The sequence below is a fragment of the Somniosus microcephalus genome, chromosome 7 (genome assembly GCF_052327205.1).
Source record: "Somniosus microcephalus isolate GS21.2 chromosome 7, FLI_Smic_1.0, whole genome shotgun sequence".
Classification (NCBI taxonomy): Eukaryota; Metazoa; Chordata; class Chondrichthyes; order Squaliformes; family Somniosidae; genus Somniosus; species Somniosus microcephalus.
In genome coordinates this window covers 63,726,471-63,870,649 of record NC_140993.1, presented here as the reverse complement: position 1 = coordinate 63,870,649, position 144,179 = coordinate 63,726,471, and the positions used below count along the sequence as shown (strand labels likewise).

Below are 144,179 nucleotides of genomic sequence, written 5' to 3'. Positions count from 1 at the left end.
GTAAGGGGCAGGAGGTTTAGAGGGGATTTGAGGAAAAACTTTTTCACCCAGAGGGTGGTTGGAATCTGGAACTCACTGCCTGAAAGGGTGGTAGAGGCAGGAACCCTCACAACATTCAAGAAGCATTTAGATGAGCGCTTGAAACGCCATAGCATACAAGGCTACGGACCAAGTGCTGGAAAATGGGATTAGAATAGATAGGGCTTGATGGCTGGCGCAGACATGATGGGCTGAAGGGCCTCTCTCTGTGCTGTATAACTCTATGACTCTATGGGGGAGAAATTCAGTTGTTAGCACCACCCATTAGCGCCGTAAGAGGGCGATAAGTGGGGTGCCAACCAACTAGCGCCCCTTGCGAAATTGAGCGGACATTTAGCGGCGGCGCTACATCATACCGCCCGCTCTCCTGCGCACGCAGATCTTGACGTTATTCCAGAGTGCAACGCCCTTGGGGCGTCCCGGACCGGAAATTCAGTGGTGCCCCCCTCCTTTCCGCCTGTCGCTACCAACGACAGGTTGACTGGAACACTTCCCAGTCGCTGTGGGGCTGGGGGGAGCTATTTAATGGGGGCTCTTCCTGTCTTCTGTGTGGTAGCCATTTTTGGACCACTCGTTCTGAGAGAGAGAGAGATTTGCAGAGAGACAAAGGGAGAAAGAGAGACTTCTGCATTGAGTCAACGCTGTCTGAGGTAGTTTTGGCTTCTGACCATAACTTTGTAGTTGCTTTGCTTTTTCACCGGCATAACTTTGATTGCCCACATACTATGGATGGGAACATCGTGCTTCTCCATCACATTGAGAGGGCACAGAGACGCAGAGAGAGAGTGGCAATCATGGCCAGACGGAGGAGGGCCAACAGGCGTCGGTACAGGAGACCTTACCTTCCCAGGGTTTTTCAACAACAGTTCTCATACATCAATATGTCTGAGGAGCAGTGTTTGTGAAGGCTGTGATTCAGCAAGGAGGTGGTCACTGCGCTCTGCCACCTGCTTCAGCCAGATCTGCAGCCTCAACTGAGGAGCAGGACGTCTCTGTCGGTGGCAGTGAAGATAACAGTGGCTCTCAACTTTTATGCCACCGGCTCCTTTCAATCTGCTACTGGGGACATTGCCAATATCTCCCAGTTCGCGGTGCATTGCTGCATCCGTCAAGTCGCAAATGCCCTCTTTAAAAGGAGACGAGAGTACATCTCTTTCCCCATGACCCCGGACAAGCAGCAAGAGCGCGCAGCGGGCTTTGCGAGAATAGCGGGCTTCCCCATGGTGCAGGGCGCCATTGAGTGCACCCATGTGGCTTTGCGGGCGCCGCAAGAGAATGCCGAGGATTTCCGCAACCGAAAGGGCTTCCATTCCTTGAACGTCCAGTTGGTGTGTGACCACAGGCAGCTGATACTCGCTGTCAATGCCCAATTTCCAGGCAGCAGCCACGATGCCTTCATCCTGTGCCACACTTCTGTGGCAGACCTTTTCGAGGCCCCGCTTCACCCAGGAGGCTGGCTTCTCGGGGACAAGAACTATCCTCTGTGCTCCTGGCTGATGACCCCACTCCGTTCGACCAGTACCCCTGCAGAAGAAAGATACAACGAGAGCCATCAAGCTACCAGGAACATCGTTGAGCACACAATCAGCGTGCTCAAGCAACGGTTCCGCTGTCTGGACCACTCCGGAGGGGCACTGCTGTACTCGCCTGATCGAGTCTCCCACTTCGTTGTTGTGTGCTGCATGCTGCATAACCTGGCAATCTTCAGGACCCAGCCAATGCCACTGGACCTTGGAGCACCAGCAGAGGAGGAGGAGGAGGAGGAGGAGGAGGAGCAGCAGTACCAAGATGGGAGGGAGGCACAAAGTGCAAGGGCTGTCCGTCAAAGGCTTATAGCAAGTCGGTTCTAGGCCCCCTCTGAGGGAATGGCTTCTGCCATTCAAAGAACCTGAATGGAACTATGCCGCAACCCCTAAGCCAGTCAAGGCAACAATGAGTGCAAAGTGCAAACATGTACATTTTGAATAAAGACACTTCTTTATTTACAAAACTGTGTATCCTTCCCGCATGACAAAGTAATAGAAAGAAACACACAAAAAAACAGTCAATCACATAACTGGCTCTCACAACCTGGAGACAATGTCCAAAACAGTAACAAAAATATGACCACGATCCTCGGCCTTCAATAAAACAATGAACAACATTTTGCCACACCTTCTACTTTTTGCCCTTCGAGGGTGATCTGCTTCCCTTGCGAATTTGCCCCCTTCCCACCCTGCAGCTCCTCCGCATTGGGACCCCAGTGGCTGCAGCAAGGCTGGGGGAAGGCTGCTGAGTGTCAGAAACTGAGACTGCAGATGCCCTTGAGGGACGGCCTGGACCAGCTCTGGGCCTGGAGGGCCTAGCTGCTGACTGCTCCAACTCTGCATGGGCTGCAGCAGTCTGTCCTACAGGTGGTGGCAACTGCAGTGGTGAAGTGACAGTGCTGGCAGCAGGGATGCTGTCATCCTGAGAGAGGACAGCAACTCCCCGCTCGACCGACACACTGGCACTCCCACGGGGCAGCACTTCAGCATGCGGAGCAATCTGCGGGAGCACAGATTGCTGGCCTGCTGCGGCGCGGGGAGGGCCCCGGGGAAACCTGCCCTATCCAGCGAGGGTGACATCAGTTAGTGCTCGCGTGGCCTCAATCTGCGTCTGCATGAGACCAGCCACTGACTGCATTGCAGCACTTAGCATTTGCATGGCAGACGCCTGTGCTGCACCGAAGTCCTGGACACTCCTTGCCAGTGACTCAATGGATTCGGGCATCCTTGCCACTGCAGCCATGAGCTCAGTGTGCCTTTGCTCCTCCTGGGCGCTCATTTCAGTGAGGAGCCGCACCTCGTCTGCACTCACTGTAGCAGGGCTCGAGGTCATACTCTCCCTCCGGGGAGAAGGCTCCCGAGCTTCCCTACCCTCCTCGCGTTGCTGCAGCCCGCTGGGTCCTGGAGCTTCACCCTCATCAGACCATTCCCCCCCGCTCCCCTCCAGGGAAGGCGTGTCCCCAGTATGGCCATGGGCTGCCTCGGCAGAGGGTTGCGCTGATGGTCCAGCTTCCTCTTCCTCCTCGCCTTCAGATTCACTCCCAGTGGCAGCTTGAGGGCCCACCTCCTCACCTGGTGAATCAGCATCTGAAAGCAGGGAGGTACAAGAGTGGCTTTAGCGTGAGGACAGGGTGGCAGCAAGGGAGGCATGAGTGCAGCGATGTGCTGATTTGGATCGAGAGTGTCAAAGGATGCTGTTGTGAGGAACAAGTGGAAGGAGAGAGGTCAAAAAGGTGTTGACCTTACCATTGCTGGCCAGAACGGGGTCGGCGTCTCCAGTGGCGACGGGGCCAAGCATCCGGCTTGCCACAATCCGGTGGACTCGCTGCTCCAGATCGGTCAGGGCTTGAAGGTGAGGCCGGCCTCCCCTGGTCCGTTGCTGCTGTCTCCTATTATGCGCCAGCTTGCCCTGCAAGAAAAAGGACGTGGTCTGAGTAAAGATGCAGCCATGATCTTGGCTGAAATGCCTCCCATGGTCGAATAGCCCTTACTGTGTGCAGCCATGCTCTTGGCTGAAATGCCTCCCATGGTCGAATAGCCCTTACTGTGTGCAGCCATGATCTTGGCTGAAATGCCTCCCATGGTCGAATAGCCCTTACTGTGTGCAGCCATGCTCTTGGCTGAAATGCCTCCCATGGTCGAATAGCCCTTACTGTGTGCAGCCATGATCTTGGCTGAAATGCCTCCCATGGTCGAATAACCCTTACTGTGTGCAGCCATGCTCTTGGCTGAAATGCTTCCCATGGTCGAATAACCCTTACTGTATGCAAAGTGCTGACTGTGCGTGTGAGTTTCCTGAAAGGGCCATAGGTGTTGGAGGAGTGCTGGGCATTGGGGCTTTCAAGACCCTTTGGCCATAAAGCGAGGTCGAGATGGAGGGATGAAGAGGTTTCTGAAAAAGGCACTCACCCTGACGACCCAAGTGAGGTTGTTGAACTTCTTCCTGCATTGCACAGGGGTCCTAGGCAGCATGCTGCTGGAGGTCACTCTGTGAGCCACCTCCCTCCAAGCTTTTTGGTACTCGCTGGGCAGAGGCCTCCTGACACTCTCCGGGTACAGGAGCGATCGCCTGCGCTCCACCGCGCCAACCAGAGCCTCCAAGGCCCCCTCGCTGAAACGCTGCGCTCGCTCCCTGGCCCTCTCCATGGTCCTTGGTTGCAGGATTTGGCAACAGGTCTGTCCAGGCCGAGATTCAGGGCTCCGATGCACAGGGTGCGGCTGCAAATCAAGATTGAACCTCCCCTTTAAGAGCTGACCGGCGCCAGCGTGTCTGCGTGCAATCGTTAACTGACAGCACCTGCGCTGCGCCCGCTCTCTGAGTTAGCGCCTCGCCCCTCCGGCTTAGCGCCTTAAGAGAGTCGTGCAGCGCCTGATTTAGCGCTGCAATCAGCTCCAGGGGCGAAACAGACCAATTTCGCAGTAGGCGGCGATAATTTGCGCCGGGCGCTAAACTTTGCGCCCGGCCGATAATTGCGCCCCAAATGGGGCGATACCGAATTTCTCCCCCTATGACTCTATGACTAACTAGTAATTTATCTCATTTGCTGCTTATGGGATCTTGCTGTGTGCAAATTGATTGCTGTATTTGTCTACATTACAACAGTGACTGCGTTTCAAAAGAAATTGCAAAGTGCTTTGGCTGGTCCTGAACATGTGAAAGGCGTTATATGAATGCAAGTTCTTTCTTTCTTTGGTATAAGGACAACTCGTGTGAGAGATTGAAATGTCACATTGGTGCAGTGGAGGATCTTCTGAGTTTGATGTTCAGACACATTTTCGGAGGTGGTATTAACGGATCTTTACTTTGCACCTAGCCCATGGTATGTGTGTCCAGAGTGTCCTTGATGTGACAGAATAGAGGTAGCTTTACTCTGTGTCCAAACAACTTGGACTACATTTCAAAAAGTAATTCATTGACTTTGCTGTGCCTTGGGACACCCTAAGGATGTGAAAGACGATGTATAGATGTCAATTATTTTTTCTTTATTTCTATAACCTGTGCTTTAACTGATCTAAGGGGTACCTGATGGGGCAGTATAGAGGGAGTTTTGCGCCTCACGTCACCATGCTGTACCTTACCTGAGCTTGATGGAGCAATATGGAAGGAGTGTTATTCTACATCTAAGTCAATCTGTAACTGTCTTGGGAATGCTCAATGAAAAAAGATAGAGAGAGCTTCACTCTGCATCTAATTTGTGTTATTCCTGAACTGGATGAACTGAGGCTAGTTTTACTGTCACTGACATCAGGCGACTCAGTACAGAGTGAAGATAGAACTTGCTTAGCATGGACAGCACATTTACCAACAGACCTTCAAATGAACTCAAAATGAGATTTATGAAACAATTTGATGAAGAGGGCTCTCGAGTTCAATTAAAATGGACGGTGATCTCAGATCTTTAACCTGAAGAAATCTAAAGAAATGAGCTCATGGCAATCGCTTTTCTTCAACAGCCCTGTGACTCCTCCCCCAACCTGTTCCCCACTCGATAACCTGTCAACCATTAAATTTAACCCTAGACCCTCTATATCCTTAACAGCAATGCTACATGAATAACCTGAAGCTCCAAGTGATGCGCCAGTGGAGCTCCGATCCTGCCTGTCCCCCATGTAGTTTTGACCATATTGTTTTTGTTTCTAAGTCAGAAAGTTGTGGTTTCTAGGACCACCCCACGACTAAGGGAGTACTGCATCGTCGGAAGTGCCATCTTTTGGACGACGTGGCAAATTGAGGCACATTCAACTGGACATAAATGTCCTGGCCAACATTCCACCCTCAACAAACACCACCGAAAACAATTAACTAGTCATTCATCTCATTTGTTGTTTGTGGGACTAGTGGTGAATGGTTGTTTTTCAGACTGGAGGAAGGTATCCAGTGGTGTTCCCCAGGGGTCGGTACTAGGACCACTGCTTTTCTTGATATATGTTAATGACTTGGACGTGGGTGTACAGGGCACAATTTCAAAATTTGCAGTTGACACAAAGCTTGGAAGTATAGTGAACAGTGAGGAGGATAGTGATAGACTTCAGGAAGACATAGACAGACCGGTGGAATGGGCGGACAGATGGCAGATGAAGTTTAACGCAGAAAAGTGTAAAGTGATACATTTTGATAGGAAGAATGAGGAGAGGCAATATAAACTAAAGGGTACAATCCTAACGGGAGTGCATGAACAGAGAGACCTGGGGGTATATGTGCACAAATCATTGAAGGTGGCAGGGCAGGTTGAGAAAGCAATTAATAAAACATACGGGATCCTGGACTTCATTAATAGAGGCATAGGGCACAAAAGCAAGGAAGTTATGATGAACCTTTATAAAACACTGGTCCGGCCTCAACTGGAGTATTGCGTCCAATTCTGGGCACCGCACTTTTGGAAGGACGTGAAAGCCTTAGAGAGGGTGCAGAAAAGATTTATGAGAATAGTTCCAGGGATGAGGGACTTCAGTTTTGTGGATAGACTAGAGAAGTTGGGGTTGTTCTCCTTGGAGCAGAGAAGGTTGAGAGGAGATTTTATAGAGGTGTTCAAAATCATGAGGGGTCTGGGCAGAGTAGATAGAGAGAAACTGTTGGTGGAAGGGTCGCGAACCAGAGGACACAGATTTAAGGTGATTGGCAAAAGGACCAAAACATGAGGAAAAACTTTTTTACGCAGCGAGTGGTTAGGATCTGGAATGCACTGCCTGAAAGGGTGGTGGAGGCAGACTCAATTGTGGCTTTCAAAAGGGAATTGCGTAAGTACCTGAAGGAAAAAATTTGCAGGGAAACAGGGAAAGGCCAGGGGAGTGGGACTAGCTGAAGTGCTCTTGCAGAGAGCCAGCACAGGCTCGACGGGCTAAATGGCCTCCTTCTGTGCTGTAACCATGCTATGATTCTATGAGTTAGCTGTGTGCAACTTAACTGAATAACACTTTAAGAAGTGGCTGTGAAGTGCTTTTGGACATCCTGAGGACATAAAGGACATATCAGGCATTAGGGTTGGCTCAGTGGTAACACTCTTGCATCTGAATCAGAGGTTGTAGGTCCAAGTTCCACTCCAGAGACAATAGCAAAATACTGCGGATGCTGGAAATCTGAAATAACAACAGAAAATGCTGGAAACACTTAGCAGGTCAGGCAGCATCCGTGGAGAGAGAAACAGAGTTAACGTTTCCGTTCTGACAATGGGTCACAGACCTGAAACGTTAACTCTGTTTCTCTCCCACTCCAGAGCCTTGAGCACAAAATCTAGGCTGACACTTCAGTGCCGTCTTTCGTATGAGACATTAAACCGAGGTCCCGTCTATCCTCTCAGGTGAGCGTAAAGGTTCTCATGGCATTGTTTCGAAGAACAGCAGGGGAGTTCTGCCTGATGAATATTTATCCCTCAACCAATATCATTAAAGGCAGATTATCTGGTCATTATCACATTACTGTTTATGGGATCTTGATGTGTACAAATTGGCTGCTGCAATTCCTAGATTACAACAGTGACTACATTTCAAAAGTGTTTAATTGGATGTGAAGCACTTTGGGATGTCCTGAGGTAGCTAAAGGTGCTGTATAAATGCAAGTCTTCCTTTTCAATATAACTGCAAGTTACCTTTTTCTATAGATTTAAAGGTGAGGAACTTGTATATTTATAGCATTTTATTTCTCAGGATGTTTCAAAGCACTTCACAAACAATTAATTACTTAAAAAGTGCAGTCACTATTAATGCAGTTAAATGTAGCAGCCAAATTTGCCTTAGACAAGGCCCCACGTACAGGAAATGAGATGAATGACCAACTAATCTGTTTTCTTTGGCGCTGTTGGCTGCGGGAGGAACGTTGGCCACGGCACAGGAGAATTCCCTGCTCTTCTTTGAAATGTTCCATGCAACATTTAAGTTCACTTGAACAGGTAAACTGGGCTGCGGTTTTAATGTCTCATCTGAAAGACCGTCCCTTCAACATTGCAGCACTAAAGTGTTGGCCTAGGTTACATGCTCAAGTCCTGGAGTTGGACTTGAATACACAATTTTCAAATTCAGAGGTCATTCACAGGCTAACAACTGAGGCAAGCTTACACCTAAAAAATGATGATCTGTAGTGTCCTGTCAGGGTCAGAAGCCTGTCCACTCAATCATAAACTCCCGCTTTTCACTCTTTCAAATTTTCATGATTTTAGAAAACCTCTATTAATCCTTCTCTTAGCCATCTCTGCTCCAGTAGAACCAGTCCCAGTATCTCAAGTTGCTCCTTATAACGATAGTTTCCCATCCCTGACATCATCTTGGTAATCTATGCTCTATGCTCCCCATGGCTTTAATGCCATTTCTATACAGTGGCACCCAAATCTGTTGTGCAGTAAATCTACAACTAGCTCTCCCCAGTAGGTAAAGGCACTGAGCCTCCTAGAACCATAGAATCATAGAATGATACAGCACAGAAGGAGGCCATTTGGCCCATTGTGCCTGTGATGGCTCTTTGGTAGAGCTATTCAATTAATCCGAGTCCCCTGCTCTTTCCCCAGAGCCCTGTAAAAGTTTTCCCTTCAAGTATTTATCCAATTCCCTTTGAATGTTACTATTGAATCTGCTTCCACCACCCTTTCAGGCAGTGCATTTCAGATCACAACAACTTGCTGTGTAAAAAAATGTTACCTCATGTCGCCTCTGGTTCTTTTGCCAATGACCTTAAATCTGTGTCCTCTGGTTACCAACCCTTCTGCCAAGGAAACAGTTTTTCCTTATTTGTCCACTGTCTCTAATTTCTCACACTGCTTGTCCGACATCCAGTAATGGATGAACAGAAATTTCCTCCAACTAAATATTGGGAAGACCAAAGCCATTGTCTTCAGTCCCCGCCACAAACTCCATTCCCTAGCCACCGACTGCATCCCTCTCCCTGGCAACTATCTGAGGCTGTACCAGACTATTTGCAACCTTGGTGTCATATTTGACCCCGAGATTAGCTTCCCACCACATATCCGCTCCATCACCAAGACCGCCTACTTCCTCCTCAGTAGCATTGCCCGACTCCATCCCTGCCTCAGCTCATCTCCTGCTGAAACTGTCATCCATGCATTAGTTACCGCTAGACATGAATATTCCAACGCTCTCCTGGTCAGGTTCCCATCTTCCACCCTCCAAAAACTTGAGCTTCACCAAAACCCCGCTGCCCGTATCCGAACTTGCATTAAGTCCCGTTCACCCATCACCCGTGCTCGCTGACCTACATTGGCTCCCAGTCCAGCAATGCCTCAATTTAAAAATTCTCATCCTTGTTTTCGAATCCCTCCATGGCATCGACCCCTCCCTATCTCTGTAACGTCCTCCAGCCCTACAACCCTCCGAGATCTCTGCGCTCCTCCTATTCTGGCCTCTTGCGCATCCACTCATTCCCGCCCCAAACCTCTCTACCTCTCTTTCCTCCTTTAAAATGCTCCTTACAACCTACCTCTTTGACCAAGCTTTTGGTTATTTGTCCTAATATCTCCTTATGTAGCTCGATATCAAATTTTGATAACGCTGTTAAGAAGCACCTTGGGACATTTTACTACGTTAAAGGCAATAAATGTAAGTTGTTGTAATTGTTTATTTACACTATCAAAACCATTCATAATTTTGAACACCTCTATCAACTCTCCTCTTAACCTTCTCTGCTCTAAGGAACATAAGAAATAGGAGCAGGAGTAGGCCATTTGGCCCTTCGAGCCAGCTCCGCCATTCAATAAGATCATGGCTGATCTTCTACCTCAACTCCACTTTCCTGCACTATCCCCATATACCTTGATTCCCTAAATATCCAAAAATCTATCGATCTCTGTCTTGACTATACTCAACGACTGAGCCTCCACAGCCCTCTGGGGTAGAGAATTCCAAAGATTCACCACCCTCTGAGTGAAGAAATTTCTCCTCATCTCAGTCCTAAATGGCCAACCCCTTATTCTGAGACTGTGACCCCTGGTTCTAGACTTCCCAGCCAGGGGAAACATTCTCCCTGCATCTACCCTGTCAAGCCCTGTAAGAATTTTGTATGTTGCAATGAAATCACCTCTCATTCTTCTAAACTCTAGAGAATATAGGCCTAGTCTACTCCAGGAGAGCAACCCAGGTTCTCCAGTCTCTCTACTCGGACCAAAAAGTCCCAGGTTCTCAGCCAGGCTGGAGTTGGCCCATTATAATTGGCCTCAGCAACCATCGGCTAGAAAAGTGAAAATCAGCTAGAGTTGTGTTCCGATCACTATCCACTGAAAGGTGTATGCGCGTGGATGTCTGGTGAGGACACAATTGGGGCTTGGCTGAGTTAGTCTCCATGGTCGAATATAGACCATTGACCTTGTCTGAAATCATACGTGGAACTGGACCCCGTTGCTAGAGAAGACGCTTTCAGAACCAGAGAGGAAAACAATGAAGAAAACAGTTGTAACTAGAGTATTATGAGCAGCAGCCATGGAGGTTGTGGTTTAATCTCCGGGGCCCACGTTTAATTCCAGCCCAGATTTGTGGGACGAAAGCCTTCTCTCTCATCATTGGCAGCATGTACAGTAAGCTGGGAGCAGTCTAAACCGTAACAAAAAAGTCACAGATGTGAGTCCATATGATAAGACTCCCTTAGCACTGCCATACTGGGGAGGCAGAGACTCCTACCAGTTCATGGCACAGAGCCACTACCTCAGCAGTCTCCAGCGTAACTGCTTTTCATTATGGGCAATAGCACTTTCATGAACTTTTCCTAATCTCTCACAGCCAACTCAAGCTGTGCTCTCAAGACAGCACAAAATTGCCTCCCAGGCTAATATTATGCAAAGCATTCCTTGGTTCAGTATCTGATCAAAGGAAACATACTGTGTCGCTCAGCTGATGCAGTATTAAGATTTTCGTATGGACTGGTTGAGGGATTCATTTTATATGCCTGGGAGCTGCTGTGTGTCATTCCCTCTTTGAGAATTATGTCTGATGAATATTTGCATGACAAAAACAGCACATAGACCTTGTACAAAGCTTTAATATATTTAAAGATTTCTTTTCACAAGTCCACTAATAAAATGTGACCACAGTGAAAAACGACAGTTGGCGGATTTGTGCAGGGAATTTTACTTTGAACTTCCAATAATATTGTAGTTCCATCATTTTATCTTGCCAGTTCTGTGATGTTAACTCCTCAGTGGTGTTACATAGACTTCCAGGCTCTCTCCCAAGTGGCTGCTATTCCTATACGAGCCTTGATAATGAGTGCCAGCAGGTTCTTCGACTATGGGGGGGAAGGTTCATCATAGCCGAGCTTGATCTTGCCATCGTGCTCCTGTAACAAGCACTAACAGCAGGGGGTCACTCTATGGAAAGAAGAAAGAAAGAACTTGTTCCTTTCATGACCTCAGGATGTCCCAAATCTCCTTACAGCCAATGATATACTTTGGAAGTGTAGTTACTGTTGTAATGTAGGAAATAGAATCGGAGAATCATAGAATGATACAGCACAAATATGGCAGTCAATCTACACACAGCAAGATCCCACAAACACAAATGTAATAAATGGCCAGCAGCCATTACTCCCAGGCCAGGTGCAGCACGGTTCAATGCAGAGTAACCTTTAAGGTCTCTTTATGTGCCAATAATGTACCTTAGCCCTAACCTCAGGGTAGCATCAGCAGCTGGAGGATGCTGCTGCATTTCCTACATTACAACAGTGACTACACTTCAAAAGTTGTTCAATGGCTGTAAAGTGCTTTGGGACGTCCTGAAGTCATGAAAGGTGCTGTATAAATAGAAGTCTTTCTTTTATTTAAACTCCAAAACCCTACTGGCTTCAGTAATGGCTCTTTTTATCCATGACACCCACTTTTAGTGGCTTATGTATCTCCAAACAACCTGGACCCCTGGAGAATTTAAATTTAAAAAAGATATTGGCAAATTATTCCCCCCTTTCACATCGGTGGATTCGAAGGGTGGATCTGGGCAATCCCTCTACTTCACCAGAGTTTTTGGGCAAACGGGTGCTGAGTGACTCTTGTGCCTGCTTACCCAATGTAAATGAGGTGGCCTCTCGTTGACCACGCAAGCTCCCAGTGGGGAGCCGGGGTGACAGCTCTGGAGGCACCATTGGGTGCGATCCCAGTGCAACAGCTGCGGAATTTCAGGGCCCTCATATCCAACCAATAAATTTAGATCTTTTGGTCATTCATCTCATTACTGTCATTAGGAGCATTGCACTGCTCAAATTGTCTGCCACATCCGGCGACATAACAGTGACTGTGCTTCTATACAATTAATTAGACATGAAGCACTTTGGAATTGTTCTGAGAACCATGATAAAGCTATACAGAATAGCTTTTAAAATGTAACATTCTTTGTCTCTTCTCTTCTTCTTAGGCAGTCCCTTGGAACCGAGGATGACTTGTTTCCACACTAAAAATGAGTTCTCAGGTGACTGATGAGTCCAATGCAGGACCTACAGTCTCTGTCACAGGTGGGGCATACAATGGTTGAAGGGGCGGGTGGGTGTGGTTCTTGGGTTGACGTACGCTCCTTCCGCTGTTTGCACTTTGTTTTGATTTCTTTTTGGGTTCAATAAAGACTCATTTCTGAAAGAGAATGTTGTTTAATCTAAAGTCTTGTTCAAGACTTTCTACAGCTTTTTACAGAACACACTATGCTGTGATGCATCTAGAATGAAACTGAAAGTAAAACTCCTCTGGACTGCTTGTCTCTCACATGACCTCTGCTGGTCAGGCACAAGTAATCAAAAACAGACAAATATGCTGTAAGGCATAAGTAATCAAACACAGACAAATATCATCACTATTTGCTGATATCATTACATCTCCCTTTCTTAAAACAAAAGTATTTTACTTTTAACTAACAACATTTAATGAACTTACATTATCATTATCGTGATCAAGGTTTTTTACCCTTGCTTTGTGTGTTCACATGAAATATGTCAATACACTAGAACTTGAAGAAAGAATAAGATAACATTACTTCCTTCTTTAACAATAGTCCTTAAATTTGCTCAATGAGTCTCTCAGGAGGCTTCACGTGTCTTGAGGATTTTCTGATTGATTGTCCTTGAATCTGAGTTGTTGCCTCAGATGATTGGTTCTCAGCTGTGTGATCAGGTTGTTCAACAGTATCAGTCTCTTGACCTGCTGTGGCTGGTCCCATGAGAAGATCTCGACGATTTCTTCTCAGAACAGCACCCTCATCTGTCTGAATGGTGTATGATCTTGGTTGAACTTCACTCAGGACAGTTCCCTTCTGAGTCCATGTGTTTGTTTTGTCTTTCAACCTTACTTGGTCACCAGTGTGGAGTTCAGGTAGGTTTTGTGTTCCTCTGTCATAGTAGTACTTTTGCTTTTCTTTCTGTTGCTCTTTGAACTTCCTCACTTTCTCCCCCTCTTTTGTTTTCAGGAGGTTCTCTGGGATGGGTAGGTTTGACCTTAGCCGACGTCCCATCAGGAGTTGGGCTGGTGACATACCACACTCGAGAGGCATTGTGCGGTATACAAGCATGCTGTGGTAGAAGTCAGTTCCACTGTCTTTTGCCTTGTACATCAGTCTTTTCACTGTCTGGACCGATTTTTCCACTAGTCCATTGGACTGTGGATAGTGAGGACTTGACGTTGTGTGGACAAAGTCCCACTCTTTGGCAAAGTGTCGGAAATTTGCATTGTTAAACTGGGGTCCGTTGCCTGTGAAGACCTCGCTTGCCACGCCATGTCTGGAGAATATGGCTTTCATACTTCTTATCACAGCTTCTGCAGTGGTGGTGTACAGTCTACAAACCTCTGGATACAGGGAGTAATAGTCTGTGACGACAAGATAGTCCTTCCCTTGACATACGAATAGGTCAGCGCCTACCTTCTGGTAAGGTCTGTCTGGTGCTGGGTGTGGCTTTAGTGGTTCTACCGGATTGCTTGCACGATATTTCAGGCATATTGTGTAGTTTGACACCTCATTTGTCACATCTTGGTTGATTCGTGGCCAGTACATCACCTCTCGTGCTCTTTTCTTACACTTTTCGATTCCCAGATGTCCTCCATGGATCTTTTTTAGCATCTCTCTTCTCAGACTCTTTGGGATAACTATTTTACTTCCTTTGTAGATGATGTCTTCGACCACTGATAGTTCCGCCCTGTAGTTCCAGTACTCTGCTATATCAGGTGAGCAGTCTTGCTTCATGTTGGGCCATCCATCCAAGATGCTTTTTCTCAGTCATCTCATTGTTTCATCTTTGTTTGTCTCAGTCTTTATGAGCTCCATTTTTGCATCTGCTATGGGCAGTGCACTTGTGATCATGTCCAAGTAGGCGTTCACTTTTTCATCCATTGTGGTGTTTGCGGGCTCACTTGGGTCAACAGCTCTGGACAACGTGTCTGCTGTATACATCAGCTTACCCGGTGTGTACGCAACATTCAGTTCATCATAGACTGTCTCTCCTTCGCTTTCCACAACGAGGACTCTCTTTACCAGGTTCAGTCTCTCACAGGCTTTTAACCCTAGTATGGCTTGCACATCCTTTGGCACCACGATTAATGCTAGCGTGTGCTCTCTGTCCTTGTGTGTTACTTTGACAATGCATTTTCCTTTCACTGGTATATCAGTACCTGAGTATCCGGTCACTTTCACTTGTATTCCATGTAACTGTGGTCTGGGTCTAATTCTCTTAAAATCGGTCTCTGATATCACATTAACTTGTGCTCCAGTATCCAATTTAAATGGAATGTGTATGTCATTCACTTTTAGTGTCAACATCCAGTCTCTTTCTTTGTTGTTTTCAGACACAACATCTACATTGAATTCCTCTATCTCGCTTTCATCTACTGTATGGACCTTGCTTTGTTGCGCTTGGTTCTTACAGCAACGGGCATAATGGTTGTTTTTGTTGCATCTATAGCAAGTTTTACCATATGCTGGACACTTTCTTGGTGGATGCTGTGTACCGCATCGACTACATGACTTCCGATTGTCCCTTTCATTTTCGTTTGCTGGCCACGCCTCTTTTTTCACATTGGCGCTCTCTTTGTTAAACGGTTTGTATCCGTTCTTTCTCACTGCATCCACGTTGCAGCTACTGTCACTGAACAGCTCCTTTGCCTGCAACTTCACAGTCTCTGTAACCCTACACAGTGCTATGGCTTGTCCCAGGTCTAGATCTTGCTCTCTTAACAGTCTTTCCCTTAGACCATTATCTCGAATACCACACACCAGTCTGTCTTTTATCAGCGAGTCTGTGAGTCCCCCAAATTCACACGATTTGCTTCAGTTTCTCAGTTCAGTCACATACTGATCAATAGTCTCGCCGATTTTCTGTACACATGTGAAAAATTTGTGCCTCTCAAAGGTCACGTTGTGTTTAGGTATGCAGTAGGCCTCAAACTGTTCCATTATTTTATCTAGCTTCATTTTGTCTCCATCAACGGCAAATATGAAATTATTATATACCTCCAGCGCTGCATCACCCACGACATGTAAAAACAGTGACGATTTCTGTTTATTACTTTTCTCGTCAGCTCCGATTGCTGATAAATACAACCCTACACGTTGTTTGAATCTTCTCCAATTTTCAGCCACATTACCTGTCAATTGAAGCGTCGCCGGTGGGAGTAAACCTTCCATTTTTTCACTTCATTAGCTATTCTCTAATGGTAAGCAACGATGTTCTCTTCTGGCTTGCTAATATGTGGAGAGCTGATTTCGCTTACTTGCCACAATTCCTTTCACTGTCCCATCGAGTTGCTAACTTCAGATTTTTTCTCTTTCCGCCACTTCTGACATCATGTTTTGATTTCTTTTTGGGTTCAATAAAGACTCATTTCTGAAAGAGAATGTTGTTTAATCTAAAGTCTTGTTCAAGACTTTCTACAGCTTTTTACAGAACACACTATGCTGTGATGCATCTAGAATGAAACTGAAAGTAAAACTCCTCTGGACTGCTTGTCTCTCACATGACCTCTGCTGGTCAGGCACAAGTAATCAAAAACACAGACAAATATGCTGTAAGGCATAAGTAATCAAACACAGACAAATATCATCACTATTTGCTGATATCATTACACACTTGGCTTCCGCTTACTCCCGGCGAAGAGACTTCCCGGATGCTTCTCCTCCACTTTGAGCGGTCTTGGGCCAGGGATGTTGCACTTTTTCAAGGAGGCTTTGAGGGTGTCCTTGAAGCGTTTCCTCTGCCCACCTGGGGCTCTCTTGCCGTGTCGGAGCTCCGAGTAGGGCGCTTGCTTTGGGAGTCTCGTATCGGGCATGCGGACAATGTGGCCCATCCAATTGTGGTCTGATTGCGGTAATTACAGAGGAGTCTCCCTGCTGTCTGCCACAGGGAAAGTCATCACAAGGATCTTCCTCAATTGCCTTCTCCCAGTGGCCGAAGAGCTCCTCCCAGAGTCGCAATGTGGATTCCGCCCACTAAGCGGCACATTGGACATGATCTTCACCACGTGTAAATTACAAGGGAAATGCAGGGAACAAAACCAACCGCTATACATGGCCTTCTTTGACCTCACAAAGGCCTTCGACACTGTCAACCGTGAGGGATTATGGAGTGTCCTCCTCAAATTATGCTGCCCGCAAAAGTTTGTTACCATCCTCCGCCTGCTTCATGACGACATGCAAGCTGTGATCCTGACCAACGGATCCACCACAGACCCAATTCACATATGGACCGGGATCAAGCAAGGCTGTGTCATTGCACCAGCGCTCTTCTCGATCTTCCTTGCTGCAACATTTTTTGTACAGTGCTTAGCGTGACGGGAGCACATTTCAGGGGTTCGGCTGTGGAGGGCCATGTGCCCCATTCATGGCATAATTATCTGACCATTAAAATGAAAAATGAATGGACGAAAAAGTGTCTCAGCGGCAAATCAGGCACATTGACCTAATTTGTAATTCCACTGGACAAAGCTTGCTTCTGCTAATTTCTAAAACTTATCCTTCTCTAAAATGCAACTTTTCTCTCTCTCTCTATCTGGCAGACCAATAATAAATTAGAGGGTCGAAACTTACTGTCATGTGTTTCTGTACGAGTGCTTGACATAGTTCCTCCTCCCACTAATTTAATGATAACGGTTTCTCCTCCATTAAAATTAGCGGAGAAAAGAATTTGTTATGCGCACGTTAACTGTTTGGATGATAGCGTCACAAACTGAAATTTCAACCCTTATTGATGTGCAAAATTATAGCCAGCAAAATATCAACACCAGCCTGGCTTACCCTCAGTCTAAAGACTTTGGGCTAAAAATTGAGTAGCGCCCCATTTGGGATGCTAACTTCGCTGGGGTGCTACTTTTAGTGCCCCGGAAAAATTAGCGCCCCCGCGCCGAAAATTGAGTAGTTGCGCCCCAAGAGGGAAGTGGGGCGCTACTGAAAGTGCCCTGCATCCCTCTTGGGGCACTGCGAGGGAATATTGCGGCACTATGTGCCGCAGCACCACATCACGCCGCGGTATTGCAGGCCTTCCTCTCCTTCTTAAAGGGGAGGGGCCTTGCGCAACGCGACCCGAGGCCCAGCTGGGCCCCCGGGGATCGGGAGTGGCGGCAAAAGAGCCCAGTACTCAAGAGGGCGGTTCAGGAGGCCGGGGATGGGAGCACAGGCAGGTGCTGGCAGGCGGCCAGCAACAAAAATGGCCACCCCGCACCTTACCTTTAAATAGCGCCTCCCCAGCTGCAGGTAGGACCCCCTGACCCCGTTGGACATAGCGTCCGGCGGTAAGTCAGGGGGTGCTTTTGATGATCGCGGGCGGGGCTCGAGTGGGGCACTGTGCACGGTGATGATGTCATCACCGGCAGCGCAGCGCTGCGGGGCGCTACCGGTTAGCGTCGCCGCTAACCCCCTGCAGAATTTCGCGGGAGGCGTGGGCGGCGCCGCGCCTGGGCGCTAGTTGCTTTGCTAATGGGAGGCGCAAAGCAACCCAATTTTTTCCCCTTTGTTTATTCTTTCATTTTTCTGAGAAAATGTATCCCTTTAAGTGAACATTCCCTTTAAAAAGCTACTCATTAAGTAGAGTGTACCATGCAAAGTAAAAAAAAAACACCGCGACAGCAGTCAATACTTCCAGACAGAGAAATAATTTATCGATAGGTATTCTCATTGACATTTGAGATACTTCTATCATCCCAAGGAGGATCTGTCTGTCTCCCATTCAAAAGATGTAAAAAAAGATCCGAGATTTCTCATCAAGCTGAGTCTACAATAATTCCATCGCCTAATCTGTGGCCACTAAGATATTCTAGTCTAGCAATTGCTGGGAATGGTACTGTGGGCCATTGATTTCCTAGCTGGAGATGAGCCGGGTTGCATTTACTGATACTGCTTTGTCTGCAGGTGCAGTCTAAAAATACACAGCATCGTTGAATTGGAGCAGGCAGCCTGGCAGCTATTTATAGCTGTGGTGCTCAATGAGCTGACTACTGAAGCAGTCATTGCTCATTTAAAGCTGCCTGTGCTCTTGCATTTAAGAAATCACTGGCAATTAGTGTTGGATTCTAAGTTTTGGGCAGGGTGAGACTCCCTTTTTTTTTACTGCTAATAATCCCCCCATTTTCTCCTCTGATGCCATCAGCTTGTACTGGGTTCCGCTGGTGCCCACAGCCTGCCGGTACCATGACTCTAGTGGGCATTCCTCAATTGGACAGCGAGCGTTGGCAAGGCTGCTTTACCATTGAGTGAACATTATGGCCGTGCTTGCGCCAACCCTCACTCCATGTCGGCGTGTATAGACTTTCCACTAGGGGGTCACTAGATAGTGTTCAGAAGCAACACAACTGGCTGATTTACACTCCAGTCCAGGGGCTGGGGAATGGGTTGGGGGTTTGGGGAGAGTCTGTGGCAGGGAGCAGGTCATGGTGGAATAGTGACCGCTTTCCTTTTCCTTTGAAGGCTGCCAATTTGCAATGAGCCCGTTTTGTGCTACTGCCGAAAACTAATCTCACCCCCAGCACGTCCATTATGCAGCCTGCCAATATTCCATCCATCAAGACTGGTCCTCAGGAGTCTTACCTTCAAATATAGAATGATGCTAGTTTATATTTAAATCAGAACATGTGGTCAGAAAAAGGTTACTCATAAATATGCACCGGTATCAGTTCCTGTTTATATATTACATCATTATCCACTTAAAGATCATTGACATTGCTTTCAAATCACAGAGTCTGCACGCTTGACTCTGAGTCAGAATGTTGTGAGTTCAAGCCTCACTCCAGACGTAAGCACATAATCTAGGCTGACACTTCAGTGCAGCACTGTCTTTCAGAGGAGACGTTAAATTACCTGCCCCTCTCAGGTGGACGTAAGAGAACCCTCGGCACTATTCAAAAAACAGCAGGAGGGTTCTCCTGGTGTCCTGGCCAACAATTAGCCCTTTACCAACACCGTAAACAGATGATCTGGTTATTTATTTCATTGCTGCTTGTGGGACCTTGCTGTGCGCCAATTGGCTGTAAAACGCTTTGGGACATCCTGAGGTTGTGAAAGGTGCTATAATGCATGTCTTTCTTTCTTTTCCGACATCTAGTTAGATAATGTCCTCCAGACATAACGACCCAGCCGTTTCCTCAGACCCCAGATTACTGTTTGATCTGATGAAAGTTCATCGACCTGAAATTTTAACTTTGGCCGGAATTTTCCGGGGTGGTAGCAGGCGCAATCGGAGGCGGGTCGGGTGGGAAAGTTGTCATTTTTGGGAGCGGGTCGGCAACCCGCTGTCACCCTGCTCCCACGTGCCATTCCCCCAGGCGCAGACCCAACCCAACCGGCAGAGGAGGGCGACACAATTTAAAAGATTATTAGTTTGTTGTCAGACATTTAAGAGTGGGTTTAACCTTACCTTTTAAATTTAACTGGATGGCCATGGGAAACACTGCTCGGGAACCACGTCTGTCAACCTGAGGCAGGATTTCAGTGGCCATTGCTCCAGCTGATTAGTTGACAGCATCAAATGTACTATAAAAGCTCCCCCTGACTGATGATCACTTTTCTCAGTAAAAGCTGTTTCTCACTGCATTCCCAGCACAGATTCTGCGGGCTGCAGTCTTTCCAGCAAAGTCTCCATCCAGTGTCACCTCATTGGAAGAACCTTTCTCACCATTGACAGATTTCTTCTGTCATCTCTACTTCACCTGGCATCTATTCCATCAGCATGAATGCCATTTATACTGTCTCACCTTGGTCCTAAGAATCTGACCACGATGAGTCCCAACACCAGCAGCACCAACAACAACACCAACCTTCTTTGCAATCACCTGATGCTGCGCAGGACAGAGGGCATCAGCACCTGAGCACATTGCTGCCTGGGAGGCCAGGGATGGCCTCCTTATAGCCAGATTTACTTAACTTGACGCTGTACACCATATATATGGCTGCCACTAGATGTGCCAGGTTGGCCCCACCCCACTGCAACACCATAAAACATCCCTGCAATGACCAAGCCATTCCTTTCACACTCACCACCATTGCTGGAAGTACCATTATAGAAACATAGAAAACATAGAAAAATAGGAGCAGGAGTAGGCCATTCAGCCCTTCGAGCCTGCTCCGCCATTCAATATGATCATGGCTGATCCCATGATATGATTATGTCTCACCATTCACTGCAACTCACTAAGCCACTTACAAAGGTGCATACAAATCTGTCCAAGACCGGAGAGTGTTGAAAATAAAGATTTTTATGTTTGACATCACATTAACGGAAACTTTACACAAACATTGGATAAAACAACCAAGTGGCTACCCTTGTGAATCTACTTGTGTGTCATCGTTCTCTTCCGCGTGCTTCTACGAGGTGCTAGCTCAGTGGCTTCAGCAGAGGTAGAGGCAGCCTGCTCACTTTTCTGCTGTCAAGGAGCTGGAGAGCACGTTGCTGCACACCACTGGGGCCATGAGGACCCATGTCTATGCTGACATCCCTCCAAGAGAGGAGGTCTATGAGCCTCTGCCATCTCTTCTCCATACATTGCCATCTATCCTCCATAGATAGCCATCTATCCTCCATAGAGACCATGTGCTCCTGTGCGTGGCACATTAGCTGCTCCATGCAGGTGGCTATCCTATCCATGGAGGAGCCGACAGTCGCCATCGGCTGTGACATGGTGGTGCTCATGTTGGAGATGGACTCCTCCATTCTCTGAACATTTGCAGACATCGTGCTGGCAAAATCTGTCAGAGCCCCCTGCACTTCCTCCTGCACCTCCAGGATCACTCTCTTTCTGGATGGTCCCCGAGGCTCAGCGTCTGCATGCAGCTGGGCAGAGCTAGGAGCATCCTGCGCCCTCCGGCGAGGACTCTCCACTGCTGTCCCTGTCTCCACCATCTGCTCTTGCTCTCTTATGAGTTGTGAGACACCAGGTGACAACACTACTCTATCTTGCGTGGCACCCACTCAGGTGTGCGTATCTGCGCTGGTGCTAGCTGCGTTTATGTCTGGTGACGGTGCGCCCTCAGAGGCTGGAGGCTCTGCTGAGGAGTCATCTTCCTCTTCCTCCTGGATAGTGGGACGGTGGGGGGCCTCTTGATGGATCTGTGGGAGAGTAAAGAGATGAGTTAGATATGTCATATAAAGAATGGGTACAGATACCATTATGCACATGATGAAGATTCAGTGGCTGTTGACATCAGTGCCCATATGAGTGATTGATGTATGTCATGTAGCTGTAAGCCAGGTTGCTGAGATGTCCCCCTCGCTTTGTCTCCCATCTCCAGCTGCTCGGCGACTCCAGATATTTCTAAAGCAGCCTCCTCTGCTGTTGTAAGGTTTTCAAATGATGGAAGGCCACCCCTGGTTCTCCCCCTCTCCCTCTTACTTTGGACTCTCTTTTCCTGCAAGGAGGGAAAGAAGAGAAGGTTGAATGAGAGTGATAGAATAAGTGTAAGGAATGGATGGGTTAGATCTTTAGAGGGTGACTATGATGGAGTGGGGTGCCAAAACCAAGTGGCCTCCTGTGTGTTGTTAGTGGCATGATTGCACTAGGATGAGGGTAAGTGTGAGGGGTGGCTAGTGAGATGGGGATGTGATAATGTAGATAGATAGAGGGGGATGGGTGGACATGCAAGGTATAGAAACATAGAAGATAGGAGCAGGAGTAGGCCATTCGGCCCCTCGTACCTGCTCCGCCATTTACTGAGATCATGGCTGATCATCCAAATTCAGTACCCTGTCCCTGTATGTAGGTGTGAGTAAGGATGTGTAGGGTTGGGAAGACAGAGTGATGGGGATGTGATGAGAGGCACAGCAGGGTGAAGTTGAGTGTGGCTTTGTACTCACCTTTCTTGATCTAATGAGATAATTGAAACATTTACGGCACTGCACCCAGGTCCTCCTGACCACATCCCTGCTGTTGACCTCCTCTGCAATCTCTAACCAGGCTGTTTTCGTCTCCTGGGGAGGTCTTTTCTGTCCATTGGAAGGGAAGAGGACCTCCCTGCGTGCTCTGACTCCCTCCCTAAGCATATGGATGGGGTCATCGGAGAACCTCTGTGCAGTCATTGTCAGTGCTTGCGGCACTTCAATGCTGTACTGCACTGACAGCACTATGTTACATTGACATTCAAATCCTGCATGGCCATGGCCTCTTTAAAGATCTCGCCTGAAAACGCGTCATCGATGGCATCACCAGACCCACTCCAGTTAATTGGGCTTGGTAACTCGCAGGGCGGGCTTAATAGGCCCTATTAAGGGAAAGTCGTTTTCAGCAGCGGGATGATGCCAGCAGCGGGTCGCAACCCGCCATGGCCACCGCCCACACTGGGCCTGCCCAGGTAGGCAAAATTCCAGCCTTTGTTTCTATTTCCACAGATGCTGCCTGACCAGCTGAGTATTTCCAGCATTTTCTGTTTTTATTTCAGATTTCCAGCATCCGCAGTATATTGCTTTTGAAGGAGTGAAATTAGGAAACATTTTGACACACAAAGGGTGGTACAAGTTTGGAACTCCCTGCCGCAAATGGCAATTGATGCTAGATCAATTGTTAACTTTAAATCTGAGATTGATAGATTTTTATTAACCAAAGGTATTAAGGGATATGGGCCAAAGGCAGGTATATGGAGTTAGGTCACAGATCAGCCATGATCTCATTGGATGGTGGAACAGACTCAAGGGCCTCAATGGCCTACTCCTCTGTTCCTAGCAGATGATCTGGTTTTGGTGATGTTGGTTGAGGGATAAATATTGGCCGGGAGAGTGGCAGAACTCTCTGTTCTGAAGGGTGCCATGGTATCTTTTACATCCATCTGGTCAGGCAGACTGGACCACAGCTTAAAGATGCCACTTCCAACACTGCAGCACTCCCTCTGTGGCGCACTGAAGCGTCAGCCTGGATTATGTACTCAAATCCTGGCGTGGGGGCTAAACTCACAACAGACTTGAGCTCATCTTATCTTTGTTCCTGATGTAAAAGACTGTCTCTCTGTGACTTTTTTTCTTTACACACAGACGCTATATAAATGCAGGTTCTTGTTACTGGTGCTGGTGGTGGAAGATCTGGTTATTATGGTGGGATTAGGACTACCGCGGTGGAGGATAAACACCAACATGGACTGGTTGGCATAAAAGGCCCGTTGCTGTGATCTCAAAGAAAATTTGTTTACTTCACTTGTACAGAAAGTTAGAAGCGGGCTTTCCCTGTGGTGCTTGTTCCCCCTGCTTGTGAATTTAGAGTGACTCAATGTCGTTCCTTCTTCACTGTGTTGAAATCAACAACAACAACAACAACAACATGCATTTATATGCCACATCATTTCCCACTCAAACTCAAATTCTTTCCCAGGCCCTTAATATTATGGGACGTCTCACCTCCCTCAGCAGTTCCTTTCTCCTACAATTTATTGCAGGCTCTTGAACCCAAATTGTCATCACTTAACTACTACTTTGTGATTGATCTCATCTTCACTCCCACTCTTTTTAATGTCCAGTACTGGAGCACTTTACCTAGTTTCCTCTATAATAAAATATATTGTTTAACTGATTTCAGAAGGCACAAAGAACCTCAACTACATGATAATGTTTGATGAGACAGAAAGAGATAAATTTAAGATTTCTGCACATCAACATTGCCCTCTCAATTTCCCCCTCTCCTTTCCTGAACCCATTATATTTCTATAGATGTCAGCTTGCCCTAAATACAGCTGCCAAACAGTCATTCTTCATGTGTGAGTCTGCATATTCAACTACAGGAGCCATCACAATTCAATACATAGACACACACATACTTTCCATCAGAGGCCACTATATGGCATCGAGGAGGCAAACCCAGGCTTGTTTTCCCTTTATATTCAATTATGGTGTCTTAAGCTTGCTCTAGCTGAGACCAGCTACATCTTGAACTGAATCTGGGATCTTCCTGTGCTGTATACTTTTACCTGCTGAGCCTCTTGATTGGATTCCAGTGAGTAACTTATTCCTGGGTAAGTTGTAGCATGGATGTATATGCTCATCTACATACTGCCCATTGGTGATATCATCTGGATATATGGGGTTAGCTTCCACATTCATGCTGCTGACACCCAACTATAGCTCTCCATCACTACTCTTGACTGTCTTTGTACTGTCACACTGCTTGTCCAATATCCAGTCTTGGATAAGCCTTAACTTTCCCCAGCTCAAGATTGGGAAGTCAGAAGCCATTGCCTTTAGACCCTGCCACAGACTCCACTCACTTGCCACAGATTCCAACCCCCTCTTCAGCCATTGTCTTGGACTGAACCTGACTATTTGCAACTTGAGAGTGTGGTTGGACCCCAAGTTGAAATTCAACTCACATCTCCTCTCCATACTTCCACCTCTGTAGCATAATCCGCCTCAAGCCCTACCTGGACGTGACAAACGCATGTATCAAGGTTCCAACCCCTCCACCGCTGAAACCTCAATACTGTACATGCTTTTGTCTCCCCCAAAGCTGACGACACCAATGCTCTCCTTGCTGTTCTCCCATTGCCCTTCCCTAATACATTCTAGTTTGTCCAAAATCCTGCTGCATATATCGTACCTGCACTAGGATCCCACTCACCCATCACCCTTATTTTTACTCATCTACTCTGGCTCCCCATTGCTAATGCCTCAAATTTAAAATTCTTGCCTTTACATCTCACCCGATCTCTGCAACCTCCATGCCCTTCTCCCGAACATCCCATTCATCTGACTTTAGTCTTTTATGGGCCATCCACTCCCTTCGTCCCACTGATAATGGCAGACCCTTCAGACACTTGAGTCCTACACTCTGGAATTTCCTCCCTAAACCCCTCCTTCCTTGAACCTCTCTCTCTTTAAAAAGCTTCTCAAAACCCAGCTCTTTGATGAAATTTGCTCAAGTCAACCCTGCTAATTTCTCTTTCCCTGGCCTGGCCTCTGTTTTCCATATGTCTTCTGTGACAGACCTTAAGACATTCTTTACATTAAAGCTACTATAGGAATGCAAATTGTTACAAAGACTTTAGGTGAGACCTTGCCTCAAACATGAAGAATGACAACTTGGTGCCTCTACTGGATGGAGGCCAGTGCTTTGGAACATTACCTCAGCACAACTCAGCAACTACTTTTATTAAGCTTGACCTTGGGGTCTTTGATACTGACACTGGGTAAAAAAAAGTGGAAATATGTCTCACTGCCAATTGGGGGCATCGTTCACAGTGGAAAAGAAATAGATTTGACAATGATAAAGAACACCACACCCTTTCCATTCTCTCTACTTATCTCCCTTCCCCTGGAGGATGAAACTCATATTGGAGGAAAAACTTTTTCACCCAGAGGGTGGTTGGAATCTGGAACTCACTGCCTGAAAGGATGGTAGAGGCAGGAACCCTCACAACATTCAAGAAGCATTTAGATGAGCACTTGAAACACCATAGCATACAAGGCTATGGACCAAGTGCTGGAAAATGGATTTAGAATAGATAGGGCTTGATGGCCGGCACAGACATGATGGGCCAAAGGGCCTCTTTCTGTGCTGTATAACTCTATGACTCTATGGGTATGGTTTAACAGGTGTTAGTAGTCCTGCATTTAAGCCCAGCCCTCCCCTCTTGATTGTTATGGAAACCAGTTCTGTGACAATCTATATAAAGAATATTTGCATTTATACAGCACCTTATCAGAACATCCGTAAGCAATTCACATGCAATGCATTAATTATTTTTGAAATGCAGTCATAATTGGTATGTAGAAAAGCATGACAGCCATTTTGTGCACAGCAAGATCCTGCAAACAACATTGAGAAGAACTCCTGTTGGTTGAGGGAAGAATGTTGGCTAAGGCACCAGGAGATAACAGGTCCACTGCAGCATGAACTCTTCTTTGAGCTGGCAGATTAGGCCTTGATTTAACATCCACTCCAAAGGATAACACCGCCAATAGTGCAGCATTCCTTAAGTACTGCATTGGAGCGTCAACCTAAAATATGTTGTTAGGTCAGACATTTGAATGGGTTTTTACCATTGCGAGGACCTGTGATCAACCCAAGGTCATCTAGAGTCACCATAACTGGTGAGCAACCCTGAATTGACTTTGAGTCTGATAAATATACCCATCGCTGAACTTGTCCCCATGCATTAGCACTTGAAGAGAGGAGTACAGAAAAGAAAAATGCAGCACTAATAGGCCTGAATTACCACAATTACCCAAGTAACATGGTCCAAAAATCTGTGTTAGCGACAGGAATATTAACGTGCGTTGGATCCATTATCTACTCCAATGGGAACGTTATGTGATGCAGTTGAATTTTAGATTTTTTTGTATGTTATTTTATCTTTTTGAGTGATGGGGTTAGATCTTCCTCTGCCCATCTGGGGAGTAATCTGGTGGGATGAAGCTCTCGCCCTTTATAGAAGCAACCTGATTTTAATTCTATTCATTTCAGGTTCTATAAAGGGCGTGCGATCCGCCCCGTTAGTTCACCACCCCGGCGTTGAAGAGGAAAAGTGACCCCAATGAATCAAATGGCAGCGTTTCATTGTGGATGATATCAATCCCATTTTAAGAACAGAAGATAAAGTGGATTGAGAAAAGGCCGTTTGGCCTTCCAGGTCAACTCCTTCCATGTGCAATCTACTCTATCACAGACTCTACCCCAAACCATTTGACCAAACCATATCAGTCAAACAAAACTGCAGAATATTGATCTATCCTCATGGCTGCACTATTCAACCCTAGCCTCCTGTCATTCAGTCAACATCCCTTCCTGCTCCACAATGTCCTATGGAGTATTTAACAATCACAGTCTATACTTACCCTATAATCACTAATGCTGTTCTCAACCATAGCTTTATGCAATTCCTTGCCTCAGAATTCTGCTGGGATTCTGTTTCATATCGGGACTACTCTGTGGTGGGTGAAGTTGCTTCTAATCTTTAGTCCTGCTTGAGGCTTGTTCATTTTAAATCTTGTGTACATAAATGCTACTAGGTATTCACAGTGAGTGCAATGCCCTTTTAACTGCAATGCATTGCAGTCCATTGGTTTAAGGTACAGCTCATATTTGTACATATTCAGCTGTTAATAATTGAGCTAAACTTACTAACTTGAAGCTGCACTGAATAGAATAGAGATAAAGCGGCTTAATGTTCCTAATGTGATTTGCTTAGAAGCTACTCACTCCCTATTAGGTGAGGCTGAAAACACTGCACGTGTGCAGTGTTAACCATTGCTCTTTGCCCCCTGACTCCAACTAATCACTCAGTCAGAAACTGGAGACACTAAACAGAGGTCAACACCATACGTAAGCAAAGTGAATTCCTGCTGTGCAACCTGTGTTGCCACAAAAATGGTATATTTTCCAAAATTAATGGGCCTAGCAATTTGATCGTGCTGTGCCCATATTACAGGTGTAAAACAGGCACCTAAAGATCCATTATATATAAGGTGATGTGTACGTTCTCATTCTGTGCCAGAAGTGGGCTGCCCGCCATATTAGATCATTGTAGGCATCTTAGACAAGCCCCAAAATTATTTAAAACGTTCATTATAATATTTAAGTAAGTGTCCTATGCTTGCTTTAGGTCCCTTTTGTGAAATTGGCCTGCCCTATCGCCACATGATAAGCTCGCTCAGCAAATCATGGCACTAACAGGTAGCAAGGACATGTTCATGGAGCTAATCACTCATTCCACGTTGGACAGATTGGTTTCCATGCTCTGCGTGAAGCCCCAACAGAAGTGAGTCATTGCACGCAAGCTCGCTGGCAGGCTACCCAGTGCACCTAGTATTTTAGCTTGTGCCCTCAAGGTCAGCATCTAAGTTCTCTGCAGTAGAGCTAGTATGTGATCTTGCCTTCCGGAGAGCTGGCACCTGTGTAGTCCTGTCCCCTTGCCCTAGTTTTTCCACACTTGCCCAATGATTCATCATGTGAAGGCCCCTCACACAGACTACCCTCTAAAGTACGTGTGGTGCCAGTCTTTCAGCTGGTGCTTGCTTGGGTCAGATCGAGTGATGTTGAGTCTTCAGGAAGGCTGGGTTCCACTTCCTGAACTTGCAAAGCGGCCTCGATATTTTCAGCACTAAAATAAAAGAGGGACAGTGGTTAGATTTTAGAGTGAAGGGCGAACAGAGAGAGATGAGTGTCTGCTGAAAGTAGCTGCAGTTTATCCTGCAGAATGTGTAGCGTGAGATAGAAGTAAGAAGGGAATAAGAGGTTGTTGGAGGTCCGTCATCTCAGCCCCAAGACATTGCTGCAGGAGTTCCTTAGGGCAGTGTCCTAGGCCCAACCATCTTCAGCTGCTTCATCAATGGCCTTCCCTCCAACATAAAGTCAGAAGTGGGGATGTTTGCTGATGACTGCACAGTGTTCAGTTCCATTCACAACTCCTCAAATATTGAAGCAGTCCATGCCGGCATGCAGCAAGACCTGGCCGACATTCAGGCTTGGGCTGATAAGTGGCAAGTAACATTCACGGCACACAAGTGCCAGGCAATGATCATCTCCAACAAGCGAGAGTCTAACCGCCGCCCCTTGACATTCAACGGCATTAGCATCGCCGAATCCCCCACCATTAACATCCTGGGGTCACCATTGACCAGAAACCTAACTGGACCAGCCAGAAAAATACTGTGGCAATAAGAGCAGGGTGGGTGTTCTACAGTAAGTGTCTCACCTCCTGACTCCCCAAAGCCTTTCCACCATCTACAAGCCACTTGCCTGGATGAGTGCAGCTCCAACAACACTCAAGAAGCTCGATACCATCCAGGACAAAGCAGCCTGCTTAATTGGCACCCCATCCACCACCTTAAACATTCACTCCCTCCACCGCCGGCGCACCGTGGCTGCAGTGTGCACCATCTACAAGATGCACTGCAGCAACTCGCCAAGGCTTCTTCGGCAGCACCTCACACACCTGCGACCTCTACCACCTAGAAGGACAAGGGCAGCAGGTGCATGGGAACACCATCACCTGCAAGTTCTCCTCCAAGCCACACACCATCCTGACTTGGAAATCTATCACCGATCCTTCATCATCGCTGAGTCAAGATCCTGGAACTCCCTCCCTAACAGCACTGTGGGAGTACCTTCACCACACGGACTGCAGCGGTTCAAGAATGCAGCTCATCACCACCTTCTCAATGGCAATTAGGGATGAGCAATAAATGTTGGTCTTGACAGCGATGCCCACATCCTGTGAACGAATAAAAAAAAAATCTTCCACGGGGGAGAGGACGGGTAGGTGGACTTGTCCTCCTCCGGTCACAGCCTACTGCTGCATGTTGTGCGTGACGTTGTTATGCAAAATAAATCGAAGCCCACATGATTAAAGGGGCAGTGACAGCGTGAATATGAAATTGGCTAAGAGACGGAAAGCAGAGAGCAGTGGTGAAAGGTTGCTCTTCAGACTGGAGGGAAATATACAGTAGTGTCCCCCCAGTGGTCAGTATTAGGACTTTTTGATATATATTAATGACCTGGACTTGGGGATAAGTTCATGATTTCAAAGTTTACAGATGACACTAAATTCTGAAGTGTAGTAAGCATTGAGGAGGATAGTAACAGACCTCAGGAGGGCACGGACAGAGTGGTGAAATAAGCAGACAGATGGCAGATGAAATTTAAGTGGGAAGTGATGCATTTTGAACATGAAAAAGTCGGAGATGCAATATAAACTAAATTATTACAATTTTAAAGAGGGTGCAAGAACAGAGAAACCTGGGGGTTTCACAGACACAAATCTTTGAAGGTGGCAGGACAAGGCTGTTAAAATGCATACAGGATCCTTGGCTTTATAAATAGATTACAAAAGCAAGGAAGTTGTGCTAAAGCCTCATAAGTCACTGGCTAATTCTCAGCTGGAGTATTGTGTCCAATGCTGGGCATCACACTTTATGAAGGACGTCAAGGCCTTGGAGAGGGTGCAGAGGAGATTTACTGGAATGGTACCAGGGATAAGGGACTTCAATTATGTGGAGAAAGAAAGAAAGACTTGCATTTATATAGCGCCTTTCACAACCACCAGACGTCTCAAAGCGCTTTACAGCCAATGAAGTACTTTTGGAGTGTAGTTACTGTTGTAATGTGGGAATGAGAGAGTAGAGAAGGTGGAGTTGTTCTCCTTGGAGTAGAGAAGGTTGAGGGGAGATTTAATAGTGGTGTTTAAAATTTACATAGAATTACAAAGAATGTACAACACAGAAAAAAGCCATTCAGCCCAACCAGTTCATGCCTGTGTTTATGCTCCTTGCACTCCTCTTCATCTAAACCTATCAGAATAACCTTTTATTCCTTTCTCCCTCATGTGTTTATTTAGTTTCCCCCTAAATGAATCTATGCTCTTCGCCTCAACTATTCTTTATGGTAGTGAGTACCACATTCTAACCACTCTCTGGGTAAAGAAGTTTCTCTTGAATTCCCTATTGGATTTATTAGTGACTATCTTATATTTATGGCCGCTAGTTTTGGTCTCACCTACCAGTGGAAACATCTTCTTACGTCTACCCTATCAAACCCTTTCATAATCACAGAATCACAGAAACCCCACAGTGCAGATAGAGGCCATTTCGGCCTCTTAAAGATCTCTATCAGGTCACCTCTCAGCCTTTTTTCTAGAGAAAAAAGCCCCAGTCTGTTCAACCTTTCCTGATAGATAAAACCGCTCAGTTCTGGTATCATCCTTATAAAAAAATTTTGTAACTTCTCCAGTTACTCTATATCCTTTTTAAAATATGGAGAGCAGAACTGTGTACAATACTCCAAACGTGGTCGAACCATGTTCTGTACAAGTTTAGCATACCTTCTCTGCTTTTCAATTCTATCCCTCTAGAAAGGAATCCCAGTGCTATGTTTGCTTTTTTTATGGCCTTGTTAACCTGTGTTGCTCATTTTAGTGATTTGTGTATTATGAAGGGTTTTGATAAATAAGAAGAAACTGTTTCCACGGGCAGGAGGGTCGGTAGCCAGAGGACACAGATTAAAGATAATCGCAAAAAGAACCAGAAAGGAAATGAGGAGAATTTTTGGTAATGCAGCGAGTCATGATCGCGAATGCACTGCCCGAAATGGTGGCGAAAGCAGCTTCAATAGTAACTTTCAAAAGGGAATTGGATATATACTTGAAAAGGAAAAAATTGCATGGCTATGGGGAAAGAGCAGTGGAGTGGGACTAATTGAGTAGCTCTTTCAAAGAGCCAGCACAGGAATGATGGGCTGAATCGCCTCCTTCTATGCTGTACGGTTCTATGATATTAAGATAGAAGGGTGCATTTTAGTGACATCCTTGTGAGGTGTTTTGAGAATGTGGCTGTCAAGGTCGAATAGTTCATACGTTGCATGGAAAATGTGAGGTGAAGGTTGCAATAGTGCTGCAAAGTGCGGTGCAGTCATTGTGGGAGAGTTACGGAAATGTGGGAGGAGACTATTATGAGTAGTGAGGCTGCAGGTGTGAAGAGAAAGATAAGATTCTTACCTTGACACCTCTGGTGAGGTCATTGATCTTCTTTCTGCATTGCAGCCATGTCCACGGAGCTAAGCTCCTGGCATTGACCTACTCATCGACCTGTTCTCACTGGAGGCGAAGGTGTTATCTGGAGGGTTTCCTGGCCCCCTGAGGGGAACAGGATGTTCCTCCTACTGAGCACCGCCTGGACCTGGGCCTCCAATGCTGCATCCAAGTACCTGGGTGCCCTCTCTGGATCTCTTGCGTCCATGTCACCGCTTGTCAATGTTTGCCTGACGTTTCCCTGCTGTCTGCCGCCAGAGTGCACCTTCCCTTTAACAGGTGCTGGTTGCCTTTAAGTGGCGTCGGTCAAGCTCGATTTCTGCACCTCCACCAAACAGACATGCAGCCAATAAGCAGTAAGCTTAACTGCACTCCTGACTTGTTATAATGAGCTGGCCGCACAAAAGTCACGTGGTCCCTGCGCCCAGGTGAACAGGCGCTTGCAGCGCATGCCCTGCCCCCTGTGTGCCAGTTTTCAGGCACAATCAAATTTTTAGGCCATGGTGTTGGACAGATGTGTTTCCTAGGAATATAGGAATTGCTAGACAAAAATAGATCATGGCCCAACAAGTTCGCCTTCTTCCATTCTGGTAGTTGCATAATACAACAATAATGGAGCTGCTGATTAATCATAGCAATCAATCTCTATCAATTAGTTTACAACAGACCCAGATATGACACAAGAGAAATACTCCCAGTGGTGGAGAACTTCCTTCAGCAGTTAAGATGATATAGCTCCATCTTGTGAACTAAAAGGGACATGATTATAGGACACTACAGCCCAGAAATTTCACTCCTTTCTCGGGATCGTTAACTCCACTTGAGCCACTGGGACAGACAGACAGGAACGTGGTTTAAACATCTCATCTAAAGGATGGCACCTCCAACAATGCCGCACGAACCCATCCCGCCTCCATGCCAGTTTCAAAGGAGGCGGATACCCGACCTGTGCTGGGACCCGCCTCCCCGAGGCGGGAAGGGGATTAGTGCCAATTAACTGCCTGTTAACAGGTAGTTAACAGGCAGTTTTTAGCCTAATCCCTATTTTTATTGCAGAAGTATGGGATTCCCAACGGCTCCAAACCACAGCAAGTTAGCGAGGCAGGCCGTCGGGCTGAAGGGCTTGGAGGGTTCGAGATGTCCGGTGTTCAGGTGAGTGATGGGTGCATGAGTTCAGAGGTAAGTGTGTTTGGTGTTTGTAAAGTGTTTAAAGAAGTTTTACTTACATTTACTTACCTTTACAGCCTTCCTTATCAGGTCTCGGGAGTCCCTCATCTCACCGGCACAGAAAGCAGAATGGCCGCGAGCTGTCAAAAGTTGCAGCATTCAGCTTTCTGTTCTGGAGAGATCTCTAAATCAGCCTGAAAGGAAGGAATTAACTTGGAGTACAGATTGTCAGTGTTTGACAGCTTCAAACAGCTGTCAAATGCTGATATTTCATCTGTCAAAAGCTTTTGACAGATGAAATGTCAATCTGTGACGTCACCTGTTGCTGGGTGACCCTTAATTGGCCTGCTGAGCCCGCTGGGCAGGCTCAACAAGGTCAATCAAGTGAAAATCACGTGGGTTGGCCACAACTCGATGGAGGCGGGACTACAACCCTGAAAGTTGTAGTCCCGCCTCCTACACGCCTCCTCAATCAAAATCCAGCCCACTGCCTCCAAGGACCTCATTCATGCTTTTGTCAACACTAGGCTTAATGTCTCCAATGCTCTTCTCACTGGCCTCCAAACTCCACTTGAAATGAACTGCACCTCATCCAAAGCTCTGATGCCTGCACCTGACCCCACACTTAGTCCCACTTACCTATTACCCTATCCTTACTCACGTTCATGTGCTGACTTCTAACTATTTGTCCTCATCTACAAAGTATTCCACGGCCTAGCTCCTCTTGATCTCTGCAATGTCCTCCAGTTCTATATTGATTGCTACCCAAAGTGGATAAATGTGAGGTTATCCACTTTGGTGGCAAAAACAGGAAGGCAGATTATTATTTGAATGGCAATAGATTGGGAGAAGGGGAAGTGCAAAGAGACCTGGGTGTTCTTGTGCACCAGTCGCTGAAGGTAAGCATGCAGGTGCAGCAGGCGGCTAAGAAGGCAAATGGTATGTTGGCCTTCGTAGCAAGAGGGTTCGAGTACAGGAACAAGGATGTCTTGCTACAGTTGTACAGGGCCTTGATGAGACCACACCTTGAGTACTGTGTGCAGTTTTGGTTGCCTTACCTGAGGAAGGACGTTCTTGCCATGGAAGGAGTGCAGCGAAGATTCACCAGGCTGATACCTGGGATGGCAGGAATGACGTATGAGGAGAGATTGTGTCGATTAGGCTTATACTCACTGGAGTTTAGAAGATTGAGAGGGGATCTCATCGAAACCTATAAAATTCTGTCAGGCCTGGACAGACTAGATGCAGGAAGGATGTTTTTGATGGCTGGGGAGTCCAGAACTAGGGGTCATAGTCTAAGGATAAGGGGTAAGCCATTTAGGACTGAAATGAGGAGGAATTTCTTCACCCAGAGAGTGGTGAACCTGTGGAATTCTCTGCCACAGAGGGCGGTGGAGGCCAGTTCATTAAATATATTCAAGAAAGAGTTGGATATATTTCTTAAGGCTAAAGGGATCAAGGAATATGGGGAGAAGGCAGGGACAGGGTACTGAATTTGGATGATCAGCCATGATCGCATTGAATGGCGGAGCAGGCTCGAAGGGCCGAATGGCCTACTCCTGCTCCTATCTTCTATGTTTCTATGTTAACTCTACATTACCTTTAGCAATCTTGCCCCATCACTGGAATTCTCTCCCTAAATCCCTCCACAATGCTAAATCTCTCCCCAAGAACCTCCTTATAACCTACCTCTTTGTCAGTGCCTATGGACACCTCCTCTAATTCCCCTCCTACTCCTGTTCACATCTAACTATGAACTATGAAAAACCTTGGTATATTTTGTTACATTAAAGGTGCAATGTAAAGCAGGTAATTGTTAATTCAACACTTCACCAAATAAAATATAGGTAAAATCACAGAGATAGTAGATTTGATTGAACCCAGGAAATATGCCTTCGCATTTTTTCACACTTCCCATATCTCCAAACTGAACCATCCTAAACAGCTTATAAAGGTATCATTTTATATCTCATACAAAGAAAGAAGGAGATATTAGGAGGGCTGGCCAAAAACTTGGTCTAAGAGGTCAAACCCTAAACATGACGAAACTCTCATTCCTGCCTTAATCACTTCCAGACCTGACTATTCCAATGCTCTCCCAGCTGGCCACCCATCCTCTACGCTACGTAAACCTCAGCTCGGCAGAAACCTTGCTGCTCGTATCCTATCAGGTCCCGCTCATCCATTGCCTCCCAGTCACCCTAACCTCTCCAATTTAAAATGTTTATCCTTGTGTTGAAATCCCTTCATGGCCTTGTCCTTCCCTATCTCTGTAACCTCCTCCAGTGCTACAAAACCTCCCCCCACCCCAGAACTTTATGTTCCTCTGACTCTGGCCTCTTCCCCACTCCCTCGTTTCCCTTCATTGGCGGCCGTGCCTTCAGCAGTCTAGACCCTATGCATTGCAATACCATCGCTGAACCCCTCTGCCTCTACACCTCCCTCTCCTCCGTAAAGACCCTCCTTAAAATCCACCTCTTTGACCAAGCTTTTGGCCAGCCCTCCTAATAGCTCCTTCTTTGATTCGGTCTCTATGTTTATCTAATTATGCCTCATTGAAGCGCCTTGGGACATTTTTCTATGTTAGAGGCGCTATATAAGTGTAGGTTGTTATTATTAGTATTATAAGGAGCCGGCGAAAGTACTGTGAAGGTTGCGGGCAAGTTACATTTAACCAAGAAAGAAATGTTAGCATTTATACAATGCCTACAGCGCCTCTCAGAAATATCCGCAAGTGCGTCACAAGAATTACTTGTAGAGTGCAATCGTTATGTAAGAAAATTGAGCAGCCATTTTCCGTACAGCAAGATCTTACAAATAGCAATGGAATGAATGATTAGCTAATCCGGTGTTTGATGGCATCAGTTAAGGGAGGAATTCTAGCCAGGACAACAAATTTCTCACTCTTTGTCCAACTGAACGGGCAGGTGGGGCCTCAGTTTATTGTCACGTTTGAAGGTTGGCATCTCCGACAGTATAGCACTCCCTCAGTTCTACAAGGAGTGTCAGTTTAGACTATGTGCTAAGGTCCTGGAGCGGGGTTCGAACCTATCATCTTGAATCAGAGGTGCGATTGCCACCAACTGAGCCAAGATAACGTAATGACACCTCTGGGAGTTCAGTCCCAGAGCTCTTATACCATACGCAGACATAGCTGGTGGTCTACCTACATTACAAGATCATAAAAAAATGGTTCAAATGATGAATGCCCATTTGATTTCCCACTTGCAGCACAGAATAAAGCAGCAGTTTCAGATACAAGCAGCAACCAGGGACTAGCAGGAAGAACATCAGTCAAAGGAACACAGTTATTCCCCATGGGCCGCAAATCAACTGTTGAAGGATGAATTCTCTGCCCCAGAGATAAAAAAAGTATATGCTTTTGTGTGCACTGAGTGCACCTGGCTACACTGCTGATCATTTCCACACATGTACACTTCCCATCTGGGATCAATTTATAGGAGTAGGAGCCTAGGTTTTTCCCCCCCATCTTTATCCTTATGAAGGGTTTTGTTAAACTTAAGCTCATCCAAAACTACATGTCCTATCTCACACCAAGTCCCATTCACCCATTACCCCTGTGCTCGCTAACATTCATTGGCTCCTGGTTAAGCAACATCTCGATTTTAGAAATTCTCATCCTTATTTTCAAATCCCTCCATGGCCTCGCGCCTCCCTTTCTTTGTAACCTCCTCCAGCCCTATTACCCTCCGAGATACCTGTGCTCCTCCAATTCTGGCCTCTTGCGCATCCCCGATTTTAATCGCTCCACCATTGGCAGCCGTGCCTTCAGCTGCAGAGGCCCTAAGCTCTGGAATTCCCTCCCTAAACCTCTCCGCCTCTCTATCTCTTTTTCCTCCTTTAAGATGCTCCTTAAATCCTACCTCTTTGACCAAGCTTTTGGTCATCTGCTCTAATATCTTCTTAAGTGGCTTCTTGTCAAATTTTGTTTGATAACGCTCCTGTGAAGCGCCTTGGCACATTTTACGACGTTAAAGGTGCTATATAAATGCAAGTTGTTGTTGTTGTAGTAAGGAGAAACTGTTTCCACTGGTGGGTGGGTCGGTAACCAGAGGACACAGATTTAAGATCATTGACAAAAGAACCGGGCGAAGATGAGGAGAGGCTTTTTTATACAGCGAGTTATGATGATCTGGAATGCACTGCCTGAAAGGGTGGTGGAAGCAGATTCAATAGAAACATTTTAAAAGGGAATTGGGTATACACTTGGAAAGGAAACATTTGCGGGGCTATGGGGAAATTGCAGGGGAGCGTGGCTAATTGGAAAACTCTTTCAAAGAGCTAGCACTGGCACGATGGGCCGAATGGCCTCTTTCTGTGCTGTATAATTAGATGTGCGATAGCTGGACTTTTAATACATTTTAAATCCGTCCTGTGTGGATGAATAAGTGACTTGTCTCTCAATCACTAGTGAGTTGACAATGAACCTCCGTATACTTTTTTTGATTCTATTCTATGATTACCCTTGAGGTGCCAAAGCCAGTGATGGCGACTCTACCGCTGATCTGACCGAGGACAGGCCTTGGATTCAACCTAGCATCTGTATAGCTCGGTACCACACTAGGGAATGTATTTGTCTAACCAGCTGACAATGAATTTATTCCCCCAAAAAATCATTGCAATGCCATCTAGGGAGACAAGGGCAAACTGCGCACTCACAATTAATTTTAAGCAAAAAATAACGTGCATGCTGCTCCTTTAAAGGGTTAATGTGCGTTCAGAAGCTGGGACATGTAAAAGGGAAGGCAGCGGTAGCTGGACTTTTAATACATTTTAAATCCGTCCTGTGCGGATGAATAAATGACTCGTCTCTTCAATCACTCGTGAATTGACAATGAACCTCCTTATACTTTTTTTTTATTGTTTCCAGATGGCTACTATTTCATACATTGATGACAAATAATGCAAGCCTGGAAGTCGTTTTGATTTATTCCCCTCTCTTTCTTCCCCGTTTTTGAGCCAACTGCGTTGTCCGGCAACAGCTGTCTCTCCCCGTGCCAGCTTTGCACAACAGTGCCCATTCTGATTAGCTTTGTACGAGCCACTTCTCTGTGATTGATTCCCTGGCTGGACTGTGTTTAACTTTCGGATGCTTGTTTTATCCATTCTTTTAATATATATATGTGTAGGAAGCATGCTACGCTTTGTACCTTTTGCCGCTGAGTAGAAAGTAGGCTAGTTTGAGGTGCTATTTGCAGGAGGCAGCAATGAACTGCTGGAGACGATTCTTTCCTAATCCTGCTGGTACTGCGCCAGCTCACGTTTAAGTGGCCCTTTCTCAATCCCTGCGGAAACATAATCCCTTAAACTGGCAATTAGACTGGGTAGCTGATAAGTAAATGGATTCTCTTCCTCTGCTAGTGGAAGTCAAGTGTGAAAAGCTGTTTCCAAAAACAAAGGCTTGTGTGTTGTATTTCGGGGGAGGAACGAACTCTGTAAAGGGAAGTATATTAATAACATAAAAAATAATAAAAAAGGCCAAGCAGCCCATCAAGTCTGCTCATTGTGGTCTGTAGAAGGAGCAGGTTTGATGAATGAACAAGCATTCCTCACTGCATCACTTTTAAAATTTATTTTTAAATTATTTGTTCTTGGAAAGTGGGCGACACTGGCAAGGCAGCAGATTGCCCATCCCTAGCTGCTATGAGGGCATTAAGAGCCAACCATATCTAGCCACTTGTACTTTTTCCTTTAGGGATTCATTTTCCACCTCACACCCATAATCTGAAATTCTGGAACATTTTATTCCCTCCCCCTTCAGGAGAGGGACAAGAAAAATCTAGAATTTCTAACAAAGCACCATTATTGTACACATTGAATGACTTTCTATACATTGAATGAATGTATCCAGATAAGGTACTTTTAGCCGTTGCTTGAGACAGTAGGTAAGCATATTTATCACCATTGTAACTTGGGTCCAAATCCATCTCAAAATGATTGTATGAGTTGCTCTCTCTCTTCTAGTTGCAAGAACCTTATATAAAATGACCTTGGGTATCTCAGTCCACTTTCTAAGGGGACATAGGTCTACAGCATAAACTTTGCACTAAAGAAAGAAGAAAGAACTTGAATTTATATAGCTCCTTTAGCACCCTCAGGACGTCCAAAAGCACTTTACTGTCAATTAAATACCTTTGAAGTGTAGTCACTGTTGTTTTGTAGGCAAATGCGATAGCCAATTTGTGCACAACAAGGTCCCGCAAACAGCAATGAAATAAATGACCAGATAAACTGTTTAAGTGGTGTTGTTTGAGGGATATACATTGGTTCAGTCTAGTTTCTAGGAGGCATAGGTCAACAGCACAAGCTTGGTACTAAATTGAGAGGAACCACAAGGATTGCTGGAAATGGAAAAGTGACAGCAGTTGATCTGGTAAATATCTATTCTGGGAAGTGCTCATTCATTCCCTGCAGTGTTTTCCTCTATTACGTACAGCGTATCACTTCTATTTAATTACTTAAATGAAGTAATAGACTTTTAATTTTCTTCAAACAGTGTAATTTTTGGGCCAGTTTCATGAGGACACGTTGTTCAGACTCCTGAGCAGCGCTCTTTGAGGTTGGGTTGAGATGCCTTGTAAAACATTCATTGGGCTAGCAGAGCTCCCTCAGCTCATTGTGAGTATTCCCTCTTAGTATCGTGCTCCTTCAGACTCTCGAGGTATTCCCTCAGCCCAATGAGTGCTGTCGAGGTCAGTTGGCTGAGAGCATTCTGTTGCACTGTGAGAAGTTACAAATGACTCCTAGAATAGTCTCATTTGGCCGAGGAAACACTTTCCATCCTGTGGGAGAACTATCTCAATCAGCTGAGGGAACACTTAAATGGCTGAGCGAGCACTCTCAATGGTTGCTGGGAATACTATCACAGGCTGAAGGAATGCTCTCAATAGGCTGAGGATGCACTCTTACTGGATTGAGGGAGCACGCTCAGTATTGTGCTTTCTGAGGTGAATTGTGTTCATCCAGTTAGAGTGAATGGGCTTAAGGCTCATACATCTGGCAGAGGAGGCACCGCCTGTAATCCACTGAGTGTTCCTCGGTCCAGTGCCAGACTGAGAATGCTTCTTCAGCCTATTAATGGCAGTATGTAGTCACTTGTCTTCCTGTTTCTTCTATTCACTTGTCTGCATACTTAGACAGCACGCTATAGAAAACAAGCCTTTTGGTGTAATAAGATTAACTTTTAAAAATACCTTTGGTAAATAAGCATTTCTTAGTTTTATTAGATACTAATTAATATAATGAGCTTCTTCTTGCAGCATGTTATTTAATATAAGGGTGGGTGTGATTTGTGTTTAAATAACCAAGAATGTAATCACTAATTAGCCCCGGTAGTGAGAAAGGCTGGTATTGAAACAGTGCATCGGAGGTGTTATGCAGAATTTTATCACAGCTATGGGAGGAGCCTACTTGTTTATAGACAGAGTCGGATTATTGGTATTGATTTGGTAATGCCCTATTAAACTTGGCCCACCTCAACAATACATAGAATTAATTGGTTTGGGAAATGGAACCACAATCCAACTAAAGAATTTGTACGTTTTTCTCTAATTTTTCCCTCTTGGATTTTCTTCCCACCTCTCCTGAAGGTGCTGATTCATGATAGCCTACAAACTAGTTCCACCTGTCCTCCAATAACTTGCTCAATTAGCCATTCTTCACATGGGACAGTAGACGGCAAGTCAGGAGTGAGAACCTTGGCAGTATTTTCACCTGTACCCCAAAGGCAAATTGTAGCTCAGCAACATGTCCAAGTCAGGATGATGTATGAGTTAAACAAATATTTGGCAAGACTATCAATTGAGTGATATTGGTAGTGAACTGGATGTTCTCTTTATGAAAGCTAGGTCTTGTCAGATGGACCGACCTGGTCTTTTCCCGTCCTGTATATTCTTATCTTACTAAATGCTGTTTTAAGAGATTGCAGCAAATTAAAACTCGAGACATTTTTGAGGTAAATGCCAAACATGTCATCTGGGCATAAAACCGGTGTTGCCGATTGAAATGAAAATCAGGCAGTTTCTTTAACAGGTGCGCAATCCGCAATGCCTGTTTTATGCCCAGTGGCTAATTGACAATCTACGACATGTAGTACAGAACAGTCTCAAACCAGTTCAAATAACCTACCCTAGCACTGCTTGTGTTAACTGATCCTGCTGGTCTCTCTCTTCTGACAACTGATGAGCAGACTATGCTAGTGTCAGATACATAACTTGGAATGGATCTCTGCACTGTGTCAAACGGCTGATGTAAAAAATAGATTAATACACTACATCAAAGGGTATATTTTGCAAGTCCTGATGCTGCAATGGGAGCCTCACACGCAGATAGCACTTATGAGAAAATAACACACAAAAATATATGAGAAAGTAGGACAGGCAGGTGTCAGTCTTGCATCAGCATTCTCGTCTGAGTCAGAAGGTTGTGGGTTCAAGTCCCACTCCAGAGACTTGAACACATAATCTAAGCTGACACTCCAGTGCAGTGCTGAGGGAGTGCTGCACTGTCGAAAGTGCCATCTTTTAGATGAGACATTAAACCGAGGCCCCGTCTGCTCCCTCAGGTGGATGTAAAAGATCTCGTGGCACTATTTTGAAGAAGAGCATGGTGTTCCCCCTGGAGTCCTGGCCAATATTCATCCCTCAACCAGTATCACTAAAACAGATTATCTGGTATTATCAAATTGCTGTTTGTGGGATCTTGCTGTGCACAAATTGGCTGCTGCACTTCTTACATTACAACAGAGACTACACTTCAAAAGTATTCAATTGGCTGTAAAGCGTACCCAAGGGTGAATGTTGGCCAGGAAACCATGCACCAGTGAAAGCCTCAGTGCTTAGAAGAAAGGATAAAATTAGAGGAGGAAGTGGATGAGAACATTCTTTTATCCCAGAAATTGGTGAAGTGATTGAAAAATATTGACTGGATGTGGAATCTTTCCAAAGAGCCTGTTGGCTTGAAGCCTACAAGGGTTTCCTGATATAAAGGGTTTCTCTCTGCATTTCTCCACTCTTCTGGGAGGGATGACCCATTGCGTAGGACGACTTTGTAGTATATATATATCGACACAGACATCCAGCTGCATGAAAAACCACACCAGCGAGTGAGGAGATTAAAGCTTCGGGCACATTTCTGTGTGTGTGTTTTTTTAAATCTGCTAGCTTTGATGATGATGCTTCTGAGTGTCAGAAGTGCTGACTTGAAATGAAATTGTGGCATAATGAGTGCAGTAACTTCAGCCGCTAATAGCTCCGACGCACCAACTGGACTTCTCTTGTCAGTTGCACCAATTTAAATAACGCACAATTATGTACATCTTTCTCAACTAACTGCTCAATTTTCTTTCCAGCCACACACCTGTACGACCCATGTGGTTTACTTCTGTTAAAGCAGGCGAGGTCAGTCTTCAGGTGTTCTGATGTTATGGTTCCTGATAGAATGGAATCTAGTTGTAGTGATCGACTTAATCAGTAGCTCAAATGTTTGGTTTCAATGCAGTCATGTTTCCATGTATACTGCTGATAGGCCGGTTAGGTAACTGTTCAATTAGCTGCTCCTCCTCTCCTCTCAGGCTCTACTTTTAAAAATATTTTTTATGAATCATTTTTTTCATTTTTCCTAGTTTAGGCCCCTGGCTAATTACTCAGCTGGTAAGTATACTGGATGGCAGGTGATTCTCTGTGGATGAAGCTGACAGACTTTTTCCTTTACTAATCATCTATTTAAAATGCCGCTCAGTTCTGCTCACCTCTTTGATAACGCTTCTCACTGTCACTTTAAAGAATTGCTCAAAGCGCTGGGTGACCAAATAAATCTAGGAATCATAAAATCATACAGCACAGAAGGAGGCCATTCAGCCCATAATACAATAGCAAAATACTGCAGATGCTGGAAATCAGCCCATATTGCCTGGTTGTGTGCCAACTCTTTGAAAGAGCTATCCAATGAGTCCCACTCCCCCTGCTCTGCAAATTTCTTCATTTCAAGTAATTATCCAATTCCCTTTTGAAAGTTATTACTGAGTCCGCTTCCACCGCCCTTTCAGGCTGTGCAGTCCAGATCATAAAAACTCTCCGTTTAAAAAAAAAAAAAAAAAAAAAAAAAATTCTCCTCAGCGCCCCTCTGGTTGTTTTGCCAATTATCTTAAATCTGTGTCCTCTGGTTACTGACAAACTCCCTTTTGATCATAAAATCTTACAGCAGAGAAAGAGGCTATTCAACCCACCGTGCCTGTGCTGGCTCTTTGACAGAGCTGTCCACTTAGTCCCACTCTCCTGCACTTTACCCTTAACCCTGCAAATTTTTCCTTTTAGGTTACTGGTGTTCCAGCCTTAGACAATGCAGGCCAACCCTCCTCAGTGACACCTCGGGGTAGATTTTCCCGAACCTGTCGGGAAGAAGGCGGGACTTCCCCTTTCAGATTTTTGACCCGCTTACTTCGACGTCCGGCCAATCCGCGCGATTTTCCCTTGATTGACCTTGTTGAGCCCACCCAGCGGGCTCAGCAGGCCAATTAAGGGCCACCTGGCAACAGGTGATGTCACAGACTGCAATTTCATCTGTCAAGAGTCTGAAATATCAGTGTTTCACAGCTGTTTGAAGCTGTCAAACACTGACAGTCTGAGTTCTGACATGAGTCATTCTGCACAGACTCAGTTAGAACTCTTACCGGCACTCAAAGCTGAAGGCTGTCACTTTTCACACTTTAGACACACCAAACACACTTACCTTTGCACTCATGCACCCATCACTCACCTGAGCGCCGACATCGTGACCCCTCCAACCCCTTCAACCCGACGGCCCGCCTGCTCTAACCTGGCGTGGTTTGGAGCCGTCGGGAAACCCACACGAAACCCCTCAAAATAGGGATTAGGCTAAAAACTGCCTGTTAACAGCAGTTAATTGGCACTAATCCCTTCCCGCCTGGTTTAGGCGGGTCCCGGTGCGGGGCGGGTACCCGCCGCCCCTGAAACTTACGTGGGGCGGGGTTTTGGGTGGGATGGTGTCGGGACCCCCAAATTCAGGATTTCCCCCTCCCCCACACGCCTGAAACCCTGCCTGACGGCTCCATGAAAATCTAGCCCCTCATCTCCATTCGTCATTGACCATAGACTCAGTTTCCTGCCTCCTCATGGGCCCAATTGTCTATTGTCACTCCAGCCGACAGCATAAATTAGGCGGGAAAAATTGGGATGCATTGCGCCTCCTGTTAGCGCCATAAGAGGGTGCTAACGGGGCGCAAAGCAACTGGCGCCCGAACGTAGCGCCGCCCACGCCTCCCGCGAAATTCAGCGGGAGGTTAGAGGCGGTGCTAACCGGTAGCGCCCTGCGGCACTGCACCACTGGTGATGACATCATCGCCGTGCGCAGCGCCCCGCTTGCGCCCCGGCCGCAATCTTCGGGAATGCCCCCTGACATACCGCTGGACGCTATGTCCGATGGGGTCAGGGGGGCCTACCTGCGGCTGGGGAGGCGCAATTTAAAGGTGAGGTGCGGGGTGGCCATTTTGGTTGCTGGCCACCTGCCAACACCTGCTTGCGCTCCCGTCCCCAGCCTCCTGAATGGCCCCCCTCGCAGAGTGCCGGCTGCGCTCCAAGAGCCCGGCACTCCTCTTGAGTGCCGGGCTCTTTAGCCAGCATTACCGATCCCCGGGGGCCTAGCTGGGCCCTGGGTCGCGCTGCGCAAGACCTCTCCCCTTTAAGAAGGGGAGGAAGGCCTGCAATACCATGGCACGTAGCGCCGCAATATTGACTTGCAGCGCCCCAAGAGGGATGCGGGGCGCTTCCAGTAGCACCCCGCTTCCCTCTTGGGGCGCAATCACTCAATTTCCAGCACGGGGGTGCTAAGTTTTAGTGCCCTGGCAAAGGGGAGCTACTCAATTTTTAGCCCTAGGACTCTGAACTTGGGGCCTTCCCAGTCAGATTAGCTCAGTATCACATTGGCGCTGTATTTACCAAACATGCTATTAGAGGGAGCCATCTTCATTTTTTTTCTTTTGAAATATTTTTGTCTTGCTTTCTCAGCTACTATATTTCTGTTGTTTGTTTTTCTTTTAGAGTGTGAGCTGGCTAACATGCGTTCCAACAATGACATAACATTCAGCAGCGCTGCACGGAAACTCCAGTGCACGACCAGCTGTGCAGATAAGTTCATTTTACATGGAAGTGTGAGACCTTGGCCAGATCATGGAGTCCAACTGTTGAAGGGATGGGCGAGGAGCCAGGAGAGAAATGTAACATCAAGTGAACTCGCTTAGATGGCTTCTGTTTAATTTGGATTTGGATTTGGACACACACAGTTCAAACTGATATCATTTTCTTGCTTTTCCCCCCCCTTAATGGAAATGAAAATGAGGCGGTTTCTATTTTTTATGGGCAGCCAATTTGTAATGCTAATCTTACGCCCAGTGTCAAGTTGAAAATCGACCCGCCCCCCCCCCTCAGAAAATTTGGACAATATCCTGCACTGCTCTCTCTGTCATGCCCCTCACCCTTTTTATTAGAAATACCAATCTAGTCCTATCTTGAATTTTCCATCGCTATGCATCACCATTGATTGCCCCACCAGTTCCATGAGTGCTGGGGAGTAGAGAGATAGGTGCCGAGACGTACAAACATATGAACAAGGATGGACAGGATAAGACCTTCTGGTCAATCCAGCCTGTCCCACATAATTGTGAGACCTTGTGTATCACAATATATACATTCTCCACCCCGCCCAAAACCACGTGATCTCCTGGAGGAAAGTTCAACTGGTCTGAGTGACTCATAAGAACATAAGAATTAGGAACAGGAGTAGGCCATTCGGCCCCTCTAGCCATTCAATAAGATCATGGCTGATCTTCGACCTCATCTCCACTTTCCCGCCCGATCCCCATATCCCTTGATTTCCCTAAAGTCCAAAAATCAATCTATCTCAGCCTTGAATATACTCAACGACTCAGCATCCACAGCCCTCTGGGGCAGAGAATTCCAAAGATTCACAACCCTCTGAGTGAAGAAATTCCTCCTCATCTCGGTCTTAAATGGCCAACCCCTTATCCTCAGACTATGCCCCCTAGTTCTAGACTCCTCTATATGCAGGTTTAAATGACAGGATCAACTTTTTTTTTGAATCCTAACAGGTATTATTCTTAAGTATCCTCTAAATTTGCATTGATGTAGCAACTTTCGTGGCCTCGGGGCATCCCTGCTGGTTTCCCAGCTTCATTTTGCTGCTGTGTGGGCTCTGGACAGAAATCCACTTTCTCCTGGGCCGAAGTGCTTTTCTTCGCTCCTTCTAAACCTCCAATGTCACCGCCGTTTTCTACCAAGACTGTATTCTCTGCTGGCTCTTTCTTTTTTTTCTTTGAGTCATCTCAATTCTAATATCTGGCCTGCTGCTGCCTTCTCCAATGCCGGAAATTTTTCACTCGACGCTGAGCTAGCTCTGACCTGCTCCTCCTGCTTCCCATCCTGCTCTGGATTCTGCTCCACTGCTCAGCGCTTTCCGCCTGCTTCCTATTGTCGCTGACTCCACTTATCCCTCCGCTGGTCTACTGGGTCCGCTGGTGTGCACTACTAATCACTGAGGCTACTACACACCTTGGCTGGACCCCTTGATCAACCTATGCTGGCTCACGGTTGATTCTACACACCACCTTGCCTCTCCATTTTCCACAGGAGAACCTCTAGCAGTGTGTCCACTGATACTCTGCTCCTCAAGCAGCTCCTGCACTCACTATCCCTCCACGCCTATCTCTGAACCTGGACATTAGTTTGTTGGTGTCCAAGTTATCTACAAGTTAACTTCATCCCTCCACGGGACCTCTGACTTTAACTTTGGATTCTCTCTTATAGTCTCCTCCCTATTCTCCGTTTACAACCAGTGTATAACTATCCTAATCTTTGCTATGCCTATGTAACCTGAATTTCCTCTGTGTCCATTCACGTGTACATTTTGGCTGCTGCTCCAGACCTGAGCCTATTACTTCTATCTCACTTTTTCAATTTTTTTAACCCCTCTTAGGACCTTCATTCCTGTCTCCTCCCCTTCCTGTTACCCAGTCATGCCTCGTTTGATTTCTCTCCTCTTGGGTATTTTTGCCCCCTCAAATCTCTACCCCAACCCTTCATTATTTCTCTAACTTCCTAATTTTGGGACAAGATACAGGAGGACAGTTGCAGCCTTTGAACCTGTACCCCAATGAGTCAGCATCCCTCAGCAGAGAGGAGAGAGAGAATTGAAGATGAAAGAGAATTGATAGATTGCAAGAAGAAACCCTGGATTTTGAGGTGATTTTTAGTTCCAACTAGATCCTAACTATAGCCTCTCATTGGTGAAAGACCCATCACAGTTAGGCTATAGGTACCACGATACAAGAAGGACAAGGGCAGCAGGTGCACGAGAACAGCATCACCTCCAAGTTCCCCTCCAAGTCACCCACCATAATGACTTGGACATATATCATTGTCGCTGGATCAAAATCCTGGAACTCCCTACCTAACTGCATTGTGGAGTACCTTCACCACACAGACTGCAGCAGTTCAAGAAGGAGGTCCACCACCACCGTGTTAAGGGCAACTGAGGATGGGCAATAAATGCCAGCCTTGCCGGTGATGGCCACAACCTGAGAATGAATAAAAAAATTAAAAATATAGTACTGGAGTCCAGCCTGTGATTTCCTGCCATCAACACAGTTCACACCTCACTACCCATTATTGATGGGCTTCAATAGGTCGAGAAATTTGATTGCCATAAGTGCAGGAGCTGAGGGCTCATTATAAATATTTTGCATATCAATTATTTATGTCTTGTATTTTCAAGATTTATGATGTGTTCATAAGAGTAACACTGTAACACAGTCTAATTGCTCTTGCTCATTCATACAGGGTGTCATACACGTAACAGCTATTACAATGTTTTCCTTTTGCTCTTCAAGTTGTGGGATGTTAGCGCTAGGGAATGGAAGAGATTGCAGAGATACAGTGGGGGCAAGGTCAAAGAGGGATTTAAAGGCAAGACCATAAATAAAGTACCAAATCAAGACTACAAAACTATTGATCCTGCACAAGCTTGCACATACAGAGTTGCTCGGTGCTCTAGTGTTACTCAATCCGTACTGCAGTGTAGTACAGCGCCTGGACTTCAGGGACATCACAGGACACAGGAAACATAGGTACAGAAGAAAGAAAGGACTTGCATTTCTATAGGGTCTTTCACAACCTCAGGACTTTCCAACGCGCTTCACAGCCAGTGAAATATTTTTGCAGCGTTGTCACTGTTGTACTGTGGGATAATGTGGCAGCCAATTTCCGCACAGCAAGATCTCACAAACAGCAATGGGATAATGACCAACTAATCTGTTTTAGTGGTGTTGGTTGAGGGCTAAGCACTGGCCAGGAGACACCAGGAGAACGCCCCTGCCCTCCGAATAGTGCCATTGGATCTTTGACATCTAGCTGAGAGGGTAGACGGGGGCCTCAGTTTCACATCTCCTCCGAAAGACGGCACCTCTGACAGTGCAGCATTCCAAAAGTAGTGCACTGAAGTGTCAGCCTACATTATGTGCTCAGGTTTCTGCAGTAGGACGTGAACCCACAACCGTCTGACTCAGAGATGAGCGTGCTACCACTGAGCCAAGTCTGACAACTTGTAGGCTATTTAGCCGCATGAGTCTGTTTCACAATTCTATTAGATCAGGGCTGATTTGTAGCTCAACTCTTGTTACTTGCCTTTGATCCATATCCCTTGGTAGCCTTACCCAACAAAACCTGATCTACCAATCTTAGTCTTTCATTGATCCGACATCCACGACCATTTCCAAATTACCACTACCCTTTGTGTGGAAAAATGCTTCTTTATTTCACTCCTGAATGGCCTAGCTTAAGATTATTCTCTTGTTCTGGATTTCCCGTGGAAATAATTTCTCTGTATCTACCCTATCAAATTTAAAAAAATCATTTTAAACACTTCAATGAGATCACCTCCCAACTTTCTAAACTCAAGGGAATACAAACCAACCAGAATTATTATAATCATGATTCACCACTTTATTTGTGGTCTCACCTTTAAATCCCTCCAAGGCCTTGCCCTACCCTATTTCCGTGATCTCCTCCAGCTCTATATATCTCTCCCACCGAATATTCCATTGCTCTGATTCTGGTAAGAAATCAGATAGGGTGTCTGCTGCTGGTCCCTGTCTAGTGATTCCCCTGCTGTACATGCATGAAGAGGACATTATCAAGCTCAGCTGCAAGGCCCCCATCATCATCCACTCTCCCAATACTCACTGACCCCAAATTCCGTGGGAGCGCGATCCCACCAGCTACGCTGGGATTGCACCCCACCACTGAACTCTGCCAGTGACCCTGCCAAAGTTCACAGGATCAGGGAAGGACCCCAACTCCCAGAAAGGTGATGAAAAAATTTAAACAAAATGTTGCTGTTCCTCATTTTTTGGGGCTCCCAATCCCAGTGGGCCTAACTTCCACTAGTTTCAATGATATATGCCAGGTCCCAACTGAGGCCTGTGACAAGTGACTTAGGGAGCTCTCACCCCTGGCCCCAAACTCACTTATGTTGGTGGCCTTGTAGGGCGAGAGGGGCTGGGCAGAAGCTCTGGCCCCATAAGGCTATGCAGGAGCCTCCAGGTTCAGGCCAAGTTTGTGGCTGTTCAGTTGGGGTTCCATGGGCTGGATTTTGTGAATGAAGGCGAGTTGGAGGCGGGACTGCTACTTGTCATGTCAATGTCCCACCTCCATCCTCGCCTGACCAATCAGCGGGATTTTCCCCTGATTGAGCTTGTTAAACTAGCCCTGCAGGCTTAGCAGGCCAATTCGGGAGGAAGTTACTGACAGATCATGTCAACATCAGACATCCTATCTGTCAAGACTCCTTAAAAGAAGAAATGACAGCGTTTGATAGTTCTGTGAAGCTGTCAAACACTGCCATTCTCTTGAGTTTGATGAGGCTTTGTGGTGAGGACTTGTAAGATTCGCAATTTTCAGCAAAAATCACGCAAGAAAACTGGATAAAATTAAGACTGTTTATTGACCAAAGTAAGCTTGCACAGAAAAACCTTTGATAAAAGGGCATACAAAATGGCCGCCAGGCCCCGTGATCAGTTTATGAACCATTTTATTTCTGTTACTGCAAGCCAGACAGGCTTGTGGATTGAAGACAGTGAGCCCACGAAAGCCAATCTCTGGGAACCGAAACTCAGAGCAACAGCATACATATTCAATGGATTATAAGTACAGGATGGGGCCCATCAAGATATGGGCGGACAATGTAAAAACACTTATACCCATTTATCGTACAAAGGAAAAACCGTTTAGCAGCCATCAAGGAAAATGTCCGGACCGATCAATATGCGAACCGAGCCACGGTGACAATGCAAAAGACATTGAAAGACATTATCGGCCAGGAAGGCCAGTTTAAGTTATCACCGGCTCCGTTACAAGACAAAGCGCCCCTGCAGAGATTTCTGCCCGCCAAAATTAATACAAAGACAGGACTATGATTTGGCGGGAGATAAGACTGTCCCAAAAGAGTATAACTATGGATTGAAAGTCCATCTAAAAAACTTCGGACTCCGGGTTACTTGAACAACTTCTTCTTCACTGCCACGGCTTTCTTGTTGGGCGACTTCAGGCTTCCATTTTCTTCAAGAACTTTCTTCTACGAGGAACGAACGAAGGGCGGACGGTGCCCGGATCGGCGCCTCTTCCACTTCGGCAGATCGATGAAAACGTTTTCGTCTTTTTAAAGACGGACGGTTTCGGTAAAAGGACAACGTGGTCGGTGTTCAGCCAAACAAGGCTCGGCCACGACGAGAAGACGACGAGGGTGGCCCGGGTACTGGGGTCGGGAGATCATCGACGACCCAGGCCGACGGAGAAGAAACCCTCTGGAGAACCGGCGATCGATGCCACAAGATTCTCCCAAGTGCATAGCCTGCATCTGGGTCTGCTCCATGAACCCAAATTGACTTGGTGGATCTCAACCTTAACGAGCGCTCATCGAGGCTGGGTCTACCCCACCGCCTCGAAGGAGGAGAGAATATCGACTGCGCCAGAAGTTTCCAAATCCACGTGACGACGGAAAGCGGTGCCAAAAAGGCTGCGAACCCCCCTTTCTCGCGATTTCGAGAGTGGTGAGCATGATCCCAAGTTCCCCAGGTCGAAACTTAGTTTAGGTATAGGGGAGGGAGTTAAGGGAAATCGTAATGTGTTTCCCCTTTTTCGATGTGCCGTGTGTTCCCCATTTCCATAGAGTCAAGTTCATAAATTTGTGCATGATTGTAGTAACTTTAATCTGTGCCTATGATATGTATTTTGTAATGCTTCAAACTGTTTAAAAATAAAAGCATCCATTTCGTGCTATTCAACCTGGTCTATTGAGTTCTTTCTCTGCACTACTGTTCTCTGCACCTAAGTCCAAGGTCTAGAACCGTAGGGGGGAGTGGGTCGAACCACTCAAGGGTAATTATTGCACGAAGCCTGGCAGGAGACCAGAAAGAGCAAGAGAAACCCCCTACAGAAATGGCGACCGCGGCAGGACCTTGGCAGCAGGAAAGTAGTGTGTTAGATCAAGATCTGAATAGACGAAATGTGATGGATGAAAGAATAGCAGATTATGTTTTCGGAAAAGTCAACCTCACAAAACAATGGATATCTGATCTACTAAGGGATAGGCGCCCGCTAGACGCAGCCATCAAGTGGACAGCGGGTAGAGAGCATAAGAAATCTGTAGAAAAGGCGGTCTGGCTGATGTGCTACAAGAAGCAAGTCCAGCTTTTGGACCAGGTAGTTGCAGCACAGACAGTCCAGATCAACGGCTTGCTTAAAGGCGTGGAGGAAAAGGTTGCGGGAGGTCAAAAACTGATTGAATCGCTTGACGCGCTGAACCAGGAACGCCGCTCTGTAATTCGCTGCCACGAAACCCGGGTAGAATATTTAAAATGTCAGGTCGTGGAGGCCAAGGCCAGTGAAGGTAGAATGAGAGAGAGGTGTTCCCGTCTAGCCAAACAAGTAGATGCCCAAGAGGAAAAGCTCCTGGGAGCCAGGGCAGCATATAAAATGGCCATGGAGGATAGATCTGAGAACACCGACCACAGCACTTGCCGCCGGGAGCTAGAGGACCTGAGAAAGGCCCTAGCGAAGGCAAACGGGTTGGTGTGTCTCATAAATCCACCAGCGAGTCAGCTGTTGCTAGCCAAGGAATCCAAAAGACCGATTCCACAAGAGGCAGTTGGGGTACCAACCCCCGAACCTTCTGCGCCTCCTGCCTATGAGGAGTCTTGGACTCCGGGACAGGAGACGGAGACGGTAGAGGAAAAGAGCCCTGAGGTAGAGCAACCCCAGACAGTAGAGTCGGGGTCGGCGCCAATGTGTCCAACGAGACACCGGAGGATCGGTCCAAATGAAGAAAATGGCGATGACGGACCCCTTGAGAGTCAGATCATAATGCCTCATAGCGCACGACAGCTAAGAGAGATGATAAGTCACATCCCAAAACTCTCCGAGTCAGGAGATCCCTCCGTGCATTTCAGGGACGTGGAGCAGACCGCAGCAGTCAATGACTGCGACGGGGTTGAACAGTCTAAAATGCTGCTGTTCTCCCTGGACAGTTCGCTCCTCCAGTGTCTCCCTGACGAGAGCAAGAGAGGGCACAGGGACTATGAGTTGCTACGGGATGAGATTCTGGAGATCATGGGAGAGGGGGACGGAACTCCGTTCCTCCGTTTAGAAAAGACAGTGCAGCTAGAGGGAGAACCCCCACGGGTTTTCGCCGACAGGTTGTGGCCAGTGTATCGGCGCAGCTGCCCGGGCGGGCCGGCCCGGGCCGGGCTGGATGGCGAACAAAGGGCTCACTGGCTTCGGTGCCTGGTAGCAGGTTGCCTGCCAGTAGTGAAGGAACAGGCCAAAGCATGGTTTGACCCCACTAACGCCCGCTCCACGGAGGAAGTAGTACTAGATCAGCTCACGATCAGTTATAGAAACAACAAGGGCAAGAAAACGCCTGTTGTGAAAGGAAAGGTGCATGAGGTGAGACCCGCAGCCTCTGCTAAAAAGGAATGGCGTCAGGAGGGAAATCGCCATCCCCAAGCAAATAGCAGTTGTTACGGGTGTGGGAAGGAGGGTCATTGGCGCAAGGACTGTAGGAATCCTTGGAAGGATAAGAGGGAGAGAGAGTTCGCCGCAGCCCAAGATCGAGCCCAAGCCCGAGTCGCCAATGGCCCGAGAGTTTCCCCAACACCAGCACAACCACAAGTGCAGGCCGCTGCCCCAACACCAGTCCAGAACCCAACCGTAGCTTTTGCCCCGAATGAAGGGGGTGGTGCGGTTGTGGACCCCGCTGCGATCGAGTCAGTCTTGGAGACTATGCGGTCTCTGATGACCTGGCAGGGGAAGGTAGCAGTTGCTAACAGCCCTATCGCCCCCGAGACCCCAGCCGAAACACCTAAATGACTGACGCCCGCGCAGCCCATCTACTTGTGTCCGCTCCGCTATGACGCTTGGAGAAGACCTGTGGTGGAGATGGAGGTGGAGAAACAAAGGGGTAGTTACCTGTTGGATACGGGAGCTTCGTGTACCTTGATCCACACGGACAAACCTTTTGCCTCACCTCTGTCCGCCCAGGCTCCATATTTAGTAGCGGGTTTCACGGGTAGAGCACAGGCTGGCGCGCACTCCCTCCCGCTCTCCATTCAGTTGGGAGCGCTCCACACCACATGGACGTGCATCCTATTGAAGTGGAAAGAGGGGGGGGGGAAAGGCATCCTCGGGGCTGATTTCTTGGTGGAACACGGGATCCTCGTGGACCTGAGAAATCACTGTCTCTGGGGAGCCGAGGGCGGTTTAGGTAAGGTAGTCGTAATCCCGGGGAAGGAAGAAAAGGGGGCCCTGTGCACTATGAAGCCATCAGGAGGTTACGATCTCGAGCTCATGATAACAAACGTCCCAACGGACTTGCAGGCGCGTGTGTCAGAAAATCTGACCGCGTTCGCCACCCACAAGCACGACTGCGGGAGAGTCACTGGGTTCGAAGTCAGCGTAGACGGGGACCCCATGATCCGACCCCAAAAGCAGTATAATTTCCCCAAGGAGGCAGAACCCGACATGGAGACAGCAATATCTTCATTGGTACAGCAGGGCGTATTGAGGACGATAGCCACCCACGTGAACTCCCCATTATGGCCGGTAAAGAAACCGGACAATTCGTGGAGAGCCACGGTGGACTATAGAGTCCTCAATAGTAATATCCCAGCCTGCGCGCCCACGGTAGCAGCAGTTGCAGACTTAATAGGGAGTATTCCAGCATCGGCGACCACATTCACGGTGCTGGACATCTCGAACGGTTTTTGGTCCATTCCGCTGCGGCGGGAGGACCAGTACAAGTTTGCCTTTACTTTCAAAGGGCAACAGTACACCTGGAACTGCTTACCACAGGGTTTTCACAACAGCCCCAGCATTTTCCATCAGTGTATGGCGGGGAGTTTGAAAGAGTTCAGCCAGCCCAACCAGATAGTGCAGTATGTGGACGACTTACTCCTGTTCACAGATACAAGGGAGCAGCACGGCCCACTGTTAGCCGAATTGTTGGAACTGTTAGAAAGGAAGGGTTTCAAAGTAAACCCAAAGAAAGCGCAGATCGGCCAGCAGGAAGTTAAATTCCTGGGTCTGGCCATCCGCGCTGGGGAAAGAGCCATAGATAAGGCCAGACGGGAATCTATACAAGATCTGCCGATTCCCAACACAGTAACGGGTGTAAGGTCCTTTTTGGGATTGACCGGGTACTGCAGAGATTTCATCGAGGACTATGCTGCCACAGCGGCCCCGCTACTTCGACTCTTACACAAGGGAGTCGAGTGGTCTTGGGACGAGGGGTGCCAGGCAGCATTCGAGAAGTTGAAAAGAGATCTGCAGACCGCGCCAGCCCTAGGGGCCATAGATGGGGGAGAGGAGTTCTTTCTGGAGGTAGCCGCTAGTGGGGACAGCCTGAGCGCAGTACTGCTCCAAGAGCGGCACGGCAAGCTAAGACCAGTAGTTTATTCCTCCAGGGTGCTCACGGATGTGGAGAGGAGTTTCTCCAATTGCGAACGGCATCTCCTGGCCACGCATTGGGCTGTGAACAGATCAGTGATCTTCACAGGGACCTCTCCCATTACGCTCCTCACCCATCACACCCCCACGAAGATGCTTCTGGACGGGAGGATTAAGGATGGGACCGTAAGCAGCGCTCGGATTGCGCGCTGGACCCTCCTCCTTTCCCAGATGGATCTCAAAGTTAAAGGCCTCTGCGCGCCAAGGCTCGCAGCCAATATGGCATATCCCGGGACAGCCCATCAATGTTCCGTAGAAGGGGTATGGGAAGTTAACATAGGTTTACGGGCCGGGATACATCCCACGGGCCGCGAGATCTACGTAGACGGTTCTAGCACTGTAGCTGACGGCAAGCGACTCACAGGGTGTGGAGTTTATGACCCTGCGGCAAACATTGCCCTGGCAATTAAGCTCCCCAGCACTATGAGCGCGCAGCAGGCTGAACTGTCCGCGGTGGCGTACGTGGTTACCCACCCCGAGATTTTCCCAACCCCATACACGATTTGCTCAGACAGCATGTTCACGTGCAATTCGTGTACGGAGTACCTCGCCATCTGGTCCCGACGCGGGTACACCTCCGCGGACGGGCGGCCTTTAACAGTTAAGCCCTTGCTGGAGAAGATCCTAGCAGCTGTGGGGGAGAAAGGAGAGGTGTTCATCCATAAGGTGAAGGCCCACTCCATTACAGAACCCCGCAGTCAGGGCAACCAGCAGGCGGATGCGCTAGCCAGGGAGGGTGCCCGCAGCGGCATTCTCTGGGACCCATACGAACCCGGACCCGTGGCGGCGATCCAAGGCAGGGAGGGAATTCCCGGGAACACAGGGGTGACACCGCCCCCAGACCTAAAGACCGTCCAAACCCTGGATCCCGCCCTAAAAGCAGTCCTAAAAGCCATCACAGAGGGCAAACAGGTAGAAGGTCCGTACAGTACGGCAGCCCTCACAGTCAAGGAAGGTATGCTGTTCCGAAAGGAGCAGTGGGTTGTGCCGCAGCAGCACCGAAGGGAATTCCTGCAATTGGCCCACGAGGGTCCAGGAGCGGGACACCCCGGACCTGAGGTCACCTGGCAACGGGTGGAACAGGCGGGATGGTGGCCGGGACTTCGGGACGATGTCCGCGAGTTCTGCGCAAGCTGTCTTGTGTGTGCTGCTAACAACCCAGACCCCCACAAAAGGAAGGTGCCCATGGGGCACATCAGGAGGGTAGAGGGACCATGGCAGTCGATTCAGGTCGACTACATAGGGCCCCTGCCCGCCGCCCAGGGAGGCTATAAGTACTGCCTTGTCCTGGTAGATGTGTTCACCAAATGGGTAGAAGCCTTCCCGTGCAGAACAGCTACGGCACTGGGTACTGCTAAGATCTTGATTCGGGAAGTGTTCTCACGGTGGGGACTCCCCCGTTTTGTAGAGTCCGACCAAGGGAGTCAGTTCACCGGTCAAGTAATGCAGAACGCCCTCAGGCTCTTGGGCATTGAGGGAAAGTGGCACGTAGCATACAATCCCCAGTCATCCGGGATTGTTGAGCGTATGAATCGGACCCTCAAGGAAAAGCTGAGGAAAGAGACAATGGGCTCGCCCCAGAAATGGGCGGAGGTCCTGCCTTTAGTCCTCATGGGGATCCGAGCCAGCCAGTCCAAAAGCACGGGGTATTCCCCGCACGAGTTAATGACTGGAAGGATCATGCGAACACCCACCCATGTGCTAGCCCCGGTGCTCACTGAGGGCCAGCTCAGAGAGGTGAAACGGGACAAATTCGCCCAAACCCTCTTGGAGCGCCTGAGACAGATTTATGGGCAGGCGGCTGGGAACATGGGAAGACAGCACCAGGGAAATAAACTGTTGTTGGAACCTCGGAAACAACAAGAGTGGGTAGTCGGGGACCAGGTCATGGTCCGAAACTACGCCAGGGTAGGGAGTTTTGAACCACTGTACATGGGGCCATACAGCATTGTAGACAAAGCCAGCCCCATGGTTTATGCAGTGAAGACGCCCCGACGTACCAAATGGTTTCACATCAACCAGTGTAAACTGTTTAAACCGGGTACACCAGGGCCACCAAAGGGGACCAGGTCTGAGAACAAAGATCCTCAGCCTGTAACAGAGTCACAGACCACACAGGCTGGAGCAGTAGCCTGCGTGAAGGGAGAGGCCATCCCATTGGAGTGGGAGGTCTCATCTTTTGAATGGGATTTAGGCAGGGGAGAGCCCGAACAGCTCAACCTCGCTTTAGACCCAATCACGGAGGAGGAAGAGTCAGAGGACGGCAGTCCCGCCCTCGACTCAAGCTTGGGGGAGGTAGGGAGTGGGGGTGAAGACTCGTTACCTGTAGGGACAGGTGAGGTGGAGTCGGAAGCCACAGATCCCGACCCCGGGGGGGCGGAGCCTGAGGAAGGGGAGCTGGAGCCGGCAGCTGTGGAGGAACCACAGGCTGTGACGGTAACAGTCACGACCCCAGGTCCATCGGCCCCGGGAGCCCAACCCAAAGCAGCCCCTCGTAGGTCAGCTCGAGCGCCCCAGCCCAGAAAATTTTGGCCAGATTCTCCCCATCCTCCCCAACCACGGTTTAAAGCAGCCCCAGGAAGACATGATCCCCGTTCAGCAGCGACAGGCTGCGGGGGATCAAGACCAAAGATCAATGCAGCCCCACCGCAGGGTGTGGCACACGACAGACCTCACAGGGATTCGGAAAGCCGCCCCACGGAGGGCGGCGCTGTACATAAGTTAAGATAGGTAATTATGGTCATAGTTTAAGGAATGTAAAGTATATGGTGTTAAGAGTACAATTTTGAAGTCTGCCCGGTATGTGTGTTTGTTAGGGAGCGGGGTCCAGGAACCCGCGCGTCCAATTAATTTAGGCCAGCACCTATCGGGAGCCCGGCTACATCATTTTGTTGGTTACAGAAACCTGGGATATGATGGAAAGGATTGTCGTCGCGTTCATGGCGATCGGGTGCGGGTGGGCCTACCGAGGCCGCACCAAGGACGTCATCATTTTCGGGTGCTCCGGGGACATGGCCCCCATCGCAACGGATGGGACGGGGGAGCGAGAGGTAGAGGAAACCGCCACCTACTTCCACCAAGGGAGATGGCCAGGTTGGCTGGGAACGAATTCTACGGAATATTCCAGCAATTTCGGTTTTGCCTACCAAGAGACTTCATTAACGTGCCCTCGAGTGAGGATCCTAGCGCCCAGAGTCAGCGTCACCGTGGGAAAGAGGATTTGTCTGGTGTGCAATGGGAACGTACCACCAAGGCGATGGTGGTGGCTACGAAAGCTGGGAAAGGACATGAGAAACTCTACGGTCGAGTGGGAGCGACTGGGTAATAATACCCATCGGACTATTACGGGAACTCACGGACAATTACGTGTGTGTTGGGACAAATGGTGGGAACCGGATGAGGGAATATATGTCTGTATGTGGGGTTCGAGACGCGTCTGCCCCAAGGGCGTGTCCATCTTCTTCCAGAGGCAGTGGCAGGATGAAGGGAAGGGGATGAGATGGGATGTTAGCACTCGAGCGTGCGGAGCCCCATACTCCCCTATTCCGGTGAACGCCACTGAACTCATCACCCGCCCACGCAAGCCCCTGCCCACGCTTCCGGTAGCACTAGCCCAGAAAGGAGGGTGCCCAACCACCACCAGGGGACCCGGGAACGGTTTAGTATTGGTACCCACCGGTCAGGTGCTGTACCAAGGGGTACACTACGCGGTGGCCTCAGTGATTTTAAATCTCACTGAGGTAAGATTGCCGGAGTGGTGTCCCAAAGAAACGGAACAATTATACCAGGTCCTGTTAACCAGTATGTTTAGACAATTTTACGAATTTGATTTTGCCGACATCGACAGAGACAAATTATACACCACACCGCCAGAAGTTTTGGATCGAGTCGGGAGGCAAAGAAGGGGTACTGTAAATGACATATTCACTGCTTTTAATACCGGGACATCTGTTGTCAACGCTCTAGATAACGTGGAACTGCAGACACAGATCAACGGTTTAAAAGCCCAGTTAAGGAACATATTGACAGACGAAAACAAGGTCGTGGGTTCTGAGTTGCATGAGGACCAGGCCATGACACTACACTTTAAGGACATAATTGCTGAGCTGGAGAAACACGCGAGAACGGTAAATGCACTCATTAAGGAGGATCGGAATGCGTCCGATCAAGCTGCGCAAAACGAGGCCTGTGTGCTGTACGGGGCGTGGTTATTGGGCGAGGGCCGCAGTAATCTTGAGGATTTAAAACAGGGTTTGGTCCCGTCCTGGATCAGCAACAAGCACTTGCAAGCGCTCCACCCTTTTGAGAATGCATTAAGCCCGTGCCAGCTCAGACTAGCCGCAGAAGCATACCCAGTTCCAGTGGACTGCGGACATTCGAATCACACTATTATGGGAATAGTAGTAAGAATGCCGGTGTTGGGTCCCGCAGCAAAGCCCGCCCCGGTATACAGAGTAGAGAACATTGGAGTCATTCAGGGGGGCGCACACATTCGTTACGCAGTGGTCCCGCCTTACGTCATCAGATGGGAGCGTACGATGACAGGCACCGACCTCTCGGGATGTCGGAGCCGGGGAGCACACATCATCCTGTGTCCCCAGCACTTGAATGCCTTTTTGAAACCACAGTGCGGGTTCAGAACCGCTAGCGCGAAGCCGGTGAATTGCACCATGGAGGCAATGGCAGAGGACCATGTGCCCCCACAGGTAGCATATATCGGGGGTGGGACATACTGCGTCACCACTGCAGCGCCTCAGTACCGATATGGACAACACGAGTGGTGTTCGGTCGGTGATAGCAGTTTCTGTTTCAAACCCAGGGCCGAGGTTCAAGTGGCACAACAACGAATTGTTCCCATTCCTGCGCCCTCCACTGTACACATCACTATCAAAGAGAATTTCACAGACTTACAACGATTTGTCGCGCATTTTGGTTATGTCATTCCCCCTCTTCCCGAACACCTCACCAAGGTTTTAAAAGCCGTTATAGTTTCGCAGAAACATTTCTATACACTGGAGCAGAAGACTTTAGAGATAGGAAAAGACATATTGGATATAACCATCCCACCATGGTGGGACTTGTTCACCAACATAGAGGTCCCCGCCTGGATTAGAATAGCATCCCATATCCTAGTAGTATGTCAGGTTTTGATTGTGATATTTTTGCTCTTCGTGCATTGCAAAAGAGGCAAACGCCTCCAGAGGCACGAGAACACAGGAGAATGGAGAGAACGCTATGTGCAGATGGGGGAAGCAGATACCCCACTCTAAGCTGCTAGTATAAGATTAAGCGTCCCTCCATTTAAAAAAAAATTTTTTTTTTTTTTTGATTGTTTTGGGTTATAAGGAAATAAGTATTGTCATGTTATTAGTTGTTCTTAAGTTTTTTTGGATTAATAAAAGATGCATGCAGATGGCGCAAAAGGGTATCAACCCCTGCCCATCTGACAGGTGAAGGTGTTATAGTTTAAGATTTGCTGTCTATGATTCCAAATGTGCATGAGGTAATTTTCATTTTTCTCCGGAAATGGGAACTGCATGTGTCGTGAGGGGCATAGATAGTTAAGTGCCAGGAATGTTTGGATGTGGGGAATCAGGGAAAATTTGCTCATCAAGGATTATTGATACTTTAAGCAAGCTATCAGTATCACAGGGGGGCCTGTAAGATTCGCAATTTTCAGCAAAAATCACGCAAGAAAACTGGATAAAATTAAGACTGTTTATTGACCAAAGTAAGCTTGCACAGAAAAACCTTTGATAAAAGGGCATACAAAATGGCCGCCAGGCCCCGTGATCAGTTTATGAACCATTTTATTTCTGTTACTGCAAGCCAGACAGGCTTGTGGATTGAAGACAGTGAGCCCACGAAAGCCAATCTCTGGGAACCGAAACTCAGAGCAACAGCATACATATTCAATGGATTATAAGTACAGGATGGGGCCCATCAAGATATGGGCGGACAATGTAAAAACACTTATACCCATTTATCGTACAAAGGAAAAACCGTTTAGCAGCCATCAAGGAAAATGTCCGGACCGATCAATATGCGAACCGAGCCACGGTGACAATGCAAAAGACATTGAAAGACATTATCGGCCAGGAAGGCCAGTTTAAGTTATCACCGGCTCCGTTACAAGACAAAGCGCCCCTGCAGAGATTTCTGCCCGCCAAAATTAATACAAAGACAGGACTATGATTTGGCGGGAGATAAGACTGTCCCAAAAGAGTATAACTATGGATTGAAAGTCCATCTAAAAAACTTCGGACTCCGGGTTACTTGAACAACTTCTTCTTCACTGCCACGGCTTTCTTGTTGGGCGACTTCAGGCTTCCATTTTCTTCAAGAACTTTCTTCTACGAGGAACGAACGAAGGGCGGACGGTGCCCGGATCGGCGCCTCTTCCACTTCGGCAGATCGATGAAAACGTTTTCGTCTTTTTAAAGACGGACGGTTTCGGTAAAAGGACAACGTGGTCGGTGTTCAGCCAAACAAGGCTCGGCCACGACGAGAAGACGACGAGGGTGGCCCGGGTACTGGGGTCGGGAGATCATCGACGACCCAGGCCGACGGAGAAGAAACCCTCTGGAGAACCGGCGATCGATGCCACAAGATTCTCCCAAGTGCATAGCCTGCATCTGGGTCTGCTCCATGAACCCAAATTGACTTGGTGGATCTCAACCTTAACGAGCGCTCATCGAGGTTGGATCTACCCCACTGCCTCGAGGGAGGAGAGAATATCGACTGCGCCAGAAGTTTCCAAATCCACGTGACGACGGAAAGCGGTGCCAAAAAGGCTGCGAACCCCCCTTTCTCGCGATTTCGAGAGTGGTGAGCATGATCCCAAGTTCCCCAGGTCGAAACTTAGTTTAGGTATAGGGGAGGGAGTTAAGGGAAATCGTAATGTGTTTCCCCTTTTTCGATGTGCCGTGTGTTCCCCATTTCCATAGAGTCAAGTTCATAAATTTGTGCATGATTGTAGTAACTTTAATCTGTGCCTATGATATGTATTTTGTAATGCTTCAAACTGTTTAAAAATAAAAGCATCCATTTCGTGCTATTCAACCTGGTCTATTGAGTTCTTTCTCTGCACTACTGTTCTCTGCACCTAAGTCCAAGGTCTAGAACCGTAGGGGGGAGTGGGTCGAACCACTCAAGGGTAATTATTGCACGAAGCCTGGCAGGAGACCAGAAAGAGCAAGAGAAACCCCCTACAGACTCATCAAACCTTTCAACTTTGTAAATTTCACACGTCTGTAAGATCAGAGGATCCAACAATCATTATGTGAAATTGACAAGGACAATATCAGCTCTCCCCATCTAGTGCAGCTAAAAGCTGTAGAAAGAAAACAAGGTAAGTGCACACTTTTTTAAACTTATCACTCACCTTACATACTTACCACCCTATACTTGCACCCATCACTCACCTCGATACCTTACTTCCAGGTGCCTCCGACCAGCGCAGACCTCCTCCACGTCTCCTCCAACCCGACAGGGTTCTCTGAGGTCGGGAACCCTTCACCTGTGAAGGTAAAATGGCACTAATCCTTTTTTTGCCTGTTAACTACCTGTTAACAGGCAGTTAAAAGGATTAAATGCCTTTCCCGCCTCCAGGAAATGGGACCCGAAGCTGCACATCTTCCCACCTCCTGGCAAAAGGGCACGGAGGCGGGATGGGGGCGGGTTTGCCATCTGGCCCCACTTTCTCTGATTTTACCGGCTGTCCCGCCTCCATGCCCGCCTCCTCGGGGCTTGGAAAATCCAGCCCAATGTGTCTAGGCTTACCCACTTGTTAGGCCTCAGCTGGAATATTGTGACCAATTCTGGACACCACACTTTATGAAGGATGACAAAGCCTTGCAGAGGGGGCTGAGGTTACTTGGAGAGTCTGTAGAAGCTGGGATTGTTCGCTGTAGGGCAGAGAAGGTTGAGGGGGAGAATTAATAAAAAAAGTGTTCAACAATCATGAACGGTTTTGATGGAGTAGGTAGGGCAAAAATGTTTCCACTGGCAGGAGGATCAATAACCAGAGGACACAGATTTAAGGTAATTGGTAAAAGAAACAGGGGGAGATAGAGAATTTTTATAACGCGTTATATCTGGAATGCGCTGCCTGAAAGTGTGGAGGAAGCAAATTAAATAGTAACTTTTAAAAGGGAATTGTATATATAATTGAAAAGGAAAAATTTACAGGGCTAAGGGGAAAGAGCAGGGGAGTGGGACTAATTGAATAGCTCTTTCAAAGAGCTGGCACAGGCACAATGGGCCAAATGGCTTCATTCTGTGCTGTATGATTCTATGAATGGGCCATAGGAGGTCAGGAAACTGTTGGAGGGTGAGCGAAACGTAGTAATCAGTAGGAAGGATTTGAAGGGAAGCTAGAATGGCAGGGGTGAAATCAATGAACAATTTGCGAGAGATAAAGAGGGTTGTTATTCATCTCTGTAATTACTCTCTTGCAGCTGCCAATAACCTGCTTTCACCTCAGCACAAGTCACCAGGTATTTGTTAGTGCAGGATGTGCCCAGTCGGTTTGTTGATCAACTGTGCCTTTTAGCATATCGGGCCTTGATCACTGTGCATGATACACACTGGGTAATTACTGATTTTATCCATCAGGAATGCATCAAGGGCATGATCCGTAGACATGGGAGCACGTTGCAGATGTACACTGACAACACGCAACTCTACCTCTCCCCAACCCCTCTTGACACCCTCCACTGCATCTGTGCTGTCAGACTGCTTGTCTGACATTCAGGCTTGGATGAGCTGCAATTAACTGTGGCTAAACATTGGGAAAGCCAAAGCCTGCCGATTCCTGCCCAAACTCCATACCCTTACCACCGATTCCATCTTTCTCCCCGGCTGAACCAGACTGTTTGTAAACTCAGTTACATCCCTGAACTGAGCTTCTGAACCCATATTCTCTCCATCACAAAGACCACCTATTTCCACCTCTCTACCATCTCCTGTCTTTGTCCCTGCTTCAGCCCATCTGCTGCTGAAACCCTCATTCATGCCTTTGCCACCTCCAGACTCGACTATTCCATTCCTCTCCTGACTGGTCTCCCAATATCATAGAAACATAGAAACATAGAAACTAGGAGCAGGAGTAGGCCATTCGGCCCTTCGAGCCTGCTCCGCCATTCAACGAGATCATGGCTGATCATCCAAACCCTAGCACCCGGTCCCTACACCGACAGCCATCCCACCCAAGCCCTATCCCCGTAACCCCACATATTTAATCCCCCTAACACTAAGAGCCAATTTTTATCATGGCCAATCAACCTAACCCGCACATCTTTGGACTGTGGGAGGAAACCGGAGCACCCGGAGGAAACCCACGCAAACACGGGGAGAATGTGCAAACTCCACACAGACAGTCACCCGAGGCCGGATTTGAACCCGGGTCCCTGGTGCTGTGAGGCAACAGTGCTAACCACTATGCCACCGTGCTACCCTCTGTAAACTTCAGTTCATCCAAATCTCTGCTGCCCAATTTATATCCCACACCAAGTTCACCCATCACCCTGTGCTTGCTGACCTGCATTGGCTCCCAGTCCCCCAATGCCTTCAATTTAAATTTATCATCCTTATGCTTAAAAGCCTTACAGCCCCTCATACCTCTCTGTATTGCCAACTTTCTTTTTTTTAATTCATCCATGGGATGTGGGCGTCGCTGACAAGGCCAGCATTAATTCCCCATCCCTAATTGCCCTTGAGAAGGTGGTGGTGAGCCGCCTTCTTGAACTGCTGCAGTCCACGTGGTGACGGTACTCCCACAGTGCTGTTAGAAAGGGAGTTCCAGGGCATTGACCCAGCGACGGTGAAGGATCGGCGAAATATTTCCAAGTCAGGATGGTGTGTGACTTGGTGGGGAACTTGGAGGTGCTGGTGTTCCCATGCGCCTGCTGTCCTTGTCCTTCTAGGTGTTAGAGGTCGCGCCTTTGGGAGGTGCTGCCAAAGAAGCCTTGGCGAGTTGCTGCAGTGCATCTTGTAGATGGTACACACTGCAGACACGGTGCACCAGTGGTGGAGGGAGTGAATGTTTAAGGTGGTGGCTTTGTCCTGGATGGTGTCGAACTTTGTTGAGTGTTGTTGGAGCTACACTCATCCAGGCAAGTGGAGAGTATTCCTTCACACTCCTGACTTGTGCCTTGTAGATGGTGGAAAGGCTTTGGGGAGTCAGGAGGTGAGACACTCGCTGCAGAATACCCAGCCTCTGACCTGCTCTTGTAGCCACAGTATTTATGTGGGTCCAGTTAAGTTTCTGGTCAAAGGTGACCCCCAGGATATGGTGGGGGATTCGGCAATGATAATGCTGTTGAATGTCAAAGGGCAGTGGTTAGACTCACTCTTGTTGGAGATGGTCATTGCCTGGCACTTGTGTGGCACGAATGTTACTTGCCACTTATCAGCCCAAGCCTGAATGTCGTCCAGATCTTGCTGCATGCAGGCATGGACTGCTTCATTATCTGAGGAGTTGTGAATGGTGCTGAACACTGTGAAATCATCAGCGAACATCCCCATTTATGACCTTATGATGCAGGGAAGGTCAATGATGAAGCAGCTGAAGATGGTTGGGCCTAGGACATTGCCCTGAGAAACTCCTGCAGTGATGTCCTGGAGCTGAGATGATTGGCCTCCAACCACCACAACCATCTTCCTTTGTGCTAGGTATGACTCCAGCCAATGGAGAGGTTTCCCCCCGATTCCCATTGACTTACATTTTACTAGGGCTCCTTGATGCCACACTCGATCAAATGCTGCCTTGATGTCAAGAGCAGGCACTCTTACCTCACCGCTTGATAGCACTGTCGATGACAACTTCCATCACTTTGCTGATGATTGAGAGTAGACTGATGCGGTGGTAATTGACTGGATTGGATTTGTCCTGCTTTTTGTGGACAGGACATACCTGGGCAATTTTCCACATTGACGGATAGATGCCAGTGTTGTAGCTGTACTGGAACAGCTTGGCTAGAGGCGCAGCTAGTTATGCAGCACAAGTCTTCAGCATGACTGCCAGGATGTTGTCGGGGCCCATAGCTTTTGCTGTATCCAATGCATTCAGCCATTTCTTGATATCACGTGGAGTGAATCAAATTGGTTGAAGACTGGCTTCTGTGATGTTGGGGACCTCAGGAGGAGGTGGAGATGGCTCATCCACTCGGTACTTCTGGCTGAAGATGTTTGCGAACGATTCAGCCTTGTCTCTTGCACTCACATGCTGGGGTCCACCATCATTGAGGATGGGGATATTCATGGAGCCTATTCCTCCCGTTAGTTGTTTAATTGTCCACCACCATTCATGACTGGATGTGGCAGGACTGCAGAGCTTTAATCTGACTTCTTCTGCATCCTCCTGTCTCTACGCCATACCATCGGAGGCAGTGTCTCCAACCACCTAAGCCCCATGCTCTGGAATTCCTTCTCTATACTGCTCCACCTCTCCACCTCTCTCTCTTTCTTTAAGACCCTCCTAAATATCCACCTCTTTGACCAAGCTTTCGATTACTCTTCCTTAATATCTCCTTCTTTGGCTCAGTGTCCATTTCTGTCTGATTACACGACTGTGAAGTGTCTCGAGAGGCTCTTCTATGTTAAAGGTGCTATATAAATACAATTTTTGTTGCAGGAGATGTGTTTTCAGAGGGGAGGTAGCAAAGGGATTGCCAGAGCAAGTGGGACCAGACCCTGGAATGAGTCGGTATGTTTGGGACGATGGGGGGGGAGGAGGAGGAGGAGGAGGGGGAGCAGATGGAAGGGGAGAAAATGGGAATAGGAAACAAATTGTTCATACATTTCCATGTGAATTCCACTGTTACAGCAGGTAACAGCTTGGAGAGAATGACATGGTGTCAGTTTCACTGACAGAGGCTTCAGTGATGAAGAACAATAAGGTGTGGCTCCCCTGTGCGTAGGCAATCACGGAAAGAGCAGAGTAAACAATTCTCGGGGTCTGAGAATGTGGCTTTTAGAGTTCCAGTGACCTCACTAATTCCCCACAGTCTTTAAGCCATCACTTCCTGTTTTAGGTTACGCTAAGCAAAAATGAGAACAACTTTGTTTCATTGCCTTCATGCAGAGTCGTATAAATATGAGTTAAATTCAAAGACTTTTGCGGAACACAGTTAATTCTGAACGCTGTAATAGTCTCTGAATAACCTGCATTGTTCACATTTCCCTCCTTAATATTATGCGCCATTCTATAGTGTAACCCTCTTTACACTAGAAGAGTACCACAGCAACTTGCATTTATATAGCACTGGGGCAATAATTAAAGTGCATAATGTGTCCTGAATCCAGAGGCAGCACACAACCTGATGCAGGGGCGAAGCGGAGAGAGACTCCCTGGAGGAAGGATTCGCCACTTCATTCTGGAGTTAGGGTGGGGGTTAAAACTGCACAAGTTGAGCCTGCTTTGCACTAAATGCTAAGGCCACAAATTTCATTGAGGGTTCAGCCAGCCTGAGCAGTTCCCCTCCCCACCCCTGATGATAGGCAGATGCCAGTTTTCTGGACGCATGCTGATCAGGTGGTCTCCCATTCACCCTGCCAACTCCATTGCTCCAGCTGCCAGGATTTCCAGGGCCTAAACATGTAAGGACTGGTTTTCCATGTACAGTGTGATCCTACATTACAGCAGTGACAACACTTCAAAAACATGCTTTATTGGCTGTAAATACGCTTTGGGACACCCTGAGGTTGTGAAAGGCGCTACACAGGACTGCATGCACGCTAAACAGGGGAAGCAGCATGCTATAGACAGGGCTAAGCGATCCCACAATCAACGGATCAGATCAAAGCTCTACAGTCCTGCCACATCCCGTTGCGAATGGTGGCGAACAATGTAACAACTAACGGCAGGAGGAAGCTCCATAAATATCCCCATCCTCAATGATGGTGGAGCCCAGCACGTGAGTGCAAGAGACAAGGCTGAAGCGTTTGCAACCATCTTCAGCCAGAAGTGCTGAGTGGATGATCCATATTGGCCTCCTCCTGAGGTTTCCACCATCACAGAAGCCAGTCTTCAGCCAATTCGACTCACTTCACGTGATATCAAGAAATGGCTGAGCGCACAGGATACAGCAAAGGCATTGAGCCCTGTCAACATCCCGGCTATCGTGCTGAAGACTTGTGCTCCAGAATTAGCCGCGCCTCTAGCCAAGCTGTTCCAGTACAGCTACAACACTGGCATCTATCTGACAATGTGGAAAACTGCCCAGGTATGTCCTGTCCATAAAAAGCAGGACAAATCCAATCCGGCCAATTATCGCTCTATCAGTCTACTCTCAATCATCAGCAAAGTGATGGAAGGTGTCGCCGACAGTGCTATCAAGTGGCACTTACTCACCAACAACCTGCTCACTGATGCTCAGTTTGGGTTCCACCAGGACCACTCGGCTCCAGACCTCATTACAGCCTTGGTCCAAACATGGACAAAAGAGATGAATTCCAGAGGTGAGTTGAGAGTGGCTGCCCTTGACATCAAGGCAGCATTTGACCAAGTGTGGCATCAAGGAGTGCTAGTAAAACTGAAGTCAATGGGAATCAGGGGGAAAACTCTCCACTGGCTGGAGTCATACCTCGCACAAAGGAAGATGGTTATGGTTGTTGAAGGTCAATCATCTCAGCCCCAGGACAGCTGCAGGATTTCCTCAGGACAGTGTCCTAGGCCCAACCAATTTCAGCTGCTTCATCAATGACCTTCCCTCCAACATAATGTCAGAAATGGGATGTTCGCTGATGACTGCACAGTGTTCAGTTCCATGCGCAACTCCTCAGATAATGAAGCAGTCCATGCCCACATGCAGCAAGACCTGGATGACATTCAGGCTTGGGTTGATAAGTAGCAAGTAACATTCGCACCACACAAGTGCCAGGCAATGACTATCTCCAACAAGTGAGAGTCTAACCACCTCCCCTTGACATTCAACGGCATTACCATTGCCGAATCCCCCACCATCAACATCCTGGGGGGGTCACCATTGACCAGAAACTTAACTGGACCAGCCACATAAATACTGTGGCAACAAGAGCAGGTCAGAGGCTGGGTATTCTGTGGCAAGTGTCTCACCTCCTGACTCCCCAAAGCCTTTCCACCATCTACAAGGCACAAGACAGGAGTGTGATGGAATATTCTCCACTTTCCTGGATGAGTGCAGCTCCAACAACACTCAAGAAGCTCGACACCATCCAGGACAAAGCAGCCCATTTGATTGGCACCTCATCCACCACCTTAAACATTCACTCCCTCCACCACCGGTGTACCATGGCTGCAGTGTGTACCATCTACAAGATGCACTGCAGCAACTCGCCAAGGCTTCTTCAGCAGCACCTTCCAAACCCGCGACCTCTACCACCTAGAAGGACAAGGGCAGCAGGCGCATGGGAACACCACCACCTCCAAGTTCCCCTCCAAGTCACACACCAATCCTTCATCGTCGCTGGGTCAAAATCCTGGAACTCCCTCCCTTAACAGCACTGTGGGAGTACCTTCACCACACAGACTGCAGTGGTTCAAGAAAGCAGCTCCACCACCTTTTCAAGGGCTATTAGTGATGGGCAATAAATGCTGGTCTTGCCAGTGACACCCACATCCCATAAACGAATATAAAAAAATATAAATGCATGGACCTGTTGGGCCAAATGGCCTGTTTCTGTGCTGTAAATACTAGGTAATTCCTTTCCTTTTTCCCTTCAACGTTCCTTTAACATTCACACCACAGCACTTTCACACTGTTTGCCTGCGCTGTCTGACAATTAAAATAACAATGGTGATTTTTAAGTGATTGCATCTGCGCAATTTTGCTCGTGCACAGTTGTTCTTGTGTTGCTCTCAAATTTGCCCCCTACAGGCTGCTTCCCCTCGACGTTTGCTGGCATAATAGTGAGTCCAAGTAATTCATTGTACGCAAAATGCTTTGAGATGCTTGGAGATATGGTGAGGTGCTATATTTAATACAATGCTGCCTTTCAGAAGGAATTGTGCAATATTTATTTATTTTATATATATATATCTAAAATCGACTCTGAGACACAAATCTGAGCAACCTGTTACTCTACCGCCCTCTTGTGTTTGAAATCATTAAGAACAGTTAGATGTATTTCAGTAAGAAAGTAGCCAGTCACAACATGAATACTCAGAGATTCACGTCTTCACTGAAGGTGGGGATTGTCCTGATCACTGTCCGGTCAGAAAGGGCATTTTTAAAAATCTGTTGCCCTTGTCAAGGATTGTTTCAAGAAAGTGAAGTGTGATAACGTGGCGTGCAGTCCATTTAAGGCTTTCTTTATAGTGAATGGAATGCAGCAGGTCAGATTGAATCATTAAGTTAACATTACACTATCAAAGGGGAATGCAGTGAGGTTATAATTATTCCTGCAGTGATCAGACTTTTCCTACAGCAGGTGGGGTGGGGGAAGTTTGCTGAACATCACCAAATACAAAGCATCTTGTCCCACAGTTCCTGCCCCCCGCCCCCTGCCCGCTGCCCCCAAACCATTACAGAAAGCAAAAGAGTTTACAGGGAACGCAGTTTAGCGATAACGGAAGGGCTCACATGCTGGGGCGACTCGAGTTAAAAATTTGGCAGTTAGGAGCAAGAGGGCATGTTGGATGAAACATTTTCAGCTTAAATGGAAATAGGATTGTGAAACAAGTTATCAGGGCAAACTGCTGAATTGTTCAGCATTAGTGGATTTAAGAGGCAAATTAGTGCATTTTGGAGAGAGAAGGGATTGAGCTTTGCGCTTAGATGGCAGGTAGGTGGGGTTGACTTATGAATTGATGATTGTCTTTCTCAATCTCTTAGTGACCATCGATACAGTTGACCATTCTACCCTCTACCACTGGCTCTGTGCCATTCTCTGATCTCATGAGCCACTCTTAGTTCCACTGCAACCTTTCCCAATGCTGTCTGTTCATTTCCTCCAGTAGCTTCTCCACCCTTGTTTTCATGGTCACCTCTTGCGTGCCTTCAGGGCTTCATCTCTCCATCCCTTCATATGCTACCCCTTGGCAAAGCACTTTTATGTGTATCCACTGACTCTCTGCTCTATTTCCCTACCAGCACCCCTCACTGCGTAACCGTGCGATCCGGCTATCTGTCTGACACCAGAAATTTCTTCAGCTCAACAATGGTGAGACTGACGCTATCCTTTTCGGATCCCACCAGAAATTTTTCTGATTCCATCTCCATCTGGCTGTTTGCTCAGTCTGAACTCGTAACCTTTGGGTCCTGTTCAACCCTGAGCTGAGCATTCAGCCCCACATCTACTCCATTGCCATGACCACTCACTTCCCACTGTTGGAACATCAACTGCTAACACTACATCACCTCCGCCATCTTTGGAAAACCCTCATCAACACTTTCATCACCTCATAGAATTACAATGGCCCAGAAATTGGTTTGTGTTGGCTTGCCAGCGCGAACTAGGCAAAAGGATCAATCCTAGGGTAAATTGCAAAGGAGCCAGCCCAGGACCCCGTTCAAATAGGAGGTACGAGTTTTTCTTCCTGTTCTACTTTTTAATTACATGTTTTTTTATTTGATCAGACTCACTGCTTCGCTGTGACTGTACAATTTAAAATTGGATAAAAACACTGCTCTTGAAATTCAGCTGTACAAAGATTATTAATTACCTGGTCCACTGTTTCAGTAGAAACTTAAAATAAATTGATTAATGTCTGTTAAAATAGCAGAGTAAGGAGTTTAATATGAATGCAGTTGCATGTTAACCTTTGCATGGGGTAAATTTAAAGGGTAATATATTATGAATTAGCCAGTCTTACCTCCTCTCCCCAACATGCACCTCACAGAGGAACGAGCTAACCAATGAAAAGTTAAAACAAGAAGGAATTTATCACTGTCATTATATCACAGACCAATGGAAGCCTCAGAGAGACTAAAGGTAGTAACTCACACAGAAACGTCCAGGGTTTCTTAATTACTGAGAACAATAGCTTCTTGGTTGTAATTACACAGCAATAGAAACCGGAGGCAAAGTGAGAGAACAGTTCATAAACCTTGAGAGCGAAGTTCAATTGGTTTATAGCCACCATCTGAACTCTTGAGATTAGATTATGGTAAAGGAGGACAACCTATGACCATGTTTAGCTCATGTGATGCCTGCCGCACAATTAAAGTGTGCTTAGGTGTCAGCCATGGCTCAGTTGGTAGCACTCTTATCTTTGAGTCCGAAGGTTGTGGGCTCAAGTCCCACTTCAGAGACTCGAGCAGATAATCCAGGCTGGCTCTTCAGTGCAATACTGAGGGAGTACTGCACTGTCATAGGTGCCACCTGTAAAAATCACATGGAACTATTTTGAAGAAGAGCAGGGGAGCTATTCCCCAGTGTCCTTGCCAATATTTATCCCTCAACCAACATCATCAAAACAGATTATCTGATCATTATTTCATTGCTATTTGTGGGACCTTGCAGTGTGCAAATTGACTGCTGCGTTTCCTACATTTCAACACTGCAAAAGTACTTCATTGGCTGTAAAGTGCTTTGGGACATTCTGAGATCGTGAAAGGTGCTATATAAATGCAATTCTTTCTTTTCTTTTTGAAGAACCAGCTCAACACTTCAACGTCCCATCCCCCAACCCACTGACCTAGTAGGTAAATATGCCAACTACTATAGTACTTAGCCGTACAGATCATGTGTTCGAGGTGCAACCCTTGCGCTGTGTCAAGATAGTACCAGAATTGCAAGATGAGGCATGCTGGAAGAAGTCCCGTGATCTGCGGATGTAACATACTTTACTCCCAGATTGCTAGCAGCAGTGCCCAGGAGAGCAACCTTCAATTCCGGGAGACTCCCAGAAAATCCGAAAGGGTTGGCAATCCTAGTGGAAGGATCAAATTGTCAAGTTTGGTGAAAGTTGAGTTGGCAAAAAATAAAGTTGAGTCTACAGCTGCCTCACGAACATGCTAACTGAATTTATTTAGAGCAGGAATTCTTGTATTTAATAACATTTAATCCTTGCTTATGTCATGTGGCACAATTATTGTTCTGAATTTAAATCCTGCTCCACAAACTCACAGTTCCCTCACTTGAACTCAAACCACAAGCAAAATTAAATTTTTCCAGAAAGTCTCCTTTTCCGCTAAATTTTCTATAATTTCTCCTTTTCATTGTATCTGTTAACAAGGGTCACTTAATGAGGTTATTACTTTCCTGCTGTTTCTTTGTGCAATACTCAGTTCATATCATTTACATTGAAGTTTTACACAGTAAACTAATTTATAGATTTAACCTCCACCATATTAACGTGCCCCTTGAACACTCTGCACTCCACAGCATCTCCCTTCCACCACTAACGTAACTTCACCGGAAGTGCCGTGTTTTAGGCCCCAAGATGACCAGCAGGGGCCAGGCAATACGGATTGGCTGCAAGCCACGACAGCCAGGGCACTGCGTGTTGTATCCGTGTGTTAATGGAGACACGGAATGCAGGAGTTGGTTTAACAGGTGTTTACTGAACAAAGTCTGGAGGTGAACTAAAAGATACAAGACGCTACACAGGCTTATATACCCGAGTGGTCACTACTGGTATTACAGTACACAGGGGCTCTTAAAGGTACATACACTACAATTCCTCCCCTTTTAGATAATTAGTACATAACATTTTAAGTAATCATTAATTAGCATGTTTACAAGAACAATAATCTACACATTTGCTGCAGTTAATCAATTATAAGTCAGTCTCTCTGGAGGCTTCCTGACTCGGTCCGGATAACGCCTCGGTGGTGTAGTAGTTTTCGGTGGTGTAGTAGATTCTTTTGGCAAGGTTGATTCGGCTTGAATGCCAGTGTTGGGTTCATCTGGTTCCAGTATCACCGGATCGGAGGTAGATACTATGGGTATCTCTGCTTCATCATTAGGCGTATAGAGTTGTGGTGTAGGTTGTCCCTTTTCGGATGACTCTATGATCTGGTCAGCATGGCGCCTTATTATGCTTTCACCAATGTCCACGGTATACATCAGCGGTCCTAGTCGTGTGCAAATAGTTCCAGGCTGCCATTTCTCGGTACGGTAGTCCCGGGCCAAAACTTGTTGACCTATCTGGAAGGTTCTAGTTGGCCTTTCATTCATGCCTTGAAATTGCCGGTTCTCTACGTCCCTTCTGATGTTTGGCTTGATCAAATCCAGCCGGCATCTTAGTCTTCTATTGAAAAACATCATGGCGGGAGTTTGGTTTGTAACCACATGTGTTGCATTCCTGTATGCAAACAAGAAGTTATCTACCTTATGTTGTAGATTTATGTCTTCATTACCCATGGCCTTTATGGCCTTCTTGAAGGTCTGGACAAACCTTTCAGCTAATCCATTGGTGGCGGGATGGTATGGGGCGGACGTGTAGTGCTTAACCCCATTGTTTTTTAAGAACTTCCTGAATTCTTCGGACACAAATTGCGGTCCATTATCAGAACAGATCTGTTCAGGCAGCCCATTCCTGGCAAATATGGTCCTTAATACTGTGATGGTTTTTTCCGTGGTGGTGGAGGACATCTTTATTACCTCCGGCCACTTGGAGTGTGCATCCACCGCGATTAAGAACATTGAGTCCATAAATGGACCAGCAAAGTCAATATGTACCCTTTGCCATGGAGATGAGGGCCACTCCCATGGATGTAGAGGGGCTTGTGGTGGGGCGTTTTGGACCTTCTGGCATCCTAGACAGCTCTTGGTCATTTCTTCGATGTCTCCATCGATACCTGGCCACCACACAAACGCACTGGCTAGGTTCTTCATTTTCACTCCACCCAGATGCCCCTCGTGAAGCTCCTTTAGCACTTTATCCTGGAGTTTGGGTGGAATCACCACTCTGGATCCACACATCAAGGTTCCTCGGCACACTGACAGCTGTTCTCTTCTTTGCGAGAATGCTGGCAACAGTGGTTCGGCAAGTGCTGGCCATCCCATCACCGTTAAATCGTAGACTCGTGAGAGAGTCGGGTCATTTCTCGTTTCCTTTTCAATGGTAGAATTTGTTACTGGTAGACATTCCACTATGGTTGAGTGGAACATCTCCACTGGGTCCACTGTAGGTGCCTCTTCTACCGTTGGCAACGGTAGGCGTGTTAAACCGTCAGCATTCCCATGCTGTTTTGATCCTTTGTATTCTATGTCATATTGGTGTGCCCTAGGAAAAGGGACCACCTCTGTAGCCTTTGCGCTGTCATTATTGGAACGCCCTTTTTAGGGTTGAATATGGAGACGAGGGGTTGATGGTCAGTCAACAAGGTAAATTTTTGTCCGTGTAGGTAATGGTTGAATTTCTTCACTCCCCACACCAGGCTGAGTGCTTCCCTGTCGATTTGGGCATAGTTACGCTCAGCTGAGTTCAATGAGCGTGACGCAAAAGCTATCGGCCGCTCCGAGCCATCAGGGAATCTATGCGATAATACTGCTCCTACGCCGTAAGGGGATGCATCGCACGCCAGTCTGATTGGCAGTGATGGGTTGTAATGAGCCAACACTTCCTTGGATGTGATCAAGCCTTTGCATTTATGGAAGGCACGTTTACAGTCTTCGCTCCATTTCCAAATTACTCCCGTCTGTAGCAGTGCGTTAAGAGGGTGCCGAACAGTTGACAAGTTCGGTAAAAATTTATGATAGTAATTAATCAATCCCAGGAACAACCTTAATTGTGAGACATTTCAGGCGCTGGGGCTTTTTTGACCGCTTCAATTTTTTCAGGTGACTTATGCAACCCTTCTTCGTTAATTATATGGCCACAATATGATATTTGTTTCTGGAAAAATTCGCACTTGGGGCGATTTGCTCGTAGGCCCCGTTCTCTCAGCCTAGTGAGCACCTGCTCCAAATTGGCAAGGTGCTCGTTGTCATTTTCTCCTGTTACAAGGATGTCGTCTAGGTAGCATTGAGTCCCCAGAATCCCTTGCAGGACTTGCTCCATAGCTCTTTGCCAGATAGCTGGAGCTGATGCTACTCCGAAAACCAGTCGATTGTACTGGTACAGGCCTTTGTGTGTGTTTATCGTGAGATACTTTTTAGAGGCCTCCTCAACCTCCATCTGTAGATATGCCTGTGCCAAGTCAATTTTGGTGAAACGTTTCCCTCCGGATAGTGAGGCGAAAATATCTTCTATCCTCGGAAGAGGATACTGTACCATGTGAAGGACCGGGTTTACAGTCACCTTGAAGTCCCCACAGATGCGAATTTTTCTCTGTTCTTCAGATTTATCATTATCAATGTTTTCTTCATGACCGGGACGATGGGTGTTGCCCACTCGCTCCAATCTACCTTGGAAAGCACGCCTGCCTTTTCCAAATTCTCCAGCTCTGCCTCGACTGCTGGACGAATTGCGTATGGCACCGGCCTTGCCTTAAAAAACTTGGGAATTGCCGCATCTTCCACTTTTATTGAGGCGGTGACGCCTTTCAAGGTTCCTAGTTCCTGTTGAAACACTTCTTTGGCATTGGCCAAGATGTCTTTTAATCATTCAGGTATGACGTCATCATCATTTTTTTTCTTACTGGTCACCGTCAGTGCCTGAATGGAGTGCCAGTCTAAACGTATCTTCCTGATCCATTCACATTCCAACAGTGGTGGACCACCATCTTGCAGAACGTACAAATACAACTTCTGTATTTCCTTGCCGTTGTATACAACAGGCACCCTTATTTTCCCTCTGGGGTATACTTTCTGCCCCGTATATGTCTTCAAGATAATGGATGTGTCTTTCAAAGGTATGTGCGGAAATAGCCGCTCGTAATCCCGTCGACTTATGACGGTCAGAGCTGATCCTGTATCTAGCTCCATTTTAACTGGGGACCCCGCTATCATGAGGGTAACCCTAATGGTCTGGTAATCTTCTTTGGCAATTACATTATGTAATTTGAGACAGCTTAGTCTCTTGTTTTCGGAGTCGCTATCGCTCTTCTGGTCTTTGGAGCTATTGTCCGTCATCATTTGTACCTTTCTGTACTTTTCCTTATTGATTTTTTTTCTGTCAGTGGATTTTTTGTTTCCAGATCGGCATACACGTGCAATGTGTCCCATCTTTACGCATTGCCTGCATGCTTTGTCCTTGAACCAGCAGTCCCTCTGGTCATGGGTGGATCTGCCGCAGCGATAACATCTCTCGAAACCCCGTGTCATTTCATGGGTGCCGAAGTCCTGTGGCTTTTGCTGTATCTCTGCAGCTCCTCTTGCTGCTGCTTCGTATGATACAGCCACACTGAAAGCCTTGTCCAGTGTCAAATCTTTCTCAGAAAGTAGCCTTTTCTGTGTTCCTTCACTTAGGAGACCGCAGACAAATTTGTCTCGTAGAGAATCTGCCAGTTCTGCCCCGAATTGGCAGTGCTTTGACAGCTTTCTTAATTCGGTGAGGTAATCAGCGTTACTTTCATTCTTGTGCTGATTCCTCCTGAAGAATTTGAATCGTTCCGCTATCAGCAGCGGTGTTGGGTTTAAGTGCTCCTGTAGGGTATCAACAATCTCCTTAAAATTCTTGTCCATCGGTTTGGCTGGAGTGATTAAGTTTCGTAACAGTCCGTATGTCCTTGCGCCCATCAGATTTAGAAGTACCGATGCCTTTTTATCATCCTCTATTTCATTCGCTGTGCAATATACCTCCACTCTTTCCACATATGTGGTCCAATCCTCTATATTACTATCGAAAGCAGTAATATTGCCAGTCTTAGGCATCCTGAAAATCAAAAATGGCGCCTCCCGTGCTTTCCTTTCTTCCCTGCCGAGAAAAAATGGTGCCTCCCGCGCTTTCCCGCCGCTGCCGCTGCTGACAACGCTGTTCTCCACGGTTTTTATTTACACAGATATTTTTAATAGTTGGAGACTTGTTCCCGCCGGACTCTCTGGGACTTTTCCCTCCCTCTGATTGGTCCGAACGCCGACCTGCTTTGCAGCGCCGGCCGTCTCCCGAGTGCTCCACCCTCCGTCTCTGTTTGCCTCCGCCTTCCGACTCACTGCTCGGCCCCGCTGCAGAGCCACCCGATCAAGCCCCAGCCCGCCGCCCAGGAAGGATTAGTGCAGTACCTGCCACCAGCCCGGCTAGCTGGTGAAACCACAGTTTGTTTTTTTTTCTTCGACCTTCGTCTGAGGAATCGATCTCCTTGAGGTGCTGCCGAATTGCAGGTAAGTCCGTTTCCAATTCGTCGCCACTGTTGTATCCGTGTGTTAATGGAGACATGGAATGCAGGAGTTGGTTTAACAGGTGTTTACTGAACAAAGTCTGGAGGTGAACTAAAAGATACAAGACGCTATACAGGCTTATATACCCGAGTGGTCGCTACCGGTATTACAGTACACAGGGGCTCTTAAAGGTACATACACTACACTGCGCATCCGCGATGCACGCATTCAGGAACCGTTTCTCCCGGGTTGTCACTAGCGGTGCTTGGGAGACCAATTGCCCATTCTGGGAGACTCCTGACCAAAGAGGGGGGGTTGGCAAACCTAGACCACAATGTCCCATGGATCATGGTCTGAATAGTCAACATGTGAGATTTACTAAGTATTTTTGATAACCTTTGGGGCTCAGAGAATAGTTATGCAGAGTTACTCCTACAGAGATTAAATGGTTGGGTAGAGTGCTTGACAGGGTAGATTGCACATGGGCTGTGAAGGAACGGGCTTAATGAGTTAATAGGCGTTCCTCACTTGGTTCCTCACTTATCCTTAGACCAGGTCTGTAAATTTTTCTTATGCAAATTTTCCAAATACTATGGAGTAGAGTTGCGTTGGTTTTTTGTGGAGAGATCGGTGTAGCCCTTGCAAAAGATCACAGAGTTTTAAGCGCAAATTATGTTCAGTGCAAATCGAATTTCCGCGATCTATTGCACTAGTCTAAAAAACATCGTGCTGGAAGTGCTAGAAGCCGGCCCCGCCAACAAAACTGGCCACGTCCCCAGGATAAATTAATCACAATGGGAGTTTCCGTTAAATGCGCTTGTTTACAGGCCTTCAAGGAGGCTCTAAAAATTAAGTTGGATCTCTTGGGTGCAAGGACACTAATAGGCATGTTTTAAAAACTTTTGAATGCAATTTATTTTCATTTACTAAGAAACTGACTACTGTGCTCCAATGTAAATAGCAAATGGTTCTCTATAATTCTTAAAAGTCAATTATCAGTCATTTAAAATCAGGTTACTCACAGGTGCTGGATTGATACTGTGATTAAAAATGCTTATTTTTTTGTGATAAACCCATTTTCATCTCTGTTAATTAAACTGCACCGAGTTACCACTCTGAAATATATCAAGGAATATTTTTTAAAGCAAATTTTAAAAAAAATTAAGTTTTAAAACGGTGCCCGATTGCGCTGGTTCATAACAGATTTTGCGTTTGGCAATATGCAAATGAGTTTGAGCGGAAACTCAAGAAAAAAAACACACTTCTCAAAACCGACCCAATTTTGAGCACAATTTGCGCCGGATCGCCGATTGCGCCCAAAGCGGAAACTCTACCCCTGTATTTTTATTTAGAGGCTCCACAGAGGATTGTGTAATGTCTATAGCACTTTTATACATACACTTGGACTGTGACACTTCTTAATATTATTACTAATGCATGCAGTTTGTTCTCAGAATGATTGCCAATTGTCCTTTGACAGAAGAAAAAACTGACCTGGGCTAGTGACCAAAACATGTGCCAGGCTTCCACTCCCTGATACCCATGCAGTGTTGGAAGCATGCCTCTGATGATTGGGTGAAGATAGGATCAGGCTCCATGGTGATGCCCTCCAGAACTGAATAGCTTGATGGTGCTCACTGACAAAAGAACAATGGCTATTTGAGCAAAGTAGTGGAGGGGTGCCAATTTGTTTGGAACCAAAAGCCCAGTAGCAGCCAAGCCAGCTCCTACAGGGGAGGAGGAACCAAAAGGGGAGAAAGTTGGAAAACAAAACAAAGGAATCAGGAACTCTCCCATTCCCATGGCAACAGCCTCAATGCTTCAACAAGGAATGGTGCGACTTACACAGGAACTCAGTGTCCTTGCTAACATCTTTTAGCCATAATTCTCAGCAGGGGGGAAAGATGTCATGGCAACCCAGGTGGCCTAAATAAGTGACCGTAAGACTGCTCTGAAGAGAGAAATATAAAACAGCTGTAAAACATTTAGGAGAGTGGAGCATGGGTAGTGTAATGAAAGGAGTGACTTCACTTCTGGGATTTAGGATTACGTAGGATTGTGTGTATTTAAATTCATTGCACATTTCAATTATCTATGAACTACATCTTTAAGCATGTTACATTTCAACTTAAAGCTACAGTGCTCCATGTATTCAATTCTTTTGAATTGAATTTTAGAAGAGGTCCTTCTGTCAATCATTAGTAAGCTGATCACCTTGATATACTTTATTATTTTGTAATTGAGGTAAACATCTATAATTGTATGAAATCAAGCTGTGCAAAATCATAGAGGAATGTTTAATAAGTTCATATGGAATCCCTTAATGCCTTCATTACATGGCAGACAGTGGAATTTTCTATGATCGCTCATCATATGAACCCTTTGACAAGCCTTCTCTGATCACTTCCTCCGTTCCTTTAACAATCACATTTGTCAACCTGCTCCAAATGCCTCTACAATCACCCTCCACCCCTGGAAAAAAGCTTCCTTTCCAAAACCCTCCACCTGTCTTGATAGATCTGCTGCAGTGAGCCTGCTTAACAGGTCCTTTGCTTCTGCATTCAATGCTCTTGCCCTCTTCATGTTCCACACTATTTCACAACCCCATTCCCCGTATAGTTGAAGACTGTGGACTGGAACACACCCAGGGTATGATTGGCCTTATCATGCACCACCTGGCTGGATCAACCTCTCCCTTTCCTCATCCAAATCCTCCACTACTCCAGCGTTATTCGAGAGGGTAAGGACAACCCCAGGCTTTCCTTCACAACAAATCTTCTCCTTCGGCCCCTTCCTCTGCTCCCTTTGTATTAACGCAAAATACCAATGCAGGTGCTTATGAATTTCTTTGTCTCAAAGATCGAGAGCATCCATTTGACTGCTTCTGCCATCTCCTCACCTCCTCCTTCCTGTACATAATAAACTGGAATGAGAAGAGCCATTCAGACCATCAAATCCACTGCCTTCATAGCTTCTGTATAAATCTACCATCGTGAACTCTACCCGTAATACACTCGAAAGGAAACTTCTGTACAAATATTCCCTGATCTCTGAAGATAAACCCCAGAATACTCTTCTATCCCCCACTACACAATGCTAGCCTATTGTCTTCCACAGACAAGCCATGACCTAATTGAAGACGGCGCAGGCTTGAGGGACTAAATGGCTTACTCCTGTTCCTAATTTTCCAATATTTTTATGTCATCCTGGCAGCCAAGAACCATTGATCCCTGGAGTACTTAATTATATATATAATATCCTTATAGCCTCCAATAACACCCAACCAGGTATTTACCCAGTTCCTTTTAAAAAGGGTCAATTATCTCTATCTCAATTCCTTTTATTTGAAGTCTTCCACACAACCACTACTCTGCAGAGGAAAAATAAACCCTTGTGAGGGTAAATTCAGCAAGGATCTGGTCCTGGCATGGAGCATCTCTAGATGGGTTGGACATAATGCTCTAACACTATAGGGCTGATGATACAACACACACTTCAATCTAGTGATTGCCTACTTGCTGAGTGTATCCTCTAATCTATACTCTGGTTTGGTTTGTTAATTTTATATCTGTCTCCTCTAGTTCTGTGCTTATGGTCTAACTCAACGAAGTGGCTCACATCATTGATACCTCTCAGCTGGTTCATGTTCCTCTTCAAACTTCCTTTCTTCAATGAGAACAAGTTCAACTTTATGTGTTTCTGCTCATAGTTTAGACTCTATGTCCTGGAGTCATCCTTGTCTTTCTTCTCGGTACCCATGCCAATGCACTTTGAAGGTAGCATGCAATATTCCAAATGTGACTTCACTGGTGAGGTGGATGAGGTTAGAGTCATTTATTTTGCCTTACAGTCAAAGGCCTTTCCAATATCCCCATAACATTTGATTACCTTAAAGAAACCATAAAACAAGAAATACCCTTTTGGCCCATCAAACTTCTTCCAGACCATGCACTCCATTTATTTATTCTCCTGAGAGAAAGTTCTGCAAAATTTCTCCTCAACCCCAAAGGCGTCAAGTGAAAGTCCAGAATATGTATCTATCCCCACATCTCCACTATTCAAACCTAGCGACTGCTTTCCACAAGTGACTATTTCCTTGGATGCAGAAGTACAGGAACCTCTATGCTCTGCAGACTATCTCTGACCTATTTTTTTTTATAACCTTCAATCCAATTCCTAACCAAATATTATTCTTTTAAAAGAAGTATTTTTCCTCTTTCGCTCTAAACTTTATGGGCTAGAAGAGGGAAGTGGAGCGCTAAATCAAGCGCTAACCACTTCTCTTAGGATCGCTAAAGTCCGAGAGAGGGGCGGTAGCGGCAGAGCGCTGAACAATTTGGAGCGCATTGCTAACGGCATCAGAGGCTGCTTCCCTCGCTTAAAGGAAAGGGCCAATGATGGTGCACAACCTACTTGTCGGCAGTTCTGCATTGCAAGGCGACCTGCGCGACAGCCATTACAGCCCCAAACACTCTCACAAAATGGAGGGCTTGGACATCTTGAAACATCAAAAACTTTGAGCAGGCACCAGACTGGTGCAAATAATAAAGGTTGGCCTACCTGAAAACCATTCCCTTTAATTAGCGCTCCACAAGCGGTCAGCCGAGTTGACAATGCCTCCTCATCCTGCTGTTGTTCACGCCTGGTGATACAGCAGGGGGCGGGAGGCAATTTCACATCCAGAGTGATAACGGGCCACTGCGCACTTTATGACGTCACGATCTATGAAGTGCTAGAGGCCCAGGCGGTAAGAGTTAGACCGGCACTGAAGTTCGCGGGTGTCGCTGCATTCACCGTGCCCGGTCACTAACCCCTTGGCGCCCCATTAGCAGCCCCCCAGGCGCTAATGGGAGGCACTAACCAACCGAATTTCTCCCCCTAAAGGTTCAATTGGTTGCGAGGGCGGATTGGTGTTTGCCACAGGTATCTCTGTGATTGCTATCTGTGTAGTTCTGTGATCAACCAACAGGAGTTGCTATTCAAATGGTATGTGCTCAGCACTGTCAGTTTCTCCTAACCCATCGATTCCCATTCCTAAGATGGGACATTTCACTTCCATTCCATTGGTAGAAAAACACCTCTAACAGTGTTATTGTCAGAACATGAATTCTGTTTCTTTTCTCTTTTTTCATTCTCCCTTTCTCCACCTCATTTATAGACCCTTTCCCTGTACCCCACTCGCATTCTCTCCCTCTCTCATTTGCTACCTGCATTCCTCTGGTATTTTCTTTTTCTCTCTCTTATCTTCTCTATAATTCTCATTCTCCCTTCTTTGCCCTTCTCTCATTCTCCCTCCTTCATTTTCGCTCTTCTTCATTTCCACTTCCTTATTCTCCTTCATCCCTCTCTCTCATTCTCATTCCCCATTTCTCTTTCACCTCTCATTTTCTCTCTCACACTCTCATTCTCCATACTTATACCCTGTCTCCCTATCTCACATTCTCCCTCTCCCTTTTATCCTCCATCCCTCCCCGATATTCTTTCTTCCCCTCTCCCTATTATTCCCTCCCTCTTTCACTTTGCCTCCTCTTTCTCCCTGCCTTAACGATTCTGCCATTGCAGTGTCAGAGACAGTCACGAGGAGGAGTTATGTTATTTGGGTGACTCTCCCACTGTTTGGCAGGGTGCCTGCGCAGCTGTTTACAAAACCTTGGCAGTATTCCATATCAGATCTGACATCTACAGGAACTGAGACAATCTGTTTAAGAAATTGCATATCAGGGGTTCTCCGGTGGACAGTATGTTTGTTTTTAAGAGTGTTTATTGCTCCACGCTGCAGTCTTTCTTGTTTTAGATCTCCTTACCTTTGTTCAGTCTGATTACAATGTATTGCTTCAGCAACCCAGAATTACATAGAATTACGTAGAATATACGGCACAGAAACGGGCCATTCGGTCCAACCAATTCATGCCGGAGTTTATGTTCCAGTCGTGCCACTTCCCATCCTTCCTCATCTAACTCTATCAGCATAACCCTCTATTCCCTTGTCCCTCATGTGCTTATCTAGCCTCCCCTTAAATGCATCTATACTATTCGCCTCAACTACTCCTTGTGGTAGCGAGTTCCACATTTTCACCACTCTTTGGGTGAATTCTCCAGAATTCCCTATTTGATTTCTTTGTGATTATCTTCTTTTAATGATGGCCTCTAGTTTTCCTCCTCCCCACAAGTGGAAACACTCTCTCTGTATCTACTGTATTAAAACTTTTCATGATTTTAAAGACCTCTATTAGGCCACCCTTCAGCTTTCTCTTTTCAAGAGAAAAGAGATGGTGGGGGGGCAAAATTGGGTCACGTCCCCTCTGGGACGCTAACTTCTCTATTTTTAGCGCCCCAAAAAAGTTAGCGCCCCCACGCCCGAAATTCACTGGTAGTGCCCCAAGAGGGAGTAGTGCCTGCCTCCCTCTTGGGGCGCTGCGAGTGAATATCGCAGCACTATGTGCCGCAAAGCCACACACGCTGGCACGTCGTTACGCGGTACTGTAGGCCTTCCTCCCCTATTATAGGGGAGGGGCCTAGACCCGGGGCCCAGCTGAGCCACCAGGGATTGGAGTGCTGGCAAAAGAGCCCGGCACTCAAGAGGAGTGCCAGGCTCACAGAGCGCAGCCGGCACCCCTCGGGGTGGGGGGGGTGCGGGGGGGCTGCAGAGGAGGCCGGGGACAGCAATGGGGGCTTGTGCTGGCAGGCGGCCAGCAACAAAAATGGCCACCCGGCACCTCCTCTTTAACTTGCGCCGCCCCAGCCGTAGGTAGGCCCCCCTTACCCTGTCGGACATAGCGTCCGGCGGTAAGTCAGGGGGCGCTACCGAAGATCGCGGCTGGGGCATGAGCGGGGCGCTGCGCACAGCAATGACATCATCGTCGGAGGCGCTGCACCATGGGGCGCTAACGGTTACCGCTGCCGCTAACCTCCCACTGAATTTCGCGGGAGGCATTAGCAGCTCCACGCCCAGGCTCGAGTTGCTTTGCTCAGCTAATGGGAGGCACAAATCAACCAAATTTCCCCCCCCCCCAGCCTATTCATCCTTTCCTGATAGGTGTACCCTCACATTTCTGGTATCATCCTTGTAAATCTTTTTTGCACCCTCTCCAGTGCCTCTATATCCTTTTTATAATATGGTGACCAGAATTGTACATAGTACGCCAAAGTTCAATACAGGTTTAGCATAACTTCTCTACTTTACAATTCTATCCCTCTAGAAATAAACCTTATTGTTTGGTTTGCTTTTTTATCACCTTATTAACCTGTGTCACTACTTTTAGTGATTTGTGTATTTGTACTCCCAGATCCCTTTGCTCCTCTACCCCATTTAGATTCTTGTTTTCCAAGTAATATGTGACCTCCTTATTTTTCTTATCTAAATTGAATAACTCACACTTATTTGCCAATTATATGCCCATCCTGCAAGTTTATTAATGTCTTCTTGTAATTTGTTGCAGTCCTCCTCAGTATTGACAAACCCCCTCCAATTTGGTGTCATCCGTAAATTTACAAATTGTGTATTTGATTCCAAAGTCTAAATCGTTAAATTAAATTGTGAACAACAGTGATCCCAGCACTGATCCTTGTGGGACCCCACTTTCCATCTTCTGCCACTCTGAATAGCTACCCTTTACCCCTACTCTCTGCTTTCTGTCTTGCAGCCAGCCACCATTCCGCATTGCTGGTGAGCTGTCTTGGGACGCTTATTAGTTGTCTGCAGCTCACTGGCTCGATCATACTGAGGCCCGAGGCTGAATATAGGGTGCGCCTCAGGCTTCACCATTCAAGCACGCTCGGATTTCTAGGCCTTTGTGTCAGAACAGTGTGTGATACCTAGGGTTGGATTCTCCTCTTCAGGGTGGAGTAGCAGTGAAGCAGGACTTCTGCCTACTCCTCTGACTCTGCCCCAACCACAACTCATTGATCGGCTGGAGGTTATTCAATATGCGTGGCGGGCTCTCAGCAGGATTCCTTCCACTAAAAGAGAGACCAAGGCTTACACAGATATATGAGCAGGGGCCAATTATGAAAGGGGCAGAGGCCTCTATCAGATCTCTGTATGGGGGAAGCATTTATTGGCTATCTGTTTAGGGAAGTGAGACTATCTGTTTAGGGAAGTGAGACTATCTAACGAATTTTAAAAAAAGTTTTTATTTGTTCATGGGATGTGGGCATTGCTGGCAAGGCCAGCATTTAGTGCCCATCCCTAGTTGCCCTTGAGAAGATGGTGGTGAGCTGCCTTCTTGAACCGCTGCAGTCCATGTGGTGAGGGTACTCCAACACTGCTGTTAGGGAGGGAGTTCCAGGATTTTGACCCAGCGACGATGAAGGATCGGCGATATACTTCTAAGTCAGGATGGTATGTGACTTGGAGGTGCTGGTGTTCCCACGCGCCTGTTGCTCTTGTCCTTCTAGGTGGTAGAGGTCGCGGGTTTGGGAGGTGCTGCCGAAGAAGCCTTGGCAAGTTGCTGCAGTGCATCTTGTAGATGGTACACACTGCAGCCACGGTGCGCCTGTGGTGGAGGGAGTGAATGTTTAAGGTGATGGATGGGGTGCCAATCAAGTGGGCTGCTTTGTCCTGGATGGTGTTGAGCTTCTTGAGTGTTGTCGGAGCTGCACTCATCCAGGCAAATGGAGAGTATTCCATTACACTCCTGACTTGTGCCTTGTGGGTGGTAGAAAGGCTTTGTGAATGCAGAGAAAACAAATATTAAAGTAATTTGCATCTTTCCTACTTTACAAATATCCCTGCAACAGTGTCACCAAAGTAGTCTACTGAAATATACATGTTTAAATTAGTACTTTTATTCAGAGCCTCCTTCCGGACTTGAAAAATGTTAGAATCCTTTCAGAACATGCTACTGTAAATATGAACAGTGATCGTTTTCAAGTTCTCAATGTAAATATAATAAAGATGGATGCTGTTACCATTTAGAATGTATTATAAAATATAAAGACCTACTCCTGCCTGACTTACTAGTTTACCTCTCAGCTGCATTTGCATTGAGCTTACTTACCAAACTTGCTGAATGTATTTGCAGCAGATCAGCTAGTGTATAGTAGACACTGGTTTCACTATCAAGGTTACCTCAGAAAAAGTTGAACAGTTCATACCATAGCACGGTTTTGCTTTGCATTCAAAATTAATTCAAATTGGCTTTACTGTTCCTAATAATGAATTCTCTGGGCAGTTTTATCTGCAGTAACTTTCCATTGATAAAGATCAGTGCAGGAGAGGGCAGACTTGCAAACAACAAGTCCTGGCATGCTCTGTGAATGGTCATAGTCTTTTAATTATTCAAATATTAAAACATTCTCATAGAGACATATCCTACAAATTGGCACATCTCTCAGCTAAGACTGGTGGCTCTGGGAGCCCCATGAACTGCAGGCTGAGGCTTGTTACGTAAGTAAAAGCTTCCAATGGAAAATATTGTTACAGGCAGTTTAAACATAGAAATTGCTACATATAGGCATTCTGGTGAATTTAAATCAATTTTTTTATAAATCTGGTCATTTTTTATTTCTTTATATTACAATTTTATTTGCTGTAGTATGTCTTCAGAATAGTGCCGAACCCAAGATGGCAGGCAAAATGATTTAAAAAAAATTTTTTGAGTGATTTGATTGGTTTGCCTTCTTGGTTTGTTGCAAGTTAATGCTGGCTTTATTCCTGTTTGCCATTTGCTGATTCAGTTGTAATTTGTTACGGTTTTTATAAATATGGGCTTAGAGTTTCCGCTTTGGGTGAAATCGGCGATCCAGGCGCACATTGCGTATTAAGTTGCACTTGTTTTCAGAAGTGATTTTTTTGCTCAAGTTTCCGCTCAAACTCATAAGCATTTCGCAGAACATAAAATCTTCCATGAACCAGCGGAATCAGGCAATGTTTTAGGATGTAATTTTTTTTAAAAATTGCATTAAAAATATTCCTTGATATATTTCAGAGTGGTAACCTGCTGCAGTTTTATTAATACTGTACAGCTGAAAATGAGATTATAACAAAAAAAGCATTTTTAATCAGTGTCTTGTCCACCACCTGTGAGTAACCCAATTCTGAATAACTTGAAAATGACTTTAAAAAAAAACTATATAGAACCATTTACTAGTTACATTGGTGTACAGTAGTTAGTTTCTTAATACATTTTTTAAAAATGTAAAAAACTATTAAAAAGTGCCTATTTTTCCCTTGTGCCTAAAAAAAAAGCTTAATATTAAGAGCGTCTTCGAAGGCCCTCAAACGGGCACATTTAGCAGAGACTCACCAAGGTGATTAGTTCAATCTGGGGGCGTGACTAAATTTGTGGGCGGGGCCGGCTTCCAGCACAATATTTAGTAAAGCTGCGCAGAAAATCATGGAAACTCGATTTGTGCTGGACATAATTTGCGCTGGTTCAGCCGATTTTGGCTGAATTGTGCTGGAAATACCAACGCAGGCCATGAAATCTGAGCCAACCAGATGCAACCCTGTAAGCTGCACTTTGTTCTGCGCGGCCTGTTTCTTTTAACGCGTGGTCCCTTTAAATTCCTGCGCATGCGTGGTATTTACAATGGAAAAGCTGGTGAGTGGCCTGCGCAGGACCTTTTCCATTGGATGCAAGTGTAATAAAGAAATTTGAATATAGATCAGTGTAACGCTGGACGTGCAATGGCTAAAATGCGCAGTCGACACAACGAGGGTCATTTTCTTTTTCGCCAGTTTGGCGGAACAGATCAGCCATCTGTTGTTGAACCCACTTGAGCTTCGTTCCATTAAAGGTTCTATAAAGGGCGAGTGATCTGTCCTGGCAGCGAAGTTTAAAATTTCCCCCAACATTTATGCATTCATATAGATTATCTTTCTCCTTGGTGCTGTAAGCTGAACAGTTTTGGTCAGGGTGGCTGGAATGGTGTGGGCTATGCCGTGCCAAGCCAGAGTAGTGCACAATAAAGGTGTCAGCCGTGGATCAGTGGTAGTACTCTCACCTCTGACTCAGGAGGTTGTGGTTTCAAGGCCTGCTCCGGAGACTCGAGCGCAGAATCTAAGCTGTCACATCGGTGCATTTTTGAGGGTTGCTGCACTGTTGGAGGTGCTGTCTTTCAGATGTGATGTTAAACCGAGGTCCTGTTTGCCCTTTCAAGTGGACATAACAAATCCCACGGCACTATTTGAAGAAGAGCAGGGGAGTTCTCTATGTCCTGGCCAATATTTATCCCTTAATCAACATCACTAAAACAGATTATCTGAGCATTATCTCATTGCTGTTTGTGGGAGCTTCCTGCTTGCAAATTAGCTGCCGCATTACCATACATTACAACAGTGATTACACTTCAAAAGCACTTAATTGGCTGTAAAATGCTTTGAGACATCCTGAGGTTGTGAAAGGTTGTAAATGCAAGTTCTTTCTTTATCCTTGCCAAACTTAGCTGGCTCCCTGTGCGCCGCTGAATTGACTTCAAGATCCTTATCTGCCCTTCAAATCTTTCCATGGACTTGTCCCACCCTATCCCAGTGATCTCCTCCAGCCGCATGTCCCTCCTTGCATACCGCGCTTCTCCAGCACATTGTACCCCGCATTCTTGAAGGTCGAGAGCTGGAGAGACAGTTTGAAGGTCGAGAGCTGGAGAGACAGTTTGAAGGACGAGAGCTGGAGTGACAGTTTGAAGGTCGAGAGCTGGAGTGACAGTTTGAAGGTCGAGAGCTGGAGTGACAGTTTGAAGGTCGAGAGCTGGAGAGACAGTTTGAAGGTTGAGAGCTGGAGAGACAGTTTGAAGGTCGAGAGCTGGAGAGAGCAGTTTGAAGGTCGAGAGCTGGAGCGGAACCCGGTTACCAGGACGCCAAGTTGGACAGCCAGGGGTAATGTGCAGGCCAGGTGCGTGGAAGAAACTGAGGGGAAACATCGAGAAAAACTGAGAGGAAACATCGAGAAAGACAGAGGAAACATCGAGAGAGAGAGAGGGGAAACATCGAGAGAGACCAAGATGGAAACATCGAGAAAGACTGAGGGGGCACTTTATTTATTTAATTTAATTAATTAATTAATTAATTAATTAATTAATATTAAATTTATTTAATTATAAGTTGTGAGTTCCTCACGATGCTCTCCCAGTGCGGCCACCCTGTAACCAGAGATTATTCTAGAAGCCTGGGTAGAAATATCAATGTAATTACTGTAGAAATTACTTTTTTTTACATTATTGCTTGTTCATTTTATGTGCTGTCTTTTTATGTCTTTTATTTATTTTATGTCTGCTTTATTTATATTTAAAGTATGTATGCGTGTATATGTCAGTATGTGTTTTTTTGTGATGGCGCCGATGAAGATGGCTGCCGTCCTTGCGAGCTCCGTGCGTACCAGGCAGCCAAGTGTTATTGCTGCTTGGTGCTCTCGGCTCGTCAAGAAAAAAACATTTCACTGACTAATTACACTTCTTGTATTTAGTTATGTGACCAATAAAATTGTAATTAATTAATTCTCCATTCCATCATTGGCAGTGGCACCTTCAGCCTTTGTGTCCCCGCTCTGGAACTTCAGCACTCAACGCCTCTGCTTTGTCAATTGATTCTCTGCTTTTAAAGGCCCCTAAAGACATTTTCCTTCAACCAAGCTTTCACCCTGCCCCTAATACATTCCTTTTCTCTAATGGTCATGATAAGTGTCCATTCGTTTATGATCATAGTAATGTAAAATGCTCTGAGACGTCCTTCTGCATGTGAGCAGCACTCTCGATATGTAATTTATCGATTGACCAGATAATCTGTCTTTGGTGATGTTGGTTGAAGGAGGAATGTCGGCCAAGATACAAAGAGACCAGGCGTGGTCTTCTTTGAATAGTGCCATAGGACCTTTACTGTTCCATCTGAACAGACAGGTAAGGCCTTAGTTTAAAGTCTCATCCAAAGAATGGCACCTCCAACTCTAGAATGATAGAGCACAGAAGGAGGCCATTTGGCCCACTGGGCTCTTTGAAAGAGCTAACCAATTAGTCCCACTCCCCTGCTCTTTCCCCATAGCCCTGCAAATTTTTCCTTTTCAAGTAATTAGCTAATTCCTTTTTGAAATTTATTATTGAATCTGCTTCCACCATCCTTTCAGGCAGTGCATTCCAGATCAAAACAACTCGCTGTGCAAATTTTTTTCCCTTCATATTTTTTTTGCCAATTACCTAAATCTGTGTCCTCTGGTTGGCGACCCTTCTGCCACTGGAAACAGTTTCTCCTTATTTCTATTTTTCTGCTTGAAGTTGGTCCCACAGTACTGCACTGGAGTGTTGCCTAAAATACAGGGCTAATGTTTTAACTTCATACCCCTGACAGGAAGCCTCACCAACCACATATCATAAATTCAGGCACAGCTGGCACACGACGTTCCACCATTTGAAATAGTCCGACACCGTGTGCACTGCATGGACAAGTTATGCTTTCCCATCCGGCAAGGCTCTCCGCATGGAGCATAAAGTCAGAAAACTACCCTCTATTGTGAAGGATTAGCCATGATTCAGAGAAATACACGATACCATGAACAGATTTCTAATATTATTAATAAAAGACTGGGTTTAAAAGACACAAGTCTCAGCAGAAAGGCTGTAAACAGAAATACAGGCTTCTGAGAAAAGATCAGTTGATAACAAAGCTATAAACAAGCTTTGAAATGGGAATTAGTTAAATATTCTAAAACAATGAAAGATTGAAGCAAACAATTGGTGGTTCCAAAAGGTCTAAGGTTTGCAACGAACACAATGAGAAGGCCCAGTTTAAAGTGTGAAAAGCTAACACGATAAAACAGAAATACAACTGAAGGGTTAATTACAGTCCTAGCCCTTTTGGGCTACCCCAGATCAGGCGTATTCCCCAGACGTTCACCTTCAACTTAAGTTAGAGATAGCCGAATTCCTTAAGTCGCTTAAATGGGTCTAAAGGCTCAGGCTATCTCTCCCCAAAGGAAAGGAACGACTAAAGATGTTACCATTCTCCAGATAGTACTTTTAATAAGTTGAACTAGACTGTAACCTTCTGGATATTATAAGGGTCCGGAATACCCCCCAGAATTCTGCAACTCCTTACAAAAGAGTGTACAGATTTTGTGGGTTCACGAGTCTATACAGATTCACTCTTTGAGACAATTCTAGAAATATAGGCCTAGAAATTCAGTATAGCCATGTTCGGGGCGCTACAGTCGGGCGGCCGCTAAAGTTTGCACCCGGCGCAAGTTCGCGCCACCTTCGTCGATATTCAGTCACATCGCCCCAAGAGGTTGCTGCTGCGCTAAAACAGGCGATGCACGGCTATCATTAGGCACTAAGCCGGCGGTCCGGGGCGATACCCCCGAGGGCGCAGCGCAGGTGCGGCGAGTTGCTGATTGACGGCAGACACTCTGGCGCCGGTCAGCTCTTAAAGGGGGAGGGTGGACTTGTCTGGCTGCCATGCCCTGCGCACTGCAGCCCTGAAGCAAGGTCTGACCAATGCTGGTTCATCAGTTCTATGCCCTGGACCATGGGGAAGCCCGCTATTCTTCCAAATCCCATTGTACGCTCTTGCTGCTTGTCCAGGGTCATGGGGAAGGAGATGTACTGACGTCTCCTTCTGAAAAGGGCATTGTTCACCTGTCAGATGCAGCAATGTACCGCGAACTGGGAGATGTTGGCAATATCCCCAGTAGCGGTTTGGAAGGAGCCGGTGGCATAGAAGTTGAGAGCCACCGTCACCTTCACTGCCACCGACAGAGACGTCCTGCTCCTCAGCTGTAGCTGCAGATCTCTGCGAAGCAGGTGGCAGATCTCAGTGGCCACCTCCCTTCTGAATCACAGCCTCCGAACACACTGCTCCTCAGACATGTTCAGATATGAGAACTGCTGGCGGTATACCCTGGGTGGGTAAGGCCTCCTGTGCCGACACCTGTTGGCCCTTCTCCATCTGGCCATGGCTGGCACTCTCTCACAGCGTCTCTGATCCCTTTGAATGCAATGCTGAAGGCCAACGTTTCCACCCATTGTAGCCCCCATTACAGTATATGTGGCGACTCAAGGCTATGGCACTGAAAGTGAAATCCAAGTGCAAAGCTCTGGCCTGAAGCCAGAAGTACCTGTGCGAGCGCTGAGTCAAAGCAGAAAGCTCTCTGCCTTTGTCTCTCACACAGAAGGATTGGCACAAAATGGCTGTCACTTATAATGCAGGAGGAGTCCCCTTTAAATAGCGCCCCCCGCAGCGACTGGGAACCGTTCCCCTCTACCAGTCGCTGGGGGCGCCAGGCGCAAAGAAGGGCGGCGCCACTGAAGTTCTGGTTTGGGGCGCACAAAGGGCGTTGCACGATGAAATGACGTCAGGATCTGCGCGCGCAGCTGAGCACATACAAAGACTTTGCGCCGACGCTAAATCTCTAGTGAAGTTGGGGAGAGGTGCAGATCGCGCTGCCCCCGGCCACTAGCCGCCTAGCGCCCAACATCTCCTCCTCCTAAGGCGCTACCGGCTGGCGCAAGCAACTGAATTTCTAGGCCATATAGTTTTATTTAAGAGCTGGCATTCAGTTAACATCTGTTGAATCAGTTGCAACATTAACAATTCAAAGTACAATTAGCTTACATTTCTTATTTCTCAGAGATCCTTATTCTCAAATCTTTACTTTGTTATATTTCTTATTTCTTATTTCTAAATCCAGAACATTGTTACATTTCTTATTTCTTATTTCTAAATCCAGAACATCCTATTTCTTATTTCTAAATCCTTAACATCGTTACATTTATTTCTTATTTCTAAATCCAGAACATCCGCCAAAAATCAATCACTTTGATTTACCCGAGACTCATAGTTAAAAACTTAGAGATACCTCTGGAAAGTTAAGAAACGTCCTGCCTGTTCAGCGTGTTCTGACGTTCTGTTAAAAAGGTTGTATTTTTATACCCTTTTGGCTTTGGTTTCTTCTTTGATGTTCTCTGCTGATGTCAGCTAATTGTCTTTATAGATACCTCTGTTTGAATGCTTTCTATGTTACTATCAATTCAACTATTGCATGCATAATTATTTCTCTACTTTTAGGTGTTCCAAAAACCATCATAAAAACAATGACAGCTATGCTTTCTGTTTGATGCCATTCTTACCGAAGATTATTCATTCAATTCTTAATTTTGGCTTAACTGCTTTTTTGCAGACATTGTCTTTCCTTATTCTCCATGTTCAATACAAACACAATGCAATTGCCTGGTGTCTCTATTGAAGTTATATCTTCAAAGCCTTCTTGTTGGTATGGTTTTTACTATATCTAAATTAAAGACACTTCAACTGAATGTTTCATGCATTTCTAGCTATCTCAATTGGTTGCATATTTAATCTTATGGTTCCTGTTTTCCAAGTTTAACATAAAACTATTTGACCAGCAGATGTTTCTTTTCTTGATGTCATGTTTCAAAGGCACATGCCTTTTTTAATGTTTGTATTTCTGTTTCAACGTGTTAGTTTGTAACACCTTAAACTGGGTCTTCTCATTGTGTTTGTTGCAAACCGTAGACCTTTTGGAACCACCAATGGTTTGCTTCAATCTTTCATTGTTTTAGAATATTTAACTAATTCCCATTTCAAAGCTTGTTTACAGCTTTGTTATCAACTGATCTTTTCTCAGAAGCCTGTATTTCTGTTCACAGCCTTTCTGCTGAGACTTGTGTCTTTTAAACCCAGTCTTTTATTAATAATATTAGAAATCTGTTCATGGTATCGTGTATTTCTCTGAATCATGGCTATTCCTTCACACTATCTGCTGGAGTGCGTCTTGCACCACAACCTCCTGACTCTTGAGGCAGGAGTCTTACCAAATCAAGCTGATGCACAGATGAGTCTGAACCTAGATTATAATTGTTGGCAGGCTATTTTACATGGAAGGTCCTCATCTGGCCTTACAAACCAATTTCCAGCAGAAATCACTGGACATAACTCTAGCTGATTCTTTCCCTCACTATCTCCAAGCTGTTGATGCCACTTTTAACACCCCAAATGCCACCCAGGTCGTGATGAGCTAACTCAGCCTAGGTCTTGAACTAGGGGCCTTCTTGGCACAGTACAATGTCCCACAATGCATACAATCATGAAACTTCAGGGAAGCTCCAATATGCTCGAACCTACCACATCGCCTAGTCCCAGACTTGAGTGCTTTCTAGGTCTGCGCACCATGAATGTACAGGGAATAATTTGCTTTTTCTTCCTGTGCTTATGTGTATATTATTGAATGCAAAGCTGCTGTGATTTCACAATACTATTGATGCTTAGCGTTTGATGAATAGGAAATCCACCAGTGCCTTTGATGGAATTGTGTTACATCTGTGACTTAGGTGGGCGTAGGACAGGAACAGCCAATCCTTCACATTGAGTTACAGCACAAACATCTACATAACAATGCCTGTCTCTGGGGTCATCAGAGAGGTTAATCTCTGCCAGATGAAGTGAAGTTCTTTCTGTTAAAGGGAAATTTAACCCCAGTAAGAACTGAAGGATTGTTTGGAATAGAAAAAGGCTATTAGGCCCAAAAGGCCCAACCCATTTCAGAGATTAACTCCATTTTGGCACAATGGGGGGAAAATTCAGGACCTTAGTGCCTTCCATTAGCCCAAGCAGATGGCGCTAACAGGGCACTAGAGCAGTATTGCCGGGATGAGGCAAATCCAACGGCGCACGCCAACTCCTGCCCTCACCCACCCCCCTGCAGTGCCGCCATAAACAGGTATCGCCGGGAGCCTCAAAGCCAGGTGGATCGTGACGTCAGTGAGTGTGCAATGCTCACTGGCTGCCTGATCTGCGAAATTGATTGTCGCACCTACCTTAGTCCCTGGAGGAAACAGCAACAGGGTCAGCTGGCATGAAGCAGCAGGAAGCCGGCTCCAGGGATGTTATTTAAAGGGATCATCAGTAATGAGTCACAGCTGTAGGTTAGTGGAGTTTCAGTGCTTTCTTGTCAGGTTCACATAGTTCAACAGTCTCATTCGATAATTTCAAGGTTATTTAGTAACAGGAGTGTTATGGCAACTAAAAAGTAGCTACATTTATTCTTAAAAAATCAAACTGCCACACTTGGTTACATTAATGAGGGCTGTACTAGCAGTCAACCTCGCCCTCCAAGATTTATGGTGGAGGGACCGGAGGCAGCGAGAAAGACTGGGACATGTGCCCAGAGGGAGGAGAAGGGCCATCAGGGCTCTCAACAGGAAGCCTTACCCCCTGAGGGTATTTCAAGAGCACTTCTTCTAACGCCAATTAAGTAAGGAGCAGTGTATTAGGAGGCTACGCTTCACCAAGGAGGTGGTCACAAAACTCTGCCACCTCCTGCAATAGACCTCCAGCCTCAGATCAAGGCGGCCATGGCTCCTCCAGTGGCAGTCAAGGTCACCGTTGCCCTCAATTTCTTCGCCAGCGGATCCTTCCAGTCTGCAACAGGAGACGTAGCTAACATCTCCCAGTTCGCCATCCATCGCTGCATCCGGGAGGCCACAGAGGCTCTCTACAGTAGGAGAATGGATTATATTTCCTTCCCCATCACCAGAAGCAGGACAAGTGTGCATGCGGCTTTTCCAGGATAGCGGGATTCCCCATGGTGCAGGACGCCATTGACTGCACCCATGTGGCTTTGCGGGCACTGGATAACAATCCTGAGATCTTCCGTAACCGCAAAGGCTACCACTCACTTAGTGTGCAGTTGGTGTGCGACCACAGACAGCTAATCTTCAATGTCAATGCCCGCTATCCTGGTAGCAATGACAATGCCTTCATCTTGCTAGCACTCTACCAGCCACCACATCAAGCTCACGGCTGGCTGGTCGCAGTCAAGGGCTATCCGCTCTCTACCTGGCTCATGACTCCCCTCCACAACCCCAACACTCCTGCCCAGCACTCATATAAGGAGAGCCATGCTGCCACCAGGAACATCATCGAGCAGACCATCGGGATGCTCAAGCAACAGTTCCGCTGCCTTAACCACTCAGGAGAAGCCCTCCAATACTCGGCTGAGCAGGTGCCCCATTTCGTGGTGGTCGGCTCCACAACGTAGCCATCATGAGGGCCCAGCCATTGCCACCAGGGATTGTGGGACCACCTCAGGAGGAGGAAGAGGGAGAGGAGGAGGACAAGCAGGAGGAGGAACAGGAGCGAGGGAGGAGGCATCCACTCAATCAGCCTTCCAGAAGGGCAGTCCATAACCGTCTCATCAGACTGTGGTTCAAATTAACTAAACCCCAGATCCCCATTGCTCACAACATTCCCATCATTCCATCCCTGTTGCAGGCCATAGCACAGCATAAAGCGGTGAATACATATTTACAACAAAAATATGAACTATTCACCCTTGTACAATTCCTTCGTGCCTCTCGTTATTGTGCCTTTGCCTACTCTAGTGTTGCTACGAAGTGTTGGCCCGATGGCTGTAGCAGGGCTGATGGAAGGCTGCTGAATGTCCGTGAGGGAGACTTCAGATGGCCTTGCAGGATGCCCTCGACCAGCTTTGGGCCTGGAAGGCCCGGCTGTAGACTGCACCATCTCAGCATGGGCGGCAGCAGTCTGGGCTGGCTGGATGATAGGCAGTGACAAGGGCAATGACGGAGTGGCAGTGGTGGGAGCAGGAATGCTGTCATCCTGAAAGAGGACAGCAGGTTCCTGCTCCACTGATCCACTGCCACTCCCCCGGGGCAGCACCTCAGCATCCCTAGCAATCTGTTGGAGCACAGATTGCTGGCCTGCTACGACACCGTGAAAGCCCCGGTCGACGGTGGTAGACCCAGTCATGATGGAAGCAGTCAGGGCTTGCATGGCATCAAGCTGAGACTGCATGAGAGCAGTCTGAGATTGGATGCCACCAAGCATAGACTACATTACAGCACTAAGACGTTGCGTCGCTTCCGCCTGTGCTGTAATGGAAGCTGCCAGATCACCCATCACACGCGGCATCAAGTCTGGGTCGCCACAGTCTCTCTGGAAGTCTACCATCCTTTGCAGAGCCTTGTGTAATGTTGGAGGTGGACTCTGTAATGATATCAGCAAATAGTGATGGTGTTTGCCTGTTTGATCATGATGCCTTACCAGCATGTTTGCATGTATTGATTACTTATGCCTGACCAGCAGAGGTCATGTGAGAGACAAGCAGTTTGGTTTAGTTTCAGTTTCGTTCTAGATGCATCACTAGCATGATGTCTCCTGTAAATGCTGTATAAAGAGTTGAACAGACTTTAGATTAAAAGACATTGGCCTAGAAATTCAGTTGGTTGCGCCAGCCGTTAGCGCCTTAGGAGGAGTAGATCTCGAGCGCTAGGCGCTTAGCGCCCGGGCGCAGCGCGATCTGCGCCTCGCCCCAACTTCAGTAGACATTTTGCGCCGGCGCAAAGTCATTGCGCGCGCAGATCATCACGTCATTTCATCGTGCAACGCCCTTTGTGCGGCCGGAACCGGAACTTCACTCGCGCCACCCCATTGTGCGCCTGGCGGCCCGAACGACTGAAGTGGAACGGTACACAGCCGAGGCGGGCCGCGGGGAGCGCACATTAAAGGGCACTCCTGCAGTAGAAAAGGCAGCCGTTTTGCAACACTCCTTCTGGAGGAGGAGGAGGAGTCTTTATGAGCTCACCGGAGCCAGAGTGTCTGCCGGCAATCAGCAGCTCGCTGCACCTGCCCTGCGCCCAACTTCCGGTGTTAGCGCCCCGGGCTGCCGGCTTAGCGCCTAATGATAGTCATGCATCGCCTCTTAGCACAGCAGCAACCTCTTAGGGCGATGCAACTGAATATCGGCGAAGTGGCCTCGACTTTGCGCCAGGCACAAACTTTAGCGGCCGCCCAACTTTACCGCCCCAAAAGTGGCTATAATGAATTTCTAGGCCATTCTCTTTCATAAATGTCTCGTCATTGAACCCACAAAGAAATCAATACATGGTGTCAGAAGTGACTGAAAGAGATGAAGAGAAAAAATCTGAAGTTAAATCAGCTCTCCACAAATTAGCAAGCCAAAAGAGAACATCGTTGCTTACCATTGGAGAATAGCTAACGAAGTGAAAAAATGGAAGGTTTACACCCACCAGCGACGCTTCAGTTGACAGGTAATGTGGCTGAAAATTGGAGGAGATTCAAACAACATGTGGGGTTGTATTTAGCGGCAATCGGAGCTGACGAGAAAAGTAATAAAAGGAAATCGTCACTGTTCTTACATGTCGTGGGTGATGAAGCGCTGGAGGTGTATAATAACTTCACATTCGCTGTTGATGGAGACAAAATGAAGTTAGATAAAATAATGGAACAGTTTGAGGCCTACTGCATACCTAAAAGTAACGTGACGTTTGAGAGGCACAGATTTTTCACATGTGTACAGAAAACGGGTGAGACTATTGATCAGTATGTGACTGAACTGAGAAACAGAAGCAAATCGTGTGAATTTGGGGGACTGACAGACTCGCTGATAAAAGACAGACTGGTGTGTGGTATTCCAGATAATGGTCTATGGGAAAGACTGCTAAGAGAGCAAGATCTAGACCTGGGAAAAGCCATAGCACTGTGTAGGGCTACAGAGACTGTGAAGTCGCAAGCAAAGGAGCTGTTCAGTGACAATAGCTGCAACGTGGATGCAGTGAGAATGAACGGACACAAACCGGTTAACAAAAAGAGCGCCAATGTGAAAAAAGAGGCGTGGCCAGCGAACAAAAATGAAAGGGACAATCGAAAGTCATGTAGTCGATGCGGTACACAGCATACACCAAAAAAGTGTCCAGCATATGGTAAAAAATGCAATAGTTGCAACAAAAACAACCATTATGCCCGTTGTTGCAAGAACCAAGCGCAACAAAGCAAGGTCCATACAGTAGATGAAAGCGAGATAGAGGAGTTCAATGTAGATGTTGTGTCTGAAAACAAAGAAGAAAAAAGAGACTGGATGTTGACACTAAAAGTGAATGACATACACATTCCATTTAAATTGGATACTGGAGCACAAGTTAATGTGATATCAGAGACTGATTTTAAGAAAATTAGACCCAGACCAAAGATACATGGAATAAAAGTGAAAGTGACAGGATTCTCAGGTACTGATATACCAGTGAAAGGAAGATGCATTGTCAAAGTAACACACAAGGACAGAGAGCACATGCTAGCATTAATCGTGGTGCCAAAGGATGTGCAAGCCATACTAGGTTTAAAAGCCTGTGCGAGACTGAACCTGGTAAAGAGAGTCCTCGTTGTGGAAAGCGAAGGAGAGACAGTCTATGATGAACTGAATGTTGCGTACACACCGGGTAAGCTGATGTATACAGCAGACACGTTGTCCAGAGCTGTTGACCCAGGAGAGCCCGCAAACACAGTGAAAAGACTGATGTACAAGGCAAAAGACAGTGGAACTGACTTCTACCAGAGCATGCTTGTATACCGCACAACGCCGCTCGAGTGTGGTAAGTCACCAGCCCAACTCCTTATGGGACGTCGGCTAAGGTCAAACCTACCCATCCCGGAGAACCTCCTGAAAACAAAAGAGGGGGAGAAAGTGAGGAAGTTCAAAGAGCAACAGAAAGAAAAGCAAAAGTACTACTATGACAGAGGAACACAAAACCTACCTGAACTCCACACTGGTGACCAAGTAAGGTTGAAAGACAAAACAAACATATGGACTCAGAAGGGAACTGTCCTGAGTGAAGTTCAACCAAGATCATACACCATTCAGACAGATGAGGGTGCTGTTCTGAGAAGAAATCGTCGAGATCTTCTCATGGGACCAGCCACAGCAAGTCAGAAGACTGATACTGTTGAACAACCTGATCACACAGCTGAGAAACCATCATCTGAGGCAACAACTCAGATTCAAGGACAATCAATCAGAAAATCCTCAAGACACATGAAGCCTCCTGAGAGACTCATTGAGCAAATTTAAGGACTATTGTTATAGAAGGAAGTAATGTTATCTTCTTTCTTCAAGTTCTAGTGTATTTACATATTTCATGTGAACACACAAAGCAAGGTTAAAAAACCTTGATCATGAAAATGATAATGTAAGTTCATTAAGTGTTAGTTAAAATGCAGATTAATACAAAGAAAACATGTTGTTAGTTAAAAGTAAAATACTTCTGTTTTAAGAAAAGGAGATGTAATGATATCAGCAAATAGTGATGGTGTTTGCCTGTTTGATTATGATGCCTTACCAGCATGTTTGCATGTATTGATTACTTATGCCTGACCAGCAGAGGTCATGGGAGAGACAAGCAGTTTGGTTTAGTTTCAGTTTCATTCTAGATGCATCACTAGCATGATGTCTCCTGTAAATGCTGTATAAAGAGTTGAACAGACTTTAGATTAAAAGACATTCTCTTTCATAAATGTCTCGTCATTGAACCCACAAAGAAATCAATACAGACTCCTCCATGCTCCTGATCATTGCTGAGAGGCTCTCGAACACCCTTGCCATTGCACCTATCATCGCCATGTACATGGCAATCACCCTTCTTCTAAAGGCCTCCCCAGCGAGGTCCTCATCCGAGTTCTGTGCAGTAGAACTCACGCGCGAACTTGCCCTCCGGGGAGCTGGCCTCTGAGCTACCCTTGCCCTCTGCCCTTGCTACAGCCCACTCGTCCTCAATGCCTCACCCTGTGCAGATCCCGCTACTATACTAGCCTCTAAAGAACGCATAGTGCCAGTGTTTGAGCTGGTGCCTGTGGGTGAGACATGCTGTGAAGCAATGTGTTCTTCCTCCTCCTCCTCTTCTCCCGCCTCGCTCTCTACGATGCCCTGAGGGACAGGCTGCTCAGATGCTTGCTCATTATTTAAAAGCATAAAGGCACAAGAGTCGGATTAAGGTGAGGGGAGGGGGGCAGGAAGGGAGAAATGCATGCATACAACATGATTAGCTGGGAAGTGCAAAATGCTTGTGTGGTGAGAGTGAAGTGGGATGTGAGAAGAAGTATTAGGGATGAATATACCGTTGTTGTCCCCAAGGGGGTCAACGTCGTCAGTGGCCATGGCGCCCACCACCTGGCGCCGAATAATCTCCAGCACTCTATTTTCGAGAGCAGACAGTGGTTGGGTGTCGGCTTGTCCTCTGCCTCTGCGCTCCTGCTCCCTCCTGTTGTGAGCCACCTTGGCCTGCAAGAGAAAGGAAAGTGTGTGAGTGTGGAGCAATGTATTTGGGTGATGTGCCTGCCATAGTTGAATAGCTGTCATTGTGTGCAAGGTGTGAGATGTGGGTGTGAGTGTTGGTAGGTTGAGATTGTTGGTGGGTGAGTGCTGGGGGAGTGGTGCTTTGGGCAGCGTGTGCAGACTGTGGTTCAGATGGTGGTATGTAGCATTTGTTGAAGCATTGACTCACCCGTGCGAGGTCGTTAAATTTCTTCCTGCACTGGGGAGCACAGTGCTGCCTGAGACGTGTTGCGCTACCTCCCTCCACATGGTGCAGAAGTCTTACAGCGAGTACCTCTTGCCACTTGTTGGGTAAAGCACTGCCCTCCATCTCTCCACAGCGAACACCAACGTCTCCAATGCTTGATCGCAGAATCTGCGGGCTCTCTCCCTGGGGCGTGGATCTGCCATGAGTACAGCTGCTTCAGTCCTCCAGCTCCTTCTCCTTGACCTGCTGCTGCTTGCTGAGGCAGCTGCAATGCTGAGAATTAGGTTCTGCAGCTTCAATGAACCTCCCCTTTAAGAACTGGATAAACCTATGGCAATCATGACTTGCAATTAGACTGTTCCTGATATTGGTCCACCCTTTGAGTGTACCGCCAATGGGCTTGGGCTTAAAGACTTGAATTAGCGCTCCAATCATTTCTTTGAGCAGTGAGCATGAATTTTGCATGCAGTCTAAAGCATTAGCGCCTGGCACTAATTCTCCAACTTTTCTCATTTTACCGCCCATTCCTGGGCTATAATGAATTTCTAGCCCATCAATATTTCACAATCTCTTTTCTGTCCAAAAATGCATCTAATTATCACAAACACATTTATACTGCCTGCTTCAACTGCCCACCCTGGTACCTTATTCCTTAAAGATCTCCATCCAACTTCCCTCTTACTACCCAATTTGCTTTATGTTTGATCCATTCACCATGGTAAACAATATGCCTTGATAACTTTTTTTCATAATTGGGAATAGAAGAAAGAAAATATATGCATTTATTTAGCATCTTATCTAATTCCCCAGGATGTCCAAATGCAATTTACAACTAATGGATTATTTTTCAACTGTTGTGTAGGTAAATGCAATTTGCATACATTAATGACCAGGTAATCTGTTTTGCTCATGTTGGTTGAGGGAGAATAATACAGTAGAATCTTTTACATCCATCTGAGCAGGCAGAAGGGACCTCAGTTTAGCATGACAACTGAAAGACAGCACCTCTGACAATGCAGCACTCCTTCAGTATTGCCCTGGAGAATAAGGTTAGATTATGTGCTCAGGCAGTGGGGCTTGAACGCACAGCTTTCTTGCTCAGAGGTGAGAGTGCTACCAATTTAGCCCAGTTGACACTTGTTTCCTTTCATTACATTACTCCACTCTCTTCATCCCACTGCTCCTATCTCATTCGGGACTTGTAGACAAATAAAGCTTGTTGTCCAATAAATTACTCTTCTCTCTCCTCTGGCCTACACCATATCTCACTCTTCTGAACGCATCGGCGGAACAGGGTAGACATGTTCAGCCGCTAGAAAGGGTGAATATAGCAACAGAAGGTATAAGGTTGAAGAAATATGGATTGAACTGAGCAGTGATAACAATGGCAAATTATTAACTTATCTGTCAAATCTAGTATGGTCTAGTGGTCAGCACACATCCATTTGTCCACCACCAAAGATTTGAGTAGTGCCTCACTCTACTTTAAATGGATGGAGAGCGGAGAAATACTTTCTGTTCAATGTACTCTCACAATGTCTAATCAAAACAAACTACAATTCTAAAAGTATCTGTTACTTGTTTTTAAAACAAACATCCAATTTTCTGCCACAATGGAATCCTGGTATTTTGGGACTCCTTTATTCTTGGCCCATGGGGTCATATCATGGATGGGGAAGTGTTGCACAGTGGCTCCATTGATTTTAATTGGGAATGCCTCATTTGCCCTCTCAGGTGGACATATGAATAGAAATTGGCCAGTCAGCTCCTTGAGCTTGTTCCTCCATTCAGTTACGTCATGGCTCAACTCCATTTACCCGCCTTTGCTCCAAAGTTAGTATGCAGGTGATCAGGAAGGCCAATGGAATCTTGGCTTTTATTGCAAGGGGGATGGAGTATAAAAACAGGGAAGTCTTGCTGCAGTTGTACAGGGTATTGGTGAGGCCACACCTGGAATACTGCGTGCAGTTTTGGTTTCCATATTTAAGAAAAGATATACTTGCTCTCAAGGCGGTTCAGAGAAGGTTCACTCGGTTGATTCCGGAGATGAGGGGGTTGACGTATGAGGAAAGGTTGAGTAGGTTGGGACTCTACTCATTGGAGTTCAGAAGAATGAGAGGCGATCTTATCGAAACATATAAGATTGTGAGGGGGCTTGATCGGGTGGATGCGGTGAGGATGTTTCCACTGATGGGTGAGACTAGAACTAGGGGGCATAATCTTAGAATAAGGGGCTGCCCTTTCAAAACTGAGATGAGGAGAAACTTCTTCACTCAGAGGGTAGTAAATCTATGGAATTTGCTACCCCAGAGAGCTGTGGAAGCTGCAACATTATATAAATTTAAAATGGAGATAGACAGTTTCCTAGCAGATAAGGGAATTAGGGGTTACGGGGAGAGGGCAGGGAAGTGGACGTGAGTCTAGATTCGGATCAGCCATGATCCTATTGAATGGCGGAGCAGGCCCGAGGGGCCGTATGGCCTACTCCTGCTCCTACTTCTTATGTTCTTATGTTCTTATATCCCTTGATACCCATACCTAACAAAAATCTATCTATCTCCATCTTCAAAATTTCAATTGACCCAGCATCCACAGCCTTTTGGGAGGGCAAGTTTCAGATTTTCACCACCTTGAAAAAGTGCTTCTTGATTTCACTCCTAACTGGACTTGCTCTGATTTTAAGATTGTGCCCCCTTGTTCTGGATTCCCCAAACAGAGGAAATAGTTTCTCTGTATCTACCCTATCGAATCTCTTTATCATATTAAACACCTCAATTAGATCACCCTGCAACTTTCCAGACTCAAGGGAATACAAAGCCACCTGACCTCATAATTTAAACCTTTAAGCCCTGATATTATTCCAGACATTCGACCCCATGGCACTGTTTCGAAGAACAGCAGGGGTATTCTCCTGGTGTCCTGGCCAACATTTTTCTCACAACCAACATAATTAAAAACAGACTTTCTGTCATTTATCTCAATGTTGTTTTGTAGGACCTTGCTGTTTGCAAATTGGCTGCTGCATTTTCCTACATTACAACAGGGACAACACTTTGAAAGTACTTTATTGACTGTGAAGCGCTTTGGGCTGTCCTGAGGTCATGAAAGGTACAATTCACATTCTTTCGTTTGTTCATTGCCACTGATTTGGGAAGTAATCAAGAATAGTCCAACCTTGCAAACATACATTACCAGTGCAGTACTCTGTGTAACCAGCCAAGAGGGTATTTTCCAATTTTAAGCTATAGAATTATCGCGCTCATTAAGGACTCTTTTCCACTCATGGAAAACAGATGGAATCACGGAATGCAATCCTCAAAACACTGGTAAAAATCCTATGTAATGAAAATAGAACTTAGTTCCCGGAATCCAGTGACGAGACAAGGTCACTGGTTTCCCCCTTTCGCGGATAAGTAGATGGAATTGTGGAATGCAATTCCTCAAATCACTAAAAGAACCCACAGTTCCCCATAATAAAAACAGAATCTGATTTATTCGGACAGCGATAATCAGTGACCATGAATTTATGAGTCTGCCTCCCATTCCTGTAACTCTCTGGATTTTTATTTCAAACAGCATAAAGACTTGTCAGCCTAGATTGACGACCATTTACAGACTATGTCTGTGCAGTTTGGCCAACAATTACTGTACACAGCCACGCTCCAGGGATTAGTTTAAGTCCAACTGATGTTGCAGTCACACATGTGGGATACCTGCGGTTAGTGGAGCAGGGCTTATACACATCTGTATATTTTACGCTGCTTAAATCAGTCGAAAAAAAGCTATCTGTTGACCTTTTTTACTGAAAGAACTTTTTCTGACTCCATAATTACTGCCAGCATTCTGTTAATTTATTCATAAAGTAACTGGTTTGTATGAAATCTGTTTTCCATGGGTGGTGTTTCTGTGGCCGGAATTTTCTTTACCTGGGTGGGTCAGGCGTGGGCGGTCGGCGTGGCGGGTCGCGACCCCGTTGCTGCTTCCATCCCATTCCAAAAATGGACTTTGCGCTAATAAGACCTATTAAGCCCGCCCAGCACGTTGCCAGGCCCAATTAAATGGTGCGGGTCTGATGACGTCATCCATGACGCGCTTTCAGCCGGCCGATTTAAAGGAGCATTTGCATTGCACAAATGCCACATTGCATTTGAAGGTTCATCTAGGAGTGTGCAGTCACTGCACTGGAGCTTTTGATTGTTCCAAACAATTTGGAAACACGACTGCACAGAGGCAGAGGGCAGCACCCAGGTTCTCCGATGACTCCCTCCATATGCTTGTGGAGGGAGTCAGAGCACGCAGGGAGGTCCTCTTCCCTTCCGATGGGCAGAAGGGACCTCCTCAGGAGACAAAAACAGCCTGGCTCCAAATTGAAGAGGAGGCCAACAGCAGGGATGTGGTCAGGAGGACCTGGGTGCAATGCCAGAAACGTTTCAATGATCTCATTAGATCAGGAAAGCTGAGTACAAAACCACACTCAACTTCATCCTGCTCTGCCTCTCATCACATCCCCATCACTCTGCCTTCACAACCCTACTCCTGCACATCCTTACTCACAGCAACATACCTTGCACATCCACCTATCCCTCTCTCACTATCTACATTATCACATTCCCATCTGACTAGCCACCCCTCACACTCAGCCTCATCCTAGTGCAATCATACCAACTAACAACACACAAGGAGGCCATTTGGCATTGTCACCCCACTCCATCATAGTCTCCCTCTAAAGATCTAGCCCATCCATTTGTTACACTCATTCTGTCACTCTCACTCACCCTTCTCTTCTTTCCCTCCTTGCAGGAAAAGAGAGCCCACAATAAGAGGGAGAGGGACAGAACTGGAGGTGGAACGCCATCATTTGCCACCCTCACAACAGAAGAGGAGGCTGCGTTAGAAGTATTGGGATTCGCCGAGCAGCTGGAGGTGGGAGACAGAGAGAGGGGGACATCTCAGCAACCTGGTGACAGAATAACATATCAAGCAATTAATATTAACAATTTAGACTTTGGAATCAAAAACACAATTTCTAAATTTGCGGATGACACCAAGTTGGGGGGGATAGTCAATACCGAGGAGGACTGCAACAAATTACAAGAAGACATTAATAAACTTGCAGAATGGGCATATAATTGGCAAATGAAGTTCAACACAGATAAATGCGAGGTATTACATTTTGGTAAGAAAAATAATAGGGAAATCACACATTACTTGGAAAATAAGAATCTAAGTGGGGTAGAGGAGCAAAGTACAAATACACAAATCACAAAGTATCGAGACAGGTTAACAAGGCCACAAAAAAAGCAAACCAAGCACTAGGGTTTATTTCTATAGGGATAGAATTGAAAAGTAATTAAGTTATGCTAAACTTGTATCGAACCTTGGTTAGACCACACTTGGAATACTGGGTACAATTCTGGTCGCCATATTATATAAGGATAGAGAGGCACTGGAGAGGGTGCAGAGAAGATTTTCAAGGATGATACCAGAAATGCGAGGGTATACCTATCAGGAAACAATGAACAGGCTGGGTCTCTTTTCTCTTGAAAAGAGAAGGCTGAGGTGTGACCTAATAGAGGTCTTTAAAATCATAAAAAGTTTTGATAGAGTAGATACAGAGAGAATGTTTCCACTTGTGGGGAAGAGCAAAACTAGAGGCTATCAATATAAGATAGTCACCAAGAAATCAAACTGGGAATTCAGAAGAAACCTCATTATCCAGAAAGTGCTGAGAATGTGGCACTCGCTACCACAGGGAGTGATTGAAGTGAATAGTATAGATGCATTTAAGGGGCGGTTAGATAAGCATATGAGGAAGAAGGGAATAGAACAAGATGATAACATTGGAATACAGAGATAACATTGGAACAGGGAGATAACATTAAAACTCAGCAAAATTTAAACAGTGTGCTAGCGAAGAATGCTTGTTTTTAAAATGGCACAAAAGGAGGATACAAATCAAAACTCTTTAGAACTTCAGCTACCTTCAAGGCCTGGACAGGTAATCGCTTGCAATTCCCGAGGAGTTCTTTACACGCGAGTCCTAGGCATGGGACTGGCGTGCACTGCTCTGTACGTAGTCTTAAGATGAATGTTTTGAAACAATAATAAATGTGGTTAATTTTCAGACATATTACTGTCTCTAGCGTCCACAAATCTGTTATTAAAAGGATAAGGATTATCCAACACAACAGAGGCTGTCCTCAATCTTGGTGACAAAATAATCCATGATCTCAACAACAACTTATATATTTATATTGCGCCTTTAACGTAGTAAAACGTCCCACGGCGCTGCACAGGAGAATTTTAAGACAAAAAAAAACGATGAAACAAATGTGTAGCCTGGCGAAATGGAGCAGCACAGGACACAGAACTTTCTTTTTTTCTGGGGTTTTTTATTCTGAATTGATAACTTGGGTTCTAGGCTTAGGATGTAGTTGTAAATACATAAAACCACATTTAATTGTATAAAATACGGAAAAGACGGAAATACGGCAAATACAAGAAAACACAGTCGATAAAATACGGCAGTGGCTTGCTGTAGAACAGAACACAAGGCAAACCACAGGTGCAGTTGGTTAGTTAGCTAACAATCATTATACAAAACAAAACCAATAGTACAATACATTCTTATGTCCCGTTATCACTTGTTACATCTTACAAGAAAACACAGAATATTAAACTCGTTCGCAACGTAGCCCCCAAGGACTCAACAACAATTTTAGCAAGTGTTAACACCAGCACATGGTGGGACAATCTGCAAGCATCCCCGTGGTATCGAGTGATTTGGGAAACAATATCACTTTAAAACTATGTCTGGGTTGCACTTAATACTGTTTTAGTTGTACTTTACACAGAATAAGTTCATTTCAAAAGTCATATTCACCCCAGCTCTCTCAGAGCAATCTTTCACGCTGGATGTAGAAAATGGAAGCTGTGAAGAAAGGGGAGGTTCCTTTGGCATCACATGGTCCTACCCATAACCCTTTTCTCCTTGTTCAAATTACTAAAGGGGAAAATGAACCGTGCCATCTAGTGGACTTAAATATTCACTGCATTTTCCCCACTTGGCTACATTCTCCCCTGCTTTAAAGTCAACGTCCTTGGTGACTTAGCACCAGTTTTTAACTTCTTTTACAGCTTCTCGAAAAAATGCAGCACCCAGACTAGATAAAACATGAGAGAACACCTCAGGACTGAGTGAGACTGCATTACAGGCTGACTGAGGCAAATGGTACGGGTTAGGGTTTACCCCAGCATTGGCTCTTTTAGTTCTGCGAGGAGCCGGAATGGGTACCTCAACCTCAGTCCCACACTCAGAAGGATCTGAATGCTCTGGCTCAGAAACAGCCTCTGATTCCTGAACATCTTGGGCGTTACCAACAGGATCATTGTTTACTTTTTCCTCCTGAGTTAACTCTGGATAGGTGACTTCCTCTACCACAACAAACTCAGTATCAGAGGGCTCTGGCAATGATTCTGTCAAAAGAGTGACCGGGGGTACGGTGACAGGGGACTTGGTTCTCATCCGCCTAGGCTCAGGGACAGGGGTAACACATGGCCTAAGATTAACTCTATGGACCCTTTTTAAAGGACCGCCCTCTAAAGGCTCAACTGCATGTGTAGTGCCCTGTACCTCCACCACTCTGTACACAGTAGGACCCCAAGCATCCTGAATTTTGTTCCTACCCAAAGGCCTGTGTCGTAAGTATACCAGCTGACCCACCTCAATGGTTGGACAGTACACTTTGTCTTTGTTAAGTTCAATTCTTTGAGCTGATTTCTTTTCAGTGTACTCTCTTGCCCTTGCATGTGCCTCATTCAAACACTCTTGGTGGACAACCAACCACTCATGTTTCTTGTCTAACACTTGCTCCTGACCTAATAAAGCATCTACAGGAAGGTGTGGATGAACCCCGAAAAGCAGATAGTACGGTGAGTAGCCAGTCGTAGCATGGGGTGTTACATTGTAGGCATACACCAACTCACATAAGTGCTCAGGCCAGCGGCGTTTCTTTTCTGGAGGCAGTGTATGCAAAAGATCATGTAAAGATCTGTTGAATCTCTCACATTGAGCATTTCCTTCCGGGTGGTGTGGGGTAGTGCGGGTTTTCTTTACACCATAAAGCTTACACAGCTCGGCAATGATTTCACTCTCAAAATTTCGACCTCTGTCTGAATGCAATCTTTCTGGGACCCCATACTTCATGAACCACTCTTTGAGAAGGACTTTTGCCGTGGTATCAGCCTTTTGGTCCCGAGTAGGGAAGGCTTGTGTGAATTTAGTGAAAACATCTGTCACCACTAACACATTCTCACGACCATCAGAGGCCGGTTCCAGCATGGTGAAATCTACAGCAACTACTTCAAGGGGCCGGGAGGCTAGAAATGATTTCATAAGGGCATGTATCTTGGGGCGGGGCATTTTTGTCAAAACACACCTCTCGCATTTCTTGACCCATTGTTCCACATCCTCATACATCCCAACCCAAAAACATCTCTGTCTTTAAAGGTTCTGTGTGCGCTCTATTCCCTGATGGCCCATACGATCATGCATACCTTCAAGCACGACTTCTTTCAAACAAAAGGGCAGTAGTAGCTGGTGACATTCACCAACATGGACATCCTCAATTACACGGTACAACAAGCCATCTTGCTCACAAATACGGTGCCACTGCTTTAACGTGGATAATACTAGCTTGGATAACTGCGACCTCTCCTTGTAAGTTGGCTTTCGCTGCTCACCCCAAAACTTCCTAAACACGCTGAGGGTGGGGTCTGTGTCCTGAAACTTACGTAGTTCCTCTTTAGAGTAACCGGGAAGTGTTGGTGTGTTACCCTGCAACTCACTACGCTCAGTACTTTCTTCTGCGTCCGAAACACGGATCTGTCTGACTTTACAGCACTTGACTCCTGCTGTCACTAAGTCTGGTCCTAGAGCTGTTCCCTTGTGAATGACATTACATATGGCCACACAATCATCATAGTCTGCATCCCCACTGTCTGACTCAGGCTTCCCTGCTAACGGCTGCCTAGAGAGGGCATCTGCTGCTGCATTACAGCGGCCTGGCCGGTACTTGACGTCAAAGTCAAAAACAGCTAACTGAGCCACCCATCTTTGCTCAACAGCACCTAACTTAGCTGTAGAAAGGTGACACAGGGGGTTGTTATCTGTTATGACAGTGAACTTGGAACCTAGAAGGTAACCTCGAAATTTCTCTGAAACAGCCCATTTGAGGGCAAGGAGCTCTAGTTTCATACTGCTGTAGTTTCTGTCATTTCTTTCAGCATTACGGAGCCTCCTACTGGCATATGCTATCACTCTCTTCCTATCTCCCTACTGCTGGTGGAGGATGGCACCTAATCTTGGTTACTGGCATCCGTCTCTACAATGAAAGGCTGAGTGAAATCTGCGTAACCTAACACTGGAGCACTGATCAGCTTTTCTTTCAACTGTTCGAAAGCAGCTTGGCACTCAGCTGTCCATGAACCTTCAAACAACCGTTTTGCTTTTGCTGGGCTGTCTTCCCTGAGGCATGCATTGACTACGTCATGGAGAGGGCCAGCTCGTTTAGAAAAATCCTCAATGAACCTCCTGTAATAACTACAGAAGCCAAGAAATGACCTCAGATCTTTGACTGTACTGGGGACTGTGGTGTATGTAACCTGTTCCACCTTAAGAGAACTTAAGCCTGTTCCACCTTAAGAGATGTACTACTTTCTCTGGCTGCTGTATACGTAGTACCGGTGGTGACCACCGGTATATAAGCACTGTGTAGTAAGATTGTATTTCATATAGTCCTGACCTCCAACCAGTAAAGACCTGTTGAACTTTAATCTTGTAGTCTGTGTATTATTAATTACAACTAGAACACACAGACTTTACAGGGACCTGCCACTTCTTTACGGCGTCAATTTTCTCTGGATCTGTCCCTATACCCTCCCCTGAAATTTGATGCCCAAGGAACCTGACTTCCTGCTGCAGGAAGTGACACTTTTCAAGCTTTACTTTCAAGCCTGTCTCTTTCAGTCATCTTAGAGCTGTCTCAAGCCTCTCTAAATGGTCTGGGAAGGTCTGAGAGAACACAAGGATGTCATCTAAATACACCAATAGGATGTGGAACACTAAGTCGCTCATAGTCGCTTGCATAAGTCGTTGAAAAGCCGCAGGTCCATTACAGACACCAAAAGGCATTCGGAGGTACTCAAAAAGGCCAAAAGGCGTTGTAAAAGCAGTCTTAGGCCTGTCACTTTCACAAACAGCAACCTGGTGGTACCCACTTGCAAGATCAATGGTCGAGAAGAACTTTGCACCATGAAGGGCATCAAAACTCTCGTCAATGCGGGGCAAAGGAAATGCGTCACGTCTGGTTTTTGAGTTTAGTTTCCTAAAGTCAACACATAGTCGTATGTCTCCATCAGTCTTACGAACTACCACTATGGGTGAAGCGTGTGAACTATTGCTCTCCTGGATGACACGCTTTCTTAGAAGCTTAGTGATGTGGTCCCTCACCTCTTTGTACAGCGTAGGTGGGACACGACGGTATGGCTCTGTAACTGGTGCGTCATCTACCAAGTTAATCTCATGCTCAACTTTATCAGTGTAGCCTAGGTCCTCATCCTTAAAAGCAAATACTTCCGAATACCTGGCTAAAAGTGCACCTAACTCTGCTTGTTGGCCCTGTGTGGCACCTATGTGTAGTTTGTCCAAAAGCAACTGAATGTCTTGGTCTGTTATCTGTCCTTCTTTTCTGCCAACAGTTACTTCCTCTGTGTCAGCGGAGATGCGTTGAAATCGCACCTCACAGGAGTCCTTGTCTACACACTCTGCCTGAGTCGGAATACCAAGCCTGGTCCTGGGGCTTAACCACACATCCTCCTCAGAGAAATTTACCACCTGCACTGGAAATAAATGTCCCTTTGATTCAACTAGAGTGGGGACAACAACCAGGCCACCGGGCAATGGTGTGTTACCTGGCTCCAACAGCATTTTAGTGCTGTCACCTGACTGAGTTTTAAGTCCCTTTACATAGACTGTAGCTATGGAAGACGCAGGCACATGTACAGAACCCCTACCAGCTACACGGACAGAAGATGACTTTGGAGTGATGTTACACTGTTGTACTTGCTGAAATGCTTCCCTCCAATCTGAATCTAACTTTCCCCCTAGAGTAGTGTCAAACTCAGCATGAACTAGTTGTCTGCATCGGCTGATGATGTTCATACCAATAAGACCTGGTGCTGCAGGCTGTGACTGCTGATGCTCTTTGACTACCAGGAAACCACACTCGGGTAAGGTTATGCCCATAGTTTCAACGTCTAACTCAAGGTAGCCCAAGTAGGGAATGTCCAACCCGTTGGCGGCAGTGATCTTAAGCCACCCGGTTGTAGACAGCATATCCTCATCCCTCCCAAGTAGGTGCTCTCTGAAAAAACCTTCAGTAATAGTGCTGACTTGGCTCCCGGTATCCAGTAAACAGTTAGCAGTAACCCCCCCAATCTTGAGATTTACTACTGGACATTTACCTATTGCACGGTCAAGAAATCTGTCACGAATACAAGTACTGTTCTGAGAGCCTGCAGGTTTTCCTCGCATTGCCCGGCTCATGGCAATCGAGGGAGCTAGTTTTCCTGCACCCCAGCCGGTATCGGTGGATGTGTTTGCTACCTTGTGCTTCTGAGGACACTGTTTGGCAATGTGTCCCGCCCCGTTACACTTAAAGCAAATAGGCTGACCTTCATCAGTGAACTTTGGCTTGGCTCTAGGTTTCCCAACCTTGTCATTACCAGTGTTTTCCTTCTGTAGAGCAAGACCCCGTACTGCCTCTGTTAGTTCCCCGATAGCTTTACCCTGCTCCGCCACCACTTTAAGAACATCCTGTAAAGTGACAGCCTGGCTGCCTGGTACCCCAATGGCAGAACACTGACGATCCCTCCCCGTACTGTCACACACTACATTCTTGCTCTTTGCAACTTTAGTGCTACAGGGCTGGTCTTCTAAGGACCATAAGACAGCTTCCTCACGTACATCAAACAGGGTAGACTGGGGGTTGCCTCGTACAAACTTGCGCAACTCTCTCCGGAGTGAGGGATCTCTAACACCATCAACAAATCTGTTTCTGACAACCCGTTTTGTGTTTGGCACAGCATCTGGTGATTGCTTTACTACAGCTCTAATAATCTGAGAGAGTGCATGTGAGTATTCTTGGAAATCTTCACCCTCTTCTTGCTTGCGTCCATAGAAATTTTCTAACAGCTGAGACTCACTGCATTTTTCGGTGAAAGCCCCCCTTAGGTAACTGAACAGGTCACTGGGCTGCTTAGACTCTCCACCCAACCGTAACCTAATTTCTTGTAGGGCTGCCCCCCTCAACAAATATCGAATGAAATCTACCTGCTCTGCAGGAGTCTGATCTCTAGCTTGTAGTACACTTTCAACCTCTTCAATGAACTCATTAACTGAACGACTATCTTTAGATACCTCACCACTGAATGGTTGGATCTGACGCTCTCTAGGTACATACACATATGACTTGGTTGCCCCATTACCTAGAGTGGCAATAATTGCCATTGCTTGGTCATGGTTTTTTTTCAACTCTGAAATCTGTGACTTGAGTTCATCTATCCGTTTGCCCTCACCCACACTCGAGGTATTGTCCTCAACATCCGAAGTGTGAGCTCCAACCTCCTCATCAGGAGACTCTAACATTTTGACTCAGTTCACAAGTCCCTGAAAGCCACTGAATGGGATGGCAGCTGCGACGATTCTTCTCCAATGGTGTCCCTCCTCGGTGCCTTGATGGGTCCTCTCCCAGATTGGTCCTGGCGCCCTCTGGATCCTGTCTGTCTGGTCTGGTCCTCCTTAGCAACCCCAGGCAGCACTCTCCGTCCGTCTCCAGGTCCACTTGGCACCACACCGCTCTTCCCCCACTGCCGTATTTTATGTATTTTTTCTTTACCGAGCCTGAGAAACTCCAAGCTAACAGACCCCACTCCTGGTACCAAAATGTGTAGCCTGGCGAAATGGAGCAGCACAGGACACAGAACTTTCTTTTTTTCTGGGGTTTTTTATTCTGAATTGATAACTTGGGTTCTAGGCTTAGGATGTAGTTGTAAATACATAAAACCACATTTAATTGTATAAAATACGGAAAAGACGGAAATACGGCAAATACAAGAAAACACAGTCGATAAAATATGGCAGTGGCTTGCTGTAGAACAGAACACAAGGCAAACCACAGGTGCAGTTGGTTAGTTAGCTAACAATCATTATACAAAACAAAACCAATTCTTATGTCCCGTTATCACTTGTTACATCTTACAAGAAAACACAGAATATTAAACTCGTTCGCAACGTAGCCCCCAAGGACTCAACAACAATTTTAGCAAGTGTTAACACCAGCACATGGTGGGACAATCTGCAAGCATCCCCGTGGTATCGAGTGATTTGGGAAACAATATCACTTTAAAACTATGTCTGGGTTGCACTTAATACTGTTTTAGTTGTACTTTACACAGAATAAGTTCATTTCAAAAGTCATATTCACCCCAGCTCTCTCAGAGCAATCTCTCACGCTGGATGTAGAAAATGGAAGCTGTGAAGAAAGGGGAGGTTCCTTTGGCATCACATGGTCCTACCCATAACCCTTTTCTCCTTGTTCAAATTACTAAAGGGGAAAATGAACCGTGCCATCTAGTGGACTTAAATATTCACTGCATTTTCCCCACTTGGCTACACAAATGGCTTCCACCGATCAGATCCCTACTGAGCTGTGTAAGTTTGAATGATTTATGTTTGGTTTAACACAAGTATATAATGATACCAACCTGCATCACTTTCTTCATATCTAAAAGTGCGTCAGTCATAGGACATTTTTCAAAGAAATACAAAAAATAGTAATGCGTACTAATCTGTGCTCTGTAATTTATCTGTTGCCTGCTGTCTCAGACAGATTAAAACATTTTTGATAGAGTAGATACAGAGAGAGTGTTTCCACTTGTGGGGAAGAGCAAAACTAGAGGCTGTCATTATAAGATAGTCACCAAGAAATCAAGTAGGGAATTCAGAAGAAACTTCTTTACCCAGAGAGTGGTGAGAATATGGAACTCACTACCACAGGGAGTGGCTGAGGCGAATAGTATAGATGCATTTAAGGGGTGGTTAGATAAGCACATGAGAGAGAAGAGAATAGAGGGTTCTGCTGATAGAGTTAGATGAGGAAAGACGAGAGGAGGCTCGAGTGGAGCATTAATGCCAGCATGGACTTGTTGGGCCAAATGGTACTGTATATCCTATGTAATCCTATGTAAACAGCTACATGGCGTAAATCAGTCACTCATATGGGGATTGATGTCATCAGCCACCGAATGGTCATCATGTGCATCTGTACCCATTCTTCATATGACATATCAAACTCATCTCTTTACTCTCCCACAGGTCCACCAAGTGGCCCCCGCACCCCACCCACCCCCCACCACATCCCCCCACTGTACAGGAATAAGAGGAGAGCCTCCAGCCTCTGAGGGCGCACCGTCACCAGACATAAGCGGACCCAGCACCAGCGCAGATACACATACCTGGGTGGGTGCTGTAGTGTATGTACCTTTAAGGGGAGAACTACTTTTTACAGCTCCTGTATACTGTAGTACCGGCAGTGACCACACCTGTATATAAACCCTGAGTAGGGATCTGTACAGTTAGTTTTAGAGTAACCCTCATCCAATAAACACCTGTTGATTATTCCCTGCAGTCTCTTGTCTCATTATTGAAGGATATACAACATCAAGATACCCGGATCTAACATTGGCGACGAGGCGATTCAAACCTACCTGCAACTCTGCATCACCTCCCAGGGATTCGCTCCTGGAGAACAGTGAAAGAAGAAGGCCGAGTCCAGAAGCATGGGCGTCGACCATCCAGCAGAGATTTGAGCATCGCAGGGGAGGCTGTTCAGAGCTGGGCTTGGTTCTCCAGTAACGGTGGTCCAGCTAAACGGGCTGGCAGCAAGTACGGCGCAGACCCTTCCCGGACAGCGGCAGCTAGAGCCGACCGATGGCACAGAAAAGGCCGAGCAGTGTCGACGGGAGAAGAGAGAGGGTAGAGCGCACAGGGCGCAGCCGGTGTTCAGGACCGAGCGGCGTCGACGGGAGAAGAGAGAGGGTAGAGCGCACAGAGCGCAGCCGGTGTTCAAGGGCCGAGCAGCGGCAAAGAGAGAGAGAGGCGCGCAGGAAAACGCGCAGAGCGCAGCCGGTGTTCAAGGGCCGAGCCGCAGCGGAGAAGAAGGGAGAGCGCGGGAGACGCCATTAAGAAGGGAGAGCGCGGGAGACGCCATTTTGAGCTGCAGTGGAGAAGAAGGGAGAGCGCGGGAGACGCGATTTTGAGCCACAGCGGAGAAGAAGGGAGAGCGCGGGAGACGCCATTTTGAGCCAGTCTAACCACACCCAAAAATGCCGAAGAGTGGCAGTATCACAGCGTTCGACAATGAAGTCGAAGATTGGACGACATATGTCGAACGCATTGAAGTATACTGCAAGGCGAATGAAGTGCCAGATGACAAGAAAGCGCTGGTATTGTTGAATTCAATAGGTGCAAAAACGTATGGCTTACTGCGAAACCTAGTAACCCCAGAGAAACCAGCGGAAAAGAATTTTGGAAACATAGGCCTAGAAATTCAGTATAGCCACGTTCGGGGCGCTACAGTCGGGCGGCCGCTAAAATTTGCGCCCGGCGCAAGTTCGCGCCACCTTCGCCGATATTCAGTCGCATCGCCCCAAGAGGTTGCTGCTGCGCTAAAACAGGCGATGCACGACTATCATTAGGCGCTAAGCCGGCGGTCCGGGGCAATACCCCCGAGGGCGGGCGCAGCGCAGGTGCGGCGAGTTGCTGATTGACGGCAGACACTCTGGCGCCGGTCAGCTCTTAAAGGGGCAGGGTGGACTTGTCTGGCTGCCATGCCCTGCGCACTGCAGCCCTGAAGCAAGGCCTGACCAATGCTGGTTCATCAGTTCTACGCCCTGGACCATGGGGAAGCCCGCTATTCTTCCAAATCCCATTGCACGCTCTTGCTGCTTGTCCAGGGTCATGGGGAAGGAGATGTACTGACGTCTCCTTCTGAAAAGGGCATTGTTCACCTGTCGGATGCAGCAATGTACCGCGAACTGGGAGATGTTGGCAATGTCCCCAGTAGCGGATTGGAAGGAGCCGGTGGCATAGAAGTTGAGAGCCACCGTCACCTTCACTGCCACCGACAGAGACGTCCTGCTCCTCAGCTGTGGCTGCAGATCTCTGCGAAGCAGGTGGCAGATCTCAGTGACCACCTCCCTTCTGAATCGCAGCCTCCGAACACACTGCTCCTCAGACATGTTCAGATATGAGAACTGCTGGCGGTATACCCTGGGTGGGTAAGGCCTCCTGTGCCGACACCTGTTGGCCCTTCTCCGTCTGGCCATGACTGGCACTCTCTCACGGCATCTCTGATCCCTTTGAATGCAATGCAGAAAGCCAACGTTTCCACCCATTGTAGCCCCCATTACAGTATATGTGGCGACTCAAGGCTATGGCACTGAAAGTGAAATCCAAGTGCAAAGCTCTGGCCTGAAGCCAGAAGTACCTGTGCGAGCGCTGAGTCAAAGCAGAAAGCTCTCTGCCTTTGTCTCTCACACAGAAGGATTGGCACAAAATGGCTGTCACTTATAATGCAGGAGGAGTCCCCTTTAAATAGCGCCCCCCGCACCCCGCAGCGACTGGGGACCGTTCCCCTCTACCAGTCGCTGGGGGCGCCAGGCGCAAAGAAGGGCGGCGCCACTGAAGTTCCGGTTTGGGGCGCACAAAGGGCGTTGCACGATGAAATGACGTCAGGATCTGCGCGCGCAGCTGAGCGCGTGCAAAGACTTTGCGCCGACGCTAAATCTCTAGTGAAGTTGGGGAGAGGCGCAGATCGCGCTGCGCCCGGCCGCTAGCCGCCTATCGCCCAACATCTCCTCCTCCTAAGGCGCTACCGGCTGGCGCAAGCAACTGAATTTCTAGGCCATAGTGTCAATCCTACAGGACCACTTAAACCCCACACCGCTGCTGATAGCAGAAAGATTTAAGTTTCACAAAAGGAACCAGCATGAAGATGAAAGTAATGCTGAGTATTTAACGGAACTGCGCAAGCTATCGAAACACTGCCAGTTTGGAACGGGATTAGCAGATACTTTAAGGGACAAGTTCGTGTGTGGGCTTCAAAGTGATGGAACCCAGAAACGGCTTCTATCAGAAAAGGATCTTACGCTGGACAAGGCTTTCAGCATGGCAGTATCACACGAAGCAGCAGCACGGGGCGCGGCTGAGATACAACGGAGACCGCAAGAATATGGCACAAATGAAATGGCATACGGAACAGTGAAGTGCTATCGCTGCGGCAGAACAACACACGACCATAAGGATTGCTGGTTCAAGGACCAAATGTGCAGACAGTGTGGAAAAGTAGGACACATAGCAAGAGTCTGCAGGTCGGAAAAGAAAACCAGCAGCAAGAAATCGCCACAGGAGAAGTACAAGAAGGTACATAAGGTGACGGAGAGTAGTTCAGACGAACAGAAAAGGGATACAGACTCCGGAAGCAAGGAGCTGGGTTGTCTGAAACTACATAATGTGATCAAAACGGAGGATCACCAAACTATCTGGGTCACGCTCAAGATAGCCGGAGTCCAAGTGAAAATGGAATTGGACACAGGATCAGCCCTAACAGTCATAAACCGAAGGGACTACAAGCGGCTATTCTCACATATACACTTGAGAGATACAGAGATCGTCTTGAAGACGTACACGGGGCAAAAAGTCTACCCTGAAGGAAAAATAAGGGTGAACGTTATATATAACGGCAAGGAAACACCAAAAATGGACCTATATGTATTGCCAGAGGGAGGACCACCACTACTAGGACGTGAATGGATCTGGAAGATACAGCTAGATTGGCATTCCACACAAGCACTGACTGTAGATGCCAAAAAGGATGACGACGTCACACCTGGACGACTGTCAAAAATGCTAACTGATTCACAAGAAGTGTTCCAGGAGGAACTTGGAACACTAAAAGGCATAACAGCGATGATCAAAATAGAGGAAAATGCAAGCCCAAAGTTTTTTAAGGCCAGACCGGTGCCTTATGCGATCCGCCCAGCCATCGAAGCAGAGCTGGAAGGTTTGGAACTTTCAGGAGTACTGTCCAAAGTGGACTGGAGCGAGTGGGCTACACCCATCGTTCCTGTAATGAAGAGGTCATTGAGTAATACACCTCCGTGGGGACTTTAAGGTGACAGTGAACCCAGTCCTTCACACGGTACAATATCTGCTTCCGCGGATTGAAGATATTTTTGCCTCGCTATCTGGAGGGAAACGCTTCACTAAGATTGATCTGGCCCAGGTGTACCTGCAAATGGAGGTAGAAGAAGCCTCGAAACAGTACCTCACGATCAACACTCATAAAGGTCTCTACCAATACGACCGGCTGGTGTTCGGGGTAGCATCAGCTCCGGCTATTTGGCAAAGGGCAATGGATCAAGTCCTGCAAGGGATTCCAGGGACCCAGTGTTATTTGGATGACATCCTGGTCACGGGCGAAAATGACAGTGATCACCTCGCCAACCTGGAGCAGGTGCTCACTAGATTGAAGGAATATGGGCTCCGAGCTAATCGCCACAAATGCGAGTTTTTCCAGAAGCAGATCTCGTATTGTGGCCACGTTATTGATGAAGAGGGGTTACATAAGTCCCCTGAAAAGATTGAGGCAGTAGTCAAGGCTCCAGCACCGGAAAATGTGTCACAACTGAGGTCATTCCTCGGGCTGGTGAACTACTACCATAAGTTCTTGCCAAATTTGTCTACCGTACTACACCCACTGAACACCCTATTGCAAACGGGGGTACCATGGAAGTGGAATGACGAATGTAAACGAGCTTTCCAGAAGAGCAAAGAATTGATCACATCAAAAGAGGTGTTGGCTCATTTCAACCCAGCACTACCAATTCGGTTGGCGTGTTATGCATCACCCTATGGCATTGGAGCGGTGCTGTCGCACAAATTCTCGGATGGCTCAGAGAGGCCAATAGCCTTTGCGTCACGATCACTAACCTCAGCCGAGCGTAACTACGCCCAGATTGACAGGGAGGCCCTCAGCCTAGTGTGGGGAGTGAAAAAGTTCAACCACTATCTGCACGGGCAGAAGTTCACCTTGCTGACTGACCACCAACCACTTGTCTCCATCTTTAATCCAAAGAAGGGCGATCCGGTGATGACTGTGCAACGGCTGCAAAAATGGTCCCTTTTTCTAGGCGCGAACCAATATGAAATTTAGTATAAGGGCACGAAACAGCATGGAAACGCTGATGGGCTATCACGCCTGCCACTGCCTACTGTGGAGGAAGCACCAGCAGTGGACCCTGTCGAAATATTTCATTCGACTATAATTGAACGCTTGCCTGTAACTAACGCTGAGATAGAGAAGGAGACCCGAAATGACCCGATACTGTCTCGGGTATATGACTTGACGGTGAAAGGATGGCCAACACATGCGACTCACTGTTGCCAGCATTCTCATCCAGAAGAGAACAGCTGTCAGTATGCCAGGGGACCTTGATGTGTGGATCCCGAGTGGTAATTCCACCCAAGTTAAGGGAGAGAGTGCTCAATGAGCTTCAGGAAGGCCATCTGGGAGGGGTGAAAATGAAAAGCCTTGCTAGGGCTTATGTGTGGTGGCCGGGGATCGATCAGCAAATCGAGGACCTGACAAAGAGCTGCTCAGGATGCCAGAAGGTCCAAAATGCACCACCACATGCCCCTCTACACCCATGGGAGTGGCCCTCATCTCCATGGCAACGGGTGCATATTGATTTTGCTGGTCCATTCATGGACTCAATGTTTTTAATAGCCGTGGATGCACACTCGAAATGGCCTGAGGTGATCAAAATGTCCTCCACCACCACGGAGAAAACGATTGCAGTCCTACGGACCATATTTGCCAGGAACGGCTTGCCAGAGCAGATTTGCTCTGATAACGGACCACAGTTTGTGTCCGAGGAGTTTCGAAGATTTATGAAGAGGAATGGGGTAAAGCATTACACATCCGCCCCGTATCATCCAGCCACAAATGGATTGGCTGAGAGGTTCGTACAAACCTTTAAGAAAGCAGTAAGGGCCATGTGTGATGACGACATTCCACTGCAGCACAAGGTGGACAATTTCCTGCTAGCCTACAGATATGCGACACATGCAGTCACCAACCAGACCCCAGCCATGATGTTCTTCAACCGAAGGTTGAGATCTCGTATGGATTTGCTCAGACCAAATGTACGAAGAGATGTTGAGAATAAGCAATTCCAGCAGGTCAATGAGAAGCCGACAAGGAGCTTCAATGTAGGGCAACCAGTCTTGGCCCGCGACTACCGAACAGAGAAATGGCAACCAGGAACGATATGCACACGGCAGGGGCCACTAATGTACACAGTGGATGTTGGGGAGAACATTGTGAGACGCCATGTTGACCAGATCCTAGAGTCACAGGAATGAGTCAACCCCATGTCTCGCCCATACTTACCTGGTGTGAACCCGACATACCGGTAGCATCTACCCCAGAAACAGTAGCATCGGAAGCTGATGAACCAACCGACGACAGGGGGCCAGAATCGCCTCCGCACCAAGAGCAAGGCACTCAGGAAAGGCGCTATCCAGAAAGGATCAGGAAGCCTCCCCAAAGACTGAATTTATAAATTGAAATAAAGAATAGATTTGCCTTTCTAATCTAGGCTTTATTAACTTAAAAATCCGGTAGCACATCTTCAACACCCAGTCCCAACTAAAGGCTGGAAAGAACTGAATTTAAGATGGCCACCACAAATTACATGACATCAACTACCAATGAGATTACAGCATATATCCCAAGGCAGGAAACAAACAACCAATCACAATACTTCTTACTAAACATAAAGAATAATCATCACATTCACCCCTCCTTTTAAAATATACTCCAACCTAAATAACCTTTACAATTTATAATTAATTATTTACAACTAAAACTATGCACAGACAAAATAAAACTATTCAACATGACACAATACTAAGTGAGCAACAACAAATAGTAACATTGCACATAAGTATTAAGTATCTCTCAACTAAAACAATATAATATAATATTTCAACAATTTTAAAACATTACTATCAATTTAAAAGTCCATTTTCAATCGGTCGACCAGATATCTTGTTTGTGTCGACCTTCTTAACCTTGGTGAAATTCCTTGCCCTCCCACACCAGGAGACACAGAAGTATCTTCTGCAGGAAGGCTATCCATATCCTGATTTTCAACGGTTTCCGGATTAGAAATCCCATCAGGAGGTAAACTGGGACGGTCATGAACATCCATCGAGGGCTGACTAATAGAAGTATAATTATCTGCAGTCGGATTGGAAATATTCGTAGTATCTGTAACAGCATCCACATTATCTGAATAATGACTATTGTTAATATCCTCAGAAGAGGGCTGGCCACCACAAGGAGCCAAGTCTTTAACTGAAACGGTACTTTCTTTCCCATCTTGGAATCGAATATGAGCATATTGGGAATTTGCCTCCAACAGCTCCACCTCCTCCACTAAAGGATCATATTTTGACAATCTAACATGGCGTCGAAGCAGCACAGGTCCCTGCATAGTAAGCCATGAAGGTACCGAATATCCCATAGTAGATCTCCGCGGATAGTTAAAGAGCCTTTCATGGGGGGTCACATTAGTAGCCGTTGAAAGCAATGATCTAATGGAATGCAGGGCATCAGGCAGTACCATTTCCCACTGTGTATTCTTAAGGTTCCGGGATGTCAAAGCCAACATAACTGCCTTCCAGATCACCCCATTGTATCGTTCGCACTGTCCATTACCCTGGGGATTATACGGGGTAGTTCTGCTAGTAGAAATTCCCCGACTCTGAAGGTATTCCTTCAACTGGGAAGACATAAAAGAACTTCCCTGATCCGAATGGATATACGCAGGCATCCCAAAGATGACAAAAAGTTGAGTCAGACATTTGATAACTGTAGCAGCTGATACATCTGCGCAAGGAAAAGCAAAAGGGAACCTTGAAAACTCATCCACAACAGTAAATATATATCGGTTTTGAGTAGTTGAAGGAAGAGACCCCTTGAAATCGACGCTCAAACGTTCAAAAGGATAAGTAGCCTTTATAAGATGAGCTCGTTGAGGCTTAAAGAAATTCGGTTTACACCGAGCACAGATAGAACATGATGAAGTCATCCGCTTGACGTCTTCAACTGAGAAGGGCAAATTCTTACTGCGTACGAAGTGTATCATCCTCGTAACCCCAGGATGGCATAAGGCATTGTGAAGATTAATAAGCGTATCTCCGTGAATCACAGAACAATAAGCCCTCGATAGCGCATCAGCAGCAACATTATCCTTCCCCGGACGATAAACTATATCAAAATGGTAACATGCCAACTCAATCCTCCACCTCATTATTTTATCATTCTTAATCTTTCCAAAATGTTTGACATCAAACATAAAGGACACAGACTTTTGATCAGTTACCAACGTAAAATGTCGCCCCGATAAATAATGTCTCCATTTACGCAGTGCTTCTACTATTGCATACGCCTCTTTCTCTATTGAAGAATGCCTTTTTTCACTATTGTTCAAGGTACGTGAGAAAAAGGCCACAGGTCTTCCATTTTGGTTCAGAGTAGCCCCAATTGCAAAATCAGAAGCGTCCGTCCCAATCACAAAAGGGACCTGCTCATCAATAGAATGCACAACTGCTCCAAGGATATCCTTTTTAAAATGATCAAAACACGTCCTGGCCTCCCATGATAGAGGATATGTCGTAACCCGAATAAGAGGCCGGATCTTCTGTGAAAAATTTGCAATCCAATTAGAATAGTAAGAAAACAGTCCAACAACTCGTTGCAAAGCCTTAGAATTAGTAGGACAAGGTAAATCAATCAATGGTCGCAGACGTTCTGGGTCTGGTTTAATCTTGTTTCCCGAGATAATGTACCCCAGTAGATTTACCTCAGTGGTCGAAAAGGTACACTTCTCTTTATTGAAAGTTAAACCAACTTTTTCCGCAGCTTGAAGGAATCTTTCTAAATTAGAATCATGCTCCACCCTTGATTTGCCACACACCGTGATGTCATCTAAGTATGAAAAGGTGTCAGAGAGAGAGTTATCACTTATAAAAGCTCCATTGCCCGTTGAAAACAAGCAACACCATTAGGAACACCAAATGGTATTCGGCAAAACTGATACAGCTTTCCACCAGCCTCAAAGGCCGTATATGGTTGATCCTTCTTAACAATAGGAATCTGATGATAAGCACTCTTTAGGTCAATAGTGTTAAAAACCTTATACTGAGATACTTTATTGATAAGCTCATCAATCTTAGGCAAAGGGTACGCATCTAATTGAGTATACCTATTAATAGTTTGGGAATAGTCTATCACCATTCGTTTCTTATGTCTCTCGTTAGTCGTGACAACTACCTGTGCCCGCCAAGGCGAACAACTAGGTTCAATGATTCCTTCCAATAAGAGACGTTGAACTTCAGAATTAATAAATTCTCTATCCTGACTGCTATACCTTCTTGACTTGGTAGCAATTGGCTTACAATCCGGCATCAAATTGGAAAAAAGTGATAATGGAGAAATGGATAAAGAGGTTAATCCACAAATAGATAAAGGTGGCTTAGTCCCTCCAAATGAAAGACTGAGACTCTCGTGTAACTGAAGCACATCATGACCAATCAAAATATCCGCACAGAGATTAGGCAAAACAGATAGGCGTATATCAGTATACGTATTACCTAGAAGAATCAATTTCACAAGGCAACAACCAGCCACTTGTGAAGTGAGAGTCGTCTGAGCCATACACACCTGATAGGAAACAGGCGAAATTTTCAAATGCTTCTCTTTTGCAAACTGAAGACTTATAAAACTCTCGGTACTGCCCGTATCTATAAGGGCCTTCACTTCCAACCCATTAACTTGGGCCGTAACTATAGCTTTGTTTAGGCCATGAGCAAATGCAGCAGAAATTGATGCAATAAACGCCCTATCTAAAGGCTGAATAGTCACAGAGGAGGTAATTGAACCTGATGATTTACACACACGTGCATAATGACCTCTCTTGCCGCATTTACTACACACAGCCTCCCGAGCAGGACACTTCAGACGAGGGTGCCGGACGTTCCCACAAAAATAACACTTCTGAATCCTAGAGGCAACAGCCGCTGAAGTAGAAACTGTTTCAGAATCTAGTAAACCACTCCTATTAAGTCCACATAATTCCTTTTCATCCGGAACTGCCGAAACCACAGTCACAGGCTGATTAAAAAGAGCATAAGAATCCGAACTTCTCTGAGCCACATCCAATGTAGAAGCTTGCTCAAAAGTACTCTTAAGATCCAAAGTCTTATTTTCTAACAACCGCTGACGAATTGATCTAGACAGTAATCCATTAATAAAAGCATCCCGTACCGATTCTTCCTTATATTCTTCAGCCGTCACGGCCTTATAATTACAGTTAACACTAAGGCACCGAAGTGCTTGTAAATAAGTATCCAAAGATTCTCCTACCTGCTGCCTACGGGCAGATAGAAGGTGACGTGCAAATACCTCATTCTTTGGTTTAACGAAAATCTTTTCCAATGTAGAAATAGCCACTTCGTAAGTTTTACAGTCCAAAATATACTTATACACATCCGGAGCAATGTAGTTGATCAGCATATTCAGCTTATTTAGAGACTCTTGATCCAACACGCCCAAAAAGTTTTTAAATGTACAATACCAATGTTTCCATTTATCATCCACTCCTGCAGAATTAGGGTCAGCATTGAATCGTTCTGGTTGAAGATATCGCTCCATTCTGACATAAAGTTAATAAATTGAAATAAAGAACAGATTTGCCTTTCTAATCTAGGCTTTATTAACTTAAAAATCCGGTAGCACATCTTCAACACCCAGTCCCAACTAAAGGCTGGAAAGAACTGAATTTAAGATGGCCACCACAAATCACATGACATCAACTACCAATGAGATTACAGCATATATCCCAAGGCAGGAAACAAACAACCAATCACAATACTTCTTACTAAACATAAAGAATAATCACCACATAAATAGACTATTTTCAGTTAATGTTGCATGTTAAAAGTGTTAATTGTAATTAGTTGATATTTAATTGTTAAATGAATGTTATGGTACTGTTAATCTAAAAGGGGAGGAATTGTAGTGTATGTACCTTTAAGGGAAGAACTACTGTTTACAGCTCCTGTATACTGTAGTACCGGCAGTGACCACACCTGTATATAAACCCTGAGTAGGGATCTGTACAGTTAGTTTTAGAGTAACCCTCATCCAGTAAACACCTGTTGATTATTCCCTGCAGTCTCTTGTCTCATTATTGAAGGAAATACAACATCAAGATACCCGGATCTAACAGGTGCCATGCGAGATAGAGTAGTGTTGTCATCTGGTGTCTCACAACTCACAATTGAGCAAGAGCAGATGGTGGAGACAGGGACAGCAGTGGAGAGTCCTAGCTCTGCTCAGCTGCATGCAAACGCTGAGCCTCGGGGGCCATCCAGAAAGAGGGCGATCCTGGAGATGCAGGAAGAAGTGAAGGAGACTGTGACAGGTTTTGCGAGCGCGATGTCTGCAAATGTTCAGGGAATGGAGGAGTCCATCTCCAACATGAGCTCCACCATGTCACAGGCGATGGTGATAGTAGGATCTTCCATTGAAGGGATGGCCACCTGCATGGAGCAGTTGATGTGCCACTCACATGAGCACATGCTATCGATGGAGAATACATGGCAGAGGCTCATAGATATGGAAGTGTGGGCTCCTCGCAAAGTGCTTACACTTCTCCCCCATTGCCACCCCCTCAGTCAGAGCCTCAGATGCCTCCTCGGTCAGCGATGGCCGAGTCTGATCCTGCACAGTCGTAGGCGGAGCAGACTTTGGTGGGGACATCAGAGGCTCCAAAACCCAGAGGACGTCTGCCAAAAGTGTCTAAGCAGTCGCAGCAGAGAAACGTGTAGGCTACCTCTACCTCTGCTGAAGCCACAGGGGTAGCACCTCATAGAAGCACGCGTAAGAGAAAGATGACACACAAGTAGATTCACAAGGGTAACCACATGGGTGTTCTTTTCAATGTTAATGTCAAGTTTCCGTTAATGTGACCTCAACCATAAAAATCTTTATTTTCACCACTTTCCGGTCTTGGAGAAATTTGTGTGCACTTTTGGAAGTGACTTAGTGAGTTGCAGTAAATGGTGAGACATAACAGTACTTCTACCAATGGTGATCAGTGTGAAAGGAATGGCGTGGTCATTGTGGGGATGGTTTATGATGTTGCTGTGGGGTGGTGCCAACCTGGCACAGCATGTGGCATCCATATGGGTGTACAGCGTAAAGTTAACTAAATCTGGCCATGATGAGGCCATCCCTGGCCTCCCGGGCAGCAATGTGCTCGGGTGCTGATGCCCTCTGTCCTGTGCAGCATCAAGTGGTTGCGTTGCAGGTTGGTGGTGTTGTTGTTGGTGCTGCTGATGTGCCTGGTACTGCTGGTATTGGGGCTCATCGTGGTCAGATTCTGAGGACCAAGGTGAGACTGTATAAATGGAACCAATGCTGATGGAATAGATGGCAGGTCAAGTAGAGTTGACAGAAGCAATCTGTCAATGGTGAGAGAGGTTCTTCCAATGAGGTGACACTGGATGGAGACTTTGTTGGAAACACCTGCAGCCTACAGAAAGCTAAATCTGTGCTGGCAATGTAGTCAGCAACAGCTTCTGCCTGAGGAAAGTGATCAGCTGTGAGGCTGGAGCTTTTACAGTACATTTCATGCTGTCAAGTGGATCAATGGCCACTCAACTCCTACCGCAGGTTGACAGACGTGGTTCCCGAGCAGTGTGAATCTGTGGGCATGCTGGGAAATTTGAAAGGTAGGGCAAAAAAGCGCTTAAGTGTCTGACATCAAGCTGATAATGATTTCAATTTGGTTGCCCACCTCTGCCATTCGGGTCGCTGCCGCAGGGAATGGCGTGTGGGTGCGGGATGACGGTGGGTTCCCAACCCACTCTGAGTTTTTTCAAATTTCCCACCTGACCCGCCTCCGATCGCGCCTGCACGGAACCCAGAAAATTCCGGCCTGTGTGTGGGAAAGGGTCCATGATTATGTTCTGCTGCGGGGTTTGACTTTGCACCTGAGGTGGGTTGTCACGTTATTTAGGGTGCGTTCACACTACAGCTCCAGTGTCGGTTTAACGTCTCATCCAAAAGACAGCACCTCTAACAGTGCAGTATTCCCTCAGTACTGCACTGGAACATCTGTCTAGATTTTATGCTCAGTGTCTCTGGAGTGGGACTTGAACACACAACCTTCTAACTCAGAGATGAGAGTGCTACCACTAAACTAAGGCTGACACCTATTAGTCAGTGAAGACTGAATTGGACTCGGCTGTGATCCATGGACAGTAACCTGCTGATACTGAGTGGCCTTAGTGCTTCTGGGGTGGATATCTGGCACAGGACGACAGATGGGGTGGGATTAACAGATAGGAGCTGGTGACAATGGCGGTTAATTTTTCATCTTCACTACATGGGTGGTAATCTGCTGGAGCAGATCGCCCACCCGTTGTATAACTTGCTCGATTTTCATTCACCCCTGGGTGGTAATCTGGTGGGGCGGGAAATCTGCTCGCCAAATTACCACCCAGGCAGCGAATGTGAAAATCTACCCTGGGTCGTCACTCAGAATCCTGCCTGTTGGAAATTCACGCAGGAGCCTGGTTGGGACAGAACTTTCACTGGGCCCAAGTATGACCCCAAACATCAGAGGGCGCTGGGCTGAGCAGGGGAGGGAACTTGCATGCCTGCAATTTCCTCAGTCCCAGCCGTTCTAATGTTCAGAGTCCTGGATACACTGGTAATCCAGTATTGGACTGACAGAAGTGTGGACCGCCCAGGTGAGGTGGAGGAGTGCTTTTGTTGATCAAGTAAGATGTGGCAGCACTAGGCAGGGTGGATATAGCAACAGAAAGGATAAGGTTGAAACAATGTGGACTTTTAAAAATTCATTCTGAGAATGTGGGCGTCACTGGCAAGGCTGGCATTTTTGCCCATCTATAATTGCCCTCCTTCTTTACAATTGAATGGTTTGCTAGGCCAGTTCAGAGGCAGTTAAGAGTCACATATAGGACAGACCGCGGAAGGACAGAAATTTCCTTCCCTTTCCTTTCCTTCCCAAAGGACATCAGTGAAACCAGCTGGGGTTTATGACAAAACAAGACAGCTTCATGGTCACATTTATTGATATAGTATGAAGGGTTTTGATAGGGAATAGATCGGGAGAAACTGTTTCCACTGGCAGGAAGGTTGATAACCAGAGGACACAGTTTTAAGATAATTGGCAAAAGAACCAGAGTGGAGAGAAGCGAGTTGTTATGACCTGAAATGCACTGCCTGAAAGGAAGCAGGTTCAATAATAAATTTCAAAAGGGAATTGGATATATAGTTGAAAAGGGTAAAGATTGCAGGGCTATGGGGAAACAGCAGCGGAGTGGGACCAATTGCAGAGCTCTTTCAAGAGCCACCACAGGCACGATGGGCCAAATGGCTTCTGTGTTGTAAGATTCTATGATTCAAGATTTTTTCTAAACTGAAGTCAAATTCTCAAACTGCCATTAATGAGAGTGGAACTCATGTTCTCTGTATTACTGTTCCAGTAACATAACCACGACACTATCTGAGCAAAGATAAGAGTGGCAAATTATTAATTGGTAACTGCTATAGACCAGCTGGTCACAGTGAACAGACAGATGGGGAGCAGTCTGGGCAGGGCTGTGGAACATTGGGAATACAAACAAATTCACTGTGCCAGTCAGGATGGTTTCCTCGTACATCACGTGGGCCATGCTATTAGAGAAGAGCTGTTTTGGATCTGACGTTTTGGATGTGATGTTGTGATTCACTGGAGCTGGTCAGTAACCTGGGGGTAGTGCTAGAGAGCACCTGAGATTCAGTGAACATTAGATGTGATGTTGTGAAAACTGAGGCCAAAAACAACAATTTGGTGTTGCAAGAATTTAGAAAAGGACATTTTGGGACTATAGGAAACTTAGGCAATGCTAATTGGGAAAGTAAATTTAAAAATAGAACTGAGAATGTATTTATGGCTATTATACAGAATAAGGAAAGATGGTATGTTCCATTTGGAAAAAAGCACAGCCATACCTAAACCACAGTTAGTAAGGTTAGAAGATGTGATGAAATATGCCATTCATCAGACTCTGTAGTTAACTGTATATATTGTATTGCCTGCTCCGGTGTTTGTGCCTGGTATTGTGTATAGGGCACCGCCCCCTTTGTGTGTCGGCTCCACCCATACCTGGCCCTACTTAAGACAAGTCCAGGCTTGTCTTGCAGTAGAACAGCAGCACGCTAGGTGAAGCTTGTTTTATTCTGCTAACTTCGAGTCTTGAAGTTATTGAGGCGCATCAATTTTATTAGCAAACTTTTAACGATGGATCAACTTTTGAAACCGGAACGCTTGGATTTGGACCCGCATGCTTCGGATGCATCGGCACGGTTTGGACACTGGTTCCAGTACTTGGAATTCTTTATGGCCAACTCCGAAGGCGTCACAGCCTCTAAAGCCACCGGAGATGTGAAACTCGGGATCCTGCAGAATCGGGTAAGCCACCGGGTTTTTCCACTCATACAAGACGCCGCCACCTACCTGGATGCCTGCAACATTCTAAAGGCCCACTATCAGCGGCCTACCAACGAGGTGTACGCCAGGCACCTGCTTGCTACCTGCACACAGCGACCTGGAGAGTCGCTAGAGGACTTTCTAGTCACCCTAAAAGTGCTTGGCAAAGACTGCAAATGCAAAGACGTGAAAGCCACGGTATACACAGACGAGCTGATTCGGGATGCCTTTATCGCAGGCCTTAGCTCTAATCACATCCGGCAGAGACTGCTAGAGAAAACGGGCCTAGATCTGACACAGGCTGTGGACACAGCGCGATCGTTGGATGTGGCTCAGAAGAACTCTGACTCCTACTCGGCAGGCCGCGCGGCCCACGCCGCCTCTGCTTCCCCGCCCGGTAGCCCAACACCGTCGGGGCCCTGCTCTCCCCCCAGAAGCCCTACGACCGCCACGACGCATCGGGGCCCCAAATGCTACTTCTGCGGGCAGCCGAAGCACACCAGGAACCTGTGCCCGGCGAAAGGCACCACCTGCTTTAAGTGCAGTAAGAAGGGGCACTTTGGGAAGGTGTGCAGAGGGAACCCCGCAGGCAAAACCGCCACCGCCGCGTGCGCGCCGTGGGAGCGGCCATCTTGGACGCCATCTTGTCCGACCTCGTGGGGTCCGCCATCTCACGAGCAGACAGCGTGGATGCCATCTTACCCGGCCTCGTGTGGCCCACCATCTTGTCCCGATCAGGGCCCTACAGTGGCGTCGATCACAGTGGACCAGTCCAGACCGCACCCACTATCCAAATCGATGGTGGACATTGAGGTAAACGGGTGCAAGGTTAAATGTTTAATTGACAGCGGGAGCACAGAGAGCTTCATTCACCCTGATCTGGTACAACGACTCTCTCTAACTATAGTCCCTACTCAGGGCAGGATCTCTATGGCCGACAAAACCCAGATATCGACTATTGCGGGTTACTGCGCGGTACGATTGTCCGTTAAAGACACTGTATATAATAATTTTAAACTGTTAATTATGAAGGATTTATGTGTGAGCGTGATCTTGGGCCTGGATTTTCAGTGCCACCACCAAAGCATCACGCTCAATTTCGGTGGGACCCAGCCGCCCCTCACAGTGTGCGGTCTGGCTACCCTGAAGGTAAAGCCGCCTTCGCTATTCGCGAACCTTACCCCTAACTGCCGGCCAATAGCGACCAAAAGCAGGAGGTACAGCTGGGAGGACAGGCGGTTTATCGCGACCGAGGTAGACAGGCTCCTGAAGGAGCGCATTATTGAACGCAGCAACAGCCCGTGGCGTGCCCAAGTGGTGGTGGTGAGGGGTAGCGAGAAGAAGCGGATGGTGATTGACTATAGTCAAACAGTCAACATCTATACCCAACTAGACGCCTACCCGCTACCCCGCATATCAGAAATGGTGAACCAAATCGCCCAATACCGGGTGTTCTCCACCATCGACCTCAAGTCAGCGTACCACCAGCTCTCTATCAGACCAGAGGACCGTTCGTACACCGCCTTCGAGGCAAACGGACGCCTCTACCAGTTCCTCAGAGTCCCCTTTGGGGTGACGAATGGGGTCTCGGTCTTTCAGAGGGAGATGGACTGCATGGTCGATGACCACCACTTGCAGGCAACCTTCCCCTATCTCGACAACGTCACCATCTGCGGCCACAACCAACAGGACCACGACTCAAACCTCGCGAGGTTTCTGAAAACCGCACAAAAACTCAACCTCACCTACAACGAGGACAAGTGCGTTTTCAACACCACGCGCCTCTGCATACTAGGCAGCGTGGTGGAGAATGGGGAAATCGGACCAGACCCCGACCGATTGCGCCCCCTACGGGAGCTGCCCCTGCCCAACACTCCCAAAGCCCTGAAAAGGTGCCTGGGGTTATTCTCGTATTATGCCCAATGGGTCCCTAACTACTCCGATAAAGCCCGTCCCCTCTTGAAAGCATCCTCTTTCCCGTTCTCTGCTGAGGCCCATGCTGCCTTCAAAAGCACTAAGCAGGATATTGAGCGGGCCACGCTACAGGCAGTGGACGAGAACACTCCCTTTCAAGTGGAAAGTGATGCGTCTGACTTTGCCTTGGCGGCCACCCTCAACCAGGCAGGGCGGCCCGTAGCTTTCTTCTCGACGACCCTCCAGGGGCCCGAGATCAGACACTCCTCCATGGAAAAGGAGGCCCAAGCCATCGTGGAGGCAGTGCGCCACTGGCGGCACTACCTAGCCGGCAAACGCTTCACCCTACTTACCGACCAGCGGTCGGTAGCGTTTATGTTCAATAATAAACAGAGGGGGAAGATTAAAAATGATAAGATTCTTAGGTGGCGGATCGAGCTCTCCACCTTCGAGTACGACATCATATACCGGCCGGGGGCCCTTAACGAATCCCCCGACGCCCTCTCACGAGGGATGTGTGCCAACGCCACCAGGGATCGGCTACAGACCCTCCACAACGACCTCTGCCACCCAGGGGTCACACGGCTGTTCCACTTCATAAAGTCCCGCAACTTACCCTACTCGATTGAGGAAGTTCGGTCCCTGACCAGGAACTGCCGCACTTGCGCTGAGTGCAAGCCTCGGTTCTACCGCCCTGATAGAGCCCACCCAATCAAAGCTACACGGCCCTTTGAGCGGCTTAGCTTAGATTTCAAGGGCCCCCTCCTGTCCGTCGACCGCAATGTTTACTTCCTGAACATTGTGGACGAATACTCCCGTTTCCCATTCGCCTTCCCCTGCCCAGACATGACCAGCGCCACGGTCATTAAATGCCTCAACAGCCTGTTCTGCCTGTTCGGTATGCCAAGCTATATCCACACGGATAGGGGGGCGGCCTTCATGAGTGAAGAGTTACGCCAGTACATGCTGTCCAAGGGGATTGCCACGAGCCGTACCACCAGCTACAACCCCCGGGGTAACGGTCAGGTGGAGCGAGAGAACGGGACAGTATGGAGGGCAGTCACCCTAACTCTAAGGACCAAGGGCCTCCCTATCTCCCGCTGGCAGGAAGTCCTCCCAGATGTGCTCCACTCAATATGGTCACTATTGTGTACCGCCACTAATGCCACGCCTCATGAGCTAATGTTTGTTTTTCCCCGGATATCCACCTCAGGCGTATCCATACCGTCATGGCTCTCCACCCCAGGTCCGGTACTTCTGCGAAAGCATGTGAGGGGTCACAAGACGGACCCTCTCGTGGAGCCAGTGCAACTGCTCCACGCCAACCCACAATATGCGTATGTCCGGCACGCCGACGGACGGGAGGACACTGTGTCCATAAAAGACCTCGCCCCAGCCGGTAACAACAGCAACAACGACAATGCCTACAACAACAACAACAACAACCACAACAACTATTACCCACCCACTCCACCCACTATTCTTTCATCACCCCCGGAAGAACACCAGCCAATGGTACCCCCACCACCTACCCCCCCACCACCTACTCCTTCAACAACCCCGGTGGCGCCCCCGGCAGAGACCCAGGAGACCACCCGGGACACCCAGCTGGCACCCGCGGCACCGCAACCGTTACGTCGGTCACAGAGGACTATCACACCCCCGGACAGACTAAATCTGTAGAAGGGGTGAATGTGATGAAATATGCCATTCATCAGACTCTGTAGTTAACTGTATATATTGTATTGCCTGCTCCGGTGTTTGTACCTGGTATTGTGTATAGGGCACCGCCCCCTTTGTGTGTCGGCTCCACCCATACCTGGCCCTACTTAAGACAAGTCCAGGCTTGTCTTGCAGTAGAACAGCAGCACGCTAGGTGAAGCTAGGTGCAGACACCGGCATCTTTTCTTTGCTAATAAAAGCCTTGTTTTATTCTGCTAACTTCGAGTCTTGAAGTTATTGAGGCACATCAGAAGGAACATTAAGAAAAGCAACCAAAAGATACATGAATGTAAGAGACAAGGCTAAAGTGTTTGTGGGCATCTTCAGCCAAAGGTGGCAAGTAGACCATCCTACTTGGCCTCCTTTCAAGGTCCCCTCATCATAGATGCTAGTGTCCAGCTAATTCAGTTGACTACGTGGCATCAAGAAGTGGCTGAGTGCATGGAAAAGGTTATGGGCTTAAGGTTTTTAATTAAAAGAAAAATTGATTGCTGCACAAGTGGCAGGATGTGGTGCAAACAAAGAGCAGGAATAGGGCCAATTCTTTCTGCTTTTCACTCAGGGAGATCTCATTTCCTTATCACAAAGCAGAGGCCCCTCTGCATTACCCGCAGACTTCCAGAGGTTACCCTGGGACTTTGCGTGTGGATAGCAGCCAGAAGGCCCTGGAGCTGATGGCCATTTCTGCTGTTGCAACCCTCTGAGGTCTGCTGCAGCGACTGACTTTCCTTCCCTGGACACCTGCCAAGGGGTGAGTATGCACAGGGGGGAAATGTGGGGCCTAAGATAATGACCTGTAACCAGAGGGATTGGGGAGGGGAGAAGAAAATCAACCCCAAGGGATGATCTTCTGCCTCCAACAGATATTTGAGAATTTGATCATGGAAAATCTGGGAACTCAGCACAAATCTACCCACAATTTAACTCAAATTATCCACCTCACTCAAAGGTTGTATTACAATTGCCGTAAAACAAAAGTACAAGACCCACCTACAAAGAAAGAGGGCTCCCCATGTCCTGGCCAACATTCTTCCCTCTAACAACCACTCAAAGGGGTTAAATTGGATAACCTCTAAAAACGAGCACACAATCACAGTAGGCGACCACCCCTCCTCGCCCGTTCACAGCGATTCAGGCAGCATTTCAAAGTCATGATTTTAATGATTGCTGCGTGCCACCAGCACTATCCGCGCCGTTCATTGGCTGCATGCATCAGGAGTGGACCCAATATGGGCAGTGGCTCGCGCACTTTAAAGGCAGCCTGCACCTCTTAAAGGAGAGGTGCATTGTGGCTGCTAGAAGAGATGGGAATCATTGTTTATCTGTTGAAATGTCTGAAGCTGGGAGAGAACAGGCACCAAAATTCTCTGATGCTGCACTGGAAGCCTTGATGCAGGAGGTGGAGAGGAGGATGGACATCCTCTCTTTGCAGAGGGGCAGGAAGGCCTCATGTTGTGCATTTGGTGTTGTTTTTTATGTCTGCAGTCAAGTGAGGGAGATAACAATAAGTGTTGACAGAAAGAGGATGACATGATGGTAATGGAAATGGGAAAGGTTAGGAGAGTGGCAGTGATGGGGAACGGGGAGGTGTATTTGAGGTCAGTGGAAGCACTGCTCAATGAGCTGACCTCGTAGAGCCCTGGCAGAAAGGGGCTGCCGGGGTTGCCATCTCTCTTCCTCCTCCTCTTCCTCACCCATTGCTTCTTGCTCCTCTTTATCATTTTGTCGCCTGGCAGGTGGTGGTAAGGGTTGCTCCCACAAAATGGCAAGGTTGTGGAACGTGCCACAGATGATCACTGAAATACCACTGTAGTTCTCAAATAGTTAAAGGACACATCAGTGAAGTTGAATAGACCTTTGATTTTTTTTTTGTATGGGTAAGTAGGTGATAAAATACTGAGAACATGCTGCACTTTCTGACCTGCACGTCAGTGTCACATTACACAGACGTGATCCCTTTACAGAAGCTGAACTGCTTGATCGTTGTGGGAGTCGCTTCCTTCTCTCCAAGCAAAATAGGCTGGGCCAGCACAGGATGATCTACAGACTGAAGGCACTGGACTTTGACCGTCCCGGAATAAGCTCCAGAACATCTCTAGATCCTGCCCAAGAAGGAACGCGACTCACTTCTCGAAGCTTCGACTAGGATGCAAGGTGCAAAGCTACCCTGAACTCACATGAGAGTAAGTGACACTCTTATTGTCATGCAGGTATACTTTAACGTGACTAAGCCCTTGTTTCATTTGCCTTGCTTCCTGCTTAGCTTGAACATTCTCAGGGCTGCTACTTCTTGATTGATTATTTTTTAACCATCATGTTGCATGCAGCTTTCAAAATCTTTCTCTGTACAGCCCAAAAATAAACGTCACCCTGAAAACAAAAGTTGAGAAGCACTGCAATTATTTTGACAAATATAAATACTAGTTGCTTCACATCTAGTGATTATTGGCACTTAATTTATATGCAATGTCCTTATGGTTTCTGTGCAGCTTTTTGCTTCCGCCTTAAAGGACTCACATCCACTGAGAGGTGTAATGTCCTGGCCAGGTCTGTAGTGGGAGCTATTCCTCTAGAAAATAAAGGAATAATTTTTTCCCTGCCCACGGAAATTCGGACGCTCACTGCTCACGTTTTTCTAACTGAATGGTTGTTAAATTATGCGTGGCACATGCTCAAATTTCCAGTCTGCGCTCCGACCAGGTGCAGATGGAGTAATAACTGCAGTGAAGGTTGTCACTGCAACTGTTCTAGAACTCATCCCTTGCGACAGGCCCAAAGACAGTGCTCACAAAGCCCTGGGACCAGGATGCTTGGCTGCAAGGGGAATGTGAAGAAATTAAATCAATGGGACAAACTAATCAACTTTCTGACAAGCTCCTACCTGCTGGAAGATGCACAAAAGAAAACAATTGAGGTTCACATGTTGTCAGAGTGGGTCGTTTAGTGGATTATTTATGTAGCATGTTGTTGTGTTTCTCAGGTCATCCCAAAGTGCTTCATTGATCCAATGAATAATAGTAGAGTGATAATGGTGATGATGATGGTGGTAATGATTGTGTTGGTAATAGTGGTGATGGTGATGATGGTGGTAATGATGATGATGAAAGTGGTGGTGATTATAATCGTGATGATGATAGTGATGAATCTGGCAATAACTGTGGTGATGAAGCTGGTAATAATGTGATGTTAATGGTTATGGTAGTGGTGACAGTGGGTGGTTGGGGGAGAGGCAGGTGATGGGGGGAAGAAGAATGTTGCCAAGTTAAAAAATATTTAAGAGAAAATGAAACTACCAGATCATTAACAAGTGCCAGTAGCACTGCCGGTAAACGCAATTGCCACACTCACTTGACACCCGATCTGCAGTATTTGTTCTCGCCATTGAACTCGGCATGTCTAAACAACAACAGGGAGAGCAGGTGTCCAACGGCAGGAAGGAGGCTCCAGCAGTTTGAATGGCTGTGTGCTACTTCCTGCAACTCCAGCAGCTTTCTTTACTTATTTCAAGGTTATTTGGTAACAGGGATTGCTGTTGCAAGTGAAGAACTTCCTCATTATTTTTTAAAGGCTTCTGTTCACAACACTTGCTCACAGTCATGGGGGCTGCACTGGCAGTCGACCACCCCCCCCAGGATCTACAGCAGAGGCAGCGAGGAAGACGGGAAGGAGGAGGAGGGCCATGAGGGCTCTCAACAGGAGGCCTTACTCACCTAGGGTCTTCCAACAGCACTTCTCCTACCTCCAATTAAGCAAGGAGCAGTGTCTTCACAGAATCACAGAAACCCCACAGTGCAGATAGAGGCCATTTCGGCCCATCGAGCCTGCACCGACACATATCCCACCCAATCCCCGTAACCCCTACACCAACACATATCCCACCCTATCCCCGTAACCCCACGTATTTAATCCCCCTAACACTAAGGGTCAATTTATCATAGTCAATCAACCTAACTCGCACATCTTTGGACTGTGGGAGGAAACCGGAGCACCCGGAGGAAACCCACGCAAACACGGGGAGAATGTGCAAACTCCACACAGACAGTCGCCTGAGGCCGGATTCGAACCCGGGTCCCTGGCGCTGTGAGGCAACAGTGCTAACCACTATGCCACTGTGCTGCTAGGAGGCTACGCTTCACCAAGGAGGTGGTCACAGAACTCTGCCACCTCCTGCAACCAGACCTGAACTTTAGAGCAAGGTGACCACGGCTCCTCCAGTGGCTGTTAAGATCATGGTGGCCAACAATTTCTTTGCCAATGGATCATTCCAGTCTGCAGCAGGGAACATAGCTAACATCACAGTTTGCCATCCATTGCTGCATTCTGGAGGTCACTGAGGTTCTCTACACCAGGAGAAGGGACTATGTTGGCTTCTCTCTCAGCAGCGAGAAGCAGCATGAGCGTGCATGTGGCATTATCAGGATAGCGGGCTTCCCCATGGTGCAGGGTGCCATCGACTGCATACGCGTGGCTTTGCGGGCACCACATAACAATCCTGAGATCTTCTGTAACTGCAAAGGCTACCACTCACTTAATGTGCAGTTGGTGTGCAACTATACACAGTGAATCCTCAATGTCAATGCCCACTATCCTGGCAGCAGCCATGATGCCTTCATCCCACGCCAGTCCGGTGTGCCAGCAACCTTCCAGCCACCACAGCAAACTCGAGGGTGGCTGCTCGGAGACAAGGGCTATCCACTCTCCACCTGGCTCATGACTGCCCTCCACAACCCCAACACTCGTGCCCAGCACTCATATAATGAGAGCCATGCCTTCACCAGGAAGATCATCGAATAGACCATAGGGATACTGAAGTAACGGTTCTGCTGCCTTGACCGCTCGGGAGAAGCCCTCCAGTACTCGGTGGAGTGGGTCTCCCATTGTGGTGGTCTGCTGCATGCTTCGCAACTTGGCCATCATGAGGGCGCAGCCCTTGCCAGCAGAGATTGCACCAGCACCTCAGGAGGAGGATGAGGAGGAAGAGGATGAGGAGCAAGAGGAAGGGAGGAGGCAGGCACCCAATCGTCCATCCGGATGGGCTGTCCGTTAGCGGCTCATCAGACTCCGATTCGAATGAATGATACCCCAGATCCCCGTTGCTCACCACGCCCCATCATACCATTCCTGTCTCATGGAATATTACATCCTTCTCCTGGGCACAAAGCTGAAATAAGACACCATAAGAACATAAGAACATAAGAACATAAGAAATAGGAGCAGGTGTAGGCCAATCGGCCCCTCGAGCCTGCTCCGCCATTCAATAAGATCATGGCTGATCTGATCCTAACCGCCAATCTACTATCACAGAACCATCTCCTGAATCTAACAGAATTAGACACACGAAATAGGAGCAGGATCAGGCTACACGGCCCCTGGGCCCGCTCCGCTACCCACAGGGCCATGACTGATCCGAACCTAGTCTCATGTCCAAATTCCTGCCCGCTCCCCGTAACCCTTAATTCCCTTTACTTCTAGGAAACTGTCTATTTCTGTTTTAAATTTATGTAATGATGTAGCTTCTACAGCTTTTTGGGGCAGCATATTCCATGGACCTACCACCCTCTGAGTGAAGTAGTTCCTCCTCATCTCAGTTTTGAAAGAGCAGCCCCTTATTCTAAGACTATGCCCCCTAGTTCTAGTTTCACCCATCATCGGGAACATCTTCCCTGCATCCACCCGATCCAACCCCTTCACAATCTTATATGTTTCAATAAGATCGCCTCTCATTCTTCTGAACTCCAATGAGTAGAGTCCCAATCTACTCAACCTCTCCTCATATGTCCATCCCCTCATCCCCGGGATTAACCGAGTGAACCTTCTTTGTACTGACTCGAGAGCAACTATGTCCTTTCTTAAGTATGGACACCAAAACTGTATGCAGTATTCCAGGTGCGGTCTCACCAATACCTTGTACAACTGAAGCAACACCTCCCTATTTTTATATTCTATCCCCCTAGCAATGAAAGCCAACATTCCATTGGCCTTCTTAATCACTTGCTGCACCTGCATACTAACCTTTTGAGTTTCGTGCACCAGGACCCCCAGATCCCTTTGTACTTCAGTACTTTCCAGTTTCTTGCCATTAAGATAATAACTTGCTCTACGATTTTTCCTGCCAAAGTGCATAACCTCACACTTTCCAGTATTGTATTCCATCTGCCAAATCTCTGCCCACTTACTTAGCCTGTCTATGTCCCCTTGAAGGTTTTTTATGTCCTCCTCACTCACTACTTTCCCCCCCATCTTAGTATCATCTGCAAACTTTGATATGTTACACTCGGTCCCCTCCTCCAAATCGTTAATATAGATTGTAAAGATTCCACAAAAGATTCCAAACAAAATTAATAAATTGATCAATATTCACATGACATATTTACAATTATACTATTAACTAATCACCCTTGTGCAATCCCTTAGTATCTGTCTTTCATGTGGGTTTTCCTAACCTAGCGGTCCTACAAAGTGCGCCACCAGTGGCTGCAGCACGGCGGGTGGAAGGCTGCTGTGTTTCCATACGGGAGACTTCAGATGGCCTTGCAGGATGAACTCGAGCAGCTCTGGACCTAGAAGGCCCGGCTGTAGACTGCACCACCTCGGCATGGGTGGCAGCAGTCTGGGCTGGCTGGTTAACAGGCAGCGGCAAGGACAATGGAGGTGTGGCAGTGGATGAATGCTGTCATCCTGAGAGAGGACAGCAGGGTCCTGCTCCACTGACCCACTGCCATCCCCCTCAGCACTCTTAGCAGTCTGTTGGAGCACAGATTGCTGGGCTGCTGCAACACCCTGCAAGCCCCGGTCGAAGATGGTAAATGCAGCCACGATGGCAGCAGTCAGAGGCTTCCAGCTGAGATTGCATCAGAGCACACTGAGCTTGGGAGGCTTCTAGCTGAGACAGCATGACAGCGGTTTGAGCTTGGGTGGCACCACGCTGAGACTGCATGAGAGCAGTCTGAGTTTGGATGGCACCAAGCAGAGACTACATGAGAGCAGATTGAACTTCCGCTGTAGCACGAAGACATTGGGTCATTTCCGCCTGTGCCGCAATGGAGACTGTGACATCACTCGTCATATGCGTCATCACGTCTAGGTCGACATGGTCTCTCGGAGTTTACGATCATTTCCAGGCTGGAAATCCTCGGCTCCATGCTCTGCGCCGAGCCCCGTGCAATGTTGGAGGCGGATTCCTCCATGCTCCCTGACATTGCTGAGAGGCTCTCTGACAGCCGTGCCATTGCACCCATTATTTCTGCATGCTTGCCCATCATCCTTCTTCTGAAGGCCTCCCCAGCGAGGTCCTCATCTGAGTCCTGTGCAGCAGAACTCGTGTGCAAACTCACCCTCCAGGAAGCTGCTCACTGAGGTACGCTTTCCCCCTGACTTTGCTGCAGCCCACCCGTGCCCGATGCCTCACGCTGTGTAGATCCCACTTCTACAGAAGCCGCTAAAGTTCACGTAGTGCCAGTTTCTGAGCTGGTGTCTGGGAGTGAGAGATGCAGTCACACAGTGTCTTCTTTCTCCTCTTCTTCTCCCCCCTCGTTCTTAGTAGTGCCCTCAGGGACAGGCTGCTCGTTGATTACTGAAAGCACTAAGACACAAGAGTCAGGTTACGGTGAGAGTGGTGGGTTGGGGTGGGGGGGGGGCGGTTGCGGTGGGGGAGCCAGGAATGCATGAGTAGCTTGAAAATGAGAAAAGATTGTGTGCGGAGGGGGAAGTGGGATGTGAGAAGAAGGATTAGGTTCATCCTCGCCAATGGCCATGGCCTCTACCACATGATGCCCAATGATCTCCAGTACTCTCTCCTTGTGCTGGCTTAGCTGTTGAAAGGCCGCCTGGCCCCCACCTGTTTGCTCCTCCTCCCTTCTTCTCACATCCCACTTCCCCCTCAGCACACAATCTTTTCTCACTTTCAAGCTACTCATGCTGTATGCATGCATTTCTGGCTTCCTGCCCTCACCACAACCTGACTCTTGCACCTTTCTGCCTGCGACTTTGGCCTGCAAGGGAAAGAGAAGTGTGAGTGAGTTTTGTGCAATGCATTTGGGTGATGTGCCTGCCATAGTTGAATAGCTGCCATTGTGTGCAAGGTGTGAGATGTGGGTGTGTGTGTTGATAGGTAGAGATTGTTGATTTGTGAGCCATGGAGGGTTTGGTGCATTGAGCAGTG

At 46.9% G+C, this 144,179-nt stretch overlaps 1 pseudogene; it reads left to right on the top strand.

Annotated features, from left to right (window-relative positions):
- The first annotated feature begins 67,950 nt into the window (after positions 1 to 67,950).
- LOC147114665 (uncharacterized) lies at positions 67,951 to 139,202 on the top strand (annotated as a pseudogene).
- The last annotated feature ends 4,977 nt before the right edge of the window (positions 139,203 to 144,179 follow it).